Raw genomic sequence first — 144,179 nt, 5'->3', positions numbered from 1 at the left:
CCGCCGAGAACGCCAGTGAGACAGAGAGAGTCCTGGTCACACAGACCTGCCAGATCGTGAAGCTAAATGCTGCAAAGCTGTGAACCTTAATTATTTATGAGTTTGTGTTGTCTCTTGCGACTAAGGCTAGAGTAGATACCTTGCTGTGAAGCTGAAGAGTAAATGCACTGCTGTGAATCTGAAAAGACAAAGACTGTTTTTTTAGACTGGTAAACCATTAAAGCTTGATTTACTTGGACTGCCACCCCACTTCCCTCTTCCTTATTGCTGATTCTTCAACACTGGTGCCGAAACCCGGGGTAAGGAAGAAGACTGGTTACCATGGTTAGCTCCAGGCGGTTCCTCCACTGGAGCCCCGGAAGCAGTGATGAAGCCACATTGTTGCTCTAAAAGATGGGGCAAGGACGAGCCGGAGACGTACCTGAGTTTCTTCAAGCAGTCGGCTGCAAACCCGATGGGCCCTCCACCTGCTGTCGCTGATTTCTGGGGTGGCCCAGCTCACGGCGCAGCAACTTCCAGCTGAGGACCGCCTGGACTACATCAAGCTGAAGACCGCTGTACTGCAATGGGTTGGCTGGAGCCCTGAACAACACCGTCAGCAATTCCGCCTCCACACCTTGAGCGAAGCTGGCCGCCCTTTTGCGTTTGCCCAGCAGCTCCGTGATGCCTGCTGTAGATGGGTGCTGGCCAAGGAAGGGCATGGCGTGGAGGATCTTATCGACCTGATGGTGCTGGAGCAGCTAACCATTTGCCTGCCCTGAGGAACAGTGGAATGGTTCCAGTGCCATCGCCCCACACTGGTGGATGACACTGTCCAGCTGGCCGAAGCCCACATGGTGGCCTACCTGGAAGCCGCCGAGCCGCAATCCAGTTCTCTCTCTCTCTCTCTCTCACTCCCTCTTGCTCCTCCTCTTGCCCCTCCCTCTCCTCCCTCTCACCCTAAACCCGCTCCCCGGAAACGGGGAGTAGTTCCACCCAAACCAGTGCCCCGCCTTTGCGGACTGCACTATGTGCCGGACCCCTCTCCTACCCCTCTCCGTCGTCCTTCCCAGGTTGATGTGTCTGCCACCATGGGTGCAGCCGGGAAGCCTGGGCCTGTCTGTCAGTGTTGCGGGGAGCCGGGTCGCATCCAAGACCGGCATCCAGTGATGGAGGTGGTGACGTGGATTCGGGTCTCCGACACAGTCTGCCCCCGGTCAAGCAGGGCGTACAGGATACCTGTAAAAATTAAGGGCCGTACATACCAAGCCCTGGTGGATTCAGGTTGTAATCAAACCTTGATCCACCACGGCTTGGTTCATGATGGGGCTTTGGGTACAAAACACAAGGTGATGGTGAGGTGTGTGCATGGGGATGTTCACAAATACCTGGTAGTGACTACCATTATTCAATTTCAGGGAGTAAAGCATAGAGTGGAGGCCATGGTTAATTCCTGCCTCACCCATCCACTGATTCTGGGAACCAAATGGTCGGGGTTTAAAAGATTACTAAAAGCATTGTGTGTGGATGGGTCCTGCGAACCAAAAACACGGTGTGTGATGTGTGACACGATGGCTGGGGAGGTGGAGCCGGGGCCATCCACATCTGCTCAGTGTCAGAATGATGCAGCTGGGGAATCCTCTGGCATTCCCGCCCTTAGGGAATTCCCGGAGGGGGACTTCCCTCTAGAGCAGTCGCGTAACAAAACCCTTAGGCACGCCTTTGACCAAGTGAGAGTAATCGATGGCCAGCAGCTCCAGCCTGATGTTGCCCTCATATCTGTATTTTTCAATTATTAGGGACCGGTTGTATCGAGTGACGCAGGACACTCAAACCCATGAAAATACAACCCAGTTATTAGTCCTGAGGAGCCGTCGGGAAACACTTTTCCAGGCGGCTCATCACAATCCTGTGGCGGGTCACTTAGGGCAAGAAAGAACACTACACTGTTTAATGGCTCACTTTTATTGGCCGAGCATTTGTGGGGATGTGCGCAGATGGTGTGCGGCATGCCGCGAATATCAGTTGGTGAATCCACCAGCCACCCCAAGAGTGCCGTTACCACTAATCGAGGTCCCCTTTGAAAGAATTGGCATGGACCTCGTCGGGCCATTAGAACGGTCAGCACGTGGATATCAGTTTGTGTTAGTCCTGGTGGATTACGCAACGCGATATCCAGAAGCAGTGTCCCTGCGCAACATCTCGGCACACAGTGTTGCGGAGGAACTCTTCAAAATATCTCACAGGTGGGGATTCCGAAAGAAATCCTCACCGACCAGGGCACTACGTTTATGTCATGCACACTACGCAAACTTTATGAATTGCTGGAGATTCAATTGATTCTCACCAGCGTTTATCATCCGCAAACTGACAGGCTGGTGGAAAGATTTAATTGCACCCTAAAAAACATGATTTGTAAGTTCATACACGAGGACGCTAGAAATTGGGACAAGTGGCTGGTCCCCCTATTATTTGCAGTCAGGGAGGTCCCGCATGCCTCCATGGGTTTTCCCGAGCTCCTGTATGGATGCCGGCCCCGCGGGGTGCTTGATTTCATACGGGAGGCATGGGAGGAAGGACCTACCCAGAGCAAAAATGAAATTCAATATGTCCTTGATCTTCGAGCAAAGCTACACACACTGGGTCAGTTGTCACAACAGAATTTGCTCCAAGCTCAAGAGACACAAAGCCGGCTGTATAATAAGGGTGCCCAGCTATGGGAATTTGCACTGGGAGACAAAGTACTTGTATTACTCCCCACATCGAGCTCGAAATTAAGGGCCCTTTGAGGTTACACGGCGAGTCGGGGACCTCGATTATGAAGTTAAATGAACGGATAGAGGCAGGGCACTGGTTGTTCTTGTACCTAAGAATGACAGGTCAGTCCGGTTCTGTGTTGATTACCGGAAAGTCAATGCGGTGTCTAAATTTGACGCTTACCCAATGCCCAGAATTGACGAACTGCTCGATCGGTTGGATGTGGCTCAATTTTATTCGACACTGGATTTAACTAAGGGATATTGGCAGATCCCCTTAACTCCATTATCCTGAGAAAAACCTTTTCCACACCGTTCAGACTACACCAATTTGTCACTTTTCCATTCAGTTTGTTCGAGGCTCCCGCCACGTTCCAGCGCCTCATGGATAAGATCCTCCGGCCACATGCTGCGTATGCCGCTGCCTACTTAGATGATATCATTATATACAGTAATGATTGGCAGAGGCATATGCAGCATCTGAGAGGCATCCTGAGGTCACTGAGGCAGGTGGGGCTCACAGCAAACCCGAAAAAGTGCGTAATTGGGCGGGTGGAATTACGTTATCTGGGCTTCCACTTGGGTCATGGGCAGGTACGTCCCCAAATTGATAAGACTGCAGCGATAGCGAGATTGTGTTGTCTCTTGCGACTAAGGCTAGAGTAGATACTTGCTGTAAAGCTGAAGAGTAAATGCACTGCTGTGAATCTGAAAAGCCAAAGACTGTTTGTTAGACTGGTAAACCATTAAAGCTTGATTTACCTGGACTGCCACCCCGCTTCCCGCTTCCTTATTGTTGATTCTTCTACAGCCTAATTGATCAAAAAATCCAAAGCATGAGAACTCGTGGAGTTGGAAGGGAATATTAAAAGTGCCGAGGCAGAGCTGAAGCGCCGAATGTCATCTGATGGCCTCAGAGAATTGACCCGATTGAAATACTATTATAATACTATTTTGTCACGGAAGGTGGAGTTTTGGCTATTCAGGGCAAGACAGTCATACTTTGAGTCAGGGGACAAAGCAGGGAAGAGTTTGGCTAGATACAGTATATAAAACAGAGAGAATCTTTTTCTACCATTCACTCAGTGAAATCTGCTGGTGGTGAAATATTTACCTCGGCCATTGATATTAATAATGCCTTTAAAGAATTCTACCTTGATCTTTATAGTTCCACATCTTCATCTACTGATGAAGATATAATAAACTTTGTGGAACCATTAGAACTCCCTAAACTGACAACTGAGCAAAAACATTCTCTTGATTCTGAGATAACCTTGGAGGAGCTTGACGAGGTAATTAAGGCCTTGACTACAGGCAAGTCTCCAGGACCAGACGGCTTTGCTGCTTAATTTTTTAGATCTTATTCTACAGAACTGGCTCCACTTTTGTTAGAAGTTTATATGGAATCATTAAAGAATGGAAAGCTTCCGCCAACCATGACACAAGCCCGGATCAGTCTGATTCTTAAAAAGGACAAAGATCCAAACGAGTGTAAGAGCTACTGTCCAATTTCCCTGATCCAGCTAGACGTTCAAAAATTTTGGCTAATCGACTGAGTAAAGTTATGACTTCTCTTATACGTATAGATCAGGTGGGGTTTATTCGGGCCGTAGCTCTTCTGATAACATTAGGTGTTTCATGAATATCATGTGGTCGGTGGCGAATGATCAGACTCCGGTCACTGCCATCTCACTTGATTCTGAAAAGGCGTTTGATATGGTTGAATGGGATTATCTTTTTAAGATTTTGGAAATATACGGTTTCGGGAATACTTTTATTGGATGGATTAAGTTACTTTATAGACACCCGGTAATGGCGGTACAAACAAATGGATTAATTTCTGATTATTTTACTCTGGATAGGGGCACCCGGCAGGGTTGCCCTCTTTCCCCATTATTGTTCTGTCTTGACCTGGAACCATTAGCAGCCATGATACGAAAGGAGAATAATTTTCCAGGGATGGTGGTGGGAGGTATGGCGCATAAACTTTTGCTTTATGCAGATTATATTTTATTATTAGTCTCCGACCCTACTAGATCTATGCCTTGCCTCCACAGAATTATTATTTATTTTTCTAAGTTCTCAGGATACAGAGTCAATTGGTCTAAATCCGAAGCTTTAGCTCTGACAGCGTACAGCATACTTTCCAGCCGGGCACCTTTCAGTGACCCAAACAGGGCATTAAGTATTTGGGCATTTTATTCCCAGCAAATTTGTGTGATTTAGTTAGAGTTAATTTTGACCCCTTAATAAAAAGGTTTTCAAGTGATGTGAGCAGGTGGGCTTCATTACATTTATCTATGATTGGGAAGGTTAATATTATTAAAATGAATTGTATTCCAAAATTCAACTACCTACTACAGTCTCTCCCCATTGAAGTTCCCCTCTTTTATTTTAAACAATTTGATATTATAGATAAATCCTTTATCTGGAATGGTAAACATCCTTGGATGCATTTTAACAAGTTACACAGGCCAATTCTGCCCTACAAAGGCAAAAGACCTTAACTTGCTAGAGTGTGGAACTGAGAAAAATGACTTTAAAGTTTTTTAGTTGTCCAGCCAAATGTATTATAGGTAGGACACTGAAAATCTGGCAATTAGATGTTTTAGTAATTAAATTTATCTACATCAAAAAATCTTGAGCTCAAACTTTACTTTTGATCCCTATTTTGAAGTTACTGTACTCTGCCTTTGTATTGTCTGCAAAAAGTGAGAATTCATGCCAAGGCAAAAGGCAGAAACTTCCACATTATCAATATTTTGTTGCTGATCACTATTTACAAAATCATTATAGTAACACCTGTATAAAATCTAGTGATCATGGCATTTATTTGGGATGATTTACAATTACTTATAGCCATGTACTTATTGCTATCCTGTGCTTTGGTTGTATTCTGATGGCATTTTTAATACATTAGACATGACACATACCTCCATAGCGGTAAAGAATATCTTCAATTGGTGTGCAGCAAAACTAGCAGGTTGACTGCAGATAGGTGACACTTAATTATATGAATAAATACAAGATAAGCATATTTCTAATGAGTAAACATAATTTAATTAATAATGGAATGCAAAGATATAACAAATCATGTACAAATTTAAAATGCATGGATTGGAATAAGAGATAATAAATACAGCCACAGGCCTACAAGTTAGTGCCACAGCTGGTTAATCAAGGGTTAAATTTAGCCACCATGCTCCAATGCACAGCTCTCTGACTGGTGGACTGGACTGGCCAATCTCAAAGGCTATAATATAGAGTATGTGACTATATTAATTGTTTTTCTGAATCTGACCGTAACTGACATCCAGACAAAAAGTTATACATGTGGTTGGATACCGTTTTGAAACCAATTGATTTATTGCAGTGTTCACTAACATAAAAGGATACAAGACATAAGTTAGCCTAAGTGCTTTTACATCGAATTGAATGAAAGTAGTCTAGCCTAAAAGATCGACTTGTGGATTGATGTGAACGCCAGCAAGTAGGAATAATGCTCAGAAATCAGAATGCTTGTGGATTGTTGTGGATTAAACATCTGCGATGACATTCATTGCCATGGATTTTATCGGGTTACCAGAAAAGGTAGGACAGATTTAATTGCGAACTGTTACTACTGATTTTATGTGTGACGTGCTTTGTTATATGGAGCAGTTTGGTAGCCTATTCATTGGATAGCCGAGTAGCCTATTTATGCTATAAGCTGCTAGCTAGCTAAATGAAGTAGACTGCGATCTACGTATCTATCTAATTAGTTTGTCTAATGCATCTTTTGTGTTACACACTTTCTTACCTTGACCTTTATGTCGGCATTTCAAAGCCATCTCAACCATCATTTTCCCTTAAACGCTATAGAAAAACACTCAACAATATTTGTTTACTACACTTTTATTCAGGTATCGTGTGTGTCAGATTGCTTCAATGACAGATGTATGACAGTACACAGGCTACACCGTAATTTAAACGTGGTCAACTTTAATGTAAAAACAAAGGCAGAGTACAGTAACTCCATGCCGGCACAGTAACTTCATTTTGACGCACGGCTATACAAAAGCGTTCCAAAACAAAGTCAAAGAGCGGTAATTTGGAGTTACGGAGTTCTGCCTTGGTTTCTCTTGGGCTTTTGGAAGTTACTGTTAAGACAACCCATTATTTTCTTGAAAAAACAACTGAATTGACTCAAGATAATTATCCACATGATAAAGGAGGTCTTGAAAGTCTCAAAAATATCAATAACTCATTTTCGACCAAAAACGAAGTTACGGCCTTTTGCCTTTGCACGGCAGAATTGACAAAGGTGGGTTAGGTCTCCCCAAGAATTTGTTTTACTATTATGCTTTTAGTCTCAGACATTTGGCGCATTGGTCGCTTCCACCTGAGAGAGCTCCTCCCTGGCTCTTTATTGAACAGGAGTTCCTTGCCCCTATCTTGCCATTGCAAAGTCTTTCTACCAAGCTGCCCAGAGAAGTAAAGACACATCCCGTTATCTCGCACATGCATTTAGTGTGGACAAAAGTTTCTCGTGTGTTCAATTTGGACATTTATCTGAACGTTGCCGCAAGTATTTGGTTAAACCCTAAATTGTGCATTAACAAGTCCCCTTTCTGCTGGATGGAATGAATTGGGAAGGGTGTTACTATGCTGGGTGACCTGTATGAAAATGGAGCATTGAGATCCTTTGAAAATATTATACAGCGGTTTGGGATTCCCAGATCTCAATTCATCAGGTACTTACAGCTGCGCCATCTACTCTGTACCACCTTTGAGTGTAGTACGCAGCCCCATAAAGCGGCAGACACTCTTGAGATGGTGCCTGCTGCTTTTAGAAAAGGTCATGAAGCTTCACCGTACTATTCCTAGCTAATTCATAGTCTAGGGGATGGGTTTTAACATCTCTTAAGAAGTTATGGGAGAGAGACTTGAATTTAGTACTAGAAGATGGAGAATGGGGTAGGATTTAAAACATGTGAAGTCTATGTCTAGGGAGGCAAGGGTGCGCTTCATTCAATTTAAGATTCTGCATCGTTTTTATTGGACTCCCTCTAGATTGTATAGGCTTGGCCTTAAAGACACACCTACTTGCTGGCGATGCCAGTTGGAGGATGGGGACATAGCCCATGTTTTTTGGTCCTGTATTAAGATTCAAGAGTTTTGGTCAGGGGTTTAGAGTTTTATCTGTGAGGTCATGGGCACTCAGATTTACTTCTGCCCCAGACTTTGTATTTTGGGTGATGGGGTGGGTATTAATATATTAAATAAACATATAAAAAACTGGGTCCTTACCTGCGTGATGATCGGCACTTAGGGGATACTTAGGGGATGGAAGTCGCCGGGTGCACCCTCATTTCATGAGTGGTGCACTGAGTTGGGCAGAGTGGCAGCTTTTGAGGAGTTATCACATAGACGGCTGGGCAGTTTGGGTGATTATGGCAGAAAGTGGGGCACTTATTTGGCCTTCCTGGAGGGTTGAAGGGGAGGAGCAGTGGAGAGGGACATTTGGGTTGGAGTTTCTGTAATTAATTAATATGTTGAATCTTTTTTTCTTTTTTTGGTTTGTTAATTTCTTTATGTCTTTTTATGTCATAGAGTATTTTCTTTGAACTGCCTTTTATATGTGTGTGTTGTTATTTAATGTCTGACCACTGGGATGTATGTTGGGTGATGGGAGGGAAGGGGGAGGGGCATATATTGATAAAAGTTGATTCTGTGTTTTCATGTGTTGTTTGTATTAATTTTAATTTTGGAATCAATACAAATTGTTAAAGACAAAAAAAAAAACAAACAAACAAAAAAAATGGGTATGCTTGCGGCAGTCTAGGTGATTAGTAAAATGGTTGTGAATATGGGCTTCTGGCAAATTCCTCTGACAGAGAAGTCTGCACGTTATACCACCTTCCTTACGACCTATCGAAGATTATTTTTCAAATGTCTTCCCTTTGGAATAGCCTCTCCTCCAGAACATTTCCAGAATCGGATGATCACAGAGGTGACTGAGGGTCTTAAAGGGGTGGCCTGCCACATGGATGATATTCTTGTATGGGGAAAGTCACAGCAAGAACATGACTCCAGAGTTCATGCAGTTCTAGAGAGAGCTGAGAAAGCTCTCAACATGGCAAAATGTTAGTTCAGTAAAACAGAAGTAAAATTTCTGGGTCACTTAATTTCTGCTGAGGGTGTGAGATCTGATCCTGTTAAATGAGGGCAGTGAGAGAAATGGACCAGCCATCAAATGTGAGTGAAAGAGGGGTGTGATGTTACAAAAGCATGAAACTGTGTGTTCACTAGTAGCGTATGCTTCCAGATCGCTTATAGAGACAGGGCAGCGATGCGCTCAAGTGGAGAAAGAAGCATTGGCCTTAACATGGGTATGCAAGAGGTTCAATGATTTCATACTGGGTTGACAGTTCATAAAAGAGATTGGCCATAAGCCACAAGCAAGTCCGTTGGGTTAGTAGTGGACTAATACTCTGGATATGTAGAGATTGCTCAGCTAAGTCCATCAAGATCCACAGAAGTCATCGTGCGTATGAAATCAATGTTTGCACATCACGGTATACCTGATGATTTAGTTACAGATAATGGACCTCAGTTTGTTGGACAGCACATGGAATGCTATGCAAAAGACTATTGCTCCCACCATATCACAAGCAGCCCGAGATATCCAATTATATCCATTATAAGCAATGGGGAGGCTGAAAAAGTGGTTCAGACTGTAAAGAACCTACTGAAAAAGGCAGAAGATCCGTACTACACATTGTTTGCCTGCACAGCAACACCGCTCAGTAACGGGTATAATCCGGCACAACTGTTGATGGGATGACCTGCTACCTTGAATCCTGCACTTCCTGATGTGATGACAATCCAGTGCAAAGAATGGGAGAGGGTGTGGAATGTTGCAAAATGCTTTTGTCAGAGACACCGGGTGAAGAACCTCACCATGCTGATTTTAGAATCACATGACCATCTCAATACTACTCGCTTAATCTCAGTAACCGTTTTGTTAATTGGACACTTTCACTCTTGGATTAAATTAATCATGACTGATTGTGAATAGTGAATTTCTACAATGGCATCTGTAACTGAAAACTATTGATTTTGAAAGATGCTGCTTTCACACCACTAAGCAAAAAGTGGACCTTTAACCATGGTGTTTGTTGTAAAACCATGGTAACCACGAAATTAACCATGGTTACTGCAGCCATGGCTACTACACTATTCCTATAGTAAAACCAGGATTAAGTTTTTAAGAGTCTTCATCAGTGTGGTTTAATGAGCATGTGTGCTGGGCAGAACATCTTAAATCAATAGCGTTATCGTTAGGTTACTTTCATAACACCTGTTCTCTCATAACAGAAGTGAAGTATCTCACTAAGGGAACACCTCAGGCGTGAACAATTGAGGAAGCACCAATTGACCACATCTGTCAGAATGACAGACCAATCGTTGTAGCAATCAGGGAGTCATTGCCCCTACTCCAAGAACTAAATGGCCTAGTGACGGCTCAGTCATATCCAGCCTGTAGTATTTCACAAATGTGTGCAGAGATGCCCAGTGCATGTCTTGAACTGAAATCCCTCTAAATATAGCCCAGGATGTGGCCATAGCCCTAGTGGAGTGGGCTCGTAGTTCTGCCAGAGGGTTGCAAATTTGCACTTTTGTAACTCAATACAATTGCATTAACAACCCAGTGGGAGAGACGCTGATGGGAAATAAAGAGCTGATTTCTTCCTTTGTGCTCACATCTTCTGCACATAAGTATGCAATGCAAATACGGCCACAAGCGGTGCAGCTGCTCTTCTTCTGGTGAAAAAAATGGCAGCAGATGAAAAGCTAGAAAATCAACAGACTAACAAGCCCCTGTTGAATATCTCACTTTAGGAACAAATGCCGTATTAGGTTTAAGTATAACTTTTGACCCACCAGAGGCAAACTGCATACCTGACTCCTCATACTGAAGCTTTAAAGGGATAGTTCACCCAAAAATGAAAATTTTCTTATCATTTACTCACCCTCATGCCATCCCAGACGTGTATGACATTCTTTCTTCAGCAGAACACAAACAAAGATTTTTAGAAGAATATCTCAGCTCTGTAGATCCATAAAAGGCAAGTGAATGGTCTTCAGACATTTGTAGCTCCAAAAATCACATACAGAAAACATAAAAGTAATCAATATGACTCCGGTGTTTAAATTCATATCTTCAGAAGCTATAAAATAGGAGTGGGTGAAGCAGAACAATATTTAAATCATTTTTTACTATAAATCTCCACTTTAATTTCACTTTCAGATGTGAAAGTGAAACTAAACAGGCACCACATTTGACTTTCAGATGTAAGTGAAAGTGGAGTCTGTTTCTCACCCACACCTATTTTATCACTTCTGAAGACATGGATTTAAACACTGGAGCCTTATGGATTAATTTATGTTTCCTTTATGTGATTTTTGGAGCTACAAATTTCTGATCAGCATTCACTTGCATTGTGTGGACGTACAGAGTTAAGATCTTCACTGTCAAGTACTGGAATTCCCTCCTTTGCAACAGCCCCAGGGGAACAAACCACCACTGTTGATGCCATCAAACCCAGTAGCCTCTCTTAAAAAAGGGAGATACAATTGCAAAATGACTTGTGTTCCTCTAACAGGAATGCACAAAACAACTGAGTTCAACCTGAGACCCAGAGTTTATTTCTTGGGTTGGGACCAGACAGCTCTTGACTTGGTTTATTCTGAAACCCAAGTCAATCAGATATAAACTAGTGTCTCTGTATCCTCTTTCGCCTGCTGCTCTGATGGCATGCAAAGAGGCAGATTGTCCAGGTAAGCCGAGACTCTGATGTCCGAATGTCTTAACGGGGTCAAAGCCGCCTCTAAAAATTTTCTGAACACTCGTGGTGCGAGAGACAATCCGAAGTGAGTCTTTAAATACTCGCAGGCAATGCCCTGATAGGCAAACCTGAGAAATTTCCTGTGAGCAGGAAATATGTCTATAGGGAAGATATGCATCCTGGAGATCTACTGAGGTAAACCAGTCTCCGGGACGAATAGTGTGAGACCTGTACTTTCTGAAATGTTGGTTCCGGGTCCAAAAATCCAGAATGAGGTGAATAAAACCCCTGCTGGCTTTCTGCTGTCAGAATCACCCTTATAACTCTTGCTACTTCCATATCTTTTAATGCTCAAAAGAGAGGATATTTCCTCCTCTTATTTCTGAGCTGATTCTCCCTGTGCTGCTGACATAACCAGCCCATTCAAACTTGGTCTGTAACCATTCTCCACTGTGGACAGGACCCACAGAGATACTGCACATGCGCGCCAGCTCTCCACCCGCACAGCGAGCAGGTAATGGCCACCCTCACTCACTAGCGGTTCAAGACACTGTCAAGTAGCGAAGAGGGGAGTTGCTGCTTCATAAAGGGATTGTTGTTGTTTTTTTTTATTTTTATTTTTTTTTTTATTGTTTTTGAATGTTTTCTCACCCTCGGCCCTTGGCCTGGATGCAAAGGTAAACCCTTTATTTTTACACACTCTGTGCTTAAGAGCTTTTCCTCCTCTGCCCTCGAACTTAACCCTGTGGTTGACGGGGGGAGAATTATTGCAGTGGGCACTGGGGAACTTGTGCCAACACTCTGCTCACACTGGGGGGTGGATTTGCTGAACTAACCACCAAACCAACTGAACTTTTGATAAAACAACAACCTGCTTCATTTCCCCAGTGGAGGAGGAGAAGTGTTGAGTGTTCCGAGGGGGGAAAATCCTAGGTGCTGCTCTCTGTCCACCTGTGTTGAACAGCTCCTGTCCCTAGGTTGCCCGCCACTATTTGCCTCTCTGGTGGTTGGCAGGATGGTGTTTCGCTGCAGCTGACTACTTTCCCTTTGCCTGAGCCACCTTGTGATGCCACTTTACCAAGCTGCTGAGGCGGTGGGGGGGGGGGGGCGTGGATTGCGGTACTCCAAATAGCCCCCTTTTGACTGAAGTGTGACGTTCACTTGGCCAGGCTGGTATGGACAGGGCACTGCCCTTCTGGGTAGACATGCTTCAGACGCCACTCCTTCCTTCTTTCTCAGATCACACCTTTGGCTCATCGCCATGACCAGAGTCAAACATTGCTTTAGGATCTGGAGGTGTAGGCCATCCCCAGATTCCCCATATCCTGTACATCCGGCCATGCGAATGCCTTGATGAGCACATGGTGGGAGAATACTGCAGCAGCGATCTGCAGTGGTCTATATACAGTACAAGGAAGGCGGGACTCCCTGATCGCTACATAGATTGGTCTGTCATTCTGACAGATGTGGCAAATTGGTGCCTGAGGCATTCCCTTAGTGAGATACTGAATGAATGTTAGAAAGAGAACTTGTTCATAACTGGACTAACCAACAGACCAATTATCACATCTGAAATGTTGCTCTGATCCTCCTGAAATAACGGTGTCCTTAAAATCCAAAGCATGCAAAGAGTTTGCAGAGTAATTAAGACGAATACAAACTTGAATGGTGCCGAAGAGCAGGTTTATTGACACTTTTAAAAAATATATATTATAGATCCACATGGTAATGTGGCTCCCAGACATGAGACAAGTTCTTTAGTGTGTTTTGTCTGCATGTTCTAAACCACAAGTATTTTATTAATAAAAGAGTCACAGTGGCTACAATTTCTATGGAAGTGGTTTATGTTGATTTAGTCTTATCTTGTTTTGCCTTGAAACAAGATTTTCATGGTTTGTTCTTATTTATTTATTTTAGTTTTAGTTTATATTTTAGTAGTCAAGTTTAGCTCTTGTTTATCTTGTGGGTTTTTGTTTTGCTACTTCCATATATTTTTTATTCACTTTGTAAAAAAATCTGCACTTGTGTCATCACATCATCACATGAAGAACCCAAGGGCAGTTTATTTATAATATCCAAAAACGTGAAAGTATCAAACAATAATTCAAAACAAAACAAAACAAAACACAAACATGAACTTTAACTAGACATGGCTATGACCTGCTCATAGCTAGACAATGAACAGACCATGAAGACGATGTTACCAGATCACAATTAAAACATGAAAAAGGACATTAAGATGTAATTTATGTGCTATAAGCAGTCATAATATGCACCGGTTCCACTCTGTTATTACAATTTATGATGACACTGTTACTACTACAAAGATGGGTGTATAAAAGAATATTTATGGGCAGAATTCAGACATAAAAATGATGATAGGCGTATCTTACTTTGGGCAGATGTGTGAATGGCTTTCTCTGAGACAGCACATGAGTGAAGCAGCATATAAAGCAAAAGAGTGAATGGGCACTTAAGAGTATTTGAATAGATTTGATCCCTTTTGAAGACTTACTAAACAAAAAAACAAAAAAATGCATAAGTTCTTGGAAAATTTTTCTACGTGAATGATCATATAAATGAAGGCAAGTTTGCACCAGCTCACGAATAGCTCTGCACACCGGTGTGTTCATGTTGACTGATCTTAACTGACTGAATGAGAATTAGTTTTCGGCCTCAAAATAGGTGGAACTCCAGGTCACACCTACTAATGACGTAGACCAATACAGCAAGAAAGCGTTCAGCAGAAAGTACGAGGTTTTCCTGAAAATTTGCGCTGGCGAGCTGTTACGAACCACCAAAACGAACTCAAAAACACAGTTTTGGCTAGATTTTTTCACAATGATGTCACACCCGTTCGTTCTTCTATTTCGTATTAAGTACAGTATACCGGGGCCATAATACTGCCTCATACATTACACTAATACTCTGACACTAGTAATCACACAGGTTCAATAACTCTCTCTCTCTTTCTCTCATGCACACACGTCCATGTTACTCCAATAACTTGTTAGAAATAGTCCAAGCCATTGTGACTTGTTCTATAGTGAAGCTTTGAATGAGTAAAAGAGGTTTGAGAGCATCACTATAAATTATTTGGTATACATGTGAACACCTACAGATGTGTGAACTTTCTGTTGCTTTTTAAAATAGCTGTGAATAACTCTTTCCAAATTTGTATGTTTCTTAAGTGTTCCTTTAGGCTTGAATGGGGAAAAAAATGTTTTTGCTGCACAGATCACACTTAAATGGCCTTACTCCAGAGTGAGAGCTAAGAGTCGTTGAGTTTTTGAAACGCTTCCCACAATGATGGTATGTGTAAGGCCTTTCTCGAGTTTGAAGTCTTATTTGATCATTTAGGCTTGCTTTATTTGTGAAATTCTTCCCACACTGGAGGCATGAGTAAGGATTGTGCCCTGTGTGAACAGTTGTGTGCATGCTGAGACATTCTTAACTTGCCTGCGTACTCCCCCCCCCCCATTTCTGGAGAGAAAGTCAGCCACAACCATCTGCGCCCCTGGTCTGTGGACCACCTCGAATTTAAAGGGCTGAAGAGCCAGATATCAACAGGCGATCCGCACATTAAGATCCATCATGCGGTGGAGCCACTGCAGAGGAGCGTGATCGGAACAGAGGATGAAGGCCCGCCCCAGCTGGTAGTAGCGAAGGGTAAGAACAGCCCACTTAATCGCAAGACACTCCTTCTCAATGGTACTGTACTTTGTCTCCCTGAAGGAGAGCTTGCAACTAATAAATAGCACTGGCCGTTCCTCCCACCTCCTGCGAGAGCACCACCCCCAGCCCCCTGTCAGATGCATCAGTCTGCAAAATAAAGGGGAGAAAGAAGTCAGGTGCATGTAAATGTGGTCCCCCACACAGTGCAGACTTTACCTTAAGGAAAGCCTGTTGGCACAACTCTGTCCAATGGACCGGATCGGGAGCCCCCATTTTAGGAAGGTCAGTCAGTGGGCTGGTGACATCAGAATAGCTTGGCACAAACCTCTGGTAGTAGCCAGCCAACCCCTAAAACTGCCTTACCTTCTTTTAGGTCTTGGGCACCGGGCAGGCTGTGATTGCTGTGGTTTTGTTAACCTGTGGACGCACCAGCCCGTGACCCAAGTGGACCCCAGATACCACCCACACAATTGCACACAAATTCAAACCCACAAATCTTGTCCACTTATGGCACATGTTAGGCCTCTCTCCAGTATGAATTCTCATGTACACTTTAAGGCTGCTTCCATATATGAACCTTTTTCTAAACTGAGTGCAGGTGAAAGATTTTTGGCTGCTCTTTTTTTAGGCTTTTTTGGAGAGAAATTATTTTTAGTCTTTATGCGACTTAAAGAGTGTTCTCCAGTTGGGAAATCATGAGGTTTTTGATACTGATGTTTCTCCTCTTCTGCATTCACGTCTTCATGTTGCTTTTGTCCTTTCATCCAGTCTAAAACACAGTAATTAGTCAAAAATCAATTCAAGAAAGACAAATGTGAAAAGAAATCAAATTGAATCTTAATTTAATGGCAGAGCATAAACATTCAGTACCATCCAGACTGGTGTTATATGTTCCCTCTATCAGAAGCTTGGCAGCTGCAGTCTGGACAAGTTGTAGGTGGGACAGATGATACAGAGATTCCCACATATAGGGAATTACAATAGTCTAAGCAATAGGATATAAAAGCACTGTGTTTCCCCTATATGTGTGCCGGTGCTGAAATTTCACATGGTCCATTAATTCGAAAAGCATCCCACCACATACACACACAAATACACGCACGTACTCACAGTGACATCACCGTGAAGTAGTCCAACAAAGGTTATTCGCGAGAGCGTGGGCACAACGGAGAAGCAAGATACCAGACAGGTACACCTACTTTACCCACCTCTCCCAGCTGAAAGTCCTTTACTTTGACAACTTCTTTGGCATAGGCAGTAGAAATATAACAGAAGTACCAGCATTGAGTTAAACAAAATGAACAAAATGTCCATGGCTAAGTGATGGTTACAAGCTAATCTAAATGGCTACTAAGCTGTGTATTAACATAGTTGTCATGTCTATTCCTCTTATTCAAAATAAACTGTCCTAGTGCCACTATCGCTCCCTGTGAGTTACTTCCCTGCCCATTGGCTTCTGCTGCTATCTGTCTGAAAAGCCTCCTTCACCTGCTGGAGGCCAAAAGTGTGGAAGGATGGATGTTATATTTAGTAAGTTCATCAGGTATGAAAAATCATAAAATATAATACAAAAAAATGCTACATTTTACTTAATAATAATATGATAATTAATCTGGATATGTTAAATAACCCTTGTACTTAGAGAACATTAACCTTTACTCTGTGAATCATGTTTCAGACTAAACACTGTGTGAAAAGAAATTATGTGAAATTATGATTTTTAGAAGAATATTTCAGTAAGTCCATACAATGCAAGTGAATGGGTGCCAACATTTTAACATTCCAAAAGGCACATAAAGCAGCATAAAAGTAATCCAAATGACTCCAGTGGTTTTATCCATATGTTCAGAAGTAATATGATAGGTGTAGGTGAGAAACAGATGAATATTTAAGTCCTTTTTTGCTAGAAATTCTTCTCCCTGCCCAATAGGTCTCGATATGCAAGAATTTCACCAAAAACGCAAGAAGAAGAATGTGAGAGTTAAAGTGGAGATTGACTGAGCAGGGAGAATTTATAGAAAAAAATGACTTAAATATTGATCTGTTTCTCACCCACACCTATCAAATCACTTCTGAAGACATCAGTTTAACTTTTGGAGTCTTATGGATTACTTTAATGCTAAGTTATGAGATTTTTGGAGCTTAAAAATTTTGGCACCCATTCACTTGCATTGTATGGACCTACAGAGCTGAGATATTCTTCTAAAAACCTTCATATGTGTTCTGCTGAAGAAAGAAAGTCACACACATCTAGGATGGCATAAGGGTGAGTAAATGATGAGAGAATTTTCATTTTTAGGTGAACTACACTTTTAAATCTAGACTAAAGACTCATCTCTTCACACAGACATACACCTAATTTATTCCTTAACTCGTGGTTATGCTGCATTAGTCAGGTCTGCCGGTACCAGAAACACTTCTCATATTTTATAAATCTACTATAAAGTGAATGGCATCTACGCTAATATTATTCTATTTGTTTTCCTGTCTCATCCTCGGGATACAAATCCTGAGGTTACCAGAGCCTGCCAGATCCAGCTCCGGTCCTGCCCGATGTCCAACTCCCATCGCTATATGTCGCTGAGTGATCACTACTAACTGCAGACAGTGCCAGCTAGACATCACTTCAGTTAGCTACTTCAAAGAGGATAAACTGCTTCCAACTACAACCGTAAAACATGAGATACTTCACTGCCTTTACCTTGGACTTAGGATGGACTTCATCGGTAATGAACTGCCACAAGCTTCCACTAATTGCCAACTAAAGCCTTCATCAACCAAACAACAAAGGACACTGCATCTATGTGCAGTTCCACAGTTAATTCAGGATGGACTTCAAAGACACTCAATCATTAATCTTACAGTTCATACAAAATCCTTTTGTTTAAATATTGGCCACCAACAACTGCTCAGTTTACTAATTTAAACCATGACTTGTACTACACTTAGATAACTAATATTGGCATTATATTCATGCTTTATAGCCAGAGGGTAATTGCACCCAAATCAAAATTGTATCAAAATCAAAATTTGAATCAAAATTGTAATGTAATTGAATCAAATGGGAAAATCAATGCCAATACCCAGATACAAATATTAGTTGATGTTGATTAAATTTTATTGGTAACAGCCTATAGTATCTTATTATAATTTTTTTTATTAATTTATTAAATGTAAGTATTTTACATAAAGGATGACACAGTCATTTTATAAGGTTAAATATTAATTGCCCTTATGTTAATGGGGTGCTGAGGCCCATGCTTAAAATGTAATGTTCAATTTCAATTACAAAAAATGGGTTTCCCCTCACAAAAGATGCACAAACTAACCAAAATGATTTATTAATACTGTATCCTGATCATATGGGTTGCCAACTTCACCGAAGTACAAACTTAGACAAAACATGGTGCAACTTTGACACATATCTTGTTAATCATATAATATTTGAATTTTTAGTGAGATGAGTCTGTAACATTGGCTCCTAATATGAACCTCAAGGAACATATTAAAATAATAAAAAAGGCATGTCATGACCCCTTTAAGCTATTTCTCCTCCGATGCACGTAAATACAGGCCCAACATTGCGGGCTTGTGGATGTGAACAACAGCACCGCTGCTGAAATAAATCCTAGGGGAAAACTGGATTATTTCAGAAATCAAGGCATTTGCACTAGCATTTGGGCAGAACAACACAGACACAGCAACACAAAACTGGCGGAGACTACGGCGTAGGTTTGACACGGAAGTACAAAACAGCCTTTACAGAAAAAGCTGCTTGGTGCTGGCCACAAATTCATTAACAACGCAATGTTGGGATCACATGACCAGCCCAATATTACTTGCTTTATCTTGATAATCTTGCGTAATTGGACACTTCACTCGCAAAATATATTAAAGGTAAACCAACATTAAAGGAAAACATACCTGAAGGAATAAAATAATCATCATTATCTTCATAACTCTGTTGTTCCTCTACTGTGGTTTCAGGTTCCTGCAGTCCAGCAGCTTCACTGAACACATCTTCAATGGTACCTGCAGTGTCTGCTGCTCTCCAATGTTATAGACAGAATCCAGAGACTCTGTGGTGGTTTGATCACCCTAATTACTGTCACACACACTCTCCTGAGCATCAGTAGAACAGAGTAATGAGTTCTGTGTGTCTCTGGATCTCTGTTCATAGAGCAGCCGCTGTGGTGTGGGCTGATCTCTGCCACTCCACACTGAATCCTGACATTCTGTCAGGTCCCATTAAACATACACACACTGAAGATTGACAAGAAACCATTTCCAGCTCCTGACAAACATAACACAATCACAGTCAGTCATTTACATGCACTTTAAAAGTTTGAGTTCAGTCCAACAAAAATAATTAGTCTTTTTGAAATAGCATGAAAACATTTTACACATGGTACTAGTCCAATTTTTGTGAAGTCGGACTAATTGACCAAAACAATGTGACTGTAGCTCTGCTTCATCATCGACACATTAATCAGACCACAACTGACATCGCCATTGTGCGCATGCTTCAAAAGACAGAGGTAATTGGCAAAGTGCATTTAACACTTGCCCAGCTGACATCCTCCCTTCAAATATTCGATTGCACATTGTGTCATGTGAACAAGGACTTACATTTTGGTCTGTTTGTCAATCAAAGTGATGATATTGCTTCTGAAAACATGGTTTAAACCACCAGAGTTGTATGGATTATTTTTATGCTGCCTTTGTCAATTTTGGAGCTTGAAAATGTTGGACCCCATCGACTTACATTGTATGGACAATAACACCACACATTCTTCAAAATATCGTTATTTTTGTTCTGCAGAAGAAAGAAATTAAACGATTTAAATTATACTCTTAATTTTGAGACATGAGGGTGAGACAATGATGAGAGAATTATCGGTAACACTTTACAATAAAGTTTTATTTGTTAAATTTAGTTAACTTGAACTAAAAATGAACAACAATTCACAGCATTTGTTTACGCTTTACGAGTCATGTGATGTGAAGCAATCTGGGTGTGAGAGATCGTGAGGTAACGGGATAATAATGTGGCTCTGGCTCTCGGTGGGGTGCGTGGTGAGTGGATGCCACGGTGAATAGCATGGGCCTCCACATGCGCTACGTCTCTGCAGTAACACGCTCAACAAGCCATGTGATAAAATGCGTGGATTGACGGTCTCAGACGTGAAGGCAACTGAGATTCGTCCTCCACCACCCAGAATGAGGCGAGTCACTACGCCACCACGAGTACCTAGAGCACATTGAGAATTGGGCATTCCAAATTGGGGAGAAAAGGGGAGAAAAAATAAATAATTTTAAGATACTTTCATCATTGTTTCGTTATTGTTACTAAGCTCTTGTTTAATACAACCTCTTAACTCAAGGCATAAGCTGAAGTGTTGATTAATTGTTCTAATAATTGTTACATTAGTCGATTATTAAAATAATCATTTGTTGCAGCCCTAACCTGGACAGGGACATGAATGATGGCTGATAGAAATGACAAAGCACTGTGTTGGACCATTTCAAGTTGGATTATAAAACTGAAAAAAGCAAATGCATTGTAATGTCCAATCATACGATTTGTGGTGTTAATATTGAAGGGGAAAAAAATCCCACAAACCTGAAAGTGCATTTGCAAAGCAAATTATTCATGGCTAAAGATGGGGAAAGGAAGAGTACCATCAAAATAATGAAGCTTGTGCTAGTAGTCTGCTTGGTTCTTGGTACAATCTCAAAACATTTTCTTTTCTTATTATTATGCACAAGTTTGCTGAGTCTAAGTAAACTGTGCAAATATTCACCTTTCCTTTTGCTTTAAGTGTATTAAAAAGTTTGCCAATCAATCTTAAACTCAAAAGTTCTTGCTTGGTTTAGATGTAAAAAACTCTGGAAACTAAAACTAAAATATATAAAACCAAAATAGAAATGTGTCCACAAAATAAAAACTAAACTAAAACTAACAAAATCTTTAATGAAACTAACTAACTGAAATTTGAACAGAAACACATCATAATAAGGCCTATAATAAATTACACTGATACAAGTCAATAAGATTATTTTAATATGAACAAAGGAAATATCTTCTTTCAGTTTCATTCGCTGACGTAAGGAATTTTAGGCTACCACACATAACAGGATATATAATATTGCCTTCATTTAACACACTGATCTGCCGCTGCATTTAATTATTTAATTTAATTAGCTCGTGTCATAAATTAAACATGACATTCTTAGATTTAGACCTTATCATAAAATGTGAACACAAAACAAAACAGCGACATACGGCGTGAAAAGGTTTAATTCATTACCGTCGTCATTAAAACACCAAAGAAAGAGAAAAACGGCATGCACATAAAAATATTAATAGAAATAAATATAAATACAAATCTCACAGTGATGTAAAACACATTGGAAACACACTGCAAGATGTAGCTTCAAAGCATGCAATTTATGAAGCCCCACAAGGTGTGTTTATCTTTAACTGCGCCATGCCTTATGGATCGGTGAGATTTGCAGTCGGGGAGGAGTTGAAAAGAAAGACGTCAAGTCATGATAAATTGAGTCCTCCCCATAAATCAAGTCCCCATGGGGGTAACCGTTTGTAATGCCTGAGCAAAAACCTATCATGTTATCGTGATAGCATGTCATTGAAGTCTAGGCTAACTGAAAAACACAAACAAGGACACATCTTTAATTTCACAATCTATAACTTCAGTTATATACTATTATGTGTAACTTATGGTTTAAAGCCATTAAATTACATATTTACAAAGTTATATCAACATACATCATAAAACGATTTTAAAGGATTTCTAATCAGGCAGTCAATATAGTACCCATTAATAGGTCCCTCAGCAAATGGAATTGCTGTGATGTCAGAGGGAGACCCGACTTTCAGGGGGGACTTGATTTCTCATGATACCTGACACTTTTGTGCTTCCCGTCGTGTGCTGAACCTATACCACCAGTCACGGTGGATCACATGTTGTTTGCATTCTTTTTTGCAGGTGAAGTGGAAGATAGACAGAGTTTTGAATGTTGTAATAACCAGAAACATTATACATTTGAAAAGATTATGTGCTACTTACACTAAAACAGTACTGCTGTGTGTACTAGAAGAGGGTAAAGCACCACAAATTACATTCATTCACACTGTGTTGAGGAAGCCGCAGGACAATCCATGGCCATTAGTAAACATAATGACACTAGCCAAAAGGGGTAGTAGTATAGCATTAGTCAAGAAAAAATACACTAGCTAGTATGGTAGTGAGCATTAAAGAATTGACCCTCCTTTACAGTTAGAACCTGGGAAGAGAGGGAGGAGACATCCAAGTTGTAAAACCTGGCAAAGATCAGAATCAGAATCAGAATGAGCTTTATTGCCAAGTATGCTTACACACACAAGGAATTTGTCTTGGTGACAGAAGCTTCCAGTGCACAAACAATACAACAACAAGACAAAGATAATAAAATAGAATAAAAATAAAAAGTGAATAGAAAATATAAGTATATATATATATATATATATATATATATATATATATATATATATATATATATATATAATACACAATAAGACAAAAAATATATAATAAATATATACATGTACAGTGGAGAATTCTCAGGGCCAGCAAAGTCATCTCTGCTGGCCTAACATGCCAAATAAATAAATATTTTCATTCTCAATCACCTTTTTGCACATGTATTTGTAATCGCTTTCCACTCTTAATTAATCTACAAACAAATAGAGAAAAATGAAAAGTTTATCCAGTCAGAATTTATTCCTTGATGCTTACAAACAAAGTGTGACAACTGTTTCACAAATCGCATGCCCAAAGCAGTGCGTGAGTCTGAGTTCCACCCCTTCAGGCCTTCAGAATTTCTTCAGAATCCCTCAACAGTGCAAATGAATGAGCAACTAAAGTCAGATTGTCAGATTCATCAGCCAATCAGACTGATTTATTTGTTCTTGGTGGGTGTGATCTTTAGGATATGTCCCAGTCCAGGCCTTCTAGCAGGCCTTGAGTGACGCAATCACGCTTTAAGTGATGTACGTAATTTGAAAGCGAAGAGCGCGAGATCTTGCTGACAATTCGGTTGTCATCACTGCTGGTATTGCCGTTGAGAAAGAGATCCTTATGGAATTAAAAACACGAGATTGTCACATATTCCCTTTTTTTGTGTTGACATTTATGTTGAAATTCTTGTTTAGTTCCTGTTTCCTGTTAGTTTGTAGTCCTTTTGTAGTTTCATTTTATGATTGGTTTTCCCCTGATTGTTTCCACAGGTGTTCCTTGTTCCCTTGTTTGCCCCCATGTATTTAAGCCCTTGTTTTCCCCTGGTTTCTTTGTCAGTCTTCACATGTGTTGTCTTGTTCTGTGCTTGGTTTCCCGTGTTTTTGTTTCATTCTATTCTGAGTTACTTTGTTTATTTTTGGTCTCCATTAAAAGCTGCATTTAGATCCTCATTCCACGTCTGCCTCGTTACAGAAAGACTGACCATCCAAAATGGATCTAGCAGCGTGCTTTGTCCAGTTGAGCCAAGCAAACTTACCAATTAGAGAATACTCTCGTCTGTTTAGCACTGTTGCCAGATACACTGGATTTACCGATTCCCACTTGAAGTTCTTGTATCAGATTGGTCTCCTAGCTCACAAGTGAAGGGAATTGCCGGAGACCGGTGATTACACGTGGGAGGAATATGTGGAGTTAATTTTAGAGAAATTCGCTTCAGAGGAACCTCCTCTCTCAAACCCGGTTCCGGTTTCCGAGTCTTCCACACCTCAGCCTGTTCCATGTCATGTCACAGCAACGCCTTAGCCTGCTCCATACCATGTCTCAGCCAAACCTCAGCCTGCTCCATGCCACAGCTACGCCTGAGTCTCTTCCACGCCATGTCACCACCAAGTTTAAGTCTACTCCATGCCATACCACAACCCAGCCTCCCACGGCCCTTGTTTCCAAGTTAAATTATCCACCACTTATGTCGGTGCATAGGGTCATGAAGACCCTTCCTCACAGCTTGTCAGTACTCACTTCTGCCACGGCGAACAAGCCAACGGCCACGCCTGCCACGGCCAACGAGCCAACGGCCACGCCTGCCACGACCAACGAGCCAACAGCCACGCCTGCCACGGCCAACGAGCCAACGGCCACGCCTGCCACTGCCAACGAGCCAACAGCCACGCCTGCCACGGCCAACGAGCCAATGGCCACACCTGCCACGGCCAATGAGCCTACGCCCACGCCTGCCACAGCCAACGAGCAAGAAGCCTCATCCGTCCCAGAGCCAGCATTGCCAACCTCGTCCGTTCCAGAGCCAGCGTTGACAGCCTTGTCCATCCCAGAGCCTGTGTTGCCAGCCTCGTCCGTCCCAGAGCCTGCATTGCCAGCCTCATCTGTCCCAGAGCCAGCGTTGTCAACTTCGGCCATCTGGAGGAGGAGAAGGAGGAGAAAAGTTTCTGTTCCCAAGTCTCTTCCCGTGTACACAACCACAGAGGTCGTTCCCGAGTCTCCGCCTATGCCCACAACCACAGAGGTCTTTCCTGAGTCTCTGCCTATGTCCACGACCACAGAGGTCATTCCTGAGTCTCTGCCCCTGTTCACAACCACAGAGGTCGTTCCTGAGTCTCTGCCCATGTTCACCACCACAGAGGTCGTTCCTGAGTCTCTGCCCATGCCCACGACTACAGAGGTCGTTCCCAAGTCTCTGCCCATGCCCATGACTACAGAGGTTGTTCCAGAGTCTCCGCCCATGCCCACAACCACAGAGGTCGTTCCTGAGACTCTGCCCATGTTCACGACCACAGAGGTCCTTCTCGAGTCTCTGCCCATGCCATGACTACAGAGGTCATTCCTGAGTCTTCGCTCATGCCCACGACCACAGAGGTCATTTCCCAGTTTCTGCCCATGTTCTCGACCACGGAGGCTGTTCCCGAGTCTCCTCCCATGTCCACGACCACAGAGGTCATTCCCGAGTCTCTGCCCATGCCCATGACTACAGAGGTTGTTTCCAAGTCTCCGCTCATGCCCACGACCACAGAGATCGTTTCCCAGTTTCTGCCCATGTTCTTGACCACGGAGGTCATTCCTGAGTCTCCTCCCATGCCCACGACCACAGAGGTCATTCCCGAGTCTCTGCCCATGCCCACGACTACAAAGGTTGTTCCCAAGTCTCATCACATGAACACGACCACGGAGGTCGTTTCCGAGTCTCCGCTCATGCCCACAACCACAGAGGTCGTTTCCCAGTCATTGCCCATGCCCACGACCACAGAGGTCGTTCCTGAGTCTCTTCCCATGTCCGCGACCACGGAGGTCGTTTCCCATTTATCCAGGACTCTTTGTCTCGAGCCTGCCACGACTCCGCACTCCACGGCTTCGCCCTTCGATCCTGCCATGGCTCCGCCTTCCACAGCTTCACCCCTTGAGCCTGCCACGGCTCCGCTTTCCATGGCTTTGCCCCTCGAGCCTGTCACGGCTCCAACTTCCACAGCTCCACCCCCAGAGCCTATTCCTCCAGCGGCTCTGCACCCAGAGACTATTCCTCCCACGGCTCCGCCTTCCACGGCTCTGCCCCCAGAGTCTTCCACGGCTCTGCCCCCAGAGTCTTCCACGGCTCCGCCCCCAGAGTCTTCCACAGCTCTGCCCGCTCCCCCAGAGACTATTTCCCCAGCAGTTCCGCCCGCTCACCCAGAGACTATTTCCCCAGCGGCTCCGCCCGCTCCCCCAGAGACTATTTCCCCAGCGGCTCCACCGCCTGACCCAGTCCCTGTCCTGCGGCCACCTCCCAGGACTCCTGACCCAGTCCCCACCTTGAGGTCATCTCCTTGGTCTCCTGGCCATCCGCCTGATCTGCTCTGGTCTCCTTGGTCTCCTGGCCGTCTGCCTGATCTGCTCTGGTCTCCCTGGTCTCCTGGCCATCTGCCTGATCTGCTCTGGTCTCCTTGGTCTTCTGGTCATCCGCCTGATCTGCTCTGGTCTCCTGGCCATCCGCCTGACCTGCTCTGGTCTCCCTGGTCTCCTGGCCGTCCGCCTTATCTATCTTGTCTCCTGGCCGTCCGCCTTATCTATCTTGTCTCCTGGCCGTCCGCCTGATCTGTCTTGTCTCCTGGCCATCCGCCTGATCTGTCTTGTCACCTGGCCATTAAAAGCTGCATTTAGATCCTCATTCCACGTCTGCCTCGTTACAGAGATGTTCTGCATGATCGTGCGATTGATTAATTAAACAGGAAAGGAGGCTGGTTTTCACCTCAAGCAAATTTGTAAGTGCTTTTTGGATTGTTATAGCAATATTAGGAGTTTTCTAAGTGTAAATTAGGCTGCTTGAGCATTCAGTGTTGGATCAAGTTTTGAAAAGTAGTGCTGCATTCCATTCAACTCGGAAAGTCGGATTTTACAACTTCCTACTAGGAAAAGTGCAATGGAATGCATCTTGAAGTCAGAATTACAACTTGTAGGCTCATGCAGAAATCCCTGATTTATCCGAGATGCAGGGGCATGATGTCACACAAACATGTCGACACTCAGGGAGATATACAAAGTAAGTGATAAAAATTCACTTTATTAAGTAATATCGATAAATGAGTTCGTTTTCACATTACATGATATTAAAGCTTGTTTAACAAACGCCTGCAGAAACAGGTGTATATAACATGGTAAATTATAATCTCTTTTGATAATCGTACACCTGAAGCACAAATGCTAGTGCTGCAGCATTGTTTATCAGTTGGGTTGCTAGGAGACATCTCTAATGAGAGTCAAACCCCTGCTAAGCTAATGGGAGCATTGCAGTTTTGTTTCCTTAAACGTCATCTTCCGAATATCGGGGAATGGAATGCATTTATGGTCTGAGATATCAAGTAGGAATATCCCACATCCAACTTGAATGGAATGCAGCATAACCATGTACCCTGACGAAATGAAATTTATTGCAAGCAACATTTAAATCGCAAATATTATAAGAGATTTTTCCAGGTATTATAGACCTCCTTGGTAGATTCATATGAAAAATTATGATTTTTGAATGTCTGTTTGGGAGACGTTCATTTCCCAAAACAGTCATGCTGCAGTTAAAATTAGGCTTGCTTGAGCATTAAGTGTCGTTTCAAGTTCTGGCTTTAGTGCATGGACGTGTTTTTAAAATGTCAATTGGTATTACTAATTAGCTGCGATATAATGTATGATGCCCAAAAGCATAGGGTGTCTTATTCATTGTGAAACTGTGTTTTCTTAATGGCATGAATAACACTGAAGGCCTAGACATAAAATACCACTGTTTACATATGTACAAATACAAATCTGCTATATACAGATAGTGCAAGGGAATGTAATGGCAGAAGAGGTAGGATATAAAAGACTAAGCTCTGTATTGCACATGCTCAATGGGGCAGTTTTATCTGTTCATGAGCTGGATAGTGTGAGGGAAAAATCTGTTCTTGTGCCTGACGGTTCTGGTGCTCAGTGCTCTGTAGCGCCGGCCAGAAGGCAACAGTTCAAAGAGGTAGTGGGCTGGGTGAGTGGGGTTCAGAGTGATTTTTCCAGCCCTTTTCCTCACTCTGGAAGTGTACAGTTCTTGGAGGGCAGGGAACAACCAATAATCCGCTCAGCAGTCCGAACTGTCCTTTGTAGTCTTCTGATTTCTGATTTCGTAGCTGAACCAAACCAGACTGTTTATGCAGAGGACAGGCTCAATGACTGCTGAGTAGAACTGTATTGGCAGCGCCTGTTCTTCCTCAACTGGTGAAGGAAGTACAACCTCTGCTGGGCCTTTTTCACAATGGAGTCAATGTGGGTCTCCCACTTTAGATCCTGTGAGATGGTAGAGCCCAGGAACCTGAATGACTCCACTGCTGCCACAGTGCTGTTCAGAATGGTGAGCGGGTCAATGTTGGGGCATTCCTCCTAAAGTCCACTATCATCTCTACTGTTTTGAGCGTGTTCAGCTCCAGGTTGTTTTGACTGCACCAGACAGCCGTTCAACCTCCCTTCTGTATGCAGACTCATCGTCATCCTGGATGAGGCCGATGACAGTAGTGTCGTCTGAAAACTTCAGGAGCTTGACAGAGGGGTTCTTGGCAGTGAAGTCATTTGTGTACAGGGAGAAGAGTAGTGGGGAGAGTACACATCCCTGGGGGGCACCAGTGCTGATCGTACAGGTGATGGAAGTGAATTTCCCCAGTCTCACTAACTGCTGCCTATCTGTCAGAAAGCTGGTGATCCACTGACAGATAGAGGTGGGAACAGAGAGTTGGTTTAATTTAGTCCGGAGAATAGCTGGGATGATGGTGTTGAAAGCCGAACTGAAGTCCACAAAAAGGATCCTTGCATATGTCGCAACTCTCTGTCCAGATGTTGCAGGATATGATGCAATACCATGCTGACTGCATCGTCCAAAGACCTGTTTGCATAAGTAAATTGAAGGGGATCCAGAAAGGGTCCCGTGATGTCCTTCAGGTGGGCCAACACCAGTCTCTCAAATTACTTCATGACCACAGATGTCAGAGTGACGGGTCTGAAGTCATTGAGTCCTGTGATTTTGGGTTTCTTTTGGACAGGTATGATGGTGGAGCATTTGAAGCAGCAGGGAACTTCACACTGCTCCAGTGATCTTTTGAATATCTGTGTGAAGATTGGGGCCAGCTGGTCAACACAAGATTTTAGACAAGTGGGTGAAACACTATCTGGGACCTGTGCTTTCTTTGTCTTTTATTTCTGGAAGACCCGGCACACATCCTATTCACTGATCTTAAGTGCAGTTTGAGTAGCAGGAGGGGGAAGGAGGGGGGTTGCAGGAGGTGTTGATGTTTGTGTGAGGTGAAAGTCAGAAAGGGTGTGGGGTGTGAGACTGGACTTTTCAAATCTACAGTAAAACACATTCAGGTCGTCAGCCAGTTGCTGATTCTCTACAGTGTTGGAGGATGGTGTCTTGTAGTTAGTAATGTCCATCGGCCTCTCCACACTGATGCAGGGTTGTTAGCTGAAAACTTGTTTTTCAGCTTCTCAGAGTAGTTTCTTTTAGCCATTCGAATCTCTTTTGTCAGTGTATTTTTGGCCTGATAGTACAACATTTTATCCCCACTTCTGTAAGCATCCTCTTTGGCCTGACGAAGCTGCCTGAGTTTTGCTGTAAACCATGGTTTGTCATTGTTGAATGTTAAATAAGTCCCAGTGGGAATGCACATATCCTCACAAAAACTGATATATAGATGTCACAGTATCTGTGATCTCATCCAGTTTGTTGTCTACAGCTTCAAAAACACTCTAATCAGTGCAGTCAAAGCAAGCTTGTAGTTCCAGCTCTGCTTCATTGGTCCATCTCTTTACAGTCTTTACTACAGGTTTAGCTGATTTTAGTTCAGCCTGTAGCCTGTAGGTCGGCAGAAGATGAACCAGACAGTGATCAGAGAGTCTCAAAGCTACTCAAGGGACAGAGCAATATGCATCCTTTAATGTTGTTGTAACAGGGGTAAAAGGGAAAGGAGGAGGTGAGAACCGGATGAAGCATCAAAGTAATATTTAATTACACAAAAAGACACAAACATAAACACATACAGGGCAGCAGCCTGTAGCTCTTTCTCTCCCAAAATGTATCCCTCTCGTCGGCTTGATTATAGCCTGATTAGGGGCTGGGCGTGCATAATCACGGCCCTGGCCCCACCCTCCTCCTTGCCAGAGTTGTGTATCAGTGATCCAGTATATTTCTGTCTCTGGTGGGGCATGTAATGTGTTGTCTGTATTTTGGCAGTTTACAGGTGAGGTTGACTTGGTTAAAATTGCTATAGTTCGTCTGTTTTGTTAGGAAGAGAGTGGTGATTCGCTAGATGAATACTCAGCAGCGCTGTTTGAAAGCCGCGCTGACGGAGCTTGACCAGCACGCCGGCTCACTTCCCTCGCTTGCGTCTCAGCGCGCTTGAACAACACAGCTGTGCCTCTGACTAAAATATCCAGCAAAAAGTCTGAATAGTCAAAAACTGGGAAAAGATTGTCTGGTATGTGCTGCAGAATGTTCAGCAGTTTGTTCTTGGTAAAACTGATTGGAAAAAAATGACTAAACACAGGACAAACAAACAAAAACAACAAAAGAATTGGAGAGCTCCACACTGAGGCTGCCATCCTGTATCCAAATAAAAGATGTCTGTGGACACACCCTTAGACCAGGTCCAGGAAGAGGCCATGTTCCTGGTAGCGTGAGCTTTAACACCCATGGGACAATGTATGCCCGGCGAATCATACGGGAGCCCAATGGCATCGACAACCCAGTGATAAAGTCTTTTCTTAGAGACGGGCAAACTTTTTGAATGACCTCCAAAGCAGACAAAGAGCTGATCCGTCAGCCTCGTTTCACTCGTACGGTCAACATACATGTGCAGCCTCTATGCCTTGTCAAATATGAATGGAGGAGGGGAGAAAGCTTGTAAGGTAACAACCTGAACCCTGAAAGGAGTGGCCAAAACCTTGGGCACATAACTTTCCCAAGGCTTGAGAATGGCTTTTGATAAGTCTTATCCAAAGTCCAGACAAGAGTCATTGACCAACAAGGCATGAACATGTAAGCTTACTGCATCGGAACAACAGTTCCACCAGCTCTGGAAACCTAGGGCCACTCCACTTTATCTTTTGATGAAGGCACTCATGGTGTCACTGAACAGGCCCTGTTGAGACACCGGGCATCAAGCAACATAGCTTTGGCTTTTTTTCACATAACTCCCTGCAGACACCACGTTACCCATCGATCTGGCAGTGGCTTGGGCAGTGACTTTGGTAGCCCGGAGTGCCAGGTCAGTGGCAAAATGCAACTCCTTAAATGACTCGGGATCCAAGCCACTCTCATCCATGTCGTTGAGCAGGTCAGCCTGGTATGCCTTCAGGACCGCCATAGTGTCCAGGGCTGAACCAGCCTTACCTGCTGCTCCATAGCAAGTTTGGACTTGCACTTAAACCTCACACTCACACTCAGTCAGCATCTGGCCTTGTTGTAGGTACCTTGGACTCACCTTTTGCTCTGCTTCAAAGGAAAATAACTTACCTGTCTGTTAACTTACCTGCATATCTGGCATTGGAGGAAGGAGTTTGGGCCAAGATTCTTAAAAACGTTAAGTCAGCATCTAGAGATGCAAGGGTGTGTCTTATACAATTCAAAATTTTGCATAGATTTTATTGGACCCCCTCTAGACTGTATAGGCTTGGTCTTAAAGACACACCCACCTGCTGGAGATGCCAATCGGAGGATGGAGACATGGCCCATATTTTTTGGTGGTGTGTCGAGATCCTGAAATTCTGGTCGAAGGTTCAGAATTTTGTGTGCGACGTGGTGGGCTCTCGGGTTTCGTTTTGTATATGTATATGTTTACATTTTATTTTTTATTGTATGATTTTATAGAAAATGTTAATTACAAAAAAAAAACGTACCTGCGTATCAACGATCTGCTCTGGATGTGCAAGATAAGTGACCTTGAGAACCCTGAGTTTGCAGTATACCTACTTTCCGGTGTGTAACTTACCTGTTTATCAAAGATCTGCTCTGGATGTGCAAGATAAGTGACTTTGAGAACCCTGAGTTTGCAGTATGCCTACTTTCCGGTGTGTAACTTACCTGTTTATCAATGATCTGCTCTGGATGTGCAAGATAAGTGACTTTGAGAACTCTGAGTTTGCATTATACCTCTAAATACTGATCTGTTCCTCAGTTTATGGATGTTGCAAGTCTGAAACCTGGTTTGAAGTTTATGTTTCCTGTTTTGGCAAGGATTGTACCTGAAATACTGATCTGCGGATCCTAGTGGCGATCAGCTGATCACCTTCTGCCTACGTTCTCTGGTTTTACGAAAGACTGTGTTAATAAGACTGTACACTTGACTGAATACTCACCTCACGCTACTTACCTGTTTTGTCTGTGTTCTGTTTAATAAACTCCTGCACCTGGGTTCATCTCCAGTTCCTGTGTTGGTATGTCATTACACACACAGGCTGTCAGTTTTTACTCAGTAATTCTGAAGAATTCAGACAATTTATATTTGGTTTATGTAGATTTGTTTATATAGATTTATTTTAGTTTATATTTTGCAATTTGAGGTTTGGGTTCCATTCCATGTAATTAATTATCCTTTGGATGTAAACATGTTCCTCCTCATGTAAAATAAATTTCATGATAACTATGTTTTCAATTGTTATCAAAGAACCACTCCTGATAACTTCTGTAGAACTGATGGTTGCTATTGAAAGAGTTGATCAGAGTATGTAAAAGATATAACAAAATTATGCAAGCATTGAGAACAAGTTTTACATTCCTTGTGTATAAGGTCATGTGTTCAGATTTCAAGAGCATAGACTCATATTGATGTGTTATTAATTTGGCCCCTCTCTGCACACTGTGGGCTATCTGCGGCCCACTCCTTTCTAGATCTGCCCCTGCTGTGAAGGTGTGCAGAATCAATCGATGAAGTGAAGATTCGGGTGTCCAGAGTATGACAGATGATATCGTGACCCTGAATGAGAAAATTCTGATCAGATACAGTTGAAGCCAGAAGTTTACAGTGCATTCGGAAAGTATTCACAGCGCTTCACTTTTTCCACATTTTGTTATGTTACAGCCTTATTCCAAAATGGATTAAATTCATTATTTTCCTCAAAATTCTACAAACAATACCCCATAATGACAATGTGAAAGAAGTTTGTTTGAAATCTTTGCAAATTTATTAAAAATAAAAAACGAAAAAAAAAATCACATGTACATAAGTATTCACAGCCTATGCCATGACACTCAAAATTGAGCTCAGGTGCATCCTGTTTCCACTGATCATCCTTGAGATGTTTCTACAACTTGATTGGAGTCCACCTGTGGTAAATTCAGTTGATTGGACATGATTTGGAAAGGCACACACCTGTCTATATAAGGTCCCACAGTTAACAGTGCATGTCAGAGCACAAACCAAGCCATGAAGTCCAATGAATTGTCTGTAGACCTCCGAGACAGGATTGTATCAAGGCACAGATCTGTACACTGTAGAGAATATTTCTGCAGCACTGAAGGTCCCAATGAGCACAGTGGCCTCCATCATCCATAAATGGAAGAAGTTTGGAACCACCAGGACTCTTCCTAGTGCTGGCTGCCCGGCCAAACTGAGCGATCGGAGGAGAAGGGCCTTAGTCAAGGAGGTGACCAAGAACCCGATGGTCACTCTGACAGAGCTCCAGCGTTTCTCTCTGGAGAGAGGAAAACCTTCCAGAAGAACAACCATCTCTGCAGTACTCCACCAATCAGACCTGTATGGTAGAGTGGCCAGACGGAAGCCACTCCACAGTAAAAGGCACATGACAGCCTGCCTGAAGTTTGCCAAAAGGCACCTGAAGGACTCTCAGACCATGAGAAACAAAATTCTCTGGTCTGATGAAACAAAGATTGAACTCTTTGGCCTGAATGGCAAGCGTCATGTCTGGAGGAAACCAGGCACCGCTCATCACCTGGCCAATACCATCCCTACAGTGAAGCATGGTAGTGGCAGCATCATGCTGTGGGGATGTTTTTCAGCGGCAGGAACTGGGAGACTAGTCAGGATTGAGGGAAAGATGAATGCAGCAATGTACAGAGACATCCTTGATGAAAACCTGCTCCAGAGCGCTCTGGACCTCAGACTGGGCCGAAGGTTCATCTTCCAACAGGACAATGACCCTAAGCACACAGCCAAGATAACAAAGGAGTGGCTACGGGACAACTCTGTGAATGTCCTTGAGTGGCCCAGCCAGAGCCCAGACTTGAACCCGATTGAACATCTCTGGAGAGATCTGAAAATGGCTGTGCACCGATGCTCCCCATCCAACCTGATGGAGCTTGAGAGGTCCTGCAAAGAATGGGAGAAACTGCCCCAAAATAGGTGTGCCAAGCTTGTAGCATCATACTCAAAAAGACTTGAGGCTGTAATTGGTGCCAAAGGTGCTTCAACAAAGTATTGAGCAAAGGCTGTGAATACTTATGTCCATGTGATTTTTTATTTATTTTTTTTTTTTTATTTTATTTATTTATTTTTTTTCATTTATTTTTTTTTTAATAAATTTGCAAAGATTTCAAACAAACTTCTTTCACGTTGTACTTAGTCTCCCTCAGCGAGAGCTTGCAGCTACTGGGGTTTGCTGTGAGTCCTGCCTGTCGCAGTGATCTCAGAACTGCCCTCAGATGCTGCATGTGCCGCTGCCAATCATTACTGTAATTGATGATGTCATCTAGATATAAGCCGAATGCGGTCTGAGGATTCGGTCCATGAGGTGCTGAAATGTAGCCGGGGCCCCAAACAAACCGAACGGAAGTGTCACAAATCGGTGTAATCCAAACGGTGTGGAGAAGGCCGTTTTTTCATGGGATATTGGTGTCAAGGGGATCTGCCAATTACCCTTTGTCAAATCCAGTGTCGAATAAAATTGAGTGGTGACCAACCGATCGAGCAACTCATCAGTACGAGGCATTGAGTATGCATCAAATCAAACACCGCATTGACTTTTCTATAATACACACAGAACCGTACAGACCCGTTGCTCTAAGGAACCAGAACAACCGGACTGGACTGTGGGATTCTTCTATTACTCCCATCTCGAGCATCGCATCTAATTCTTCCCGGACTACTTTTTTTCTTGTGTTCGGGTAGTTGGTAGGGATGGGGCTTTCTCCTGGCTGAGGAGGCTCTGGATTGCATGCCGGTGCTCTGCTTGAGCAATGGCGAGGACTCCATGACGGTGTATTTCCTCAAATTTTTCCCAGGGGTCGGCACTGGTGTGAAGCGGTTCGTTGATAGGGAACAGGAGGAAACGGGAAACGTGGGGTTGTAACTCAACGTAAGATTTTTTAATTCAGTAAACTCAAAAATGGCTTTTCAGCATAACACTTACACTATATTGCCAAAAGTATTCGCTCACCCATCCAAATAATTGAATTCAGGTGTTCCAATCACTTCCATGGCCACAGGTGTATAAAATGAAGCACCTAGGCATGCAGACTGCTTCTACAAACATTTGTGAAAGAATGGGCCACTCTCAGGAGCTCAGTGAATTCCAGCGTGGTACTGTGATAGGATGCCACCTGTGCAACAAGTCCAGTCGTGAAATTTCCTTGCTACTAAATATTCCACAGTCAACTGTCAGTGGTATTATAACAAAGCGGAAGCGATTGGGAATGACAGCAACTCAGCCACGAAGTGGTAGGCCACGTAAAATGACAGAGCGGGGTCAGCGGATGCTGAGGCGCATAGTGCTCAGAGGTCGCCAACTTTCTGCAGAATCAGTCGCTGCAGACCTCCAAAGTTCATGTGGCCTTCAGATTAGCTCAAGAACAGTGCATAGAGAGCTTCATGGAATGGGTTTCCATGGCCGAGCAGCTGCATCCAAGCCATACATCACCAAGTGCAATGCAAAGCGTCGGATGCAGTGGTGTAAAGCACGCTGCCACTGGACTCTAGAGCAGTGGAGATGCGTTCTCTGGAGTGACGAATCACGTTTCTCCATCTGGCAATCTGATGGACGAGACTGGGTTTGGTGGTTGCCAGGAGAACGGTACTTGTCTGACTGCATTGTGCCAACTGTGAAGTTTGGTGGAGGGGGGATTATGGTGTGGGGTTGTTTTTCAGGAACTGGGCTTGGCCCCTTAGTTCCAGTGAAAGAAACTCTGAATGCTTCAGCATACCAAAAGATTTTGGACAATTCCATGCTCCCAACTTTGTAGGAACAGTTTGGGGATGGCCCCTTCCTGTTCCAACATGACTGCGCACCAGTGCACAAAGCAAGGTCCATAAAGACATGGATGAGCGAGTTTGGTGTGGAAGAACTTGACTGGCCTGCACAGAGTCCTGACCTCAACCCGATAGAGCACCTTTGGGATGAATTAGAGCGAAGACTGCAAGCCAGGCCTTCTCGTCCAACATCAGTGTCTGACCTCACAAATGCGCTTCTGGAAGAATGGTCAAAAATTCCCATAAACACACTCCTAAACCTTGTGGAAAGCCTTCCCAGAAGAATTGAAGCTGTTATAGCTGCAAAGGTTGGGCCGACGTCATATTAAACCCTATGGATTAAGAATGGGATGTCACTTAAGTTCATATGCGTCTAAAGGCAGATGAGCGAATACGTTTGGCAGTATAGTGTATGACACAGCATTTTTCAGTCTGTTAGTCTGGTAACTCTCTCTCCCCTTCTGTTGCTGGCGTAGTTCCTTTTATAGCGCTCTCCCCAAGCTTACTGCAATTGGAAACAGGTGTTAATTATTATCTGGCTCAGGTGTATGCACCCTTACCGCTTTCTCTCTCTCTCGACGGACGTTCGACCACGCCCCCACTGCCACACAGACATATAAATTGTAGTGTACTATAGGTTTGGTTTGAATAATTTTGATTTGCTTTTGTGTCTTTTCAATAATCTCCTGATTATTTTAGTGTTGTACTGCACCCAGAGCTGCTGAGATCAGTGTGAGCCACGCAGCAAAAATAGGCTTAACACCGAAACGATCCACTCACTGCCGCATCTGGAACGCTTCTGGGACGTGTCACCTTGTGACTCACGCTTGCAGTCAACTGTTAATATGGGCACCGAAACGAAAACACACTGTTCACGCCTCACTCACACCCCCACTCACGCCCCACTCATGGAGGATGTGTGAACCCTGCGTTAGTAGTATTGTTACCTGACCTGACCGCTGCTCAGAAGACTCTCCCTCACTCTCTAACCTCGAGCCTTGAGGTTGTGCCTCATATTGAATAGAAGAATTAGACTTTTCACTTATTGTTACCTGCCAACACTCCCAATTTTACCGGATGTCTCCCGATTTTACACCCCTCCCCCATTTGTGCTACAGGTGTACAATTATCAATAAAGAGTATAATTTACCATATTTTGAACTGCTACTCTGCTAATGTTTGTTAAACATGCTTTAATATCATGTAATTTAGGAACTTTGACTCATTTATCGACATTATTTAATACAAGTGAATGTTTATCACTTATTTTGTATATCTTCCTGGGTGCCGACATGATTGTGTGACGCCACACAACTGCATCTAGGCAAAATCTGAGTTTTAAATTTCCAAGTTGGAATTACGACTTCAAGTGGCGTTCCATTGCACTTTTCCCAGTAGGAAGTTGGAAAATCCGACTTTCTGAGTTGAATGGAACGCAGCATGATATAATTTGGAAATGTTTTATGCAGTGGGTAAAGGGTCGTCTGAAAAGTCCACACATTTGTTTTTTTTTTAATTGAAAAAAAGAAGGTTCAATATAAATGTTCAATAAGATGAACAAAATTACACAGATCCAACAATGTATGAATACAACCACTGAGTCATAAAGACAAGAAGTACAGGTGAAGGAAAAAATAAATAAATGAATAAATAAAAATTATGTATAAAAAAAATAAATAAAAAAAATACATATAAACTAACAGATGTAAACATAAGATAAAGAAGATAAATAATCGAAGAAAATATTTTTTATAAGTCATGGGTCAGAAAAGTTCTCAGCATATAAGAAAGGATATACACTTTTTATTATTAATAACTCAAAAAGCATTTATTGCTTAAACTGTGAAGGATGTGGTAAGGTACCATCTGAATGCAGGGTCAATTTATTGGTATTATTCATCTTCAGTGTAGTATTAGTAACCGGTACTGTCGCTCCCTATACGTATATTACGCAGTCTGTATGGTGCACCTACTCGTAGGGGGCACCAAAAACTCCACCGGCTGCCGTTCCTTGCACCGCTTTTTTGGAACAATTTGAACATATACAATATGCGCAACATATTGCGATGAGCAGACCTGGCGTAATTTAACAATATGCAGATAAATGTCATGATTACCTAATTGTTATCACTGTCTTCACTGTTATTTATAGGCTATTTACATGACTGGCATAGACTTTCCATATATATTAATACACAGTAAATTGTAGTAGACAGCTTGCTGCATACTGTATTTCAGTTCAGCAACAGCTCAAGGGCTCACTTTATTTTTTATAATTCTTTATCTTTTATATTATAACATTATGATTTAACTGCAGCAATTGTTGTAATTGGAAATGTACACATCCCTTGTATTGTGCTAATGTTTTTGGAACATTACTTACATACTTACACATAATGATGATCAATGCTTTTATTTTACTGAATGAATAATCTGCCCGCTGTCGTGCGTCTTTTTGATTACTGCCAGTTTAAGAGCCGACGATGCGAAGTATTGGGTGAGAGGGGCTGTACACGTGCCATCAATCACAACTCTTTTACAAACAGACACAAAGCATTTTAGCCCATCTAAAACTAAATTATACATACAAACACTCAAAGGAGAAATTTTCAACCGCTGATTTTTCATTCAGTTGTAAAGCTTCCAGTTGCACTACCCATGTGTATGAATGTGTGTGTCTGTACATGTGTATAATTAGTTTTATTTTTTATTATTATCTATGTCTTGCTGCTGTTTTTGTATTGTTTTTGTGTTGTTGTACACTGGAAGCTCCTGTCACCAAGACACATTCCTTGTATGTGTAAGCATACTTGGCAATAAAGCTGATTCTGATTTTTTATTTTATTTTTTATTTATGGAATGTTTTTTAACAGGATGACAGGATATATGATAATTTAATACAAATAATTTTGTAAATTAAAAAACTTCCTAAACTAAAACTTCCACAAACCCACAGAGTACGGGTCTGGATTCGAACATTACGACGCGCAAAGTGAAGCACGCATGTGACTGGATAGAAAATGAGTTTTTTATTGGTCACGTGATTCTCTGAAACCAATACACACTCCGAGATACGGGGCTTCGTTGGATATTGCGCTGCGTACTCGATACACGCTTTGATATCACAGTCATACGTGTCACACATCACTAGGCTGCATGCTATGTTGTAGGCGGCAGTAGAGAGGCGCAGCAGCGCTGTTGTGTCGTCATCATTACCAGCGAGAGACGGGCAGCGCACAGCCGCACACTGAGCGCAGCGCAGCGCAGGAATGGAGCTGTGAACTACGTCTGCATCAGCGAGTGAGTGAACACACCATACTAATTATTACTGCACATTACAGCGGGAATGAGCACTGACAGCTTATTATACAGAGATTTTTACAGTGTTTGTTTGGGCCAGCTAGCGAGTTAGCTCATGATGGCTCTGCTTAGAACCTAGTGAGCTGCCTGTATAGTGAGCAGCATGTTTAGGTGTCATAGGCGCGTTCATAATCAGCAGGAATTTTGGGCGCGTTTGGAGTCAGCAGCATCTTTGGGCACCATAAATTGACTCTGTACACTTGTATGATGCCTCTAACGCTTCCTAAGTAGAAAGCTCACTACGTTTTGAGACACAGCCCACGATTTCTGTTGCATGTCTATGAATTTATCATGTTCAGAACTGTATTGGTGCCTTGCTCTATGATTTGCTGTTGAAGTGTTAAAGGTAAATTGACAGGTAAATTATCTGATTTCTGTCATATCTGCTTTATATAGGAAGAATACGCTCAATACTCCAATATGTTTGATTAGATCATTTAAACTACATAGAGATAAAACTCTGGTAACAACCTCTCAGTCTCAGTGATTCGTGTTTAGATCTGACATTGCCCTTTCTTGGAGATATTTGTAGTGGATCACATTGGATCTAATTGAAACCACATGGATAATCAGCTGCATTTGAAATATATCTGTAACAGCTTTAAAATCACTGTCTGTATTCATAATCTACGTTCTTGACTGGTTTTATATATTTTAATTTGGATGCAAGGTAGTTTATGGAAGAAACATGTTAAGTTTAGTGGTCAAACGATGTGGATTTTTACAGTTTTCCATCTCAGATGAGACTGAGCCCAGAGAAGTCGTCGACGCTTCTGGACAGTGTTGATGTATAGCTTCTCCTTTGGATAGTAAAGACTTAACTTGCAGCTGTGCATGCAGTGGCGAATGGTGTTGACTGAAAGGTTTATCGAAGTATTCCCGAGCCCATGTTATGATTTCTATTACAGAAATATGATGGTTTTTAAGACAGTGTTTTCTGAGGAATTGGAGATCATTCACATTCAGAAGTGGTTTTCAGCCTTGCCCTTTATGCCCTGAGATTTGACCGGATTCCTTGAATCTTGTAACTAAATTGCACACGGTAGAGGGTGAAATGCCCACAATCCTTCCAATTTGTCTTTGGGGGAACATTGTTCTCAAAGTGCTGGACAATTTGCTGATGCACCTGTTGGCAAATTATCTACTCAACTAGAGGTGGGGGGAAAAATAGTTACTTTTTTTTAACAATTTGTTTATTGAGATTTAACAAGTTTAAGTATAATACAACAATATTAGAAATAGTCATATCTTCTTATATATATAAGGGGGAGTACAGGTTAATTTTATACAGCCTTAAAGTATGGAGGGAAAATAATATAAGTTGTATACACAGAGGATTCAACAAGCCATGACAAGAAAAAGGAATAGTTTTCAAGAAAAGACCTTTTATTCAATTATTGATTCATGCTACCTTGACTCTCTCAACCTCATCCACTAGTTTAGTAAAATCTGGAATATAATTGGAATAAGGAATACAAAGGGTTTCCAGATACTTTCAAAAAGTAAATTGTTTATCTTTCAGTACATACATTATATTTTCCATTGCTAAACAAAAAGGCATATTATTAATCCACTGCACAACAGATGGTCTTTCCACTTTCTTCCAAAACAGAGCTATCAGACGTTTTGCTTCAAGTATACTTATGTCAATAAGTTTACGAGTGTTTCTACCCATGACAACATTCTCAGGATTGATTCCCAAATAAAAATTTCTGGCTTCATAGGTAGGTTTACAGAAACCATCTGAAAAATTAGTTGAGCCACCTCTTTCCAAAACTCCACCTTAGGACAGCTCCACATGCAGTGTAGAAGTGTACCTTTAGCAACAGAGCATTTACTGCACATATCTGGAATGTTGGGGTTGATTTTGTTTGGTCTAACCGGAGTAATGTAGATTCTCATAATCCAATTGAATTGTAATAACTTCAACTGAGTGTTAATAGTTTGTGATTGGGCTTCCTCCCATGTAAGGAGATATCTATGTTTAGGTCTCCAGGAGATCAGTTTAGATTCAGAAGTTTCTTTAGAGTATGACACTAACATAATATAAAAATGAAATGGTAAGCCTTTAGATTGAGAAGGTTTCGATAATAAATCTTCTAGTGGAGACCTAATGGGTTTTGCAAGCTTTGTTCCTTGGTAAGAGATATATAGCTCCTAAATTGAAGAAATAATTTTTTTTTTTTTTTTTAGGAATACCAAATTGTGTTGTTATCTCTGTAAAAGACATTAGATCATTATCCTTGTAAACGTCCTGGATTTTTTGCAGCCCTTTGTCATACCATAATTTAAATCCTAAATCTGATCTAGCTGGCTTGAATTTTTCATTTCCCCATATTGGAGTAAAGCATGAAAGGGTATTCAACTGACCTAGATACTTGTGTACTTCACACCAGACATTAATTGTATTAATTAAAATAGGGTTAAAGGAAACCATATCTCTGCGTTTTTTTTTTTAAGGGCTTTGGTATCTGCCAAATAGAGATATAGATTAAAGGGTAGACTTTATAAGGAGAGATTACATTTTTTCAATTTTTCAAAACATTCAGAGGTGAAATAATTCAAAATAGTTTGTAACTATGCAGCCCAGTAAAACCACTGTGAATTAGGAAGTTGGAGACCACCCCTGCTGTAAGGCAAGTATAATAGACAAACGGACATACACTCTTTTACTATTCCAGATAAAATCAGGGAGAAGCTTTCGGAGTGTTGTTGAAAAAAAAAAAAAAAAAAAAAAGGGAGATTGTGGAAAATTTTGAAGGAAATATAAAATTTTAGGTAATACATTCATTTTTATTACATTTATACACCCTATCAGGGAAATGGGCAAACTTTTTTCCATCTATCAATAGATTTAGAAATAGTGTCTAAAAGAGGTTGATAGTTTAACAAAGATATATGATCTATGTTAGCTTTAATTTTAATTCCCAAGTAAGTAAAATAATCTACAACTTTGAAGTGTGTTACAACTGGTTTTTGTTTATCATCATTATTCAATAATAGGATGCATGATTTTGAATAGTTTATTTTGTAACCAGAGAAGTTACCAAAAAGTGAAATAAGTTGTATTAGTGAGGGGATAGATTTCATCAATTCTGACGAGTATAATATAACATCATCCGCATACAAAGAATTTCGTTAGTCCAAGGTGCAGAATCTGATACCTGCTATATTACTATTAGACCTTACAGCTATGGCAAATGGCTCAATAGCCAAAAAAAAAAAAGAAGTGGTGAAAGGGGACACCCTTGATGTGTGCCCCTTTAAATATTAAAAGCCTTGGAATCTATTTTATTAGTCAACACTTCAGCCGTTGGATGTGTGTAAAGGATATTATTCCATTTATAAAAAGATTCTCCAAATCCAAATCTTTTAAGAACCTCTAATAAATAAGGCCATTCCACACTTTCAAAGGCTTTTTCAGCGTCCAAGGACAAGATGGCTGTATCTAAAGCCCCCCTTTTTAGATGTAATATATTAAGTACTGTCCTAACATTATGAAAACCCTGTCTGCCCTTAATAAATCTATTGTGGTCTCGATCTGTTATTTCTGGTAGAATTGTCTCCAGCCTCCTTGCCAAAATGTTGCTTAATACTTTAATGTATGTGTTAAGCAGTGAAGTTGGTCGAAATGATTCGCACTTGGTATTTATTTTATTAGGTTTAGGGAGTAATGTAATAAGAGCACTTCTTAGAGAGACCGGGAGTACACCATTTGCAAATGGTTCTTTACACAAGTTAAAAAGTGGAGGGACTATTTTTTTTTCTTTACATTTTTTTGTAGAAATCTACATTAACGCCACCCGGCCCAGGTGTCCCACCTGCCTTTAAACTATCAATAGCCTCTGAAATTTCCTCTTCTGTTATATCTAAATCCAGAGATGTTTTTGTCTCTTCAGAGATAGTGGGTATGTTCAGACCATCCAAAAAAGCTGTTCGTGCAGTAATATCTATGTATTTTGAGCTGTATAAAGTTTCAAATAAGTGTTTAAAAGTATCATTTATCTTTACTGGGTCAGCTGTTATTTTGCCATCACTATCTTCAATATAGTTTTTTGTTGTTTCGGATTGTTTTGTTTGATTCTCCAAGCAAACAGTTTTCCAGCTTTTTCACTTTGAAAAAGGTGAAAAATACAAAGTAACATCATACCCACATATAAACAGACACACAAGTAGAAATACATAAGTACATAATAAAGACAAAGTTCAACATATAGGAAAAACAAAAAACAAAACCAAAAAATGTGTCTCCCTCCACTGCCCCTCACTAGGACCATTCCAAATGAGACAAATAACTGCCCCATTTTCTGCCATAAATTGCCAGGTTCCCCAGCCATCTAGAAGTCATCTCCTCAAAAGCAGCCACTTTACCCAACTTGATGCACTACTCACGAAATGAGGGTGCATCAGTTGACTTCCATCCCCTAAGGATTAGCTGTCTGCCAGTCATCACGCTGGTTAGGACCCAGCTTTTTATGTATTTATCTCCTATATTCAGGACCCCTCCATCACCCAAAATACACAGTCTGGGACAAAGTGAAAACTGAGTGTCCAGTACATCACACACAAAGCGCTGGACCCTCAACCAAAAAATTCCTGAATCTTAACACAGCCCCAAAAAAAACATGGGTTGTGTCCCCATCTTCTGACTGGCATCGCCAGCACGTGGGTGAGTCTTTAAGACCAAGCCTATACAATCTAGAGGGGTCCAGTAGAACCGATGCAAAATCTTAAATTACATCAGATGGACCCTTGCATCTCTAGATGCAGACCTGATGCTTTTTAGGATCCACACTCCCTCCTCCAATACCAAGTTTAAATCTTTCACCCATAATCTCATGAGAGAAGACAAAGCTCCATCCGCCAGACTCTGAATTAACAGGGAGTAATACACAGATGCTTCATGACCTTTCCCATAAGCAGTTATCACCATTTCCAGAGTATCTGCCGCTTTAGGGGGTGTACACTACTCTCAAAAATAGTACAGAGCAGGTGGCGCAACTGTAAAATCCTAAAGACCTGGGATCTAGGAATCTTAAAATGTTGAACCAAATTATCAAAAGATCTCAGTACTCCACTCTCATATAGGTCAACGAGTGTAGTAACCCTCCCAATCCACTCTGACCAACAGAAAGGGGACTTGTTAATATGTAATTTAGGGTTCAGCCATATGCTTGAGGCAACATTTAAATAAATGTCAGAATTAAACACTCTAGACACTTTTGTCCAAACCACGTGCAAATGCGAAATAACGGGGAGTGACTTAACTTGCAATGGCGAAATAGGGGCAAGGACTTCTTGTTCAATACGAAACCAGGGAGGGGCTCTCTCAGGTGGAAGCGACTAATGAGCCAAATGTCTAAGACCGAACGCATAATAATGAAACAAAATCTTGGGTAGGCCTAGCCCAGCTTTGTCAGTCGGCCTATGTAACTTATTGAAATGTAATCTGGGCCGCTTACCATTCCAAATAAAGGACTCCACTATGCTATCAAATTGTTTGAAATTAGAAAGGGGGACATCTACAGGGAGAGATTGTAGCAGGTAGATACATTTTGGAATACAATTCATTTTAATAACATTAACCTTCCCAATCATGGATAAATGTAATGAAGCCCACCTGCCCACATTGCTCGAAAACCTTTTTATTAGAGGGTCAAAACTTAATTCTATCAAGTCTTTTTGCTCTCCTGAATTTCTGGAATTTCTCATGCTTCTGTGTCGACCATTCTGGCAACCGAGGGAATTTACAGCGGTCATTATCACAGCTGTGTACATCCCGCCACAAGCCAACACAGACCGGGCACTCAAGGAACTGTATGGGATTATAAGCAAGCAGGAAACCGCGCACCCTGAGGTCACGTTCATTGTGACCAGGGACTTTAACAAAGCCAATCTCAAATCAATCGCACCAAAATACCAATAACACATCAGTTTTGACACACGAGGGGACCGGGTTTTGGACCATTGCTACTCTCCCTTCTGGGATGGCTACAAATCCCTCCCCCGCCCACCATTTGGCAAATCAGACCACTCTTCCATTCTGCTTCTGCCCGTTTACAGGCAGAAAGTGAAACAGGAAGCACCCACCCTCAGAACGATCCAGTGCTGGTCGGACCAATCAGACACTACACTACAAGACTGTTTTGATCACTCAGACTGGGAGATGTTCCGGTCTGCCTCTGATGACAACATCGAGCTTTACGCTGATAGCGTCACGTGTTTCATCAGAAAGTGCGTAGAGGATGTTGTTCCATCCAAAACAATACGGATCTACCCGAACCAGAATCCTTGGATTAATAGCAATGTTCACGCGGCACTTAATGCGTGGACCTCCGCTTTTAATTCCGGGAATGCGGAGGAGCATAAACAAGCTAGCAAAATGCCAGTACAGGAACAAGATTGAAGGACAGTTTAACACCACCAACTCTAGAAGCATGTGGCAGGGAATTAATATCATCACAGACTTTAAAGGGAATAAAAACTCCACCGTGAACACCGCTGCCTCTCTCCCGGATGAGCTAATTACTTTTTATGCACGTTTTGAGGGAAATAACACCGCCCTCGTGAAGAGAGCTCTCGTGGCTGAAGCTATAGAGGTTAGTTCACTCTCCATCTCTGTAGCGGATGTAACCCGATCCTTCGACGGTTGAATATCCGTAAAGCCACGGGTCCAGACGGCATTCCGGGCTGCGTCATCAGAGCGTGTGCAAACCAACTGGCTGGTGTTTTTACGGACATTTTCAACCTGTCCCTCTCTTTGTCTGTAGTCCCAACATGCTTTAAAACATCCACCATTGTGCCTGTACCAAAGCAATCCAAAATCACTTGCTTAAATGACTGGCGTCCTGTTGCTCTGACCCCCATCATCAGCAAATGCTTTGAGAGACTAATCAGAGATTACATCTGCTCTGTGCTGCCTCCATCACTGGAACCATTGCAGTTTGCTTACTGCAACAACCACTCCACTGATGATGCCATTGCATCTACAATACACACTGCTCTCTCCCACCTGGAAAAAAGGAACACTTATGTGAGAATGCTGTTTGTAGACTACAGCTCAGCATTCAACACCATAGTGCCATCCAAGCTTGATGAGAAGCTCCGGGCTCTGGACTTAAACAGCTCGCTGTGCAGCTGGATCCTGGACTTTCTGTGAAGCAGACGCCAGGTGGTTAGAATGGGCAATAACATCTCATCACTGACCCTCAACACTGGAGCCCCACAGGGCTGTGTTCTCAGCCCACTCCTGTACTCCCTGTACACACATGACTGTGTGGCAACACACCGCTCCAATGCCATCATTAAGTTTGCTGATGATACGACGGTGGTAGGTCTGATCACTGACAATGATGAAACAGCCTACAGAGAGGAGGTGCACAATCTGACACACTGGTGTCAGGAGCACAACCTCTCCCTCAGCGTCAGTAAGACAAAGGAGCTTGTGGTGGACTTCAGGAGAAGAGAAAGAGAACACAGCCCCATCACCATCAATGGAGCACCAGTGGAGAGAGTCAGCAGCTTCAAGTTCCTGGGTGTCCACATCACTGAGGAACTCATGGTCTGTCCACACTGAGGCCGTTGTGAAGAAGGCTCATCAGCGCCTCTTCTTCCTGAGATGGCTGAGGAAGTTTGGAATGAACCACCACATCCTCACACGGTTCTACACCAGCATTGTAGAGAGCATCCTGACTGGCTGCATCTCCGCCTGGTACGACAATAGCACCGCCCACAACCGCACAGCCCTGCAAAGGGTGGTGCGAACTGCCAGACACATCATCGGAGGTGAGCTTCCCTCCCTCCAGGACATATATACCAGGCGGTGTGTGAAAAAAGCTCGGAGGATCATCAGAAACTCCAGCCACCCGAGCCATGGGCTGCTCTCACTGCTACCATCAGGCAGGCGGTATCGCAGCCCTGCCGGGTGCCCCTATTCAGAGTAAAATAATCTGAAATTAATTCATTTGTTTGTACCGCCACTACAGGGTGTCTATAAAGTAACTTAATCCATCCAATAAATTTCTAAAAATTTCTAAAATCTTAAAAAGATAATCTCATTCTACCATATCAAACGCCTTTTCGGCGTCAAGTGAGATGGCAGCGATGGCATATGATCATGTGATCATTCGCCACTGACCACATGATATTGATGAAACGCCTAATATTATCAGAAGAGCTACGGCCCTGAATAAACCCCACCTAATCTATATGTATAAGAGATGTTATAACTTAATCGGTTAGCCAGAATTTTTGAAAACATTTTTACATCTAGCTGGATCAGGGAAATTGTATGGTAACTTTTACACTCGCTTGGACCTTTGTCCTTTTTAAGAATCAGTCTCATCCGGGCTTGTCATGGTTGGAGGAAGCTTTCCATTCTTTAATGATTCCGTATAAACTTCTAACAAAAGTGGAGCCAGTTCTGTAGAATAAGATCTAAAAAATTCAGCGGCAAAGCCATCTGGCCCCGGAGTCTTGCCAGTTGGCAGGGCCTTAAATACCTCGTCAAGCTCCTCCAAGCTTAGCTCAGAATCAAGAGAATTTTTTTGCTCAGTTGTCAATTTAGGGAGTTCTAATGGTTCCACAAAGTTTCTAATATCTTCATCAGTAGACAAAGACGTGGAACTATAAAGATCAAGATAGAATTCTTTAAAAGCATTATTAATATCAATGGCCGAGGTAAATATTTCACCACCAGCAGATTTCACTGAGGGAATGGTAGAAAAAGACTCAAAACCAAAACTCCACCTTCTGCAACAAAATAGCATTATATCTGTATTTCAATCGAGTCAATTCTCTGAGGCCATCAGACAACATTCGGCACTTCAGCTCTGCCTCTGCACTTTTAATATTTTCTTCCAACTCCACGAGTTCTTGTGCTTTGGATGTTTTTGATGAATGAGGCATACTATATGATCCGGCCCCTAAGAACCGCCTTAAGTGCCTCCCAATCCACGCCCACAGAGGATACTGAGGACTATTTGGTCTCCATATAGACATTGATTTCAGCCTTTAACATATGTTGGAAATCAGGATTTTGCAAAAGGGATACATTAAAGCGCCAACTATATTATTTATTTTTCTCCATATGTTGCAACACCTCTAAACACCGTGATCTGAGACTACATTTTTTCCAATTGAGCAATCAACAACAGATGAAATTAGGAATTTGGATATAAAAATAAAAATCTATTCTAGAATAAATCTTATTGACTGATGAAAAAAATGTATAGTCCCTCCCAGATGGGTTCAAAAGTCTCCAGATATCTGTAAGACCAAGATTTTTACACATCCTGTGAATTGCCAATGTTGCTCTAGGGGGCTTACACACTTTGGCTTCACTATGATCAAGGATTGAGTCCATCAATAGATTAAAGTCTCCTCCCAATATTATATCATGAGGGGTGTCAATGGTTTGCAACATCCCTTCAAGATCTATAAAAAAAGCCCTGATCATCAGCATTAGGTGTGTAAATATTAGCCAAAATCAACCTTTGCCCCTGAATCTCATCTAAAACAATAATGACTCTTCCTAATTTATCATTAATTTGTTTGAGAAATTTGAATTGCAGATGTTTATTTATCAGTGTAATGACTCCCCTGCTCTTACTTAAGCCAGCACTGAAGAAAACACATCCACCCCATATCTTTCCAAGTTTTTCAGCTTCCTGCGGGGAAAGATAAGTTTCTTGAAGAAACACTATATCATATTTCTTACGTTTAAGAAAATAAATAACCTTCCTTCTTTTTATGGGGTGCCCCAACCAATTCACATTCCATGTGGAGAGAGACACAATTTTTTGATATAATAGAAAAATAAATTGTGTGTCAAAAACAAAATTATAAAGACCACATTTCAACATCAGTGCAACAATAAAACCCTGAACTTCCCCACGAACAAAACAAACAGAAAAAAGATAAACGTGTTCATTAACCCCGCACACGACAGCGCCAACCAGCGTCAATCCCTCTAAACTCAAAGAGTCCATGCACACCTACGAGAGTCCCCGTGACAGCTTTGCCGTTGGATTGCTCAAGCCCGGTGCTTCTATACAAATTTTGTGAGGCAAAATTACATAACAGAAAATACTTTGTAAAACAAACTCCAGCCAGTAGAAGGCATAAGCACAAAGAACAAGCAGATTCATCCATAGCTGTCCCAAAATTATGTTCCTCCACAAAACAAACTCCAGACGCTAGGCGGAACCAGCACAAAAAGAAACAAAACATGCGTCCCGGTTCTCGGACGATCAAGTATATATTTAATGAGTCGAGTTGACTCAGAGGCCACATAAGAATCACACCATGATTTCCTCAGTCCTTCAACTCTATAAAAGACATCGCTTGTTGTAGTAATGTAGATATTTTGCGGTCATCCTTATCACTGGCCAGGAACTTCAGTGTAAAAGCGATCTTCCGTCAATGCAAAATTTTTTTGGAGTGTCACTCCACAAAACAAACTTCTGCTGTTAGGCGGAACCAACATAAAAGGAAACAAAAATAGTGCCCAGCTTCCTCAGACAGCCAAGAGTAAGTACAGCAAGTCAATCTACTCACATGAGAAACACCAAATGGCTTACTCACTCCAATGTTTTTACAGTGATTGCTTGGGGCATAAAATACTTTATGGCCATCCTTATTATTTATACCAGTTTGGCCGGGAACATCAGTGCAAAAATGATCTTCTGTTGATGTAAACGTTTCTTGCATTCCTTGAATTGATCACGTTTCTCTCTTGTCGAATTCGCAAAGTCTGGGAACAAGAAAATGTTGTGATTCTTCCAAGAAAGCTTTCCTTTGCTCCTCACCTCGTGTAACACAAGGTCTTTATCGGATGATCTCAGGAATTTGGCCAAGATTGATCGGGGCCTGTCTCCCTGAGCTGATCTACGAGCCGGAACCCTGTGAGCTCGCTCGATTTCCAGTTTATGGCCTGTTATGTCGAGCAAACTCGGGAAGAGCTCGTCTAGCAATTTCACCATATCTCTGCCCTCCTCATGCTCAGGAATTCCAACAATTTGGATGTTATTCCTGCGGCTCCTATTCTCAAGATCTTCAAGTTTTTCAAGAACGTTTTCCAAATCAACTTTGGTAGCTAGCAGATTATCAGATAATTCCCTCTCTGATGACTCCAGATAATCTGTCACTCTTGTAACCAACCCAGAGAATTTTGTTTCTATTGGCGTAATCGATTGACGTATTACAGTGAGATCTAAGTCAGCAACAACTTTCGTCAGCATCACAAACATGTTGGACAGTTGACACTGGATTTCTCCTGCTGCACAATTCAAATCGAGTCCCCGGTCTGCAGGCCCGTCAGAGGTTTCAGCTTGTGCACATAAGTGTCTTTTAATATCTCCAGAGCCCGAGGATTTAGAATTTTTTACATTTTGACTTCAAAGAGCAAATATGTAGCAGGGTGTATCAAATCTCACCGGATTATAACACAAAAATAACTAAAAACTAGCAAAGTGCGACGAGCTTGTCGCCTACACGTCCGCTCCGCGCATGGCATCACGTGACCCCAAATTCAACAGTTCTTTATGGATGGCTAAATCGTTTCTATATGATAAATTATTTTCAAGGAGTCAAATTTTTTTAATCGAGTGTATTAATTTATTTTTTTAAACTCATTGATTTACTGCTTGCGACACTTATGATAGCACCTCTAATAAAAACTTTAAATGTTTCTCATCGGATACTAGCTGAGGTTTGTGTTGTGTTAATATCAAAATACATTTCTGTCTGTTGTGTGGTGTATTTATTAAATATTTCATCTAGAAACCATTTTAAGTGGCATCTCCATTTTGGAGGGTTACGTAATAATCTAGGGTCCTTGTAAGTGAATAACATAGGAGCATGATCCGATATAACTATAGCTTTATAAAAGCAGTCAGCAATATTTGACATTAGCATTGCTGATGTAAGGAAGTAACCTATCCTTGAGTAAGATTGATGTGCTCAAGCAGGAATACTGGATATCTTTAGGGTGTAATTGTCTCCATACTTCTACAAGGTTTAAGTCATCTAAAATAATTTAGGGTCTTTCTTGTCTGTTTATGTGATTGATCTAGGCCAGATGAATGGTCTCTTGTTGGATCCAGCAAACAATTAAAGTCTTCTCCTATCATGTAGAATCCAGAAAGGTTGGATAGAGTTAGAAAGAGGTAGCTGTAAAATTTTGGGATATCATCATTAGGGCCATAAATATTAACAAGAATCAATGTTTTGGTTAATAAAGTCCCTTGAACCATTAAATATCTACCTAAAGGGTCTTTTATTATTTTAGCTATTTGAAATGGTATTGATTTTATGAATCATGGTAATAATCCCTCTTGCATGGGAACTAAATGAAGCTGAAAGCACCTGACCAGGCCAGCTTTTGCGTATTTTACTAATGTCATTGGGCATTAAATGAGATTCTTGGAGGAAGACTATTTTAGACTGATGCTGTTTTAGCCTAGAAAAAAAGAAAACAAATTTCAAACTTAAAAGAACACTTGAACTTCACAACTGTGAATTGCTGAGAACTACCAGCAAAATAAATTCCTCCACCATTTATAACTTCCACTGGCTAAATGGGTCAGTTTATATTAAACCAATAAAAGGAACCGTTGATGGTTTCACCTCCTACCGGGCCCTGCTTGGTAATTTACCTTATCCCCCTTTATTTAGGATGTATTGATTTATCGACCGTTATCTAGATACTCTTAGACTGAGCAAAATACTAAAATCTTGACACCAGATTACATGTTCGTTAGAAAGTTATCAGCTTCCGATGGGCTTTGAAAGATGTGGGCTTGGCCATTAACGGTCACCTGGAGACGACCTGGAAAGATGAATCCGTATGGTAATCCCTTGGCTCACAGCTTCCTCTTGGAAGAACTGGAAAAAACATGACCCGGTGGTTTTGGAACAGCGCTTCTTTCTTGGTTCTGGCCGCATTCATAACACGCTCCTTATCTCTGTAGTCCAAAAACTTCATGATCATCGCTCTCGGGCCATATTCGTGTCCGACGCAGTCCTTCTGATCCTGTGTGCCCTCTCTATGGCCAGCGCCTTACGAAGTGGCTCCATGTCCAGTGCCTCAGGTAGCAAACTTTCTAAGAATGCACACACATCACTGCCCTCAGATTTTCCTGGTAAACCTATGAGTCTCAGGTTGGAGCGTCGGTTGCGATTCTCCAAGTCATCGATTTTCCAGGTGCTGTAATTTTATTTTCAAGAGCGCTGGTTGTTGACTGGAGTTTGTTAACCACATTTTCGGTTTGAGAAATGCGTTCCTCTGTCTGCGTTAATCTTCCAAAACATTCTGCTACTTGATTTTGACATCTTGAACAGCTGAAAGGATGGTTTCAAATTGAGTATATTGCTTGAAGAATATCACTAGTGTCAGCATGGAACCCACTAGTGCCCGACCGATATTATCGGCCGATATTAGACTTTCACTGATACTGTATATCGGTATCGCCGTATATTTTTACCAATATGCACCGATATGAAAACTTTTTTCAGAACATATAATGCAGAAAACAATGCTTTAGAATTGGTGTCATTACATAGATTGTCCAGCAGAGCGCACTCCATCTCCACGTCATCCAGCACAGAGCTGACGGTGGCTCTGCAGACAGGGCGGAGTTCAGCAGACTTTTCACGGTAAGATTAGTTTGTGAAATACATACTGGAAAGTTATTAAACAATGACCCCATCATTTTCGCTTTTCAATATAACTAATATAACGTTAACCCTGTCCCTGACAACCATGTCACTCATGTCTGTTTGCTGTTAGCCAGCTATAGTTTGTCAGTGCAGTAATTAATGTAGCAGATTGAAAGATAAACATCAGAGCACCTTTTTGCAGCTCAGCAGACAACAGTGTGGTGGTCGATTTGTATCTTTTGAGTGTTGATTTCACGCTACGTTGTTACCTAGTTGGTGAGACGCAATGCTGGTCTCCGTGACAATGAGCTTTTTGCTAAATAGCTAACCACGTAGTTACTTTCATTGCTTGTCAGCTGAGTGGAAGCTAATGTGTAAACATGTATTCACCAAAATGTTTTGTTCAGGATTCGCAGTTTGGTACCCCCTTCAACCGAACAATTCCAGTCGTTGCATTTATAAAATGTAATATTTAAAAGTCTGGTTTTCCACCTTTGAAAGTTTCCCCTGAACTTGTATAGCAGAATACGGTGTAACACCGCTGCCGCTGTTTTTCTCTTGTCTAGGCAGGCGTAAATGCTTCTTGTTTTACAACCTGCCAATAATTGACTGACAGTATTAATAGTCAGCATTGGACTGATACTAAACAGTACTGATGTTTATTTAGCTATTTATTTTATTTTTATTTAATCTTTATTTTAATGGTCAGCAACTGACGGATACTAAACATACAGTACTGATGTTTATTGAGCCATTTATTGTATTTTTATTTATTCTTTATTTTAATGGTCAGCAACTGACGGATACTAAACATACAGTACTGATGTTTAAGCTATTTATTGTATTTTTATTTTATTTTTTTCTCAGTGTTCATTTCTAGAATTTGTTGACAATGTTTAATAATAATGTCAAATATTCTTTGATAAAAATATGTTTAAGAAAGCAGCCTTCTGAGTACCTTTGCATAGTCATATCGGTGCAAAATCGGTGAACAGTCCACATTGAAAAGGTCTGTTTTCATTCCAGCTCAAAAATTATCTATATCAGCCACCATATCAGTAATCGGTGAATTTACCCCCTCTAAAATCGGTATCGGTCTCAAAAATCCCTTATCGGCCAGGCTCTAGAATCTTGGGATGATCAGCACAAGTGTTTTTTTTCCCCCTTTTATATTCAGTGTATTGTGATTCAAAACATTAAAACATTGTTATCTTTTACTTGCCCGTTTTTCAACGGCTACAGCCTCGTCGTAAGAAAAGACTGTGATGTGCTCATGCATTTATGTTGTCAGTTTGAACATCAATGTGTTGAGATCGCTGCTCAGTTTCACCGATTACCGGCTCTGGCTCGAGCAGCATGGTGGAAGGAGTGTGTGTTTGTGTCTACTGCACACTCGCATTCAGATCTGCCTCCAATCTGGTATGCAACATCCACTTTTCACAATCCAATCAACAGCCAATGTATAAAATCTGCCCTAATTTTTTTTTTTTTTTTCTTGTTCGATAAGCCGTTTCACTTGGAAATATGTTGCAATACGGAAGTCTGTCGCAACTTCCATTTCATGCCGACTTTAACATCACGTGTGCTCTCTGTGTGTATTAATGACAAAGAGCAGAGCACTTTATTTATTGTGGAGTGCAGCACATGCATGGTTTGTATTTATATGATTAAATCACAGCCTTTTGCAGTTTAATAAGAACATCAGCCCTTGTGGAAAACATCCAGTTTTCCACGTAAATGCCAAAATAAAAGCTCTGAAATGCTTCTGAAATAAATTACTTTTAAATAGAGAAATGTAATATTCAGTGTAGTAGTAGTAGTAATAATAATGATAATAATAATACATTGATAATAATTACATTATATTTAAGCAATATCTCACAAGCAAAAGTTTCATCACTGCTTTCATAAATACTGTGATGCTCTACTGTGCAGCTCTGTATTTGACCATTGTAATTTGGATTGTGCTGTGAGGATCAGTATAGAAGCTCTTAATTAATTAATAATAATAATAATAATAATGCAATGGTATGTTGAAAAGTGATTGTTCTCTTTTCATTTGATTAAAATTCTACAAATGAATTTGATTAGTTTTTTTTTTTTAAATGATAAAATGAAATTAAACGGATTTCATTGAGCCCTAAATACAGTTTAATGGCAGCAAATGAGACACATTGAATGAACACTTATTTCATGCAACATTTACCCACAATTCACAAAAAAAAATATATATATATAAAAAATAAAACAATAGCTCATTGACACGGGGAAACTACTGCTTTAGGATTTTGGTAAAATAGGCATGATTATCGGTCAATAACCTTTGAAACACAACACTGTTTTTATGTGCAGTTATAGTAAAGGGTTATTACTATCATATGGATCTCTAGCACAGTGTGAATGGTATAGAGGTACACATGGACCCGTTCCAGACTATTTCTGTAGAACTGAAACAGTTCAATGTGTGGATGGATGGACACGGTAATTGTTCCCTTCCCCTTTCAGTGAGGACATGGCTTTCATCTTTGCATGTCTTTCAGATGGATAAGGCATGATGTTATCCATTTTGACAAGGATTATTTGCAGTGTGAATGTTGATGGTTTGAATTTGGTTATGTGTTTTTTCTTTAGATCTCGTGTGCAGAGACACATCCTCATTTCAAGGAAAGTTGAGCCAGTGTGTTGGCCTTGAGGACCCTAAAGCATGAATTTAACATGCACAAGAGCGCTGCTGTAATTCCATATGATGATTCAGATGGTCTCATGTTACTCAGGGCTTGGGATGTTTAGATGGGTTTGAAGAATAACACGTGTTGCCTGCTTATAATAGAATGAGACCTAAATGAGACCTCTACAGAAAATGTATTTATTTTTTGCCCTAGTTTGTTGGTCTCTTTGCATTATTCAATTCAGTTAGATTTTATTTATAAAGCACTGTATATAAACTACAGCATAGACTAAAGTGCTGTACATTAAAAACTAACTTGCAAGATGAAGCTAATTTACAAATGAAAAATAAAATAACATAGAAATTTACATAAAAATACATGAGTGGGTCTGTTTAGCTCTCAGTTCCATTATGATGTTGCAAAGGCTACAGAGAACAAGTGCGTCTTACTATGGGTTTTGAACATAATTATAGAGGTAGAGGACCTGGTGGAGAGTGGTAAATTATTCCACAACCTTGGGGCAGCAACAGAGAAAGCGTGATCCCCTTTGCACTTTAATCGTAGAACATGAAGAAGCAGTTGACTGGCAGATAAGAGACCTCTGGGTGAGTTCAGAAATATACTCTGGTGCTATACCATGTAAAGATTTAAAAACATACAACACCACCTTATATTATATTCTATACTGAACCAGTAACCAGTGAAGGGAGGCCAGGATTGGTGATAAATGGTCCCTCTTCCTGGTATTAGTCAAGAGACTAAAGATGACACTCAGATTTTTGTCGTGGGTATGCATATTGGATGAAAGGGGCCCTAGACTGTCTGAAATATCCTTTACACAGTCACTAGGGACAAAAAATTTCTCATTTAACTGGAGAATGTTTTTATTCATCTAGCATTTTACATCATCCAAACACTCAAAGACCGATTTTACAGATAGATCATCACCAGACTTCAAAGGGAAATTCATTTAGGTATCATCGGCATAAAAATTATACGAAATGGCATGTTTTTTTTTTTTTTTTAAATGAGCCAAGAGGAAGCATATATAAGGAAAATAAAGCCAGTCCTAAAATACATCCTTGAGGGACCCCACAGGTGATAGAATCTGAGGATGATGAGAAATTTCCAATTTAACTGAAAACGTTCTACCATGTAGGTAGTAGGTGAACCACCCTAGGGCCATGACCTGAATGCCAACATGCTGCTGGAGACAGTCAATGTGGATATCGAATCAAATGCTGCATTAAAATCCAATAAATTTAAGGCAACACAACTACCAGAATCCATTCTTAGCAACAGTTAATTTGCTACCCTAAGAAGAGCAGATTCTGTGCTATGGCCAGCTCTAAAACTGGACTGAAAACTTTCAAAGACATTATTCTTTGTTAAAAATGAGTTAAGCTGAGTTAAAAACACATTTTCCAAGATCTTTGACAGAAATGATCATTTAGAAATTGTTCAAATTTTTCAGGATCAGAGGGTCTAAACTAGGTTTTATAAGAAGGGGCTGGACAACCACATACTTTAGACAAGATGGAACAACCATTAATCAAACTGCTATATATAATGGACCAAATACTTGCACGAGTTGTGTCAACCAGCTCAATTAACAAGTCACGGGAAACCACATCATTAGGAGAAGTTGTCTTCAGATGTGCAACAACATCCTTGATATGTGACACAAGTGACACTGGCTCAGACTGACTGAAAATCTCAGAAACAGCAGTCAGAACAGATGGGTCAGACACTGGAGGTGTAATGGAAGATGTTATGCTATCAATCTTAGCAGTACATTTTTTTTAAAAACCTTTCATAAGTATCTGTAGATGGATCAGGAGAGAGAGAGTACCTATTGTATTTAGTATTGTATTTATAGAATTAAATAGTAATCGAGGGATATGGGAATTTTGTGAAATAATATCAGAAAGTGTGCTGGTACCGAATTAAGTCAGTGCTCGGTACAACCGGTACTGCAGAAACACTGGTATCATGACATCTTTTTTTTTTATTTTAATACTGACTTGGTACTGAAGTACCGGTACTTTTGACAACACTACACCATGGTCTTCACCGTAAAGGAATAGTTAATCCAACTAGTGATTAACTAGAGATCAGGATTGAGTTTGCAGTGTTAGTCTATCAAAAAAATTTATGGTACTCTCATTTGTTAAAGGAATGTTCCAGGTTCAAGACAAGTTAAGCTCAATCAACAGCGTTTGTGGCATAATATTGATTATCACAAAAATAAATTGACTCGTCCCTCTTTTTCTTTAAAAAAGCAAAAATGGAGGTTACAATGAGGCTCATACAATGGACGTGAATGGGGCCAATTTTTTGGAAGGTTTAAACAGAAATGTGAAGCTTATAATTTATAAAAGCACTTACTTTATTCTGTTAAACCTTTGAGCTGTAAAGTTGTTTAAATTTTAGTTTTTAGAGTTTTTTGAGGGTTTGTTGGCATTACATCGTCATGGCAATGAAGTTGTGAAATTGGCTGTAACTTTAAAAAGTGATTTTATCGCTCAAATAATTGTTACACACATATCGTTTTTCATCTTGAGGTTATACTTTTGAAACAGTGATAATCTGAACGTTCAAAAATTGGCCCCCCTTCACTTCCACTGTAAGTGTCTCACTGAAGCCTCGATTTTTGCTTCTTTTTAAGAAAAGGAGGGGCAAGTCAAAATAATGTTTGTGGTTATCAATATTTTGCCACAAATGCTGTCGATTGAGCTTGACTTGTATTGAACCCGGAATATTCCTTTAATGACTGTTTGGAGTAGTAAAAATGCTGAGTATCTTAAGGATAGAGTTAAAGATTTGGTTATAGTGCAGTCTAGATTTTCTCTCTCTGGATGTTCTGACATCTCTGTTATTCAAAGTTTAAAGTGCATGTTAATGATTGACCAAAGCTTTTTGAAAACAGAGGGCCAGTACCCCATTGAAGACGACTTCCTTTCACACCAAAATGTTTCTCTTCCTTGAGAAGCTACTTTAACGTGTTTTGCAGATCACAATATAGTTATATTTGCTTAAGTCAACAAAAAAAGGAATAATGCATTAAATAACCTAATCTTGGATACGCCTTTGAATAGAGCGCAGTAGTCTGGTTCTGAAGTGAAAATCCCATTCATTTTCTCCATCAGCAAATTTATTGTTGACGATAAATTATATAAACATTTAAAGACAGATCTACTGTAAGCTCTGAGGTTGTTAATCAATGGTATATGCTTCTGCTGAAACCATCAGTCAGCATTATTTAAAATGATTATTTTTGGGGGGAAATTGTGTTAAATAACAGAATTTCTGGTGAAGAACTACACTACCCATGATGCTGCCAAGAAAGATTCACTAATCAGAGAATCTCAGCCAACAAAGCACATAAAGAGCTCTGTAGTGACCGCCCACTCACATGACGCACTGTGAATGATGCAATCAAGTTGGTATCTCTACACTCCTTAACTACTTTATTTATTTCTAAATATCAGAATATTTTCCAATTAATATTTGAAAAGTTTTTTCCATTTTTTTATTAGATGACATCATTTGGGATTGTAGTTCATTAAAAATAAAGAAAAATGGGGGTAGCGAATCCAACCCATGTTGGGCACAGGTGCAAGACACAACACAATGAACAAGGAAAATTATACGTTTCTGCACACTGATTTTATTGCTCCAAAAATTACTTTATTGTCTCCAAAGAATTTTATTCATTCCCTCAAAGACGTTAAGTACACATTCTTGTACCTTTGTCTTTTTGTCCGATTTTAAAATGCTTTTTTGCTTCAAATCAAAGTTTGTAATGTTGTGATTTACCTCGGAGCTGTTTGGTTGTCTTCATGGCTACTAACTCTTATGAAACTCTTTTATAAAATCCCGATGGGGAAAAAATGAATGGGATAAGACAGTAGTGGTGTAAGAAAAATCTTGTAAGAAACCAGACTCAGCTGGGGGAGCCAGTCCTCTAGTGACAAAATGTGTTGTTTACTGCGTCTTGTTTTTGCAGGGCAGTATTGATTCTGAACGCTTGTTTTTCAGGGGCCTGATAATGGCCAGTCGAGGATGCTAGCATTACCATGGGCAGCGTCACTCTGCGCTACTTTTGTTATGGATGTCTCTTCACTTCTGTGACCTGGTCAATTCTTCTCTTCCTGTACTTCAACCTCAGTCAGGACGCCCACGTGTCCTTTAGAAATGTGCCCATCCAGGGGCAGCACCGATTCCAGCCTCGCTTCACCCACGGTCCGGTGGTCCAGCTGAGAGACGATGGTCAGGCCCGCAGAGGCCATGCAGCGGAGGCTGCCAAACCAGACCTGTCTCCAGAGCTGGGTTGGTGGAGTTAGGAAACTCGTGTGCACTTTTATTTAAAAGTATTGTGCCATTTGTGAATATATCGTCTGGAGTGAAGGGCTGTCCCAATGGAAATTATTTTTATTACAACAGCAGATTTATTTATTTTGTTCTTTTTTAAAGGTTTTATCAGCCTTTCATTTATTCATCATTTATTGTCTGTACTTTTCAAATGTCTTTTATAGATTTGACTGTTTTAGCCTTGTCCCAGACCCAGACTTTTAATATTAAACTAAAAAAATCCATTATAAAAAATACAAATTACATTTAAAACTTTGATAATCTAAACAAGAGTGGAATAAACAATTTATATATTTATTGTGTGAAAATGATTCCCATAAATTTCTATCAATTATGACTCTCTCACAACATTTTGACCACACCAAAAAAAAAAAAAAAAAAAATGCCTTTAATAAACTTTTTTCTAAAAGTTATTAACTAAATATTACATGTGAGCAGAATATTTTTATTGGACGTCATTTCCAAGCAAGCAGTAATTTTGCCAAATTATGCAAAAAGTGTGGAAAAATATATTTAATTGTGTATTTTCAGGACACATAAAATGTTAGCTATGAAATTAGTCAAGACAAAAGAGTCTGTCATTTTATTTCAAAAATGTAAAAAAGTTGAAGAAACTCCCGTAAGCGTCTTAAAGCACATTTTTTTCGAGAAAAGATCTTAAACTGTTTGGCGCAAATAGATATTTGCCCATTACCCTGTTTTCAAACTTCATGTAAATACCTTTTTCAGCATTCTGCCGGTTAATTCTGTGTGCATCTGTTAACCTTTTTTTATACTGTTAAAGGGGTTTTTATGCATTGGTGGGTTTTCTAGAATGAGCTGATTTTTGATAGCATATCAGTGTATTGTTGTGCCTGTAAACACGCTCAGTGTTTTATGTCTGATTGCAGGAATGATTTTTAACAAGCAGGATCAAGAGGTACGAGACAAGGGCTATCACAGACACGCCTTCAACGTGCTCATCAGTAACCGCCTCGGATACCACAGAGACGTCCCTGACACCAGGAATGACAAGTAGGACTCGCTGTGTTGAATCTGTTAAATTTAAACGTGAAAAAGTTAAAGAGTGACCCAGAATCATGGTTAGGTATCGTTCAGTTAAAACATTACATTTATAAGATGAAGGAATGGCCATTTTATGAGCTCAAGGTACACAAACAGTTTAGTGTAAATTGAGGTGAAAGTACATGTTGTTTAGTGTGATACTTCTTTAAATCAGCTCGTGATCTGTGTTCCCGTCAGGTGCGGAGACAGGAGCTATCCCATGGCCTTGCCCTCGGCCAGCGTGGTCATCTGCTTCTTCAATGAGGCGTTCTCTGCGCTCCTGAGGACTGTTCACAGCGTGCTGGATCGCACACCAAACTACCTGCTCCATGAGATCATACTAGTGGATGACCACAGTGAACTAGGCAAGCCACTTTACTTTTGTAAACGTGTCCCGTTTGAGTTTTAATCTGGTCCACTGACTCAAGACCTAGATTATAATATGGGCTGTGAGCTTGTGTGCTTTTTTTGATTGTCCCATTTGGTTAAATAAAAAAAAAAAAAAAAACACTTTAGCAAATAAAAACCATGCTTAAATACAATATAAAACTACAAATTTATCCCATTCATTTAAAAAAAAAAAAATTTTTTTTTTATGTCTGTGACCTAATTGTACACAATAGACATTTTTCATGCTGGCTAATTCCTATCCACCCTGTTGGGCGTTTGTTGTGTAAAGAAACTTCTGGTCCGTCCCTTGTCAAAGGCAGTGATCACAGGGTGGAATTAATGTTGCTTTTTTTGTATGATTCATCAGAATGATGAAAGCACACATTTGTTGTTTCAATGAGGTGGAGTGCATATCTGTCTAAGCAGCAGTTCAGAGTCTGACTGCTTTTTAGTAAAGAAATGCAAAAATGCAACACAAACAATCGTACATATAGCACCTTTTTAAATAACAGATCATGACAGGGCCATACGTTTAATTATTAGGGCTGGGTTTTTGATACAGATTTTTCGATTACAATTCACAAGCTTTCAATTCCAATTTGGAATAGATTTTCATTTGATATTGATTCATATGGGCATATTTCAGTTATAATGTCCCTTTTGCTTTCATATGAAATAAATTATTTTCAGCTAATGCTGTTAATTATACAGGGAACCTTCTGACTAGGTACATCATGCAAATATTAATTTGACTAATTATATTTTATTAGTTTTTCATAATTTTGGTCACATTTTGGCTTTTTAAAAATGAACAAATCCATGTATTCAATCAATAAATTAGATATTATATTTCATATATTATTTCTTACTACTAAAAATTATTTTCGTTGATTTGTTGAGGACTTGCTAAAACTGGAACTGTCTCTTCAAGGAAACGGGAATTTCTGTAAAATCATCTGTAAATGAGCGCATGTTAACTAGAGAGGACTCGAATGGCTTTATCTCATCTGTGCTATGCATGATTAGAATTAAATGTTTATTTTTTGTGTTTGAACAAATGACTGTAGAGAACAGAAATGGTGTTAAAAGAGACAGTATTCAATGACAAATGGGTCACATGGCTCTTGTCTTTAGACACACTTTACACAGAACAAATTTTACTCTCAACACATGAAAGGATCTCACTGCACAATTACTGGTGAGTGAAATATGAACATTTGCCTGGCAGTTGCCAAATAGAGATATTTAAGACAAATAGCGTGAAATTTGGTTGCAAATGCAAGTGATTTTCTCGCATTGTAATGGAGGGTTGGGCATGGAGTAAAAGATCAATCTTGGGATTTAAGAATTGATATCAAGATTGTTCAAATGAAGATTGCAATTAATCGGATAATTCATATTTTTACCCACCCCTATTAATCATATAGAATAGAGGTCGACCGATAGTGAGTTTTGCCGATACCAATAACTAAGGTGGGAAAACAGACCGATAGCCGATTAACCGGCCGACAGTTTTTAAAATTTAGAATATGAATGAAAACTTTCCACTAAATGTAAAATAGTGCTGAACTTTAGTAAGTATTACTTTCCATGGCGATACTTTAATAAATTTCTCTCATACTGGTACTTTCTTCAAAACCTTTGCCATCTGAAATTAATGAAAATATTAAGTAAAATAGAACAGGTCAAATGTGTTTGCTGTTCAGTAGTAACATAAAACGCTGCCTTACAAAGCCAAATAGCGACTGTTTGCTTCATCACTACTGACAATATTTATTATATTATTTTATTGTCATATTAAATCTATAAATGATGTTCAAGAAAGGGAGAGAGAAAAAGGGATAGCAATAAAATCAACTCAAGTCTTGTCTTTTTAAAGGTAATTTTAGAATGGCATTGTCTATAGTATATGTGCCCTCACATGAACACACTGTATTAGATATCAATGTGCCCTTTCATGAATATAAAATGTATATCACACTGATATATTTAACCATGCTCTTGTTTTTTTGTTTGTTTTTTTTTTGTACATAACTACGTCATAAAATGAGGAAGTTTGGACAGAAGTTCATTTTGTCAGAATAGAGAAAAGTTTGGGGAAGCTTAGAGTCAAAAACCTATAAAATGGAAAACTGTAAAAATGTTCCTGTGCACGTGCATTCACGCAATGTACTGTGAACGCTCTGGGTCTTCTGAAGCAAATGAATGACCGAGCAAAAACAAAAATTCAGGCCGCATAGTCATATAAGGTTGCCATTAATGATTGATTTATAACTGATAATTAACGTATAAATTCACTTAGAAACAAAACCTCTTCGGAGCACTCATGTTTATAATCTGACTGGAACAAATTGGACGCACCTCTGTCCCGAAAAAAAAAAAAAACAGATCTGCACAAATTCGTAAGTGACTTTTTTTAATTCAAAACAGCGTATTAAGAGATAAGGCAAGCAGTTTCCATCCTTGACTTTATAACACTGTTCTAACCATTCGATCAGCTAATGTTAGCGTCCTCTCCACCTTGTCGGTAATGAAATTCTCCAGTGCAGCGATTAGTTATAAACAAATTAATTATCAAACCACCTCTAGTTGTCTTAAATGACTGATTTATTGTAGCATGACAATGATAATAACATGTACTGTATACAGACCTTTGCTTTTCTCTGTCGATGTTTTAAACCTGCATTTGAAGCGTCCGTCTCTATAAATAGCCTAGTCACGTCGCACAACAAACTCCACTATACTGTAGAAACAAGGAGTTCAGACTGTAGAACCCTCCAGCACCGGCCACGAAGAAATGAAACCAAAAATAACTATTGGAAACTATCGGAGTTTATTTTTTTTTCGATAGTCGACATTTAAAAAAAACGCAACTATCGGCCCCGATTAATCAGTAAATCAGATATATCGGTCGACCTCTAATATAGAAATGCATTTGAAAAAGATTGTACAAGAATAAACAGAGAGCCTGATGTTTGCATTGCTGTCATGACTTTTCTATTTAATATTATATCCATGCTTATTTTAAGACCAACTTTAAATTGATGAAATAAAAGAATCGGAATTGGAATTATTCGTCAAATGTTCACTGGTGACATGTATATAACAAAGTAAATTACAGCTACAGGCATGAGTTTACATTTGGGGTCCTCATCTGATACGAATGTGATATAAATAAATACATATGTATAAAAAAAAAAAAAACAGTAAACGTGTTACCTTTATAATGTTTGGTTGTTAGTAATGAATCTTAGTACTTTTTAGTTGCTTCTCAAGTCACTTCATTGCATGTTGAATGCTTTTAACAAACTAGCAATTGCATTAGATTTCAAATACTAATGGGAAGTGAGCATGCTGCAAACGCTTCAGTTAAAACATTGTGTTAAAAGAAACATTAGCTTTAAGAACATTCTATATTACATGTAGTAAATTGCAGTGTCAAGCTAAATAAACAGTTGAAAAAGTTTGGGTTTATTGTCAAGTTCAACTAAAGTAGTTAAAAACTGACGACAGTCCATAGAAAGAATGCAGACGGAAGTTTACACACAGGTATCGGGATCAGACATGTTGACACAGGGACATGTGAAATAGGTTATTCTTAAAAAAACAAAAAAACAGATGTTTGCTTTCATCATCTTTCATCCAGGGTGTTCTCAGTCAGTGAATATGGGAATTTGAAATTGTGATTTCAGGCCTGATTAATTTCCTTTCATGGAAATTAATCAGATCTATTTTTCTATAGTGAACATAAATTTCTCTAGTTTTCTAAGCTCTAAAAATATTTCTGAGTTGAATCAGCTAGTAATAGCCCTACAATATTTCCAGTTGAATTTTCAGTTTCACTCAGAAATGGCACATTACAGAAGTTTCCACACCATTTCACGTTGCCTTTCATAAGAGCACTCTCAGCTCCATTTAACAAACTTTACCATGTCGAAACCCATTCTGCAGATTTCCGCTCTTAAATCAGTTCAGAAAATGTCTGCAGATTCTGTCTTGGCCTCGCATGTTAACACCATGTTGAGCCCCTGTTTCAAACACACCCAGTAACCCTGAAGGGCTGCTGGCTGTCTATATGATGTGATGCTCTGTGTGACTGACAGATGATCTGAAGGAAGATCTGGATGTTTACATTCAGCAGCACCTGCAGAAGAAGGTGAAGCTGGTTCGTAATGAGAGGAGGGAGGGACTGATCCGCGGGAGAATGATCGGAGCATCTCACGCTACAGGTGTGACATACTTCGAAATGGTCATTTACCAGATGCTGTTATCCCAAACAAGTACACTTAGCATGAGTTCAGAGACCAGCTGTTGTCCTTTGTTTACATGTCAGGGACTGTGTCTTGGATGCTATTCAAAGGTAAAAAGTAAGTATGAAAGTACTACAGATGATTTCTTGTTTCATTTTTCATTTAAAATGAACAAAATACCATTTTAGAGCCAGTATTGAAGAAGTCTGTGTTCGAAATCGTATTCTTGCCTTGGTGGGAAATTTCAGTCCTCTTTCATCCATCCTCGTGTGTTTACGTCTAGTCCGTACCTTACTTGCTTAAATGACAAATTGTTTGGATACTGGTCTTGTAGGACTTTCTCTTTTCTGTTAGTGATTGTTTGAGTAGCTAGTCAGATTCGCGCCAATGTGGTGATCACAGGCAACCATATGCCTCAAACCATCAGATTCATCCGTGCAGAAGAGCAGTGCCTATGCACAACATAACTTTTATGTTTCAACCCCTGATGTCAATAGACAGCCCAGAATGCTGTAGTAGAACTGTAATCAATTTGCTTCTTAGAGTAACCAGGGTTGTTTATTTAATGCATTAATTCAGTGCAATTAATTATATAAAACAATAGCGCATTTTAAATATTAACGTACTTAATCATTTCCGCGGACCAAAGTGAAGTAAGCGCAACACGCAGCTGTTCAGGCAAGAAACCACACTTTCTGACAGCCGACAGCAGAAGATGAGGATGCGTTCTTGCGTTCAAACACATAATGCAGGGGTCTCGAGCGTGTTTCAAACTGTGTTTAATCCACCTAAAAATATCCACCTAAAAAATGTTTAAATCACAGCTGGATGAAAGTCTGATTGGATGAAACATTTTTGAAGCTGTTTGAGCAATATTTGAGAAGCCATGCTATTTTGTTAATATAGTCCGCTGCCCATCCACTCAGATTTTTGAGCTATAGCTATGTTTTATAATCCAATTTTTCCCTTTCCTTGCCCTTTTGCCTCTCGGTCAACTTTTCAACTCTATTGTAAATCTTTCTGTGTGTGTTTCAGGTGAGGTGTTGGTGTTTTTGGACAGTCACTGCGAGGTGAACGAGGTGTGGCTGCAGCCGCTGCTCACACCTATCAAACAAAGCAGAAAAACGGTGGTGTGTCCTGTCATTGACATCATCAGCGCAGACACACTGGTCTACAGCCCCTCGCCCATCGTGCGAGGGGGCTTCAACTGGGGCTTGCACTTTAAATGGGACCCTGTGCCCATGTCTGATCTCAACAGTCCTGATGGATCTATTAGGTACAACTAGTCTGCCAGTGTGTATAATGTCAAGGTTCAACACAAGTTGAGCTAAATTGACAGCATTTGTGGCATAATGTTGATTACGAAATAAATTAATTTTGATTCAACCCAGTGAGGCACTTACAGTGGAAGTAAATGAGGGCCAATGCATAAACGTTAAAACACTCACTGTTTCAAAAGTATAGCCACAAGACGTAAACAATATGCTTGTTAACATAATTTTAGTGTGATTGTTTGAGCTTAACTTGTATTAAACCCGTAATACCAGCTAGCTTAAATCTCTACAGCTGTATATGTGATTGCAAATAATGTCCAAACCACACCAACGATTCGTTTTAACCAGTCATCAGTGCGCTTCGACTAGCCCAGTTCTCCTAAGTCAAGAATTTTAGGGATGTGTGCGAACCAAAAAAATATCACCTAACAAATACCATAGCAGAACAAAAAAATGAACGAAAAGACGCCTGTTCGCCCATTAAGTATAAATTAGCCTTTAAAGTCGAGCTGGTGTGCGGTCACAGTTGTGCGCATGTCGGCTATTTTACAGTGGCTTTGAATGTGGCTCATCCAATCAGAATATAGAGTTGAAATTATAAGTTTTATAATACTTTTTTTACTACTTGAGTCTTTTTGTTTTTAACTCAAGTGCTACATAATGTGAAGCTGTTTTTGCACTGAAACACTAATCATTCTTTTGTTATGAATAATAATCCAAGTTCCAAATAAAAATAAAATAATCAAATGAGACCTTTTATTTGTAATGTGTTTAATTCACGGGATTATCCAAAAATAGGCATTACCACATTTATTTTTAAATAATATTAATACTGTATATTGTAGCTAGGCATTGGAGGGGCTGCTGATACAGTCTTGCAGCTCACCTCTTATGTCACTCTCCTACTTAATCTGTTGTGGGATTGGTTTAAGGATAGGCATTGGAGGGTGGTAGTAGGCGTAGTCTGATTGCTTGTCTTTTCTAACAGAGAAGAGGCCTTGGATGTAGGGTAGGGCTGCTTTTGGAGAGGGGGTCGAACCCTGGCTGCATGTTGTAATCTGTAAAGGAGGAAGGTCTTGATGGTGATGCGAGAACTAGAAGCAATGGATAGCATCTGGTGTACAGCTGCTTGGGGGTGCCAGGTGGCTGGTAGACATCCCTAACTGCTGCCCCACCACTAGGAGATATTCTGGGATTAATAGGGCGATTTTGCTAAATTGAGCGATGGGTGGCATTTTTGAGTTGAATTTCCCCCCAAAAATAACTATATTCTGACTATTAACATGTTACTCATTTGAATGTATGATTTTTGTCATGCCGCCCACCGCTATGTGATACTGTGCCCACTGCTACTTTCTGCTGCATGTCCTGTGCCTGAAGCGACTCTTATTGATGGGAGTGAGGGCTAACACTTTAACCCCATGGTCATAGGCTGCCCTGTTTGGATTCGATTTCCCCTGATGGCTTCCTGAAAATCCATTAGGTTGGCACTGGCTGTGAATCACATGCTGTTAGTATGACACTCTGCTCTTGTGCCCCTCATTTATACATGTTCTTTATTGACACAAATTGAGCGTGTACACTACCAGTCGAAAGACCCAGCCACTCACTCTTCATTAAGACTATTTTCCACATTTTAGTACAATAGTAAAGTTATCAAAACTGTCAAAGACATCAATAACAAAATTGGAAGTATGGGAATTACGAAGTGACTGAAAAATTTTCAACAAATCAAAACTATCTGAAAATTGTCCCGTTGTCAGAATGTCAGCTGTTCACTCTGGTCATTCTCTCAACCAACTTCATGAGGTTCATGCTGAGATGCTTTTTAAACCATATTGAAGGAGTTCTCATGTATACTGGACACTTGCTGGCTGCTTTTCCTTCACTAGTTTTGCATAGACATTTATATGTTGGCACAATTTATATTTGTCTACTAAATTAATTTGAAGCATTAAAGTTTTTTATTTATTTATTTATTTTATCCCCTTTTCTCCCAATTTGGAATGCCCAATTCCCACTACTTAGTAGGTCCTCGTGGTGGTGCGGTTACTCACCTCAATCCGGGTGGCGTAGGACAAGTCTTAGTTGCCTCCAATTCTGAGACAGTCAGTCCGCGCATCTTATCACGTGACTCGCTGTGCATGACACCGCAGAGACTCACAGCACGGAAGGCTCATGCTACTCTCCACGATCCACGCACAACTTAACCACACACCCCATTGAGAGCGAGAACCACTAATCGCAACTACGAGGAGGTTACCCCATGTGACACTACCCTCCCTAGCAACCGGGTCAATTTGGTTGCTTAGGAGACCTGGCTGGAGTAGATCAAAGGTTTTTGTAAGATCATGAGAATGATTTGTTTTTGATCATGAAGTGTAGGATTTTGAAGAGTGCTATTACATGACTCCTCCCATGATGTTTCTCTGCAGATCTCCCACTATGGCGGGTGGGCTGTTTGCCATGGACAGGAACTACTTTTACGAGCTCGGTCAGTACGATCGTGGCATGGACATCTGGGGAGGAGAGAACTTGGAAATCTCTTTTCGGGTAAATGTCTTGAAGCTTAAGACAGTGATTCTTATTTTCTTTTGGTCACGCCCACCTTTGAAACTGGAAAAACGTTTGCACCCCCCACTCTATAATCTGTTAAAAAATATCATTGGAAAAAATTTACATTTCAGCTCCATTTTACTGTTTTTATTATTATTATTAGAATTTTAGAATATTCTTATTATTATTATTATTAGAAATTGTTTTGGTATTTAAAAAAAGTACAATGAAAATTGAATGCATTCTTCCAACTTTACTGAATAATAAAATGTTACATTCTTCAAGTAAAACAAATCTAAATTTTAATATAATAATAAAATAATATAACTTTAAAAAATATAGTATTTGTGTTAGTGTTAGCAGGAGCAATGTATATATATAAAAGCTCACCAAAAAAATTACATTTGTCATTATTTACTCACCCTCCTCAACTTTTTTCATTTGTGAAAATCAAGATTGAGGGATGAGAGGATTGTGTCAATCTCCAAAAGCACATAAAAGCACCATAAAGTTGTCCATATCACTCGTTGACATATATAAAGTCTACTGAAGCCATTTGGGAGCATTATGTGTGAAGAACAGACCGAAATGTAAGTGTTTCTTCACTAAATTCTTCCTCTTCACCCATTTGAATCTGGTGCACAGTCTACTCACACAAGAATACATTTATTTACATAAGCGCAGCGCATTAAGTGCACCTGATACCAGATAAGGAGAAAAAGGTAGAGGAAAAGAAATTGCGCTCATTGGTTTTTGAATGTGTAAAAATGTAACTCGATTTGGGAATGGTGCAGTTACAATACGGGGCGCGTCCCACACTTTGAGAACCACTGGCTTAAGACAACTAGTTTTGCTTCAAGACCAAGATTTTAAATTGAAGTTGTGATCCAACACAGTACAAAAATTGGTTGTTGTACCAAAGTAAACTATGACTTCAAAATCAAACACAGAAATGTATTAATATTAAAAAATTGAGGATGAGGGTACCTGTCCATGTTTGCGTCTGTCTAATTTGGCTAGCTTGTGCCATGTGACCAAATACCATTTTGATGCATCTTTAGTTGGTAACGCAGCATTGGATGTCAAAAACAAAAGATATTGGATGCTTATTTGTATTGCAATCCTAACAATACACAACTGTATAGTTGGTTTCATTTATTATTTTCAAATACTGTAGTATTATGTTTTTCCCCTGCTGTATGTGATCAGAACAGACCTGGGGCCGGTTGCACCAGCTGTGCGTAAGTTCAAACTTAGCCTAGTTGTGGTGTAAATGGGCACTAAGTCACAATTTATGCACTGCTAAATAATTGAGCAATGCACCATTAAACTTATAAACTAAATATTTACAGAAGACTCCGACCAGGAGTAACGGTTGGAATAAAAAAATAATCAGATTGATATTTTATGACGTCAATGAGCTCATGTTTTGCATGACAGGCATCAATCATTTCCACATACAGTATGATGTTGACATTTACACTCATTTACATTTACGAGAGAGAAAAAAAAACTTACTTTTAAGTGGATCTTCAGCATGAAACCGATCTAACGGTGCAGTTTTCAGGGTGTGTCGTCCGGTGTCAAGTTTCAACACATTCAAAATATATATAGTATATTAAAATGAATAAATGTCTATTTTTCCAGCCTGTTGTATTAGTATTTATTTATCACCCCTTATTTATTTTAGATACAGTTCCTATATTTTGTTATTTACACAGGGCAATTATACAATTTATTAAATCTACTTTTATTATGTTTCATATTTTAATGGGGATATCATTTATTACAGCTGACAGTAATGTGAGCAAACAAGGTTTGAACATCAACCGTAACAAGATCAAACTGAAATTCATGACGTTTTAATACTTCTGTGTACAAATTTGAAGGCTGTTTATTGGATCAATACAGGTAAACGTCATATTATGCGACTATGCATCACTTTACGGAGAGCTTACGACCTACTAGCTAAGTCTTGCCTTAAGGACAGGTGGTGCAACTAGATTAAGCACTGACTTAGTTACAAACTAACTAGTAGTTACTAAGCCCTTAGTGTGAACTTTACATCCTAACTTACGTGAGAACTTACGCACAGCTGGTGCAACCCTACCCTGCAACCAAACGGGCCTCCAGTTGAGATCAACTGGATTAAGACACAGTCATACATGTTTACACAAATTTACTTTAACGCTGCAGCCAATATGTGCTGAAAAAGTCCCAACTTAAATTTTTTTCATTGTTTTGCCTTATTAGGAATTCCTTCCTTTCCCTCATTGAGTCCAGTTTTGCCTTTCAGCTCAAAGGCTAATAAATGTCATAATAAACACTTCAGCCAGGCAGTCTCATTGATTGTGACGTACTCCTGAATTCTTCTGATAACGTTCCACATTAGTTATGTGCCTAATTATAATTCTATTTGCATTTTATACTGAAAATGTAACTTCAAAAGGAATGTCAGTCTATGGCTGGAAGTTGCTTCTCTGTCATTGACTTTTCAGTTATTCATTGGAGCTTGTTTTTCTATATACTTTTTTTTTATAGGACTGGGTAAAAATTAGGGATGTGTACGTATAGTCGACATTCAGTTAACCGTTCGACGCTGTACTATTTGAATACCAAAATCACTATTCGGTAATTCTACATGTGCAATAGATGTCTTCAACCCAATCCAAACTCGACGAGTTCTGACAAACCATCGGGTTTTGGGTCCGTTTTTCAAGTATAGGGCGAGCAAGGGGCTGTTCAAACATGCTTTTTTGTGCATGTGTGCTGTTTTTCTAAATATTGTTAACATGCGCTGGACAGACGTCTTTGACTATTGCGGTGAATCTCACTGTTTTTTTTCTTACAGCGTCTTGCACAAGATTGCCACATTTTTAGACACCAAGTAAAGTTAAAAAGAACTTCGATTTTTATCAACGCATTTCAAAACACCTGCTTTGTGTTTCATTGGTTGTGTTGCGTTGTGCTGCATTGTGAAGAAGTTCAGGACTTCATGTGTCTGTTACACCATTAAACATGACTCTGTTTATCACCAAGCAAAGTTTCAGCGCTTTATAAACGGTAAGATAGTGTTTTTTCACTTTTGCAATGCAGTTTTCCAGTCATGGAAAAGTCATGAAAAATAACTAAATGTCCTGGTAAATAATTATTTGTGCTTGAAAATATTTTAGTATAATAGAGTTTAACTGTGTTGCTAACCAGGTTTTTGTTACATGTACAATGTAAAACATGGTAACGAACGGGACTCGGAATAGGAGCCAAATAGAGAAATTTAAACTAATAAAGTCTGTGATTTAGTTGAATAAATATATAATCTGCAAGTGATACATACTTTAAAATTAATGTGTGAAGCCGCTCGTACACTGAAAACACCTCATCATAATCATCACGTGCACTCTTGTGTGTGTGTGAGATGGCAGAGACAAAGAGCACTCTGAAGTGTGCAGCGCATACAGACTATGTGTTTATTTAATTAAACTTTACTTGGATTAATAATTACACTGGGCCATGGACCAAACTGCTTATCTGGAGGTGATAAACTATCGTCAAAAACACAGAAACGCCCAAATAAAAGCTCAATTTCAATGGATGCATGTGTTTTTGCTTAAATATTACACTTGATGGGTACAAAAAATGTCTTGGAAATGTCCTGGAAAATTGTGCTTTTAAAAGAGAGGGAACCCTGATGATAATATTTGCATTCACTCCCTAACAGAAATGTGAACCTGCCCGTGCAGAGCACATATACAGGCAGTGACAGTTTGATTATTTTTGTTTGACTTTAATTTGAGATTTGATCATTTGAAGGTTTATGTATTTGTTATTTAGGCTCATAGCTCACTGTGCACTTTATTTACTGATATTTGAGTAGTGTTTGAGGAAATTGCATTGCAATAAACATTCTTTATCCCCGAATAACCGTTTGTGAAACATCGCAGTTAACCGAATGTAAAAACAGTAACCGTGCACATACCTAGTAAGACATATTGTTTTTCTGATGCATCGTGGTCATCATTTGAAGGATCTTGATACCGATTCCCAAAATCCCAAGATCGATCTGTCACTCAATGTGGCAACCCTCTACAATGTGAGCAAATCATTCGCATGTGAGTCCAGATTATGCGCTGTGTGACAAAAAATGTCTGTGATTAGCCAAGATTGCATAACATATTGGCGAAGACGTTCAGCAGTGAGATCCCTTTACTGTGTGTTGAGAGCAAAAGTTCGGTTTGACTTGTATGTGTGTGTGCGTGTGTGTGTGTGTGTGTGTGTGTGTGTGTGTTTGTGTGTGTCCAAAAACGAGATCCACGCTACCCATTTGTCATTGAATAATGTCTCTTTTAATATCCTGTATATGCAATATAATATATGCAATTTCAAGACATCAAAATGGTGGAAAACTAATGATAAAATTAAAGTTGTAGAATTTATATTTTCACAATGTACCATGTTAGAAGGTCCCCTGTATATTAACAGCATTAGCTAAGAGAGAATTTCTTTCATATGTAAGCAAAATGGACATTATAACTGAAAAATGAATCTGAATCTAATCCAAATTGGAATTAAATGGAATCGAGAGCTTGTGTATTGGAATTGGGGGAAATCTGTATCAATAACCAACCCTACTTTTTCATATCTACTTTCTGTAGCAGAATTCAGTATCCAACCAAATCAGAGATTTAAGTTGAAGATTCTGAAAATTCTGTGGAATCATAGGGGGCATTTTACGTTCTCATTGATTTAAAAATGAGAATATATTTTTTCTAATCAGATCTGGATGTGTGGGGGTCAGTTGCTGATCATGCCGTGCTCCAGGGTCGGGCACATCTTCCGCAAACGCCGGCCCTACGGGTCACCCGGAGGTCAGGACACAATGGCCCACAACTCCCTGCGTCTGGCCCATGTCTGGATGGACGAGTATAAGGTGAGCATCAATAGCAGAAAGACAACAGGAGAGTTCAGATAGGGCACAAGTAATACAGGAAATAATAGCCTACTTATTTTGTAGTGATGTTTGGTGAGGCAAGCTTTTTACTACTACTGCTCCTACTTGGGGTTAGTGATTTGAACAAAGCCCCAGTGGTAAGTATTAAACTTTGGCAGATTCTTGCAGAGGAGAGGTGTGCTATTACTATACGAAGCAGTCAGACATACAGTTTTACCATGCGGATGATAAAATGGGTGAACATATCCTATAGGCTTACATGGAGCGTGGGAAATAGTAAGAATAAAGAATGAGTAGAAGGTGTGTCCAAACCTTTGCCTCGTAGTTTACATATTTTAAGCACATTGTCCAATGCCCATGTAGGTAGCTATTTCATAGCTTCTCGCTTTTTCAAATAAATGTGGGTCAACACTGACCCTTATGCTTTAAGGTCACCCAATAAATTGATTGTTTTTTGTCAGGATGGACATTCACAGCTTTAGTGCTATAAGTTGTCATTGCTGCAGGCAAACCATAGCATGCATAGTGCATACAATGCATTATATGTCGAATGGGGGCATGATGGAGATTTGCTTCATCTCTTTTTTTTATTTTTAATTGTACAGCTGCGTCCAGCCCGCAGAACTGCAAAGGTTTGCTGTAATTGGCTCCTCTGTATAAGAGATATATGACCCAGTTTGAGGAGAAAGTAATTACCTCTGTCGTGCACATTAAAGCTCTGCTTCACCCAGATTCACCCACCTATTTTACAGAATAACTGCTTGGCTGACATTGTCAGTAGTGTTCTCAACACTGTTTGGATGCAGTCCTTTCTTGTTGCCCTTATGTGTGATTCAGTGTAAATAGTGTCATTGGTAATTATTTTCTAGTAAATGAATGGCGTCTGATGCATGTTGCACACAAAAATAGCAAGAGCTGTTTACTGGGTAGCAGGTTGATGCACAGTGCTCTTCTGAGGATGAACTAGTCACTAAATTTGCCAAAGTTTACCAGGTTAATGGAATCACATCTTTGAGAGAGAGTTTTGTTTGGTTTGTTAGCAAGTTAATGAGATAACTTAATGAGAAATGAAAATTCTCTCATCATTTATTCACCCTCACACCATCCCAGATGTGTATCATTTTCTTTCTTCAGCTGAACACAAACAAAGATTTTTAGAAAATATCTCAGCTCTCCATACAATGCAAGTGAATGGTGATCAGAACTTTTGTAGCTCCAAAAATCACAAAAAGGAAACATAAAAGTAATCCATAAGACTAAAGTGGTTAAATTTATATCTTCAGAAGAGATATGACAGGTGTGGGTGAGAAACAGAACAATATTTAAGTCTCCACTTTCACTTTTACATCTGAAAGTCACATGTGGGTGCCTGTTTAGTTTTAGTTAAAAAAAGGATTTAAATTTTGATCTGTTTCTCACCCACACTTATCATATCGCTTCTTAAGGTATGGATTTAAACACTAGAGTCATATGGATTACTTTTATGTTTTCTTTGTGTTATGTTTGGTCCACATACACTGAATAATAAAATTTGGCATATTTCATATGCAAACAGCCGATTTTGATTAAACAAGTAACTAACAGCATTCAAAAAGATGGGGTCCTGTTCATCCTGTTAGATCTTAAATTGTGTTATAAAATTATTTGGTCTCATATCTGTCACAGCAGTTGCACTTTAAAAAAAAAAAAAAAAGAAGCTGTTTGTGCGTTTCCTCCGTGAAAAGTTCAAATCAACCAACAGCAGCTGCGAGGCAAATGGGTTGTCTTAGAGCAGACACGAAAACAATGACATTCAGAGGCGTTATGCCCATTCAGACTAAGGGGATTTTTGAGCCAAGAGGATTTTGAATGGATTATTTAAACTTCCAAAAAACATATTTGTACCTTCGATAATTTAATTAAATGATTATTGCACGTAAAAAATAATGTCTGTGGAAGTAATCTTTATTCACATGTCTAAAGTTTGTCAGTCCAAATCCAGTCGAGCTTGGTGCCCCCTCAAAAAAAAAAAATAAAAAAAAAATATATATATATATATACAGGTGCATCTCAATAAATTAGAATGTCGTGGAAAAGTTCATTTATTTCAGTAATTCAACTCAAATTGTGAAACTCGTGTATTAAATAAATTCAATGCACACAGACTGAAGTAGTTTAAGTCTTTGGTTCTTTTAATTGTGATGATTTTGGCTCACATTTTACAAAAACCCACCAATTCACTATCTCAAAAAATTAGAATATGGTGACATGCCAATCAGCTAATCAACTCAAAACACCTGCAAAGGTTTCCTGAGCCTTCAAAATGGTCTCTCAGTTTGGTTCACTAGGCTACACAATCATGGGGAAGACTGCTGATCTGACAGTTGTCCAGAAGACAATCATTGACACCCTTCACAAGGAGGGTAAGCCACAAACATTCATTGCCAAATAAGTTGGCTGTTCACAGAGTGCTGTATCCAAGCATGTTAAAAGGAAGTTGAGTGGAAGGAAAAAGTGTGGAAGAAAAAGATGCACAACCAACCGAGAGAACCGCAGCCTTATGATTGTCAAGCAAAATCGATTCAAGAATTTGGGTGAACTTCACAAGGAATGGACTGAGGCTGGGGTCAAGGCATCAAGAGCCACCACACACAGACGTGTCAAGGAATTTGGCTACAGTTGTCGTATTCCTCTTGTTAAGCCACTCCTGAACCACAGACAACGTCAGAGGTGTCTTACCTGGGCTAAGGAGAAGAAGAACTGGACTGTTGCCCAGTGTTCCAAAGTCCTCTTTTCAGATGAAAGCAAGTTTTGTATTTCATTTGGAAACCAAGGTCCTAGAGTCTGGAGGAAGGGTGGAGAAGCTCATAGCCCAAGTTGCTTGAAGTCCAGTGTTAAGTTTCCACAGTCTGTGATGATTTGGGGTGCAATGTCATCTGCTGGTGTTGGTCCATTGTGTTCTTTGAAAACCAAAGTCACTGCACTCGTTTACCAAGAAATGTTGGAGCACTTCATGCTTCCTTCTGCTGACCAGCTTTTTAAAGATGCTGATTTCATTTTCCAGCAGGATTTGGCACCTGCCCACACTGCCAAAAGCACCAAAAGTTGGTTAAATGACCATGGTGTTGGTGTGCTTGACTGGCCAGCAAACTCACCAGACCTGAACCCCATAGAGAATCTATGGGGTATTGTCAAGAGGAAAATGAGAAACAAGAGACCAAAAAATGCAGATAAGCTGAAGGCCACTGTCTAAGAAACCTGGGCTTCCACACCAGCAGTGCCACAAATTGATCACCTCCTTGCCACGCCGAATTGAGGCAGTAATTAAAGCAAAAGGAGCCCCTACCAAGTATTGAGTACATATACAGTAAATGAACATACTTTCCAGAAGGCCAACAATTCACTAAAAATGTTTTTTTTATTGGTCTTATGATGTATTCTAATTTGTTGAGATAGTGAATTGGTGGGTTTTTGTTAAATGTGAGCCAAAATCATCACAATTAAAAGAACCAAAGACTTAAACTACTTCAGTCTGTGTGCATTGAATTTATTTAATACACGAGTTTCACAATTTGAGTTGAATTACTGAAATAAATGAACTTTTCCACGACATTCTAATTTATTGAGATGCACCTGTATATATATATATATATATATATATATATATATACTGTATATATATATATATATATATATATATATACTGTATATATAGGTGCAAGATGCCTCTGATGACAGTGATACATAAAATATAAATTATGTAAAATCCTGAGTTTGTCTTGATAAACCGTTTGTTTGTAAACAACAATAACTTCATCTGCTCTGTGAAATAATTAGAATTTTTACTTTTGGACAGCAGGAATTCTGATTATAAAGTCTACAAAGATTTTATTCTAATTCCTTATTTTTTTCCATGCTGTTCTATTATTGTGGTATCATGGATTTCAGATAAATGATATTCAGATTAAAGGAAACAACTGTCTGATCTAAACTTTTGGAAAAGCCCAAGCATACATGCATGGAAAATCTTCGGTGTTCCTGGATCAAAAATATTTCGATATACCTGGATCAAACTTTTATCCTGAAATCAGCAAAACCAAAACCTAGCAAGCTGCCTTATGCTTACATAGGCAGCTGTAACTGAAATGGAAACTCATAAATGACTGATTTCAAACACTACATGGGCAACTACTCCACGCACCACACAAATAACACACTGCACCTGAAGCACACTGAGTTTGACTATGGCATGTTAATAAGCTAACAACGTGACATTGTAATAACACACACACAAATAGTGGATAACATATTCCATTTTTATTATGATTGAACTGTCGGCAGGGGGGTTGACGATATAATTGTATATCACGATCTTTTTTTAAGGTGATTATCGATAAAATATTTTTCACATATCGCCCAGCCCTAGTAGGCAGCTTAATAGATTTTTGAACTGATCTCTAGTGTTCTATGTCAGCAGTGTGAGCGCAATCAAAGTCTTTCTAGTAAATCAGTCCACTGGCGACCGTCTTTGGAACGCTCTCGGGAGACTATTTCCAATCATGCCAGTGCAGCTCCTATCTACTTGAATGGAGAAAGACCAAAATCTCAAAAACGGTTGGTTAAGATTACGATCAAAGAACATCTCAAATCAGCAATAAAATCTGACAAGATTGGAATCATAAATTGTGCTTCTTTACCTCATATTACGCTAAAAAAACAAAATTTTCCTGGCTTGTATAGCTAATGAGCATTCGCATTCTAGAGATGATTGACAGGTGATGTCTGTATCTAAAAGGTGATTGGCTCTTTTACCTGTAAGGCGGGACTTCCTTTCTACATCTGTTGAACTGTTGGGTGCTAGAGCTTCTTGGTTGAGCATTCCAATTTCTCCCATTCATTTAAATAGAAATGGCCCATTTCTGCTAAATAGTCACTGGCACAGTACAGTTCTCTGCAAACCCCATCATGCACCTGAGCAAGATTTATTTTTTTTGTCTATTAATATTGCCATCAGGATGGAAGATGGATCCCGCCAGGTAATAAAAAAAATAAAAGAGGTAACTGTGACTTTATTTCTCTTAATTTTGACTTTGTAACTCACAATTGTGAGTTTTTATCACACACTTTCAAGTTTATGTAATGTAATTTCGACTTTATTTTTGCATTTGCAGTGGCATTTCTCATCATTGTGTCACATTCTCTCGATGCGACAATCTTATAAATATATCATTAGCACAATTAAGTTAGAGTATATAACCATCCTATACAGGCATAAAACATTTGACTTAAAACAGTCAATATTTGTTGTAGCTACAGAATGAAGCCAGCATATTCCACCCACTGATTGCAACTAATATCTCATAATTGCGAGTTTATATCACGTAATTGTGAGTTTATATCACATAATTGTGAGTTATAAAGTCTAAATTGTTAGAAATAAAGTCACAATTGTGAAATAAAAAGTCAGAATTACCTCTTATTTTTTTTATTACCTGACGGGATCCGTCTTCCATACATCAGTGTGTGTACATGCATCACAGGAGATTTATGTCATTTAATTTTTCTGAAAATTATAAAAAAAATTCACAGCACAGTGTCATTACCAGCACATCTCAAATTCTGTGTTTAATAGAATTCTGTGCTGAAAATGACGCTGATGGAAATTTATATTTGTAAAAAAAAAAATAAAAAAAATGTCCAACTCCTTTGTCTTACTAAGGCTAATTTCATAGCTGACATTTTATGTTTCCTTAATACACACAATTAAATCATGTTTTCACACTTTTTGCATAACTTGGCAAAATTACAGCATGATTGCAAATGACACCCAATAAAAATATTCTGCTTACAAGCAGGGACTAAAAACAAAATGACTTTCATTTCAGTTCGTTCTGAGCAGAAACTTTATTTTTTTCATTCCATATCTGGGGCTCCGTGGCCTCTGGTTAGAATGAAATTAAAGAACGGATAATAATGTTCTTTTTAAAATGATAGTACTTTGTCTGCAAAAGTATACAGCAGCCTATATAAAATGACAGTTTCAATAAATGTATTGAACACTAACTTTTGAAAAAACTTTATTAGATGCAATTTTTGGTGTAATGGAAATGACGCCACAACTGTGGGAGTGTTGTCATTTTTGAATAGTTGAAAGAAATCCTTTTCACACCATAAATATTGAAATGGTTTGTTTCACTCTATGTAAAGATTTTCGTAGTTTGTAAACATGTAATGATTTGTATTTTTAATGGATTATATATCTATCCGATCTAGTCTCATACTTAATGTTTTTGCTTTGATTCATCTTGTAAAATGCTTCTCTTGACCATGCTGTTTGTGTGTGTGTGCGCGCATCAGGAACAGTACTTTGCCTTGCGTCCTGAGCTGAGGAATCGTGACTGTGGAGATATCAGTGAGCGAGTCGCCATTCGTAAACGGTTGCAGTGTCACTCCTTCAAATGGTACCTAGACAACATCTACCCTGAGATGCAAGTGTCCTCCCCGCACAAGCCCCAGCAGCCTGTTTTTATCAACAAGGGCTTGAAGAGACCCAAAGTCCTGCAGCGGGGTCGGGTAAGACCCTGACCCTCATATCTATCATGCTCTGATGGTCAATAAACAACTGCATGAATATTTGTGTGCCGTTCTTTATGTTTGACTCCTGTAAAAAAGTAAAAAATCTGAGTGCCATTTTAATATCAATTGAGTGAGTTTCTAAAAGTCCATTATTGAATACTAAATCAGGTTTTTAGTTTCCAATTTGCAATATTATCATGCTTACTATTTTTCTCACACAGTTAAAGTATTGATTTATAAATGCAAAATATGTAGCTGCCTTTATATTTTAGGAAGGGGGACCGTCACAAGTTGATAATCATGTTTGGCATCAGAAAGTTTCTAAACACTTGGACTAAATTTAGGACAAAGCAAAATGAAATGAACTGAACTGGCAGATGTTCATATTAAACAGCAGAGGGCAGTAGAGCAGCTCTTCCCTCCTATATTGGCTTATGCAACACATTAAGACCACTGACACTTTCACTTTATTAACATTGAGGAAGATGATATTTTGAAAGTAGTATCCTGTTCGGATGCTAAATCAGTATGTTAGTTATTCCTGTAATGTGTCATAATTTGAGGATTTACTGTAATTCTTCAATATAATTTACCAAATTACAGTATTTTAACAACATGAAATGAAAAATTGCCCCATTTAACACACATTCCTAGTCCTATTGTGAACGATTAACAATTGCATGTTATTCCAAATTTAAAAAAAAGAGTTGACATAACAAATCCCTCTTTATTTTTCAACCCCTCCTCTCCAACCACCTGTTATATATAATGACTTTTAACCATCAAGTCAGTGGAAAAAATGTAAACACATTACATAAACTCATTACAGAAGTAAACAAATTTAATGCTGTTTCATGTTGACATAAACATTTGAACAAGTGAGTCCAGTTATCCGTCACGCTTATTATAAACTAGTAAAGTAGCGGTGGTCAAAAACATTTTCTAATCTGAAATGAAACTTAAAACATTATTTGTAGGTGCACTCAGTCAGTTTTTGCTCAATTTGTTTTACGCATAATGGCATGGATAGCATTTTTTTTATAAATATGATAAATTGTGTACACTCAGATTAGATGAAGACTCCAGTCATGTCAAAGACCCAATAAAAGCTGTTTAATTTTACATTGAGCGGAGCACCCCCTCATGGGCGCTGCCATGTTGACAGCAAATTACAATTGGTGTCATGCAATTGACTGAGTTACTACTAATAATAATTACGTTTACTCTATATAGTGCTTTCAGCCAATGCTCAAACATAAAAGTACATGTAAACAAAACATTAAAACAACAAACACAATATACTTCAGACAACAACAGAGCACAAGTCAACAGTATAATCCAGAGTGATGTATGGTATTGATCAGCAAGTGTGTGATTAACTAGACATTCTGAACAGAATGAGTGCAAGAGGAAAGATAAAATGTCCAATCAAGAGGTCCCTACTGGAGTCATGAAACAAACCGCTACTACCAGCAGCTCTCATGGCATGGATCACAGATAAGCGCGGGCACAAGACGGTGTTCAGCCGGTTAGAGAACTCGCAAGTCATGGCTGCCTGGTCACAGTCTAGAGGCGCAACAACACACAAATGTACAGTACTGTACAAAAGTTTTAGGCACTTGTGAAAAATGTTGCATAGTGAGGATGTCTTCAAAAATAATGACAAAAATAGTTTTCATTTATCACAAAATGTCATATAAAGTCTAGTAAACAAAGTTAAATCAATATTTGGTATGACCACCTTTGCCTTCAAAACAGCACCAATTCTCCTAGGTACATCTGGACACAGTTTTCTTAGTTGTTGGCAGATAGGATGTTCCAAGCTTCTTGGAGAATTCGCCACAGTTCTTCTTTCTATTTAGGCTGTCTCAATTGCTTCTGTCTCTTTATGTAATCTCAGACTGACACGATGTTCAGAGGGGGGCTTTGTGGGGGCCATGATATCTGTTGCAGGGCTCCCTGTTCTTCTATTCTAATCTTTTCTATTTGCAAAAGGAATGTTTGGGAGTCTAACATTTATATTTCCTATTGACACACTAAAGATGAAGATATAAATAACCATCTTAAGACAAATGCTTTTGTGAAACATCTTATGTGCCTTGACTTTTGCACAGTACTGTACGTCTGGATTGAATGCAAGAATGTCCATTATAGAGATGTGTGTAGTATGAGGATAAAAACACAGACTTAAAGTAGCAAACAGAAGATAAACAAACATATTCGGTGTAAGTAAACAAACGTCATGGTTACTTGTGTTACCTCCGTTCCCTGATGGAGAGGACGAGACGTTGTGTCGATGTAGTGACACTAGGGGTCACTCTTGGTAGACCGCTTAGGTCTTCCACGTTCCGTCCAGGGGCCAGACATGGAGATTCCAGAGGTCTGGGCGCGGGTGCCAGAGGGTGCCCCGTCCCTGAGAAAGAAGGTCCTTCGTCCTTGAGAAAGAAGGTCCTTCCTCAGGGGAATTCGCCAGGGGGGAGCTGTCAGAGGAGCGTGAGGTCCGAGAACCACGTCGGGTAGGCCAGTAGTACGCATCTTTAAAAAGACGTTCCGTGTGTGCCGCTCTTTTAGAGAAATATATACTCTTTTAGAGGAGGAAAAGCTCTTTCAGAAAATATACTCTCTTGTTTTTCTGCCGAAGCACCCAGGGGCGTTCTCTGCAGTGCACCAGTGCAGAGGAGGGAGAAGTCGCTGAAATGCACCATCAGATCCAGCAGAGGTGAATGAACAGTAGTATTCAGTTCAATGAGCATGACCGTTCGGCTCCGAAGAGAAAATCTGAATGAGTGGTTGCATACCAGCTCCTTTTATACCCGTATGTCCGGGGGAGTGGCATGCAAATACCACTCGCCAATTTTCATTGGCCTTTTATCAAAGACCAGAGGTGTCTCGGGCTCCCAAGGGTGACCCCTAGTGTCACTATATGGACACAACGTCGAGTGAGTGACAGATAGGGAACTTCCAGTATCCAGGATGGTGGGTATCAGAATAGAGTCCAAAACCAAAACTTGGTACTACTGAGACCTATGGGATGAATAAGAGCCCACTAAAATCTTACTGAGTGCACCTTTAGGTTAATAACCATTTATTAAAGATCAATTAATTATATTGTCAAGGGCTCCTTTTCCAAAACCAAAGCGCTCTCATTTTCTCCTGTTCACTAATAGCTGCGTAATATGCTGGCTGATAAGTGTCTGGTGGCACAGGGGCGTCCCAGCCAGAAGGGTGGCGCTGTGGTGGTGAGAAACTGTGACCCGCAGGACCCTGAGCAGGTAAAGCATTGAAGGATTAGTTCACCCAAAAATGAAAATTCTCTCATCATTTACTCATCCTCATGCCATCCCACATGTGTATGACTTTCTTTCAACTGCTGAATACAAGTGAAGATTTTTAGAAGAATATTTCAGCTCTGTAGGTCCTCACAATTCAAGTGAATGGGTGCCAAATTTCAAAAAGCAGATATAGCCATCATAATAGTAATCCATATGACTCCAGTGGATTAATTCATGTCTTCTGAAGCAAAATGCTAGGTGTTTTTAAGACATACATTAATATATAAAAATTGTTTTCAAAAAATTCACAAGGGTCGAGGTCATGCGAGTTGGCAAGTTCACGTGAGAAAAAAAATGGAAGCGCAGTGTTGTTTACAACAGAGCAGCATAGATAATCATACACAGATGCCTCATTCGGCTGGTTTAGATATATCAACTGTGACGCCATCTTGGAACGGTGAACAAGGAGAGCTGTTTAAATCGGTTTGAATGAAAGTGAATGGAGGAGATGCCTCAGACCGCTGCATTAACTGCATTTGTGTAGAAACAATATTGCGGTCCATAGGAACAGCTGCTAAAAAGGTATCTACGTGTGACTATCTATGCAAAGTAGACTTGAATGCTTATGTCAAGCGAGAGCCAGTTTGAACTCAACCCTCGTCAATGAGCTGGCCAAAAGCTTTAAATTGATCCATTTCTTACACACCAAGCGTTTCGCTTCAGAAGACATAAATTAATCCACTGGAGTCGTAAGGATTACTTTTATGATGGCTTTATGTGCTTTTTAGAGCTTCAAAAATTTGCCATTGTATGGACTTAAATATTCTTCTAAAAACCTTCATTTGTGTTCTGCAGGAGAAAGAAAGTCATACACATCTGGGATGACATGAGGGTGAGAAAATGATGAGAGAATTTTTGGGTGAACTATTCCTTTGACACATCATACTATCACTCAGTAATAATCATGGGCAGCTGTGAAGTGACATGTTCTGTTTCTCTTTTCACTTTTCTGTAGTTCAGTCTGTGTAATTTGCTTATTTTTATAACTTTGGAGTAAATTGAGGCTGTTCTTTTCTAGATCAATATTCCTTGCTGCCTTATGATGGAAACGTGCCTGCTACAGATAATCATTTTCTTTCTGAAATTTTGCAAAAGCTGCTCTGTTAACAGAAACTATTGACTGAAATCTGTTACATGGCTGTAGTTATACTGATTTAAATGCAGTAATTTTACTGTCACACAAGTATCCATATGACACCATTTTTAGATATAACTGCCCAGTTCAAAAACCCGTTTCAAGCTTCTCAAGTTTTGATTGTCATGTTTGTGTAAATTATTTTGCAGGAGTGGGCCTATGATGAGGAGCATGAGTTGATTCTAGCAGGTCTGTTGTGTTTGGACATGTCTGAGATTCGTTCCTCTGACCCGCCGCTACTCATGAAGTGTCACGGATCAGGTGGATCTCAGCAGTGGACACTGGGGGTGAGAGTTTTACCTCTTGTATCTGTGGACACAAGGTCTGCATTTTGATAATCAATTGAGCTGTCAATTTGTTCTTTGATTAGTCGAAGAAAAAGCCATTTAAATCTCAGCATTTAATGGAACATGGTGTGCTAAAACAAAGTTTAAAATGAGAAATGTTGCAATATAACATGCAGATAGCTTTTCACATTTTTAAAGAAATCCTATTAGTTGTCACTTTACAGGATTTTAATTAACCCATAAATGAACCATATTTAATGATGACTCTTTAAATTTTTAAATTATTCAAAAATACATAAACAGGGCTCCCACGTGTCCTGGAAAACCTGGAAAAGTCATGGAAAAGTACCAAAATTTCCTGTAAAATAATTATTTGTCCTGGAAAATATTTTAGTATAATCGAACTGTTTGACTTGCTAACAAGGTTTTTGTTACATGTACAAAAATATTGTAATGATCGGAATATGTGTGAAATACACAAATTTGTATTGTTTTGTCAACGGCTGCGCTTTGTGAAACGGCGTCAATGGTTAACTGTCATGAATGAATCCCTGTCACGTACATTTTCTGCTCATCTGCTATCATCTCTGGTTTTCTCTGACAAAATACTTAGATATTGATATAGTACAAAATAAGACTTTTTCGTTTCAACATTGCCGTGTTAAACACACAAACATTTGAATTATAAACTTTAGACACCGATGATGGTGGGACCAATGTTTTTTTTTTCCCCCAGACAAATTCACACCCTGAGTTGGTAACTGGTGATTCGGCCTTCACACCTAGAGGTGAATGCAAAATTAATCAAAAAAAAATTAGTAGTTATAATAGTGTGATAATTAAACTGCAAAAGTCTGTGATTTAATTAAATAAATATATAATCTTATACAGACAGCATAAAGAGAATATGTATTTATTTCATTAAATCACATCTTTATGGGGATTAATAATCACACTGAGCCAGATTGCGAATTGCTTATATGGAGTAAAGAAACTACCATCAAGAACACACAGAAACGGCAAAATAAAAGCTCAGTTTAAATAGATGCACATATTTTTGATTAAATATTACACTTGTTGGGTACATAAAATGTCCTGGAAAATTGTGCTTTGAAAAGAGTGTGAACCCTGATAAAAAAAAAATTAAATGCAATTCACAAAAAACAATTGCTTGAATACAACTCTACTATGATAAATATGTTTTCAGTTACTCCATTTAAAGTAATTTTGATATTTTATCTGGGGCTTAAAGGCAGAAATAGGGCTGGGTATTGATACAGATTTATTGATACAGATTTCTCGATTCGTTTCGATTCTGATTCACAAGCCTCAGATTTCGAGTGTCTGTGGAAGAGTTCTTCTGTAAAGAACAGAAAGGGTGTTAAAAGAGACAGTATTCAGTGACAAATGGGTCACATGGATCTCATCTTTGGATACAAACAGAACAAATTTTACTCTCAACACGCTGTGAAAGGATCTTTCTTCACGATACTTCTCTGCTGGCCTAACATGCCAAATAAATATTTTTCAAACACCTTTTTGCTCATGTATTTTTAATCGCTTTCCACTCTTAATTAATCTACAAACAAATAGAGAAAAACAAAAAGTTTATCCAGTCAGAATTTATTCCTTGATGCTTACAAGCAAAGTGTGACAACTGTTTCACAACTCACATGCCCAAAGCAGCACGTGAGTCTGAGCTCCACCCCATCAGGCCTTCAGAATTTCTTCAGAATCCCTCAACAGTGCAAATGAATGAGCAACTAAAGTCAGATTGTCAGATTCATCAGCCAATCAGACTGATTTATTTGTTCTTAGTGGGTGTGGTCTTTAGGATATGTCCTGGTTGAGGCCTTCTAGCTGGCCTCGAGTGACGCAATCACGCTTTAAGTGATGTACGTAATTCAAGAGCGAAAAGCACAAGATCGTTATCGCTGCCGCTATCGCCATTGAGAAAGAGATCCTTATGGATTTATAAACACGAGATGTTCTGCATGACCGTGTGATTGCTTAATTTATTAAACAGGAAAGGAGGACTGATTTTCACTTCAAGCAAATTGGTAAGTGCTTTTTGCATTGTTTTAGCAACATCAGGAGTTTTCTAAGTGTAAATTAGGCTGTTGGAGCATTCAGTGTCGGATCAAGTTTTGAAAAGTAGTGCCGAGTTCCATTCAACTTGGAAAGTCGGATTTTACAACTTCCAACTAGGAAAAGTGCAATGGAATGCATCTTGAAGTCAGAATTACAACTTGTAGGCTTGTGCAGAAATTCTCAACTCCGATTTCGCCGAGATGCAGGGACATGATGTCACACAAACATGTCGACACTCAGGGAGAAATACAAAGTAAGTGATAAACATTCACTTTATTATGTAATATTAAAAAATGAGTTTGTTTCCACATTACATGATATTAAAGCTTGTTTAACAAATGCCTGCAGAACCGGGTGTATAAAACGTTATAATCTCTTTTGATAATCGTACACCTGAAGCACAAATGCTAGCTCTGCAGCATTGATTATCAGTTGGGTTCCTAGGAGACATCTCTAATGAGAGTCAAACCCCTGCTAAGCTTACGGGAGCATTGCAGTTTTGTTTCCTTAAATGTCATCTTCCGAATATCAGGGAATTGAATGCGTTTATGGTCTGAGATATCAAGTAGGAATATCCCTCATCCAACTTGAATGGAACGCAGCATAACCGTGTACCCTGACGAAATGAAATTTATTGCAAGCGGCATTTAAATCGCAAATATTATTAGATAGATTTTTCCATGTATTATAGACCTCCTTGGTAGATTCATATGAAAAATTTTAATTTTTGAATGTCTGTTCGTGAGACGTTCATTTCACAAAACAGTCATGCTGCAGTTAAAATTAGGCTTGCTTGAGCATTAAGTGTCGTTTCAAGTTCTGGCTTTTGTGCGTGGACTTGTTTTTAAAATGTCAGTTGGTATTACTAGTTGAGTGCCACGTAATGTATAATACGGTGTCTTATTCATTGTGAAACTGTGTTTTCTTAATGGCATGAATCGCACTGAAGTCCTAGACTTAAAATGCACGGCCCGCGGCTGTTGGTGAGTGATATGTACATTTACTTGCCAAATATACACATTTTACTCGCATAGTGCGAAATTTGGTTGCAAATGCGAGTGATTTCCTCTCATTGTAGTGAGGGTTGCACATTGAGTGAAAGATCGATCTTGGGATTTAAGAATCTATATTGAGATCGTTCAAATGTAGATCGCAATGTATTGGAAAATCTATATTTTTACCCAGCCCTAGTCAAAAATGTCATGTGGTGTAACTGTCCTGATAAAAAAAAAATCTCATTGTCTCATTAAAAGTTGAAATTCTTTAAAAAAAAAAAAAAATGTTGGCATGAGTAGTGCAGAATAATATTTTATTAATAAATATTTTATAAATAAGCCATAAAACAATTGTGTTTTGAAATATGATTAATATTTGATTCCTCCACATCAAAGTCAGGTGGTGTAACTAACATGCAGGTTACCATATTGTTGTTTATGTTGTTGTGCTTTCAGAAGAACAACTGGCTGTACCAGGTGTCAGTGGGTCAGTGTTTGGCTGTTGTCGACCCTCTCAGCATCAAAGGATACGTTGCCATGGCGATCTGTGATGACTCACAGTCTCAACAGTGGCAGTTAGAGAGTTGAGGATGCTGTTAGTGTGAAGAACAGCTAGTATAGAGCGCCCCCACCAGCTGAATGAACTCCGAACCTCGCTGATCCAGACCTGTTGCAGGTTCTGTTGGTCTGCTGTGAGGACAGTTTGAGCACTGCTACAAGGCAGTGTCAGCCTTGGTGTGAAACGTCATGTTCCTGTAATCTTTACTCAGAAACATCTATTTTTAGAGAGTATTTTAAAAGTATTTGTACGTTTTAATAAGTTTTAATTTGCTCTTTGTAATGTAACCAATTTGCACAGAGAAATTCTATTTTAATTGTATTACAGTTAGATGTGTATTAATATAATCATTGTCTGCTAGATTTGACCATTTCATATTAATAACATTTATGAATGCAGTGTGTATTGGCAATGGCATTATACCTGTATTTGTCCTTTCAGTCAAGTTCAATTCAAGAGTTTTTAAAGCCAGTCATTTTGCTTTTCTTTGGTCACTGGATTTACCTTGAAGCTGTACAACTCTAAATTTATTGGGTCTTTCTCTGATTGTTTTAGTGGTGAGTGCTGGTAAAATGAAAAGGGGGTTTAGTAGAATAGCTGAATTAATCAAATCTATATTCATCAGCTACTTTACTACAGTTAGTATTATAGTACATGAGAGTGCAATTGATCAAGAAATGCTGATTTTTGACTTGTTTTGCCCTCTAAATGGTTAAATAACCAAGCAGTGCCATCAGCTATAAAGCTCAAATGTGAAACGTAAGCATGTGCTATCATTTGCTGGAATGGACAAAAACAAAGAATCTCCAAATTATTGTTTAACCTAAAGGATTTTAGATCTGTTGAGGTTTGAGTATTTTTCAGCAGTTAATTATTACTTTGATTTTAGTAGCAATTGTTTGTGTTGATGCTAAAGGCATTGTTTAATAATAGACATGATTTGAAGTACTCTTATTTTACCCAGTGAACTGTCCCTTTATAGATACAGTAGGAGTTAAAAACAACCATAAATATTTGCAAGTCCAATGTGAATGTAATTTTGATTAAACTGCACTTACTGTCCTTTTGTACTGGATGATACCAAATAAAAGTGTTATCAGTGTTATACTGTATGCAGTCATTAAAATGTAAATGTGTTTGTTCTATAATTTTGCTACTGGAATCCGTATTGAGTACTATTTCTATAGCCAGTCCTACAAACCACATTATTCCAAAGTAACTATATGGAGAAACATGTTTGGACATATTTATTCCTTTAATATCTTAAAACTAAATAAAGCAAAAGAAAGAAAATACCAGCCCAAGAGTTAGACATGGGCAGCAGGGGAATCTAGCAGGAGGTGAAGTGATGGAAATAATGAGCAGAGCTTATTGAAAAATCTTAGTATACTAACACTTGTTGAATTTGTGGTGGTCAGAGTATATAGAAAGACTACTAAGCATGTACTGTGATGTTGATGCTTTTATATCTAACTTGTGAAGACAATACAGCACACAAGATCAGATTAAACCAAAATGGTAGCACATATCAAGAAACAATTTAAAAAGAAAAGTAAAATTAAATGTATATATTTACTAATTTCTTTATTTTCATTTTATATAAGTAATGTGAAAGGATTAAAGAAGCAAATGAAGTCCTAAAATGTAACTCGTTAATTCAGTGTGATTAATAATATAAAAATTTACGCAATTAATAGCGCCACTGTAACAAGGAAATGTCCTACCAATGGAGTAATTCAAGCTTAAAGTGCCACCTTGTTTTTTCGATTCCAAGTCAACAGGGTGTACTGGGGGACTTTGAGTCTTCAAAAAAATAAGGCATCTATAGAAATGCATCTATTCATCTGACTACAAACTCTTTAGTAAGTTCTGTTCTCTGGTTTGTGTGCAGCTGTGCTGTGTTCTGTTGTTAGTATCACTGTGGTGGACCTGTTTTTTTTTTTTCTTCGCTTGAACACCGCATCTTGCGAGCGACACTGCTCTCGTGCATGAACGTGTAGAGGAAAGCAACAGTTTCACTAAATAATACGTTAGATTTCTGTTTGTTTCTCATCAAACCTCATCGTATGCTTTCATAACAATCATAAGTCTCATGGAATAATTTATTAGAATTCTGAATAATATTTTTGTGTCCTTTTGAAACCTGAAGAGATGGTCAACATAAACTGCCATTGTATGGCATCACTGAGCACAATTTTTTTTTCACAATTTCACCCTTTGTGTTAAGAAAAAAATAAATAAAAGTCATATGGGGTTATAACAACACAGGGGAGAGTTAAAAAAAAAACCCAGAATTTTCATTTTTGGGTGAACTAATCCTTTAAGAGCTCCTTGCGCATGTATGTGTGTGTATATAAAAGCTGCGTGCAAACGTTTTTCCTCAGAAATAATCCAAAACTTTGCACTTACATTTATTCTAAATTTAAGATAAAATGAATCTCATGCATCACAGACTCATTAGGCCCTATAAATATTATTTTTATAAATTGTGGTAAGCCAAAAATCTATGGCCATTGGCCACAGGTGATTTAATGAATCAATGTGTTCTGCACATTTTCTTTACATAAAACATAACCAGTTAATCAAGACTTAAAATATGTAAAGACAGTGGTTCTCAAAATTTTTCAGCGCTAGTCCCCCCTTGTGTATGGTGCATTTCTTTGATACAGACCAACTGGACTTTTCAAACGCGAGTTGTGTTTCGGCACTGCTCTTCTGCGCAGATGAATCTCATGGTTTGAGGTTGCCTGGACATTCATTCAGTGGCTTCATCACTCTATTTACCAGCAGAGCATGACATGCTATTTTTACACTGATGTTATTCATTTAATCATTCATAACCATGATATTACTTGCTTTGGATAAACAACACTCTTAAAAACATGTTTGTGCAATGGAAAGTGACACAGCTTCTGCATTTCTGTGACTGGTATAAAAGAAATAAGAAAAGAGTAGTACACACAAAATTAGAACATTTTCACACCTGGCTCATTTGGATCATTTGTTTCGGAACCTGGTGCATTTTCTCCCTTGTTTCAGTTTGTTTATGCATATATGAACACGGCAATCACACTCGGATCCAGGGGCGGACTGGCCATCAGGAGAACCGGGACTTTTCCCGATGGGCCGGCCGCAAAATGGGGCCAAATGGGCCGTGATAAGCTGAAATGGGCCGCCGCGTTATGCAGAACGGGCCACAAAATGGTGCCGCGATATGCCAAAGGGGGCAGCGATATGCATAAATGGACAGCGAAACAACTTTTAGGCCAGATTCCCAATCTTACAACTTATATCCATCCGACTGACGGATGTGAATTTGCAGCGCAACCTCTGACTGGAACGCGTATTCTGTACCATGCGGCGACACAAATGGTTGGAAAATTTGTACAGGTACACTACCAGTCAAAAGTTTTGAAACACTTGACCAAAATGTTTCTCATGATCTTAAAAATCTTTTGATCTGAAGGCGTATGCTTAAATGTTTGAAACTAGTTTTGTAGACAAAAATATAATTGTGCCACCATATTAATTTATTTCATTATAAATCTAAAATTTAATTTAAAATTTAACATTGGAACAAATTTAGCCCCTGTTTCAGGACAAATCAAAGAGCTACAGGTCTGAAAATGCCCTTAGAGACACACACTTAGGGAACCTCGAAACTGCAATAATGCTATAAAATACTCAAAAGTCATGAATATTAGTAAACATGTCACAGTAACTTTACCAGAAAACAAAACCTATAAACAAATGTTTGATTCATTTAGGCATGAAAAACAATATAAGTTTCAACAACCCTACCTGAAAATTTATCCAAGCATTATAGCAGGTAAACAACTTCACCAAACAGTTAACATTTAAACGTCCATTAGGAGACTGATATCCTGCCGCTGTTGTCCTGAACAGCGACTGACTGAACTACCATTGCTTCCCCAGCCGCACAAAAGGCCCTTTCGCACAGCCCTTTTTAGGTACTTTTCCCTGGGACTAGTACTTTTCATCATTTTCACACCTGAAGAACTATAGTTCCTCTAAGCTGTTTTAGGGGACATTTTTGTCTCCTACTCTGGGGTAGGTACTCTGGGCCATACAGGGACTGTGGGAGGTGCTGTAGCCTGTGATTGGTCAAAAACCTATGTCGCACAAAGCATTGATAAACTTGAGGATTCGGCAGCCACCAATTGTAAAGAAACTAGCTGCTAGCCTGCTACTCGGAGGATTGCGTTAATTTTACTATTCCCTTAACAGAAATAATATAAAACCAACAAAGCATGCAAAGAGAATCGTCCGTTTCACATATGTGTGACTTCATCGGGAGACCCTTTGAGTTTTCATCGCATTTGTACTGTGACTATACAGAAAATAAAGTGATTTCTGGATTACTACATCAAATTTCTCCTGGGTTGACGGACATAAATAATTAAATGTTTATCAGGAGTGGGTAATTGAACTACATTATACACTAAACCGTCTTTAAATCTAGTTTACATGAGGGAGGTATTGCGTGCCTGTTACTGTGTGGCTAACTTGCACCAAGACATCTTTAAGTCAATGAGTGATTATTTCATTGCAGTAATTTATTTTGAGTAATTTATTTTTAGTTATTTTATAGCAAACTGTTCTGTATAAAGAAGATGATGGACACAGTGATGCCATTTACTCTTAATCTCAGTATTTACTTCTGCACCAACATTGAGTAAATTATTTTTCTTACTGCAGTTATGGCATGTCTGGCCATGGGCTGGGCAGTTTAGGGATCTGGTGGCATGAGAAAGAGATCAAGAGTTACCACAGGACCACTGCGGACATGCTTGAGGGCACCGCTACTGCACAGGGTGCATTACGGAATCCAGGATCTCGTCAGGCACATCCTCACTCCTGTGGAGAGGCTGCTCCAAGGGTGGGGGTATCTCTATGTGTTTCATAGCCAGCTGTGGGCTTTGTTTGGTTCGTCAGTGTAGCTTCACACTCCACTGCACTCTTTACCTGGAATGCGATGGTTATTTCTCTAGACAGTGACAGACCGTCAGGTTCCAGCAGCAGCGCTTCTGCATTTTTCTGTTATTTGTATGCTTAATGAGTTGCTTGCATATCATCTCATCGCTTTGTGCACAGAACTTGCATGAGCTAGCCATTCCTCTCAAATTAGCCACATACTGATACACGGTCTCCCCAGGAAGATGATGTCATCAGAACATACATCTTAGTAACAAAGAGCTTTGTGGAGTGACAAAATGATTGTTCATAAGGGTCGCCGCTTGATCGTAGTTGACAATGCCACCATCACCTAGCATCACAAGCACTCGTCCCTCCACCCCGAGGCAACGTTGTAGTAGGGCTTTTTTCTGAGCGGCCGTCACTTCTCTTAACCCCGCTGCTACAATGTTCTGTAAATCTCAAAGAACTGCATCAGCGCTGCCGCAGTATAGGCGATTCTCCAGGAAGTGTGGAGAAGGGAGAGGGAGTTGGGAGAGAGACAGTGTTATATAAAGTATCCATTCGTCATACTTAAGTAAATTCAATATCCATTGCTTTATTTCTTTTACTTAAGTATCAAAAGTACAAGTAAATTGCATCAATTATGGCACAGCTAATTATACTCATGGCAACTTAGTTGAGTGGCGGTGCCGTGCTGGAGTCTATATTAGGAGTTAACTCAAGAACTGCTCTGACCAATTGAAAATATAGTCAGAGTAAATATACTACTCATCTGGCACAAAATAGCAAAGTAAACAATATGGATTAATGTTCATGCCATGAAAGATTGTATTTTTAAGATGAGCGCAAATGAACGTCACTATAAAGTTGTAATTACCAGTGGGATTTTCTTGGAGCCCCAGTTATCCAAGTTTGGGGCGAATCAATTAAAGAATCATGGCAAGAATCAAGCAAAAATAATACATATTTAAAACACGATTCTGTTTTACTTGTGGATTTTGACTGTATAGTTTAGATTACATGCATTTAGCTGGTTTATGAGATGAAAGGCTTGTACAACAAAACAACATTTACCTTCAGAAAATGTGGCGGCACAAGAAAGAGAAAATAAGAAAGATAAAGCATCAATTAAAAAGTACAGGAATAGTCTTCATTTTGTTTTCGATGGTGCTAAAAAATAAAAAAAAATAAAAAAACGAAAAGTGAAAAAAGTGTAAAAGAAAGAAAAAAAAAACAGGAAATTGTAAAATGGCCCTATTCTTTCCTACGAAAACCACTTAAACACACATAACATGGCAATTGCGACTTCTGACCATGTAAGTACCAACTACCCATGAGGACTTGAATGCAGAAAAAAATACAACATAACTGAAATAGCCTTTGTACTGGTTATGTGTTTAATATATGTGGATTTGACATATGATTTATGTGAGGAAGAAAAGAAAAAAACACTGGTGGGCTCTTTTCATTTGGGCCAGTAAGCAACCAGCCACCCTAGCAACTACATAGCAATGTTCTAAAAACAGAGAGAACAACATAGCAACAACCTGCCAATGACCCAGAACACACTAGCAAACACATATATTTTAGCAATATGCTAAAACAGAGAGCAGAGCACCTTGGAAACTCGGCATGCCCCAGCAACCACCCAGAACACCCTAGTGACCACACAATAGCAAAAAGCAAGCACTGAGAACACCATTTGCAACCACCTAGAACACCCTAGTTTTGCTTAGGCAAGCACCATTCACATCTTTTTCAGAAAATGTAGGCTAAAAATAATTATTCTCCTGTTAATATCTGTTTCAGGTTAAAAGCATTTAGCAAATGTCATTGTTACATTACTTGTACACACAGGCAATTTATCAAGCAGCATGTAACCTATTCAAATGAATAGTGTTTCTAGTAATTATACAGTATGTAAAATGAACAAGTATGTCTATCTAATTTATTTAGCATCACCTTCATCTGCAATTAATAAAGTAAACCCTGCACGATCTTCAGTGACAACTGTATGTTCAGCACAAGGCAGGAAATGCAAAGTGTCCAGCTTGACGGCTCTCTTTTCAACTCTTCCCCCGACAGCAACCAGCAAATCTGAAGATCTCCAGATCTGAAAATATAGGGTAATGCAATGAGGCAAGGGATTGGTAGTACATATATGAATTTCAGCCATCCTTCTTTGGTAATATCTTCACAATTTTGTAAATGGACTATAAAGCAAGAGGAAGCTGAGGATCAATAACCATAACTACAGTAAAATTTAAGGTTGCCTGTTCTTGCTGCCATTTCTGCCAGACATGCAGAGTTATCAAATAGTTCCTAACAAAACTGGTTCAGAAATGGTCAGCAAGGACCTGACTATGTCACCATCCCCTCTGAGTAGTTGGCATATAAGACTTGGGGGTAGAGAGAAATCTCACAGCAATGTATTGGGCAGAGGCAGATGTCACAGTTCTGCTGGTATTGAGGGCAAAAGCTCCAGCAGAACCAGAGGCGATGGTGGAGGCTCCAGCAGTACCACAGGCGAGAGGGTCTGGCGAGACCGGGACAGGAACAGGAGAGGGCAAAGCCCGATCAGCAGAGACAGGATTGGTAGAAAACTTTGAGCTAACCAGGTCAGACTGGTCAGGACAAACCAGAATGCAGAGATTTCCCCTCTTGTAGAGGGTAGGATCAGGAGTGACTATTTACTCTCAGTTGGTGGCAAACCTAGGCTGTGTGTGTAAACATGAACCACATGTTGCATTAACATTCCTCCACTAATAAGGGACAGGGTAGTACCAACAGGCTTTTCTAGGGCTTGACCAAAGGTATATTTTTAATAGAACTGTGGTCAGTCTGTAGGAACTGAACAGGAGGCCTAACACTTAGCGCTGGTCTGACATGTTTAAAAAAGCTGGGAAAAGTAAGGCTGATTCCCCTGAACAAAACGCTGGGCCGCAGACAAACCAGTCAAAATATCACTTGTGGTACAGAGTTTATTTGATTGCTAAGCACAGCTGGATGGATTACGATCCTAGACTAGATAGTCAGGTGACTGTCCTTGAGGACCACAAAATAGGATTAGTAGGACCAGCCAAGATCCTTTATAAATCTGAATTGGTGGGGCTGGCCAGAATCCTGGATAGGCTAGACAGCAGATTCATAAGGACTTTCTACAGCACACATCATGAAACTAATTGATCAAAAGTGTGGAGAAAAAAAAGACCAGTACGAAAAGGTCCTAAAGGAAACCAACAGTGTAGATCTCAGCACAGATGTTTGGACCATTATAGCCACAGAGTCAAACGTATGGGTTACATGTACATTTCTATGCGAGTATTCTATTCATCAAATTTCTATTCCCGCTTATCTTATGTAGGGTTGCGGAGGGTGCAGGAGCCAATCCCAGCTACCTCGGGCCATAGGCAGTAAAACTGTTGAAACAAGTGGCCAACAGTGCTAACCACTGGGCCACATTGGAGAGGATTAGGAAATGAAACTACATTGCCCAAGACAGTCACATGGCTACAAACATTGCTGTGTGGCTGGAGGAAGTCATAGCCAAGAGGCCAACTGGCATGCAGCTGATCCCGCAGCTGACCGCCAGGAGGAGGCTGAGCTCGCTGGTTACCTGTTCTACAGGGAGGATTTGATTAACCTGGACTGCGGGCAGCCTCTCATGAGTGACCAGTCCATCATCTCACCCCCATCCTGTCAAACCCCCAGACCTCCAATGACTTGTAAGTGAAGGAGGAGAAGGAGGAGGAACAGTTCAGCTGCAGCCCCGTTGTCGTGTCTGCAGCTCACCGCCAGGAGGCGGTCGAGCCAGCAGCTGACAGCCAGGAGGCAGTCAAGCTCGCAGCTGACAGCCAGGAGGTGGCCGAGCTCGTTGGCGACTGCCAGGAGGCGGCCGAGCTCGTTGTTGTTTTATTTTAATATGGTTGCCAGTGATTTGATGATGCTAGCCATTACTTTAAATCAGAATTATTTATTCAGTTTTATAGAAAATCAGCTTTAATGTCTATGATGTCTCAAAAACATGAATAACCAACACTCCTGGATACAAACTATTTGATGAAAAAAATCTGACTTTCTATAGCTTGGTATTACTTAAAACTTCACAACTTAGTCCTGCTGTCCATTTGTGGACATCAATTTTTATGAAAATTACTTGCTCTAGAAAAATGTATTTATTTACTTTTTCTTGTTTATTAGGTGCTACTAGTTACAAATCAAAGAGGAATTTGAAAATGCACACAGCAGTCACGCTGGGGTCTCAGGAGGTTAAATACTTGAAAATCCCTCTTTACGTGGCTTAATGTGATAAGACAACGATTTACAGAGAAAATTCCCCATTACAGAGAAAAAGCTTAAAGTGACTTAATGTGTTCTCAATCTACAAGCAAGCTGATGTGCCCAGATTATAAAATCAATGTGTAAAGTTTTACGTCAAGCTTTTTCTCCCACAGAAATCCATTATAAAGAAAAGACTTACTAAGACAGAGGCATTGGAAGACCAAATTCAGTTTGTATCTTATTTACAGTGAATAATACCTACAAGTAATAGTAAATAAGGTGCAAACTGAATTTTATCTTCAAAGCCACTGTCCTAGTACATTAAGCCACGTTAAGCGTTTTCTCTTTATCCTTATATGGTTGGAAAATGCTTAACGTAAAACTTTACGCATTGCTTCTCTATTCTATGAACACCAGTTTGTAGATTGTAGATTGAGCACATTAAGCCACTAAATAAGTAATTAAAAAACAAGTGCTGTCCTAAAAACACTGTCTTACGCCATGGATTCAGGATCTTGCTATTAATATTGCTAAAACTGGACAACGAAGTTATTGGAGAAACAAGGACAAATGTAAAATATTCATTACAAAGTATATAGTGTGAATGCTGAAATTTTTATTTAACAGATGTTTTCAGGATATTGCAGTGCTCTAATAACTGATATGCTTTTGCGTATGTCATTTGCCAGGATTGGGTCAAATATTAAAAGCATTCTTAAAAATATTAGTATATCATTTTAAGTGAACATACGTAGATTTTTAGTGTCATTGGGACCTTGAGTGACGAGACGTTGTTGTGGGCACAAATGTAATTACAGCTCGTAAAGGAATTTCTTTAGGAGTGAAACTTTTTTAATGGGGAAAAAAGTACTGAGTGCACGTTTAAGGGGTACTTTTGTTTCTAAATGCAATAAACAGTCTAAATATCATAAATCTTTAATGCTCATCTTGGAGCAACACCGGGGATTCGTTACAAAAATAATTTTAAGCATTCACTGTACATAAGGCAAAATAATCATTGATCTCAATAAATTGTCAATTAATTATCATATTTTATAAAAGGATATTCGTAATGTGTAAAAAGCCAAAGCGCTGATGTGTTAAAACAAGGTGCTTGACATTGTATATACTGTATATATTAAAAAACTTAGGGCCCACCCTGCGTCTGACCCACTATCTCGCAGGCAGGGCTGACCCGTCCTATAGGCGATGTAGGAGTCCGCCTATGGCCCTGACGTGCCTGGGTGGCCCTGTGAAAATGTGCATAGTTCAACTCATTTCATAATATTTAAAAAAAACAAAAAAAAAACAATCACACTTTTATGGACTCTATGAACAGCACGTAGCCTTTGTATTTCCGGTAAAATCACAGGGTATTAACAAACTTCCAGTATCGTATTCAGCCATAGCAAAACTGTCAAGAGAGTTTCGGCAAACTACTCATCGTCATAAAATAAACTTAATGATCAAAAAAAGGTTTATTTTATTTAGTACATTTACATTTATTCATTTAGCAGATGCTTTTATCCAAAGCGACTTACAAATAAAGAATGCAAAAGAAGGGATTCATCCTAAGGAGGCAGTAATAAGAGAAGTGCTGTAATACAAAGTTGCAAATTGCAAAGAGAAGCACAAGTAGAGAGGAAGGTGAGAGATGGTCATGAAAGAATGGAGAGGGTTTTTTTTAAGAGGAAGAAAGAAGACAGTTATTAGTAGGATTGGGTCAAGTGCTTGTGGAAGAGATGGATCTTTAGATGTCTCTTTCAGATTAACAAAACATATATACACAGAATCAATCTTAACCCCCACTAGTACCCCTCCCAATCCCCAATCCCACCCTGACCCCAACATCACAGTGGTCTCAAATAATACAGACACACACACGCACAAAAAATAAAAATAAATGAATAAATAAAATTAAAATAAATATATAAATAAACAAATAAAAAATATAATAATAATAATTACATATCCATAAATGACATATACCCGCCCCATTTCTCCATGAACATGTTGTACCTCACCATTCTGCTAAATGCCCCTTCCTCAAAGGCCGCCACCCTTCCCTTTTACGAGCACTGAAAAGGGGGTGCTCCAGCCGACCTCCAGCCCCTTAAAATGATCTGTCTGGCGATCATGACACTGGTTAAGACCCAACTCTTTATGTGTCAACTTTCAATGTCGATGACCGCCCCATCACCCAAGATACAGAGTCTGGGGCAAAATGATACCCGAGTGCCTAATATATCGCCCACCAGACTCTGAACCTTTAACCAAAACTTCTGTATCTCAACACACCCCCAAAAGACATGGGTTTTTAAGACCAAGTCTATACAATTTAGAGGGGGTCCAATAGAACCGGTGTAAAATCTTAATTCTGTAAGGCACACCCTTGCATCTCTAGATGCAGTTTTTAAATTTTTTTAGAATCCTAGCCCACTCTCCCTCCTCCAATTCCAAGTTTAAATCTTTCTCCCATAATCTCTTGAAAGTGGTTGAGGCTCCATTCCCCAGACTCAATTCTGGGGGGAATCTTCAAACTGAATTAACAAGGAGTAATACACTGATGCCTCATGACCTTTTCCAAAAGCAGTGATCACCACTCTCATAGTATCTGCTGCTTTAGGGGGGTGTATGCTATTCCCCAAAATAGTACAGAGCAAGTGGCGCAGCTGTAGATACCTAAAAAACTGAGATCTGGGGATCCCAAAATGTTGAACCAAATTTTCAAAGGATCAAGATCAAAGGTGCAAGAACTTCCTGTTCAATACAAAACCAGGGAGGGGCTCTTTCAGGTGGAAGTGACCAATGAGCCAAATGTCTGAGACTGAACGCATAATAATAAAACAAAATCTTGGGTAGGCCTAGCCCAGCTTTGCTGATCATTCGCCACTGACCACATGATATTGATGAAACACCTAATGTTATCAGAAGAGCTGCAGCCCCAAATAAACCCCACCTGATCTATATGTATAAGAGATGTCATAATTTTACTTAATCAGTTAGCCAGAATTTTTGACAACATTTTTACATCTAGCTGGATCAGGAAATTGGACGGTAACTCTTACACTCACTTGGATCTTTGTACTTTTTAAGAATCAGACTGATCTGGGCTTGTGTCATGGTTGGCGGAAGCTTTCCAATATTTAATGATTCCTTATAAACTTCTAACAAAAGTGGAGCCAGTTCCATAATATAAGATCTAAACAAATTCAGCGGCAAAACCATCTGGCCTCAGAGTCTTGCCTGTAGGTAGGGCTTTAATTACTTCGTCAAGTTCCTCCAAGATTATCTCAGAATCAAGAGAGTTTTTTTGCTCAGTTGTCAATTTAGGGAGTTCTAATGGTACCACAAAGTTTCTAATATCTTCATCGGTAGATGAAGATGTGGAACTATAAAGATCAAGATAGAACACTTTAAAGGCTTTATTAATATCATTGGCCGAGGTACAAATTTCACCACCAGCAGATTTCACTGAGGGAATGGTAGAAAAAGACTCTCTCTGCTTTATACGGTATATCTAGCCAAAAGCTTCCCTGCTTTGTCCCCTGACTCAAAGTATGGCTGTCTTGCCTTGAATAAACAAAACACCACTTTCTGCGACAAAATAGTATTATATCTGTATATCAGGTCAATTCTCTGAGGCCATCAGATGACATTCAGCGCTTCATCTCTGTCTCGGCACTTTTAATATTCCTTTCCAACTCCACGAGTTCTCGTGCTTTGGATTTTTTGATGAATGAGGCATACTGTATGATCCGACCCCTAAGAACCACCTTAAGTGCCTCCCAAGCCACGCCCACAGAAGATACTGAGGACCAGTTGGTCTCCATATAGACATTGATTTCAGTCTTTAACATTTGTTGGAAATCAGGATTTTGCAAAAGGGATACAATTAAAGCGCCAGCTGTACGATTTCTTTTTCTCCATATGTGGCAACACCTCTAAACTCACCAGAGCGTGATCTGAGACTAAAATGTCATTTTAAGTGAACATATGTCGGTTTTTAGTGTCATTGGGACCTTCACATTCCACGTGGAGAAAGATAATCCACTCATATTAACATTTGGCATTTTGATATAATTGAAAAAAAAAATTGTGTGTCAAAAACAAGATTATAAAGACCACATTCCAATATTAGTACAACAATCAAACCCTGAACTCCCCCCAAACCAAACAAACAGAAAAAAGAAAAATGTGTGCATTAACCCCATGCATGACAGTGCCAAACTCAAACTCAAAAAGTCCATGTATGCCTAGGAGAGTCCCCGTGACAACTTTGCCATTGGATTGCTCAAGTCCGGTGCTTCCGCACAAATTTTGTGAGGCAAAATTACATAACAGAAAATACTTTGTAAAACAAACCCCAGCCAATAGGCAGAATAAACACTGTGTCAAACACTGCTGAAAGCTATTTGGTTCGTTAAATGAAGCTTAACATTGTCTTTGTGTTTGTTTTTGAGTTGCCACAGTATGCAATAGACTGGCATGTCTTAAGGTCAATATTAGGTCAAAAATGGCAACAAAAAAAAGAAACAGCTTTCTATAGAAACTCATCAGTCAATCATTGTTTTGAGGAATGAAGGCTACACAATGCTTGAAATTGCCAAAAAACTGAAGATTTCATACAAAGGTGTACACTACAGTCTTCAAAGACAAAGGACAACTGGCTCTAACAAGGACAGAAAGAGATGTGGAAGGCCAGATGTACAACTAAACAAGAGGATAAGTACATCAGAGTCTCTAGTTTGAGAAATAGACGCCTCACATGTCCTCAGCTGACAGCTTCATTGAATTCTACCCGCTCAACACCAGTTTCATGTACAACAGTAAAGAGAAGACTCAGGGGTGCAGGCCTTATGGGAAGAATTGCAAAGAAAAAGCCACTTTTGAAACAGAAAAACAAAAAGAAAAGGTTAGAGTGGGCAAAGAAACACAGACATTGGACAACAGATAATTGGAAAAGAGTGTTATGGATCCTAACCCCATTGAGTTTTGTGGGATCAGCTAGACTGTAAGGTGTGTGAGAAGTGCCCGACAAGACAGCCACATCTATGGCAAGTGCTACAGGAAGTGTGGAGTGAAATGTCACCTGAATATCTGGACAAACTGACAGCTAGAATGCCAAGGATCTGCAAAGCTGTCATTGCTGCACGTGGAGGATTTTTTGATGAGAACTCTTTGAAGTAGTTTAAGAAGTTCTGAATTGGGTTTTTTTTTTTCAAATTGTAATAGTAATTTTTCACGTTATTAATGTCCTGACTATACATTGTGATCAGTTGAATGCCACTTTGGTGAATAAAAGTACCAATTTATTTCCATAAGAGCAAAATCTGTACATTATTCCAAACTTTTGGCCGCCAGTGTGTATATATATACTGTATATCACATGTCACATATTTACACAGTATATACATATAAATCATGTATTAAATTGATAAAACCATTTATTACAAAAATTGTCTATCTTAATATGTTAACAACAAGTTAAACAACATTTGAACAACAAGTTAATGACTGAATTAAATTTAACGAATTTTGTACACAAAACAGTTCTTGTTTTATTTTGGTATGAGAGCAAAGATTTGTGGTTTAGTGAGTGGATCAGACATTTTGTAATTCAGTTGCTGTGTTTCAGTGAGTTCATTCAGTGAAGGATTCATCAGACTGATTCAAACCAACAACTCGTCAGTTGGCAAGTTGTTTGGAGAAATTAATTGAAAGTACCAGCTAATAACATTCATTGGTTCGAGAATCAAACTACACTAGTCATGCTGTTTGTTGTTGAGCACAGCCAGCAAACACACCGCAACAGAAATGCATGCTGTTTTGGTGTTATTTCATGGCCTCATTCAATTCAGACTGCAAATCAAAACTTGGGTAAAATATAATTTTGTTAGTTGTGACACTGCAGATTCAGCGGTGGAGCAAAGCAGATCAACGGGGCAGGAAACACCGTAAGTCCAGAATTAAATATCTGCTGCTTTTATTACTATTGGGGTTATATAAAAGGGAGAACATGGAATTTAGTAGTTTCATTAATAGGGGGTTACATCAGTTAGTAGTAGGGAATCAAGCAACAATATTGAAAACAAAAAAAAAAAATTTTAACAGGCTTTACTGCTCTGGGCTGTGTTTTCCAAAAGCATTGTAAGCTTAAGTTGAACATAGAGACCATAGGCACTAATGGTTTCTATGATCTACTTAGGCTTACAATTCTTTTGGGAAATGCAACCCTGGGTTGGATAACTTTATCTTAATATTTGTTCTAAGCGGATAATGCGATATTTAGAGTAATACATTTGAAAAAACTAAAAAAAAAAAAAAAAAAAACATGGCTGTAAAAAGCCGATACTTCACAAAGTCGAGATGACCATTTTTTTTTAATTGAATGTGCCTCACCCGAATTTGTAGGTGTCATGAAGTGATGGAGCAAGGTTAGTTATGTTGATATCATTAACCACTTTGAGTTATTATGATAATATTCAGGATAAGTTGAGCCTGAAATTAATTTTTACTCCAAAAAACATAAATGGTTGTTGTTCTTCATCTGGATCAATCGTTTTGGTAGACTTTACATGGTGTCTCGAGACCAGACACAGAAAACAGGCAATTAGAATCATCATAGCACCGCCCAGTGGTTACTCAGGAAAACTGTGGATACCGGTCTATGTTGTCATATTGCCACGTTTGACACCCCTGACCTATAGGACCCACAATTCTCTGTGTCCTTTCCTTTTTTTTAAATAAGAGAGATATTTACCTCTCGAAGTGATTGGGGCAAACTATCTGTAGCAAATAAATAGTCAAACATAGGGATCTATTATATATTTTTTAAATTCTTTATAAACTTCACATGGAAGGCCATCTGGCCCTGGGGATGTACCAGATTGCAATTTATGCAGAGCAGCTATGGCTTTCTCCCTTGAGATGGAAGCATTAAGCAACCCTCTTTGTTCCTCAGAGATACTTAGTTGGGAGTGTTAAGCGATCAAAAAAACAATTATATAGAATAAAAGTTTTTGTAGGTGAATATTCAGTGCAATACAGTTCAAAACAAAATAGTTTTAATGTGATATTTATGAAATAGGATTCGAAAGACTTAACCACATTAGAATCAACAATAGAGGTAATACATTGTGAATCAGATTTAACCTTCATCAAGTAGGCTAAATATTTGCTAGGTCTATTGCCAAATTCGTACATCTTTTGCTTGAAAACAATATATTGTTAGCAGCGAGTCCAATGAGGCTAGTATAACACATAATTTTTCTAAACTAACTGAAGAGGAATTGGTCATATAATCATTAGTAGCAGATTCAAGCTCTGGCTCTAAATGTATATGCTTCTCTGGTTGTTCACGCTTTTTAGTAGTGGAATATGATATGGCAAGACCTTTGATTTAGGCTTTGCAGCTCTCCCAGAGCAGGAAAGTCTCATCTGTAGATTTTGAATTAATTGACAAAAATATCTTAAACTCTGAGTTGAAATATGAAAGAAATGTTTTATCTTTAAGCATTAATGTATTACATTTCCAGCATTTAATAGGTTTTGAATACACTTTCACATGTATATCTAATAGAACTGCAGCATGATCAGGAACAACAATATTGCCATTGTACAGCAAGAATGCTTAGAGGATAGGGCGGGAGTTTTTTTTCTTAAATAGTTTTGCGTGCCCTTGCAATAAGTTTTGTGTATCCTCGCAATAGTTTGCGTTCCCTCACAATAAGTTTACCATGGTTTTAATACAGTAATCCAATGATTCTTGAGATAAGGGACAAAACATGTCCTACATACAAACATCCTCTATGTTAAAAATCAAGAAATTAATAATAATAAAAAATACTGGAAAAGTTCAATCTAAAGGAAATGTGTATACTCAGGGAATTTATTACTTATATTTTTAAATAACTTCATTAGAAATGTTTAAAATGCTTGCTCTATCATTGGAAGCACATGTAATTTAACCTGTCCTCAGCAAGAGGTCACAATGTTAAATTGCCAAACAAAATGTTTAAAAATGCAACAAATTCATAAATACAAATATCAAATGAAAGGTAGGGATCTGTAAGATATCAAACAATATGTAAAGTAAACTTTAAATTATATTCCCTATCTGTCACTCACTCGACGTTGTGTCAATGTAGTGACACTACGGGTCACTCTTGGGAGCCCCAAACACCTCTGCTTTTTTTTAAAAAGGCCAATGAGAATTGGCGAGTGGAATTTGCATGCCACTCCCCCGGACATACGGGTATAAAAGGAGCTGGTATGCAACCACTCATTCAGATTTTCTCTTCGGAGCCGAGCGGTTCTATTCATTGAAGCTGAATTCATCCGCGAAGTTCATTCACCTCATCTGCTGGATTCTACGGCGCATTTCAGCAGCTTCTCCCCTCTGCACCCGTGGAGTGCAGAGAACGCCCTGGGTGCTTCAGCAGAAACAACTAAAAGAGTATATTCTAAAAAGAGTATATTTTCTTTCTAAAAGAGCGGTACACACGGAACGTCTTTTTAAAGATGCCTTTCTGTTTGCGTGTTATTCCTGGTTGCAGTCGTTATCTCTCCGCTTCTGACGGCCATGATCGCTGTCTTACGTGTCTGGGCGCTGCCCACGTGGAGACATCGTTCGTGGATGGGTCTTGTCCTCATTGCGAGAACATGACCATGGCAACGTTGCGGTTGCAGCTTGCATTCGTAAGAAAGCAAGCCACCCCAGCGGCTCCCCGCCTCGGTCCTTCTACCTACGGGTATGAGGCTGTGCCAATTAGAACTGGGGGCAATTTGGGGACCTCAATGGGACCACCTCCGCCGGGTATCCGCCCCTTCGGCCTGTCCTTGTCACCTTGCGTCTTCACAAAGGTCGCAGAGGCAGCCCTTGCTCCGCTAAGGGAAGTGGGCGTCTGCATCCTCAACTGAGACTGGCTAATCCTAGCTCACTCTCGAGAGTTGCTGTGCGTACACAGGGACCTCGTGCTCTGGCACCTCAGCCGACTGGGGCTTCGGGTCAACTGGGAAAAGAGCAAGCTCTCCCCGGTTCAGAGCATCTCTTTTCTCGGTTCGGAGTTGGACTCAGTCTCGATGACAGCGCGCCTCACGAATGAGCGTGCACAGTCGGTGCTGAACTGTCTGAAGGCGTTCAGATGGAGAACAGCGGTTCCACTGAAACATTTTCAGAGGCTCCTGGGGCATATGGCATCCTCAGCGGCGGCCACACCTCTCAGGTTGATGCATATAAGACCGCTTCAGCACTGGCTTCAGACTCGAAGGCATGGCGCTGCGGGACACATCGCGTGACCATCACGCCGATCTGTCGCCGCCTCTTCAGCCCTTGGACCGACCTTGCATTTCTATGGGCAGGGGTTCCCCTAGAGCAGGTCTCCAGGTGCGTCGTGGTTACAACAGATGCTTCCAAGATGGGCTGGGGCTGCGTTGGCACATCAACTGCCTAGAGTTGTTGGCAGTACTGCTCGCCCTGCGGAGGTTTCAGCCATTGATCCAGGGCAAGCACGTGTTTGGTCCGGATGGACAACACAGCGATGGTAGTGTACATCAACCGCCAAGGCGGTCTATGCTCCCATTGCATGTCACAACTCGCCCGCCATCTCCTCCTCTGGAATCAGCAGCGCCTCAAGTCGCTACGAGCCACTCACATCCCGGGCGACCTCAACACCACAGCGGACACGCTGTCACATCAGGTTACCCTCAGGGGAGAGTGGAGACTCCACCCTCAGGTGGTCCAGCTGATTTGGAGTCAATTCGGTCAAGTACAGGTAGACCTGTTTGCTTCCTGGGAATCCTCCCACTGCCCGCTTTGGTACGCCCTGACCGAGGCAACCCTCGGTATAGACTACGCAAATACGTGTTTCCCCCAGTGAGCCTACTTGCACAGACCCTGTGCAAGGTCAGGGAGGACGAGGAGCAGATCATCCTAGTAGCACCCTACTGGCCCACCCAGACGTAGTTCTCGGATGTAGGCGCCTGTATGCCTTGAAGTGCCGTCTGTTCGCTAAGTGGTGTTCTTCCTGACGCGAAGATCCCCAGAGATGTGCAGTCAGATCAGTGCTTTCCTTCCTGCAGGAGAGGCTGGAGGGGCGGCTGTCCCCCTCCACCCTGAAGGTGTATGTAGCTGCTATTTCGGCTCATCACGATGCAGTAGATGGTAAGTATTTGGGGAAGCACGACTTGATCATCAGGTTCCTGAGAGGCGCTAGGAGGTTGAATCCCTCCAGACAGCACCTCGTCCCCTCGTGGGACCTCTCTGTAGTCCTTCGGGGTCTACAGGGAGCTCCCTTTGAGCCCTTAGAGTCAGCTGAGCCTAAGGCATTCTCTATCAGCGAATCGTGCCTGGAGTTTGGTCCGGGTTACTCTCACGTGATCCATGTGCCCAAGGTTCCCACGACCCCTTTTAGGGATCAGGTGGTGAACCTGCAAGCGCTGCCCCAGGAGGAGGCAGACCCAGCCTTGGCATTGCTGTGTCCGGTGTGAGCTTTACACATCTATTTGGATCGCACGCAGAGCCTTAGAAGCTCCGAGCAGCTCTTTGTTTGCTTTGGTGGACAGCAGAAAGGAAGCACTGTCTCCAAACAGAGGATTGCCCACTGGGTCATTGACGCCATAGCGATGGCACATCAGGCTCAGGATGTGCCACCCCCTGTGGGGTTACAAGCCCACTCCACCAGGAGTGTGGGGCCTCCTGGGCCCTGGCCAGTGGCGCCTCTTTGGCAGACATCTGCAGAGCAGTGGGCTGGGCAACACCCAACACCTTTGCAAGGTTCTAAAATCTCCAGGTTGAGCCGGTCTCGTCCCGTGCATTGGCAGGCACGAGCAGGTAAGTTCTGGGACAAACTGGCCGGGTGTACCGCTTGCGCATAGCGCCTTTCCTCTCCCTAGAGGTGAAGACGTGCGCTTTTGACTCCCAGTCGTGTTCACAGACTGTGATCCCTGGATGACATTCCTCCTTAGTCCTCTGGCAGTTGAGTTTGCGGAGAAACTCACTGACCGGCCCAGTACGTGCACTAATGAGCCCCTGTACTGAGGTAGGTGCTCCACATGTGCTGGTTCCCCGAAGGCGAGCCCATGTGATATCTTCCGCAAAATCGTTTCCCTGATGGCAAACTGCATCTTCCTTGGGCAGAGGCCCCTCTGCCCCCGGTCGCAATGCTCTGTAGAAACTCCTCCCCCTTCGGGTAGGACCTACCATGGGACCTCTCCACATGACATACTTCCAATAAGACTCGGTAAGACCATGTGACGTATTCCACTCAAAATACCCCCCCCCCCCTCTTTTTGGGCGGGGTGTGGTCTCCGCTGTGTCTTCCCCTTGGGAGGGACACCCCCCGACGCAGACACTTATGGCTCCTAGTCAGTTAACAAATTCCACTCTTTTTGGGGAGAAAGGAGAGGGAAAAGAGGCCTCGGCTGGGCTAGCCTGTCCCTATAGTTGGGTAGTCGACTTATTCCTGATGGACCGTTCGACGCTTATAAGAGCGTTGGGGGAGGTTACGTGATGGCTTAGTGCGCTGGCTTCGAGGCTCACAACAGTCTGCCTGTCACACACCGCCAGTTCACGTAACACAGTTCAGCTAGTTGTGGCGTTTTGTATAGGGAGCCCTAGTGTCACAACATCGACACAACGTCGAGTGAGTGACTGATAGGGAACATCCTGGTTACTTTCGTAACCTCTGTTCCCTGATGGAGGGAATGAGACTTTGTGTCCCTCTTGCCACAATGCTGAACTACCCACTGAAATGGACGGGACCTGGTTTCGGCTCCTCAGCACAAAACCTGAATGAGTGGTTGCATACCAGCTCATTTTATACCTGTATGTCCGGGGGAGTGGCATGCAAATTCCACTCGCCAATTCTCATTGGCCTTTTTTCAAAAAAGCAGAGGTGTTTGGGGCTCCCAAGAGTGACCCCTAGTGTCACTACATCGACACAACATCTCGTTCCCTCCATCAGGGAATGGAGGTTATGAAAGTAACCAGGATGTTTTCCATTAAGAACTGCCTATCAAAGTTGAGTCCTAACTCCGTCAGATTTTTTTAATAATCCTGAATAAATCAGAAAATGTCATGGTCATCTATAACTCTGAGGACCCCTTTTCTCACTTCCTGCTCATGATAAATGCAACAGTAGGACACGTGGTCTGGTAAGTAAAAAAAAAAAAAAAAAAAAAATTATACATATATATATATATATATATATATACATATATATATATATATATATATATATATATATAAAGCAGAAGTAACAGTCAGTATCTGGTGTGACCACCAGCTGCATTAAGTATTGCAGTGCATCTCCTCCTCATGGACTGCACCAGATTTGCCAGTTCTTGTTGTGAGATGTTACACCACTCTTCCACCAAGGCACTTGCAAGTTCCCGGAAATTTCTGGGGGGAATGGCCCTAGCCTTCACCCTCCGATCCAACAGGTCCCAGACGTGCTCAATGGGATTGAGATCCGGGCTCTTCGCTGGCCATGGCAGAACACTGACATTCCTTTCTTGCAGGAAATCACACTGGTGGCATTGTCATGCTGGAGGGTCATGTCAGGATGAGCCTGCAGGAAGGGTACCACATGAGGGAGGAGGATGTCTTCCCTGTAATGCACAGTGTTGAGATTGCCTGCAATGACAACAAGCTCAGTCCGATGATGCTGTGACACACCGTCCCAGACCATGACAGACCCTCCACCTCCAAATCAATCCCGCTCCAGAGTACAGGCCTCGGTGTAACGCTCATTCCCTGGTGAAACAAAACTGCGACTCATCAGTGAAGAGCACTTTTTGCCAGCCCTGTCTGGTCCAGCAAAGGTGGGTTTGTGCCCATAGGCGATGATGTTGCCGGTGTTGTCTGGTAAGGACCTGTCTTTCAACAGGACTACAAGCCCTCAGTCCAGCCTCTCTCAGCCTATTGCGAACAGTCTGAGCACTGATGGAGGGATTGTGTGTTCCTGGTGTAACTCAGGCAGTTGTTGTTGCCATCCTGTACCTGTCCCGCAGGTGTGATATTCGGATGTACCGATCCTGTGCAGGTGTTGTTACATGTGGTCTGCCACTGCGAGGATGATCAGCTGTCCTTCCTGTCTCCCTGTAGTGGTGTCTTAGGTGTCTCACAATACGGACATTGCAATTTATTGCCGTGGCCACATCTACAGTACTCATGCCTCCATGCAGCATGACAAAGGCATGTTCACACAGATGAGCAGGGACCCTGGGCATCTTTCTTTTGGTGTTTTTCAGAGGCAGTAGAAAGGTCTCTTTAGTGTCCTAAGTTTTTATAAGTGTGACCTTAATTGCCTACTGTCTGTAAGCTGTTAGTGTCTTAATGACCGTTCCACAGGTACATGTTCATTAATTGTTTATGGTTCATTGAACAAGCATGGAAAACATTGTTTAAACCCTTTACAATAAAGATCTGTAAAGTTATTTGGATTTTTACAAAATTATCTTTAAAATACAGTGTCCTGAAAAAGGGATGTTTCTTTTTTGCTGAGTTTATATATATAATTTTTTTTAAACAATATTTAAGTCTCTGCTCTCACAGCTTAAACATGTCAACTCCATCATTCCCATTATGATCATTTCTGTTAAGAATTGTGGAATGGGGTGTCACGTGATGCTGCATGAGTGTTTGCCACTTAGAGGCGAGCTCCACTTCACTTTGCTACAATTATCCTTTTAATTAATATTAACTGGTGAGAACTGAAATAGTTTCAATTGTTAAACTGTGCTAGGAGTGTAAGATATCGAAAATGTTTAAATTGTCTGCCTGTGGGGACATTAAAAATCACATATGTTCGACCTGATGCCTCGCAGGATCATGATGGCAGGGGTCCAGTTGATCTGTCAGTGAGCCTCATGACATAGGTCAAGATATTGCAAACATTTATGCAGCACTAACGAAAATCTCGACCAACATGGAGGGCCTCACAGAAATACATAGTGACCACATCTGTGGAGGTGAAACCTTCCACCCTGATTACAAGAATAGAAAATGTTGAAAAGCGAGTCCAGTTTTTGGAGTCAGCTTGTAAAGAACTACAGGCTAACCCACCTGCCACCAAGACTGGTATGGGCCAGGTGTGGGAAAAAATAGAGGATATGGAAAATTGGAGCAGACGTAATACTGTTTGTTTCGTTGGAATCCCCGAGGGAAAGGAAGGTCAAGATATGGTTGGATTTTGGAGGGGCTCATACCGAATTTGAACAACACAGCGGGCAACCATCCTGGCAAGATTCTTGCAGTCGGCAGACAGAGACTTCGTTCTACGAGTGGCAAGGAATAAAGGCAAGTTGTGCTGGGAGGACTGCAACATGCAACTGTTTTTTCCGGACTTTGCCAAAGCTATGCAAGCGAAGCAGGATAGTTTCAAAGAGTGTAAGACATTTCTGCACGAACAAAATGTGAGCTTCGCATTGCTTTACCCCACTAAGCTGAGAATTGATGACAAGGTTGGACACAAGACTTTTACATGCCCACGACAAGATATGGCTTTCATTAAATTAATGATGTGAATGGGTAAGTGCCTGCACTTAATCAATAATGTAGACTACACATCGTATATTTTGCTGATGCAGCCTGAGAGGGTTTGTTATTCTGTTGGCTGCCCACTGACTCTCACTTTTTTTTCCTTTTTGAGTTAATTTGTTAATTTTGTGGGTTCGATGCTATTATTTACTGGGGCCTATTTTATTGCATACATTTGCCTTTTTTTTTTTTTTTTTTTTTTTTTTTTTAAGTAAACCATGTCATTAAATTTTATGTAAAAAAAAGAAAAGGAAAAAAACAGACTTGAGCAATCTGGTAGCAATAGTGTCACAGACAATCACGTGAGCGTGCATGGACTGTCGGATTTCCGTGGGATGGACGCCAGTTGGGTCTGTTGTGTGTGGGGTTGAAGCACATCTTTTTTCTGACCTGTGGGTTAATAAGGATTTTATTGTTACATCAATGTTGAATAGTGGTCTATATAATTTAGCCTTGGGTACACAATTTTTCTTTGCATGTCAGACTATAATATAGGTAAAATGTTTGTCTCCACGTGGAATGTTAATGCACTGGGGCACCCTATAAAAAGAAGGAAGTGTAACGGTATAAGGACGGGCGGGAACCGGCTGAACAGTCAACGAAAAGTTTAATCAGAAACACAACATAAATCAAACATAAACATAAGTACACACATGCAATGCAGCCGTGTGCATCTCTCTCTCTCTCTTGAACTGGTGCCTCTGGCTCCCCTTTATCTCACTCTCCCACTGATCAGCTGATTCAGGTGCACGACCTGGCCACGCCCTCCTCCTCGTCACAGGAAGGTTATATCTTTTCTTAAGTGTAAAAAAAATGTATATAGTGTTCCTTCAAGAAATGCACCTTTCTTCACAGGAAGCTGAAAACTTGGTAGGGCATGGGGTGGGCATGTGTTTTGCAGTGCTGGTTCAAGTAAGAATAGGGGAGTCATCACATTGATAAGAATTACAATATAATTGTCTCAAACAGATTAAAGATAATTTAGGGACTGAAATTCAGGGACAAAATCTTATTTTGGCTAATATTTATGCACCCAACGATGAGGATCAGAACTTTTTTATAGATCTTGAGGGAAAGTTACAAGCAGCTGGGATCTTCCATGATATGGTTTTGGGTAGAGACTGCAGTCTTTTAATGGATCCGGTCCTTAATCAAAGTGATGCAAAAGTGTGTAGACCTGTTTGCTGTTATTGGTTCTCTGAGCTGCCAATCTTCATCATCCAGATGACATCATCTCTCTCTCTCTCTCTCTCTCTCTCTCTCTCCCAGTGGATAGCGCTTCCTACCCTTTAAAAGCTGGTTGAATTCATTTTTTGGAGCCCTCTTCGATCGATGACAGCTTTGCCTGTTAGCTCCCGGTTGTGTGTATTGTTACTGGCTCATTGTACCTCTGCATGTTGATTTTGTGTACTGATTTACTTAGTCACTCGTTACCCATTCACTGTTTATGTGACTTTTCGATGGTGTTATTTATATAACTCACTGCTCTTCTAACCAGAGTGGAAAAGTGGACAGGTAAGATGTCACGTGACATACACTATGCATCATGTAGACTGTTATTTTTATTAGACACTCTAGGTTAGGAGTGAGTGCCAACCCCTGTACTTTTTGATGTTTTTGGGATCAGGTAGAATAGTTTAGATATTGGCGTTTCCAACACTGAAGACCTGTTGTATTTCTTTATTGTGGCTTTGTTTGAACTGACAATTTAATGAGATTAGAGGGTTAAAAAAAAAAAAATAAAAAAAAATTTTTTTTTGTTTTGATTCTTTCATTTCTTTGGCTCCACTCATGTCCCTTTTCCCTCTAGTTTTGTTATTAATATATACTTTGTATTATATGTAAATACTCTACTCATTTATCATTGATTTTTCATAACAGTGATATACAAAATATTACTTTTGCACCATATACTTACCTGGTTGCTTTTGTCATTTGCCAACCCAACACACACAAAAAAAAAATCCATTCACAATTAAAATGAAAAACCCGGTTGCTAGGGAGGGTGGAGTCACATGGGGTAACCTCCTCGTGGTCGCGATTAGTGGTTCTCACTCTCAAAAATGGGGCGCGTGGTAAGTTGTACATGGATTGCGGAGCTTAGCATGAGTTTCCACATGTTGTGAAACTTGTCCGTGGTGTCATGCACAGCGAGCCACGTGGTAAAATGCCGGATTGACAGTCTAAGAAGCGGAGGCAACTGAGACTTGTCCTCCACCACCCAGATTGAGGTGAGTAACCATGCCACCATGAGGACCTACTAAGTAGTGGGAATTGGGCATTCCAAATTTGGAGAAAAGGGGATAAAAAAAAGAAAAAAAAAAGATCAAAGCACAGGAATTCATGGAATTAGAAAAGAGTATTAAAAGTGCTTAAACAGAGCTGAAGTGCCGAATATCATCCAATGGTCTTAGAGAGCTGTCTCAGCTAAAATAGAATTTTGCTTCTTCAGAGCACGACAGCAATACTTTGAGTTGGGAGACAAGGCAGGGAAACTCTTGCCAGGTACATAAAACTTTTTAAAAACATTTTTTTTAGTCTTCTAGAGGCAATATTCACCTCTGCCACAGATATTAATAAGGCCTTTAAAGATTTCTATTTCAATCTATATAGTTCCACATCTTCATCTACTGATAAGGATATTAGCAACTTCGTAGAGCCATTAGAACTTCCTAAATTACAAAAGATCATAAAGACTTTCTTGACTCTGATTTTACTTTGGAGGAGCTTGTTGAATTAATTAAAGTCTTGCAAACAGGTAAGGCACTGGGGCCAGGTGGTTTTGCCACATAATAATAATTTTAGATCTTATGTCACAGAACTGGCTCCACTTATGTTAGAAGTTTACCCAAAGTCATTAAAGAAAGGTGAACTACCGCCAACCATGTCGCAAGCCCTGATCAGGCTCATTCTTAAAAAAGATAAAGACCCAAATGAATGTAAATGTTATCATCCAATTTCCCTGATCCGGTTAGATATAAATTGTCAAAATTCTGGCTAATCGATTAAGCAGAGTAATTACATTTCGAGCTACTTTTGACCCATTAATGAAAAAGTTCTCGTGTGATGTTGTTAGGTCGGCTTCACTACATTTGTCTATGGATTGGAAGGTCAATGTTATAAAAGTGAATTGTAGATTCTGAGAGAGCCCCTCCCTGGTACAACATTGAACAAGCAGTCCTTGCCCCAATTTCACCATTGCAAGTCTTTCTATTAAATTGCCTAGGGAAGTAAAAACGCATCCCATTATTTCACACATATATTCAGTATAGACAAAGTTTCCCATATGTTCAATTTTGATACTTACCTAAATGTTTCCTCAAGTATATGTCTGAACCCCAAATTATATATCAAGCCCCCCTTCTACTGGAAAGAATGGATGGAGAGGGGTGTTGCTATACTTGGTGAGCTTTATGAAAACAGAACTTTGAGATCATTTGAAAATATAACACAGCGGGAGGGTCACGTGACAAAGAAGTCAAAATCATCGGGCTCTGGAGACATTAAAAGACACTTACGTGTTCAGGATGAAAGCCCCGACAGGCCTACAGACCGGGGACTCGTTTTGGATGGCGAGGCGGGAGAGGAGATCCAGCGTCAGTTGTCCAACATATCGGTGATGATGACAAAGGTTCTTGCTGACTTGGAGGATCTCGCTGTAATACGTCGATTGATTACGGCGATGGAAACAAAATTCTCTGAGTTAGTTACAAGAGTGTCGGATGCTGAGAAACGAATCGATTATTTGGAGTCATCAGAGAGGCAATTATCTGCTAATCCACCTGCGACCAAAGTTGATTTGGAACATGTTCTTGAAAAGCTTGAAGATCTTGAGAATAGAAGCTGCAGGAATAACGTCAGAATTGTTGGAATTCCTGAGCATGTGGAGGGCAGAGATATGGTGAAAGTCCTAGACGAGTTTTTCTCGAGTCTGCTCGACATAACAGGCCACAAGCTGGAAATCGAGCAAGCTCACAGAGTCCCAGCTCACAGATCTGCTGAGGGAAATAGGCCCCAATCAATTCTGGCCAAATGTCTAAGATCATCTGATAAAGATCTCGTGTTGCGCCAGGCGAGGGGCAAAGGAAAGCTTTTTTTGGAAGAACCGTCATATTTTCTTGTTCCCGGAATTTGTGAGTTCGACAAGATAGAAACGCGTTCGGTTCAGAGAATGCAAGAAACTCTTGCATCAGCGTAAGATTACTTTTGCATTGATGTTCCCAGCTAAACTGAGAATAGAAACGAAGGACGGTCACAAAGCATTTACATGTCCCAATCAGGCAATGTCTTTTATTGAATCAACGGATGAGTAAACCATTGGATGTTTCTCATGTGAGTGGGTCGACTCGCTGTACTTACTCTTGAGGAAGCTGGGCAACATTTTTGTTTCTTTTAGCGTTGGCTCCGCCTAGGGGCTGGAGTTTGATTTGTGAATAACACTTTCCTTAAAGAAGCTTTTGCATTGACGGAAGATTACTTTTGTATGGAAGTTCCCAGCCAGTTTGACAGTGGACACTACAGATGACCACAAAATATCTACATGTTCACACAAAGGATGTCTTTTATAAAGTTGACGGAGTGAGTAAGTCATGGTATATGCTTTTATGCGGCCTCCAAGTGAATTGACTTGACCATCCGGGGAAACGGGATGTTGATTTAGTTTCTTTTTGTGTTGTCTCCACCTAGCGGCTGGAGTTTGTTCCGTTTACGGAACACTGGAATGATTACGTCATCTGCTGAACTCATAACAGCTGGCTCATAGAACATTTGTTTGTCTATCCGTGAAACTGAACGGTTTTATATCAGCTGAAATTTGTTTTGTGGAGGATCACACCTTTAAAGCAGTTCTGTGAATTAATCTACATGTTCTGTGTTCATTCTTCTTTTTGGCTGGGGGTTATTTTACAAAGTATTTTCTGTTATGTAATTTGTGAGGCAAAATTGAGCAATCCGATGGCAAAGTTGTCATGGGGGCTCGTGGGCGTTCATGGAACTTTTGAGTTTAGAGGGACTGACGCCGGTTGGCGCTTTCGTGCGCAGGGTTAATGCGCACGTTTTTCTTTTTTCTGTTTGTTTTGTTCGGGGGAAAGCTCGGGGTTTGATTGTTTCACTTATGGGGAATGTGGTTTGTATAATTTTGTTTTTGACACACAGTTTATTTATTTTTATTATATCAATATGTAATATGAGTGTACTATCTCTCTCCACATGGAATGTAAATGGGTTGGGGCACCCCATATAAAGAAGGAAGGTTATTTCTTTTCTTAAACGTAAGAAATATGATATAGTGTTTCTTCAAGAAACCCACCTTTCTCCGCAGGAAGCGGAAAAATTTGGGAAGATATGGGGTGGACATGTTTTTTTTAGTGTTGGCTCAAGTAAGAGCAAGGGAGTCTTTATATTGGTAAATAAACATTTACAATTCAAATGTCTCAAACAGACTAAAGATAAATTAGGGAGAGTCATTATTGTTTTAGCTGAAATTCAGGGGCAAAGGTTGATTTTGGCTAATATTTACGCTCCTAACGCTGATGATCAGGGCTTTTTTATAGATCTTGAAGGGATGTTGCAAGCTGCTGGCACCCCTCATGATATAATATTGGGAGGAGACTTTAATCTTTTTGATGGACTCAGTCCTTGATCATAGTGAAGCAAAAGTGTGTAAGCCCCCTAGAGCAAAATTGCTGCTTCACAGGATGTGTAAAAATATTGGTCTTACAGATATTTGGAGACTTTTGAACCCATCTGGTAGGGACTATACATTTTTTTCATCAGTCCATAAGATTTATTCCAGAATAGATTTTTTTATTGATATCCAAGTCCCTCATTTCATCTGTTGTTGATTGCTCAATTGGAAACATTTTAGTCTCAGATCACGCCCTGGTGAGTTTAAAGGTGTTGCCACATATAGAGAAAAAGAAATCATATAGTTGGCACCTTAATGTATCCCTTTTGCACAATCCTGAATTCCAACAAATGTTAATGACTGAAATCAGTGTTTATATGGAGACCAAATGGTCCTCAGTATCCTCTGTGGGCGTGGCTTGGGAGGCACTTAAGGTGGTTCTTAGGGGCCAGATCATACAGTATGCCTCATTCACCAAAAAATCCAAAGCACGAGAACTTGTGGAGTTGGAAGAAAATATTAAAAATGTCGAAGCAGAGCTGAAGCGCCATTTGTCATCCAATGGCCTCTGAGAATTGACTCGATTGGAATACAGATATAATACTATTTTGTCGTGGAAAGTGGAGTTTTGGTTATTCAGGGCAAGACAGTCATACTTTGAGACGGGGGACAAAGCAGGAAAACTTTTGGCTAGATATATAAAGCAGAGAGAGTCTTTTTCTACCATTCCCTCAGTGAAATCTGCTGGTGGTGAAATATTTACCTCGGGCCATTGATATTAATAATGCTTTTAAAGAATTCTATCTTGATCTTTATAGTTCCACGTCTTCGTCTACTGATGAAGATATTAGAAACTTTGTGGAACCATTAGATCTCCCTAAACTGATGACTGAGCAACAAAACTCTCTTGATTCTGAGATAACCTTGGAAGAGCTCGGCGAGGTTATTAAGGCTTTGCCTACAGGCAAGACTCCGGGGCCTGACGGCTTTGCTGCTGAGTTTTTCAAATCTTATGCTACTGACCTGGCTCCACTTTTGTTAGAAGTTTATACTGAATCATTAAAGAATGGAAAGCTTCCGCCAACCATGACACAAGCCCGGATCAGTCTGATTCGTAGAAAGGACAAAGATCCAAGCGAGTGTAAAAGTTACCGTCCAATTTCCCTGATCCAGTTAGATGTAAAGATTTGGTCAAAAATTCTGGCTAATCGATTAAGTAAGGTTATGACATCTCTTATACATATAGATCAGGTGGGGTTTCTTCGAGGCCGTAGCTCTGCTGATAACATTAGGCGTCTCATCAATATCATGTGGTCAGTAGCGAATGATCAGTCTCCAGTCGCTGCCATCTCACTTGATGCCGAAAAGGTGTTTGATATGGTAGATTTGGATTATTATTAAGGTTTTGGAAATATACGGGGTTTGGGAGAACATTTATTGGATGGACTAAGTTACATTATAGACACCCAGTAGCAGCAGTATAAACAAATGGATTAATTTCAGATAATTTTACTCTGGATATGGGCACCTGGCAGGGTTGCACTCTTTCCCCATTATTGTTCTGTCTTGCCCTGGAACCATTAGCAGCCGCGATAAGAAAGGAGGATGATTTTCCAGGGGTGGTGGCGGGAGGTGTGGCGCATAAGCTTCTGCTTTACGCAGATGATATTTTATTATTTGTCTCTGACCCCAGTAGATCTATGCCTTGCCTCCACAGAATTATTAACTCCTTTTCTACGTTTTCAGGATATAGAGTCAACTGGTCTAAATCTGAAGCTTTGGCTCTGACAGCGTACTGTCCAGTAACGGCTTTCCAGCCGGGTGCTTTCCAGTGGCCCAAAGAGGGCAATAAGTATTTGGGTATTTATTTCAAGCAAATTTGTGTGATTTAGTTAGAGTTAATTTTGACCCCTTTATAAAAAGGTTTTCGAGCGATGTTGGCAGGTGGGCTTCATTACATTTATCTATGATTGGGAAGGTAAATGTTATTAAAATGAATTGTATTCCAAAATTCAATTACTTACTGCAGTCTCTCCTTGTAAATGTCCCCCTCTCTTATTTCAAGCAATTTGATAGCATTGCAAAGTCCTTCATTTGGAATGGTAAGCGTCCCAGGTTAAATTTCAATAAGTTACATAGGCCGATTGACAAAGGTGGGTTAGGCCTACCCAAGATTTTGCTTTATTATTATGCATTTGGTCTTAGACATTTGGCTCATTGGTCGCTTCCACCTGAGAGAGCCCCTCCTTGGTTTTGTATTGAAAAGGAAGTTCTTGCCCCTATTTCGCCACTGCAAAGCCTTTCGGTTAAACTAGCAGGAAAGGTTAAGTCGCACCATGTTATTTTGCATTTGCACTCGATATGGACAAAAGTGTCCAGAGTGTTTAATTCAGATATTTATTTAAATGTAGCCTCAAGCATATGGCTGAACCCTAAACTATGTATTGAAAAGTCCCCTTTCTGTTGGTCGGACTGGATTGTGAGGGGGGGTTAATACACTTGGTGACCTATATGAGAGTGGAGCATTGAGACTTTTTGAAAATTTGGTTCAACATTTTGGCATTCCCAGATCTCAGTTTTACAAGTATTTACAGCTGCGCCACCTACTCTGCACTGTTTTTGGGAGTGGCACGCACACGCACCCCCCCCCCCAGATACAGCAGATACTCTGGGAGTGGTGATTGCTGCTTTTGGGAAGGGTCATGAGGCATCAGTGTATTACTCCCTGCTAATTCAGAGTCTGTGGGACAGAACTTTGAAGTCTCTCAAAAAATTATGGGAGAAAGATCTAAACTTGACATTGGAGGAGGGGGTGTGGGCTAGGATCCTAAAAAATGTCAAGTCTGCATCTAGAGATACAAGGGTTCGCCTTATGCAATTTAAGATTTTACATCGATTTTATTGGACCCCCTCCAGATTGTATAGGCTTGGTATTAAAGACACACCCACCTGCTGGCGATGTCAATCAGAGGTTGGAGACATAACTCATGTCTTTTGGGGGTGTGTTGAGATCCAGGTGTTCTGGTTGAAAGTTCAGAGTCTTATATGTGATGTATTGGGCACCTGGCTTTCACTTTGTCCCAGACTCTGTATTTTGGTCGATGGGGTGGTCATCAACGTTGAGAATCGGCACATAAAGAGTTGGGTCCTAATGAGCATCATGATCGCCAGACAGGTTATTTTAAAGGGTTGGAGGTCGGTTGGAGTGCCCTCATTTCATGAGTGGTGCTCGGAGATAGGGAGGGTGGCGGCCTTTGAGGAAGGGATCTATAGAAGGCTGGGAAATCTGGGGTTATTTGATAGGAAATGGGGCAGATATTTGGCCTTTTTGGAAGGCTTTCGGGGAGGGGTAGTGGAGAGGGATCTTTAGTTTTAAATATGTGTGTGCAATTTGATTCTTTTTTTTATTTTTATTTTTTTATATTTATGACCACTGGGGTGAGTGTTTGTGTCGGGTGGGGGTGTTCAGGGTAAGGGTTTAATTGTATATAATTTGATTCCGCATTTTCTGTGATGTTTATGTAATTTGTTGAATGGAATCAATAAAAATTGTTAATTTAAAAAAAAAAGAAAATATAACACAGCAATTTGGGATTTCTAGGGCTCAATTTTTCAGGTATTTACAATTGCACCACTTACTTTATACTATGTTTGGTGGTAGTACACAGCCCCCTAAAGCTGCAGACACTCTTTGTATGGTGCTAAAAGCCTTTGGAAAGGGTCATGAAGCATCAGTGTACTACTAGTTGATTTAGAGTCTGGGTGATGGGGCCTTAACAGCTCTTAAGAGATTATGGGAAAGAGATTTGAACTAGGTATTGGAGGATGGGGAGTGGGAAAGAATTTAAAAAAAATATTAAAACTATGTCTAGGGATGCAAGGGTTTGCCTTATTCAGTTCAAGATTGTGCATCGTTTCTACTGGACTCCCTCTAGATTGTTTAGGCTTGGTTTAAAAGACACACTACCTGGGGGGCACTGCTGAGCTGCTAATGGAGTAGGACGTGAAGTTGGAGGCTCCTGCTGTTTTCATTTGAAATTATAATTTACTTGCGCTTTTCAGTCATACATTTGATCTTGACTTACTTTACTCTTTTTGTTTGCACATTTAACCTTGAACTATGTTAAAATGTCTGGAAAAAACATGAAAACGCATAATACTATTCAGACACAACTGAGTCCTAGTGTACGCGCCACGGCCACAGCCTCGAGTGAATCGCCTCCTTCCACTGAGTTTGCCTTGCCTCGGTTTGACCCTGATATCGCCACCCTCAGGCTCGAGTTGCTGGCTTCGCTGAGGAATGACATCGCCGATATTTTTAAAAAGGAACTCCAGGAGACTCTCGGGGATGTTCTGTCAACAATCAAGCTTGACCTGCAAGCCGTGAAAACACAGCTGGTTAAAGATAAAGCTGCTACCAATGCTACTATATTGGCACTGAAGGGTACTGTTGGGGAAATGGAGCATGCTCTCTCCAGTTGTACCAGTGACATAGCTCGGATGAAAACTACTATCAAGTGTCTCACTGCTACCGTATCCAAGTTGGAGAATAAATGTGAGGATTTGGAGTCTAGATCACGGCGTAATAACATCAGGATAGTGGGAGTTCCAGAGGGGCCTGACACTTGTACCACTGTTGCTGTAGCTACTTTGCTAAAGAGAGCATTTGGTCTGGAGAAGGAGCCGGTTTTGGACCGGTCCCACCGGACCCTTCTGCCTAAGCCCAAGCCTGGTGAACATCCACGAGCTATAGTGTGTAGATTTCATTATCATAGTGATTGTGTTGACATTTTGTGCCACACTCGAGAGCACCAACGGATTAAAGTGGGGGATTTGACCATTTCAGTCTTCCCGGACCACACTGCCAAGATAGCCCAGGCTCGGGCTGCATTCAGCGAGGTCAGGCATCAACTTCGTGGCATTGAGGGCGCTCGCTATGGAATACTTCACCCGGCACAGCTTCGCATTACATACAACAGTGTTCAGAAGGACTTTGTTTCAGCTGAGGAAGCAGGGGACTATGTCAAATACTTGACATCTGGGTGAGCTGCAACAGCTATGACAGCGCCGTCTTTTCACTCAGGCTTCCAACTATGAAGTATTCTGATTTGCAATTAAAATATTATCGTTGCATTACTACTTCTAGATTCAGTGGACTCACTCCTCTTAAATCTACCATTGTAATAATATGTGGTTTTCTGTTCTGATGCTCTGACTTGGTTAATGTTGTTTCTGTTTATTTAAATTTATGTTGGAGTATTTTTTCCTCAGCCTTATGTGCTATACTATTGCATTACCTGTATTTCATCAATCTGTTCCTTGTAGTCATTTGATTTATGCTACTGGGGCGCTTACCAATATTTTGCTGTAATGCTCACCTTCAGATCACAGTAATTTTAACACAAGGCTTTAAAATGTTATATTGTATTTATCATTGTGCGCAGACTGTCTATCAGACTTGAAGTCAGTAGGAGTCTTTTCTCTTACCTCTTTTTTTTTGGTTAGTTCTGCTTAATCTCCGAGTTTTCACATTGTGGACAACTTTTGGTTACTGCAGGAAACACTGCTGTCTCCTTTGTTCTTTTGTTATATGGAGACTTTTGGTGTGTGTGTGTTCAGGGGTTTGTTGGGGAGAAGGTGCCCCACTTCAGCTCTAAATGGCTATCTGTATCCCTGTTGTTTATTTTATTTAAATGGCTAATAGTAATATGGATCCCAGCACTGCTGGGACAGGCACACCTCTAAGATTTATTCATTGGAACATCAGAGGTATGGATAATCCTGTCAAGAGATCTAAGGTTTTTACACATTTGAAACGTTTAAACTCTGATATAGTATTTTTACAGGAGACTCACCTTCGTATTAAAGATCACCATAGGTTACACTGTCCTTGGGTGAGGCAAGTCTTCCACTTGAATTTTAATTCAAAGGCAAGAAGGGTCGCTATTTAATTAACAAAAAGTCACAGTTTTCCTCCACTAATGTTATTGCCGATGTGAATGGTAGATACCTTATAGTTGCCGGAATCCTAATTCAAAGACAGGTTTTGTTGGTAAATGTATATGCTCCAAACTTTGATGTGGCATTTGCTAACAGATTCTTGAGCAACCTCCCCTTTTTAAATACTCACCTGTTGATTTTTTGTTAAATTGTGTTTTTGACCCATACTTGGATCAGCCTAATCCCCATAATTTGACTGAATCTGCTATGTCTAAAACATTTTCCGATTTTATGTGGCAGAACGGTCTCGTTGATCCATGGAGATCCCGTAACCCTTCTCTTAAAAAATGTTCTTTCTTCTCCCAGGTGCATCATTCCTATTCGAGGATTGATTCTTTTTTTTATAGACAGTACTCTTAATTCTTGTGTAGTTTCTTCTGACTATCTGGGTATTGTAATTTCTGACCATGCGCCTTTACAATTAGATATTCAACTTTCTATTTATAAATGTAACCCAACACTTTGGAGATTTAATTCTCTTCTTTTGGCAAACAAAGAATTTTGTGAGTTCATTTCAACTTCTATTGATGACTTTCTTTCCTTCAACCACAATGGCTCCATTTCTTATTCATTGTTATGGGAGACACTTAAATCCTATCTCAGAGGGCAGATTATTTCTTACTCTGCTCTCTCTAATAAAAGGCGCACTGCTAGGCTTAATGAACTTACATCTGCGATCAGTAACCTCGGTCTAAGATATTCACTGAATCCTTCTCCAGAACTACTTAAACAGCGTCTTGACTTACAAGCAGAATTCGATCTTATTTCGACTGAAGAAGCAGAGTGTTTGTTACTACGTACTTGTGGTTCATACTATGAACATGGCGACAAGCCAAGTCATTTACTCACACATCAGCTACGGCGACAGGCCACTCTCCATCTGATACCCAGTATTAAAAACACTTATAATATTATCACTACGGATCCCATGGAAATTATTGCTACTTTTAAATCATTTTAATCTTCACTTTATAAATCTGAATTTCCTACAGACAATACCAAATTGGATGACTTTCTTCAAAACCTCTGTAAACCTGTTATTGATTCTAATATTGTCAAACAACTAGACTCCCCACTCTCTCTTGAAGAAATTTTTAATTCAATTAAAACTATGCAATCTAACAAAGCCCCTGGCCCAGATGGGTTTCCAGATTAATTTTTAAAAAGGTTTATTGGAAAATTGGCACCATTGCTTTTATCTGTGTTCAATGAATCCTTGGAACATGGCTCTTTGCCACCAACTCTGACACAAGCCACTACAGCTCTCCTTCTTAAGGAGGGTAAAGATCCAACCTCCTGTGGTTCCTATAGACCACTGTCTCTGCTTAATGCAGATGTAAAGGTGTTGGCAAAAGTAATTGCATCTCGTTTAGAGAACGTGCTTCCTTCTATTATATCTGAAGAGCAAAATGGTTTTATAAAGGGACGTCAGTTGTTTTTTAATACCCATACACTCTTTAATATAATTTATTCAAAGCATTCGGCTGAACTTCCTGAGATTATAATTTCTTTAGATGCTGAAAAGCATTTGACAGGGTTGAATGGGAGTACTTGTTTGCAGTTTTGAGGAATTTCAGATTTGGGGATAAATTTATTTCTTGGATTCGCCTCCTTTACTCATCCCCTAAAGCCAGTGTTCATACTAACAATATTCTTTCAGATTATTTTGCTCTCGGATGAGGGTGTCGCCAAGGCTGTCCCTTATTGCCTTTGCTCTTTGCTGTCACTATCGAGCCTCTGTCTATCGTATTAAGATCTTCCCAATTATTTAAAGGAATAGTCCGTTACGGTGTTGAATACAAATTGTTGCTATATGCTGATGATTTGTTCCTATATGTAACCGATTCTGTTGCTTCTATGCCTGCTGTTCTAGGTGTTCTGGAAACCTTCAGTTCCGTTTCGGGTTATAAATTAAATTGAAAAGGTAGATCTGACTGTTGGAGATAAAATGCTGGAGTATTTACAGGAAAACAGTCGCTTTTCTCCAAATTTAGTCAGTTAGGGTTTAAATACCTAGGTATTAACGGGACACATTCTTTGTCTGGTCTTGTTCGGCTAATTTCACTCCCCTTATCTCGAAGGTTAAATCCAATATTCAAAGTTGGGGGAACCTCCCCCTTTCTCTAATTGGCAGGATCAATGCTGTCAAAATGAATATATTACCAAAATTTCTTATTTCAGTCAATTCCTCTTTCTGCCAAAACGATTCTTTGATTCATTGGATGAAATAATTTATTTTATTTGGGGGGGAGTCACCAAGGGTTCGTAAAACTTTATTGCAGAGATGTAGACTTAGTGGGGGACTTGCATTACCCAATTTTCAATCTTATTACTGGGATGCGCACATCCATAAACTTTGCTACTGGGTTGAGTCTCCTAGATCTTCTTGGTATAAATTGGAATTATCATCTTGTAGAGAATCCTCTATACCTGCTTTACTTTATTCCTCTCTGCCTACAAAACTTTCTTTATATACTGATAATCAAGTTGTCCTTAACACACTTAAGATCTCGTATTAATTTAGACGGCGCTTTAAATTTGTAGGTGCATCCTCTTTGGGTCCTTTAAGCAATAACCAGTTATTTCCTCCATCGTGTTTGGACTACATTTTCAGTGTGGTATGACAAGGGCATTAAACAATTCAAAAATGTGTATGTAGATGGTGTCTTTGATAGTTTTGCCAACTTGTTATCTACTTATGACCTCCCTGTAACACATCTGTTCCGCTATTTTCAAATTAGAAATTTTGTTTCTAGATGTTTCCCTAATTTCCCCTCTGCACCTCCAGAACAGCCTTGGGAGAGCATGCTCTCATATAATCCACATCAGAGAGGAATGATTTAAAAGATATATGACTTTATTCTGGCTTTTAGCAGTCAGTCGAGTACCAAAATTAAGAATGCATGGGAAATGGAATTAGGAGTACAAATAAGTGAATAGTTTTGGGAACGTGCTATAGATAGTATACAGTCTACCACTTCTTGTGCTTGTCTTGGACTCAGACCAATGGACCATATGTAAAACTTTGAACTGGATAAGTCGAGACTTTCTGTAATATATCCAGCAGTGGAAGACAAATGTGATAAATGCCATGGCTCTCCCTGTCATCTTAGTCATATGTTTTTGCTTTGCCCTGATTTATATGGTTTTAGGACTGGTATCTTTACTATTATGTACTATTATGAGTACATGTAAAATGTAAGCTCGATACAAAAAGATATTATAGCTTTCACATCCTTAATAGTAAGACATTCCTTATTGTTGCATTGGAAGTCTGCTAAATATCCATCCATCTCCCAGTGCCTTAGGGACATGATGTTTTTTTAAAAACTCGAGAAAATAAAATATACAAGTTTTTCCACAAATGGCAATCCTTTATTTCTTATTTTATGGAGTTACAGGCACTTCCCATTTGAATTTTTGCCTGTTGTTGGATTTTATAATATATAAACAACCAGATATATATGTGAATTAGCCATGATGAGCCAGGGGGGTTGTTCAGTTGATTGTACTTTTTAGATTTTTTATATATAACAAAAAATGTGAATTGTATTGTATCTATGTGATAGGAAGTATGCTTTTTTTCCCTCTTAATAATAATAATAAATATATATATATATATATATAAATAAATAAAAAAAGACACTACCTGCTGGCATTGTCAGTTGGAGGATGGAGACATAGCCCATGTGCACTGAAAAAAATTATTCCTTGCTTAAGCAAATATTGCTCATTAAAATAAACAGATTTGACTGAAAACGTAATGCTGTCAGCTTTCCTTAATTATATGCTATATGTGTGACACAAGATATTAAGACTATGCTGTACTCATAATAATAAAGAAACTTTGCTAATTATTTTGAGTGAAGTGACAATAATCTGAAGTTTAGTAAACCCAGCCTAATTTAAGATTCCATGGGAAACCACGTGATGCAGAATGAGATTGAAATTTAAGCAAGCATATTTGGGGCTGGCTGCCATTTTGGATTAGGAGAGCTCATGGTGGACAACACAGAGTTTTTGCCAAAAAAATTCAAAGATAAATTACTTTAAACATAGTGTGAAATGAGTATTTATTTATTTATTTGCTATCAATTTTCTGTGTATTAAAGTTTCTATTCGCTTAAAGAAGTTATGTTAACTTGCGTAATGTTTCGTTTGCAAATCTACAGTATATTAAACATTTGTCTGCATGAAGCTAATTAGATGTGTACATGTTCACAGTCGAACAAACATTTTTTCACCAGGCAGATACTCTTCATTAACCGCTGCTCAGGGCCTTCACTTACAACTCACTCGCATCGCAGAAACTCAGCAAACAACAGGTAATTCCAGTAAGATAATCGCTTTTCTACACCAATTTAAAATGTTTAATGCAAACAGCAAATTGTTCATCTTGAAACCAGCTAACTTTTTCTGAGTGTTAGTTTATATTCAGCTTCGTCAATTGCATCTACAATTTTAATGCTAAATGTTCTCTCTCACTAAAGCTGCTTTATGAACCATCTGAGCGTTCAGGTTATGCTTTTAAATTGCACCTCAGTTAGTGTTTGAGACGACATGAATAAGTATATACATCAATATCATGTGAAGCATAAATTTCGGTCTCTGTAATGAGATTCACTTTTGTGGTCGCCACTTGCCTTAAACGACATTGAGGTTGTCAATGACAATAATTCATATTCTTTATGTGGCGCTTACACCATACTTTTCTCATGGGAAAATATTGTGCTTTCTCATTGTCGGGCAGTGGCGAAGAATTCACACGGATTTCTTACCAGAGAGACAGTTCATCTTAAACCGCTGCTCAGGCGTCACTCACGTGGCAGAAACTCGACAGGCAACAGGTAACTCCAACAAGTAAAACGCTTTTCTACATGTTTCAATGCAAATGTCTTATTGAACCCCTTCGTCTTAAAGGGAAACCAGCTTATATTAGCTGAGTGTTGGTTTGTTCACTTATCAGCTTAATCAAATGATTTTAGTAGTTCACCCAAAAATGGTATTTCTCTTGTCATTTGGCCTTCTCACCCCTTATGCCTTCTCAAACTCGTATGACTTTCTGTCTTCTGTGGAACACATACCAAAATTTCGACTCAAGTCATATGGATTACATTGATGCTGCCTTTTATGGATCTTGAAAATTTTTAACCTCACTGACTTGAATTATATGGACAAACACACATCATATATCCATCAAAAATCTTTGTGTTCCCCTGAAGAAAGTCAAATGAGTTTGACATGGCATAAGACTGCATAAATAATGAGAGAATTATTATTTTTGGTTTGCCTCAAGGAGACACCCTGATATCAACATGTGTAAGTTGGTTTGTAAAAGAGTCACATTATAAATATAATACTATTGCAATATGTAATATGAAAATTGTCTCGTCATGAATCTTAAATGTAAACTAACCATACATGTTGCTTATCTTTTTTATATATACATATATATATATCAGAGGTTTTCAAGGCACCAAAAAAAAAATTGGGATGATATTATTCATATTTATATAGCACCATTTTAACATATCCGCTGATATTCATATAAATGTATGCATTTGGTACAGTGTTTGAATAGCTGTGTGCTTCAAATGAAAATTCTCTCATCGTTTACTCACCCTCATGCCATCCCAGATGTGTTTGACTTACTTTCTTCTGCAGAACACAAATGAAGATTTTTAGAGGAATATTTGAGCTCTGTAGGTCCTCCCAATGCAAGTGAATGGTGACCAGGACTTTGAAAGTACAAAAAGCACATAAAGGTAGCATTAAAGATATGAATATGTCTCCAGTGGTTTAATCCATGTCTTCAGAAGAAAAAAAGTGTGGGTGAGAAACAGATCAATATTTAAGTCATTTTTTATATGAATTTTCCTCCCTGTCCAGTAGGTGGTGAAATGCACAAAGAATGTGAATCCTCAAAAACAAAAGAAGACAAATATTAAAGTGAAAGTGGAGATTGATAGTAAAAAAGGACTTACATTTTGATCTGTTTCTCAACCACACTTATATTACTTCTGAAGACATGGATTCAACCACTGGAGTCATATGGATTATTTTATGCCACCTTAATGTGCTTTTTGACCACCATTCACTTGCATTGAATGTACCAACAGAGCTGAGATATTCTTCTAAAAATCTTTGTGTTCAACAGAAGAAAGTCCTACACATCTGGCATGGTGGTGAGTAAATGAGAGAATTTTTATTTTTGGGTGAACTATCCCTTTAAGCATCACTTTTCTTTTTACTCTGTAATTATTGATTTTGAGGATATTTAATTGTGCAAATAAATACAATGGAAACTGTTAATATACATTTTGACAAAGATTATTTAGGAAGAGGAGCTTGACCAAGCACAGAAAGGAGCAGATGCCATCAGTGTTTTGGAGCAGGAAGATCAAATGTTGCCTTTCAACCCACTGGATGTACTGTCCTTGAAAATGAGTTGGGGACATTTGTCAAAACGTGGGTCAGTGCACTGACTTTTTGGGCTACTTTATGCCCTTCACATTAGCTGCCCAAAGAAGCTGACACTTTCTTTTTTTGAGGTCATACAATAAATGGTGTTGCATCTTGATGATGGCAATGTCTGGCCAAGTTGAAAAGATCTTTTGAAAGAATAGTTTCATTTATAAATACAAACTGTTTCTGGTGTTTTTGTTACAGTATTAGTTCAGAGAGTTTTCTCCTACCTGCATATATTTCTGAAGTGTGCAGTCTGTTAAAATGCATTTTGAATTGTGTTTATTTAGATTTACTGAAATTCTTTGTCATTGCATAGCCCACTTGTTTTTTTGTTTTTTATTTATCGTCATGATTTTGTTACTCTTTGTATTTGAGAACGTATTTTGGTTCTAGGAGAGCATGAATATCTATGTTTAGATTGTAAATTTGTAAACAACAATAAAAACCTTTGTCATTCACCAGTTGTCTTATTTCTTTGGATCATTTTATTTTAAAGTTAATTGAAAGTAAATGAACAGAACCTAGAATTTGAAGCTGCTAATGGCACTTACAACTGAGCTAAATGAGCTTAAAATGCATAGTTGGGTAAACACTCTTAGGGTTAAAAAACCTTAAATGTAGTAGCTGGCATGGCACAGTATTTTAAGTAAACATTTTCGAATGGAAGCTCATTAATTTGGCAATAGCCAGCTATGGTTTTTTAGGTAACGTTGCTTAAAATTCCTAGTGGAATTTGCTTAAAAAGTGGGATGCAAAAATGATGCACTATATTTTTAAGCAAATCCAGCACATTATTTTTCAGTGTGGTTCTGCGCTAAGATTCAAGAATTCTGGTTAAGGGTCCAGAATTTTATCTGTGAGGTTTTAGATACTCAAATTTCATTCTGCCCTAGACTATGTGTAACCGGTATCAAAGCATTTGTACTCTAAAAAATACTTAGGACTAGGTTCGTCTCTAGGAGGATATAAATGAAGTGGCCACAGTAGTCTGGAAAACAGTTAACAGCTGGCAAATGTATTAACAATGCAAAAACAAAAGAAACATCCCAATGTAATTCAGAAAAGTTTTCCTCCCAAAGTTTCAATGTCCATTCACTTGAGAAAGATTTCTCCAATGTCCATTGGTGTTTAGATTCCTTGGTCCTTGAGATGTGTAAATGTCTCTGTGTAGTTGCGTAAATGTAATTGTGTAGTGTCCATGCATGAAAAGGCCTTTTAGTTATGTTTTTCTATCTCTCTACCCAGGTAGTGTGTGTATTGAGATCTCAGCTGTAAGGTTCAAAATTCTTCTAGCTAGTGAATCAGCATTGAATCATGTTGAATCTTGGACCACAGATCAGGACTCATGATAAATTTTGAATCCCAGATTAGGGGTTCTGGCTCACCATTTGAAATTGGATCAAAAAAACAGTCTGCACTAAATTATGCAAATTACATTAAATATCTCATAGTTTTCAATGTCTTTTCATCACTAACAGCATTTTTACACGCTATGTTAACAATACTGATGCAACATTTTGATATTTCTGATCAAATTGCATGAGGTATTCACGTGTGCACGTGCTAACCCAGCACATTAAAATTTATGAACATGAGCATGCTCAATAAACATATAAATCAAGTACATTTGACTGTATGACATTGGTTTTCCATCTAAAACAATTTTAAACACAAAACACTTTTTTGCTCCCTTAACTGCATGGATGATGCAATTAATTAAAAGAACAGATTAATTAAACTCCGTGTCTCAGTTTGACCAACTTGACATACTAAAATATATTTTATAAAATATAACTCTGACTGTTTTTTTTATCCCTCATTAAACAACATATACAAAGTAATTAGCGAATATTAGTTAATTTAATCTTCACCTATTACCGATATGGTGACCGATATAGCTAATTTTTGAGCTGGAATGAAAACAGACCTTTTCTATGTGGATTTTGCACTGATATGACTATACAAAGGTACTCAGAAAGCTGCTTTCTTAAATATTTTTTATCAAAGAATATTTTACATTATTATACATTGTCAACCAATTCTAGAAATGAACACTGAGAAAATAATAAATAAAAATACAATAAATAGCAAAATAAACATCAGTACTGTTTAGTATCAGTCAATTGCTGACCATTTAAATAAAGAATAAATAAGGCTGGGACGGTGACGCCATGTAAAAGGCAGACGTGAGAGCGACAGCTCTGCACACTTTGCTTATTTTTTAAAATTATTTTCATGATATAATCCGGTGAAATTCGATACACCCAGTTACACTTTTACTGTTTGAGGTAAACATGGCAAAGAAGTCAAAATCCTCGGGCTCTGGAGACATTAAAAGACACTTACGGGTTCAAGATGAAAGCCCAGACAGGCCTGTGGACCGGGGACTCGATTTGGATGGCGCGGCGGGAGAAGGAATCCAGCGTCAACTGTCCAACGTGTCAGTGATGTTGACGAAGGTACTTGCGGACTTGGAGGATCTTGCTGTAATACGTCGATCGATTACGACGATGGAAAAAAAATTCTCTGAGCTAGTCACATGAGTGACAGATGTTGAAAAACGAATAGATTATTTGGAGTTATTAGCCACTAATCCACATGACCAAAGTTGATTTGGAACGTGTTCTTGAAAAGCTTGAAGATCTTGAGAATTGAAGCCGCAGGAATAACATTCCAATTGTTGGAATTCCTGAGCATGAGGAGGGCAGAGATATGGTGAAATTCCTAGACAAGCTTTTCCCAAGTCTGCTCGACATAACAGGCCACAAGCTGGAAATCGAGCGAGCTCACAGAGTCCCAGCTCACAGATCTGCTGAGGGAGGAAGGCCCGATTGATTCTGGAGATCATCCGATAAAGATCTCGTGTTGCACCAGGTGAGGAGCAAAGGAAAGCTTTCTTGTAAGAATTACAATATTTTCTTGTTCCCGGAATTTGCGAACTCGACAAGAGAGAAACGCGATCGGTTTAAGGAATGCAAGAAACTCTTACATCAGCGGAAGATCACTTTTGCTCTGATGTTTTCAGCCAGACTGAGAATAAACACCAAGGACGGCATCAAAGTATTTACATGTCCCAATCAGGCAATGTCTTTTATTGAAACAATGGGTGAGTAACCATTGGGTGTTTTTCTTGTGAGTGGATTGACTCACTGTACATACTCTGGCTTTCGGAGGAAGCTGGGCGCCATTTTTTTCCTTTTGCGTTGGCTCTGCCGAGCGGCTGGAGTTTGTTTTGTTTTGTGGATTAACACTTTTCCTTAAAGACACTTTTGCATTGACGGAAGATCACTTTTACAATGAAAATCTACATGCCCACACAAAGGATGTCTTTTATAAAGTTGGCGGACTGTGTAAATCATGGGATATACTTTTATGCGGCCTCCGAGTGAACTGACTCTTGACCATCCGAGGAACCGGGATGCTGATTCCGCCTAGCGGTTGGAGCTTGTTTTGTTAAATAACATTACTTCGGGACAGTTATGGATGAATCTGTCAGTTCCTTGTGCTTATGCCTCCTGTTGGCTAGAGTATGATTTGTGGAGTATTTTCGTGGGACATTGGAATGATTATGTCATCTGCTGCACTCATCAGCTGGCTCACTTGAAGATTTGTTTGTCTGACCGAGGAAACTGAACAGCTTTATATCGGCTGGAATTTGTTTTGTGAAGGAACACACTTTTGAGACAGTTCTGTGAATGAGTCTACACATTCTTTGTGTTTATTCTGCCTATTGGCTGGGGTTTGTTTTAAAAAATATTTGATGTTATGTAATTTTGCCTTACAAATTTGTGAGGCAAAATTGAGCAATCCGATGGCAAAGTTGTCGCAGGGGCCCTCGTAGGCGTACATGGACTCTTTGAGTTTAAGGGGATTGACGTCGGTTGGCGCTTTCGTGCGTGGGGTTAATGCGCACATTTTTCTTTTTTCTGTTTGTTTTGTTCGGGGGGAAGTTCTGGGTTTTATTGTTGCATTGATGTTGAAGTGTGGTCTTCATAATTTTGTTTTTGGCACACAATTTATTTTTTCTATTATATAAAAATGTCGAATGTTGGTATGAGTGTACTATCTCTCTCCACGTGGAATGTGAATGGGTTGGGGTACCCCATAAAAAGAAGGAAGGTTATTTCTTTTCTTAAACGTAAGAAATATGGTATAGTGTTTCTTCAAGAAACACATCTTTCCCTGCAGGAAGCTGAAAAATTTGGGAAGATATGGGGTGGACATGTTTTCTTTAGTGTTGGCTCAAGTAAGAGCAAGGGAGTCATTATACTGATAAATAAACATTTACAATTCAAATGTCTCAAACAGTTTAATGATAAATTAGGAAGAGTCATTATTGTTTTAGCAGAAATTCAGGGGCAAAGTCTGATTTTGGCTAATATTTACGCACTTAACGCTGATGATCATTTTTATAGATCTCGACGGGATGTTGCAAGCCACTGGCACCCCTCATGATATAATTTTGGGAGGAGACTTTAATCTTTTGATGGACTCAGTCCTTGATCATAGTGAAGCAACAGTGTGTAAGCCCCCTAGAGCAACACTGACGCTTCACAGGATGTGTAAAAATCTTGGTCTTACAGATATTTGGAGACTTTTGAACCCATCTGGTAGAGACTATACATTTTTTTATCAGTCCATAAGATTTATTTTAGAATAGATTTTTTTGTTTGTTTTTTTGTTTTTGTTATTAACAATTTTTATTGATTCCATGCAGCAAATCAAATAGACAGAAAATGCAGAATCGAACCACATGAAATCACAACTTTTCCCCCCGAACATAAACCCCCCCACCCGACACAAACGAGCACCCCAGTGGTCAAAAGCCAACTGACAAAGACACACATATAGAAAATAAATCAGCAGAACATTTTAGAAACATAATAAAATTTTTTTTTTTTTTTTTTTTAAACACAAAAACACTAGTCTCTCTCCACTGCCCCTCCCCGAGAGCCTTCCAAAAAGGCTAAATAGCTGCCCCATTTCCTGATGTACAAATCCAGATTGCCTAGCCTTCTACATGCCATCTCCTCAAGTGCTGCTACCCTGCCCATCTCGGTAGACCACTCATGAAATGAGGGCCCATCAGTTGACTTCCATCCCCTGAGAATTACCTGTCTGGCAATCATCACGCTGGTTAGGACCCAGCTTTTTATATATTTATCAACTATATTCAGGACCGCCCCATCACCCAAAATACACAGTCTGGGGCAAGAGAAAATTGAGTGTCCACTACATCATACACAACGCTCTGAACCCTCAACCAAAACTCCTGGATCCCATCACATCCCCAAAAAACATGGGTTGTGTCCCCGTCTTCTGATTGGCATCGCCAGCAGGTGGGAGTGTCTTTAAGACCAAGCCTATACAATCTAGAGGGAGTCTAATAAAATCAATGCAAAATCTTAAATTGCATCAGACACACCCTTGCATCTCTAGATGCAGACTTGACGTTTTTTAGGATCCTAGCCCACACCCCCTCCCACAATGTCAAGTTTAGATCTTTCTCCCATAATCTTTTAAGAGAATTTAAAGCTCCATCCCCCAGACTCTGAATTAGCAAGGAGTAATACACTGATGCCTCATGACCCTTCCCAAAAGCAGCAATCACCAATCCCAGAGTATCCGCCGCTTTAAGGGGGTGCGTGCCACTCCCAAAAACAGTGCAGAGTAGGTGGCGAAGCTGTAAATACTTATAAACTGAGATCTGGGAATGCCAAAATGTTGAAGCATATTTTCAAAAGGTCTCAATACTCCACCCTCATACAGGTCACCGAGTGCATTAACCCCCCTCACAATCCAATCTGACCAACAGAAAGGGGATTTATTAATACATAGTTTAGGGTTCAGCCATATGCTCGAGGCTGCGTTTAAATAAATATCTGAATTAAACACTCTGGACACTTTTGTCCATATCGAGTGTAAATGCAAAATAACGGGGTGCGACTTAACCTCTCCGGCTAGTTTGATCGAAAGGCTTTGCAGTGGCGAGATAGGGGCAAGAACTTCCTTTTCAATACAAAACCAGGGAGGGGCTCTCTCAGGTGGAAGCGACCAATGAGCCAAATGTCTAAGACCAAATGCATAATAATAAAACTATGTCTTGGGTTGGCCTAACCCACCATTGTCAATCGTCCTATGTAACTTATTGAAATTTAACCTGGGGCGCTTACCATTCCAAATAAAGGACTTCGCTATGCTATCAAATTGCTTGAAATAAGAGAGGGAGACATCTACAAGGAGAGACTGTAGTTGAATTTTGGAATACAATTTATTTTAATAACATTAACCTTCCCAATCATCGATAAATGTAATGAAGCCCACCTACCCACATTGCTCGAAAAACTTTTTATTAAAGGGTTAAAATTAACACTAACTAAATCACACAAATTTGCTGGGAATAAAATCCAAACATCAGGCGTCTCACCAATATCATGTGGTCAGTAGCGAATGATCAATCTCCGATCACTGCCATCTCACTTGACGCTGAAAAGGTGTTTGATATGGTAGAATGGGATTATCTTTTTAAGATTTTGGAAATGTATGGGTTCGGGAGTACATTTATTGGTTGGATTAAGTTACTTTATAGACACCCGGTAGCAGCAGTATAAACAAATGGATTAATTTCAGATAATTTTACTCTGGATATGGGCACCCAGCAGGGCTGCCCTCTTTCCCCATCATTGTTCTGTCTTGCCCTGGAACCATTAGCAGCCACGATAAGAAAGGAGGATGATTTTCCAGGGGTGGTTGCGGGAGGTGCGGCGCATAAGCTTCTGCTTTACGCAGATGATATTTTATTATTTGTCTCTGAACCTGCTAGATCTATGCCTTGCCTCCACAGAATTATTAATTCCTTTTCAAAGTTCTCAGGATACAAAGTCAATTGGTCTAAATCCGAAGCTTTGGCTTTGACAGCGCACTGTCCAGTAATGGCTTTCCAGCCGGGCGCCTTCCAGTAGCCCAAACAGGGCATTAAGTATTTGGGAATTTTATTCCCAGCAAATTTGTCTGATTTAGTCAAAGTTCATTTTGATCCCTTAATAAAAAGGTTTTCGAATGATGTGGACAGGTAGGCTTCATTACACTTATCGATGATTGGGATGGTTAATGTAATTAAAATGAATTGTATTCCAAAATTCAACTACCTGTTACAATCTCTCCCTTTAGATGTGCCCCTCTCTTATTTCAAGCAATTTGATAGCATAGAGAAGTCCTTCATTTGGAATGGTAAGCATGCCAGGTTAAATTTCAATAAGTTACATAGGCCGATTGACAAAGTTGGGTCAGGCCTACCCAAGATTTTGTTTTATTATTATGCATTCGGTCCACCTGAGAGAGCCCATCCCTGGTTTTGTATTGAAAAGGAAGCTCTTGCCCCTATCTTGCCTCTGTATAGCCTTTTGATCAAATTAATCGGAGAAGTGAAGTCACACCCCGTTATTTTGTATTTACACTCGATATAGACAAAAGTGTCCAGAGTGTTTAATTCGGATATTTATTTAAACATAGCCTCGAGCATATGGCAGAACCCTAAACTATGCATTAATAAGTCCCCATTCTGTTGGTCAGATTGGATTGTGAGGGGGGTTAATACACTCGGTGACCTACAGGTGCATCTCAATAAATTAGAATGTCATGGAAAAGTTCATTTATTTCAGTAATTCAACTCAAATTGTGAAACTCGTGTATTAAATAAATTCAATGCACACAGACTGAAGTAGTTTAAGTCTTTGGTTCTTTTAATTGTGATGATTTTGGCTCACATTTAACAAAAACCCACCAATTCACTATCTCAAAAAATTTGAATACATCATAAGACCAATAAAAAAACATTTTTAGTGAATTGTTGGCCTTCTGGAAAGTATGTTCATTTATTGTATATGTACTCAATACTTGGTAGGGGCTCCTTTTGCTTTAATTACTGCCTCAATTTGGCGTGACATGGAGGTGATCAGTTTGTGGCACTGTCGAGGTGGTATGGAAGCCCAGGTTTCTTTGACAGTGGCCTTCAGCTCATCTGAATTTTTTGGTCTCTTGTTTCTCATTTTCCTATGGGGTTCAGGTCTGGTGAGTTTGCTGGCCAGTCAAGCACACCAACACCATGGTCATTTAACCAACTTTTGGTGCTTTTGGCAGTGTGGGCAGGTGCCAAATTCTGCTGGAAAATGAAATCAGCATCTTTAAAAAGCTGGTCAGCAGAAGGAAGCATGAAGTGCTCCAAAATTTCTTGGTAAAAGGGTGCAGTGACTTTGGTTTTCAAAAAACACAATGGACCAACACCAGCAGATGACATTGCACCCCAAATCACCACAGACTGTGGAAACTTAACACTGGACTTCAAGCAACTTGGGCTATGAGCTTCTCCACCCTTCCTCCAGACTCTAGGACCTTGGTTTCCAAATGAAATACAAAACTTGCTCTCATCTGAAAGAGGACTTTGGACCACTGGGCAACAGTCCAGTTCTTCTTCTCCTTAGCCCAGGTAAGACACCTCTGACATTGTCTGTGGTTCAGAAGTGGCTTAACAAGAGGAATACGACAACTGTAGCCAAATTCCTTGACACGTCTGTGTGTGGTGGCTCTTGATGCCTTGATACCAGCCTCAGTCCATTCCTTGTGAATTTCACCCAAATTCTTGAATTGATTTTGCTTGACAGTCCTCATAAGGCTGCGGTTCTCTCGGTTGGTTGTGCATCTTTTTCTTCCACACTTTTTCCTTCCACTCAACTTTCTGTTAACATGCTTGGATACAGCACTCTGTGAACAGCCAGCTTCTTTGGCAATGAATGTTTGTGGCTTACCCTCCTTGTGAAGGGTGTCAATGATTGTCTTCTGGACAACTGTCAGATCAGCAGTCTTCCCCATGACTGTGTAGCCTAGTGAACCAAACTGAGAGACCATTTTGAAGGCTCAGGAAATCTTTGCAGGTGTTTTGAGTTGATTAGCTGATTGGCATGTCACCATATTCTAATTTTTTGAGATAGTGAATTGGTGGGTTTTTGTTAAATGTGAGCCAAAATCATCACAATTAAAAGAACCAAAGACTTAAACTACTTCAGTCTGTGTGCATTGAATTTATTAAATACACGAGTTTCACAATTTGAGTAGAATTACTGAAATAAATGAACTTTTCCACGACATTCTAATTTATTGAGATGCACCTGTATATGAGAGTGGAGTATTGAGACCTTTTGAAAATTTTATTCAAAATTTTGGGATTCCCAGATCACAATTTTATACAGTGCATCCGGAAAGTATTCACAGTGCTTCACTTTTTTGCCATTTTGTTATGTTACAGCCTTATTCCAAAATGGATTAAATTCATTATTTTCCTCCAAATTCTACAAACAATACCCCAAAAAAACATCCCCACAGCATGATGCTGCCACCACCATGCTTCACTGTAGGGATGGTATTGGCAAGGTGATGAGCAGTGCCTGGTTTCCTCCAGACATGACGCTTGCCATTCAGGCCAAAGAGTTCAATCTTTGTTTCATCAGACAAGAGAATTTTGTTTCTCATGGTCTGAGAGTCCTTCAGGTGCCTTTTGGCAAACTCCAGGCGGGCTGTCATGTGCCTTTTACTGTGGAGTGGCTTCCGTCTGGCCACTCTACCATACAGGCCTGATTGGTGGAGTGCTGCAGAGATGGTTGTTCTTCTGGATGGTTCTTCTCTTTCCACAGAGAAACGCTGGAGCTCTGTCAGAGTGACCATCGGGTTCTTGGTCACCTCCCTGACTAAGGCCCTTGTCCCCCGATCGCTCAGTTTGGCTGGGCGGCCAGCTCTATGAAGAGTCCTGGTGGTTCCAAACTTCTCCCATTTACAGATGACGGAGGCCACTGTGCTCACTGGGACCTTCAATGCTGCAGAAATTTTTCTGTACCCTTCCCCAGATCTGTGCCTCGATACAATCCTGTATCGGAGGTCTACAGACAATTCCTTGGACTTCATGGTGTTGGGCCTGATGTATTCAGATAGAAGACAAAGGCAGGCCTAACACAGTCGTAAAACCTAACTCAGGCCCACATACCAAGTCATAAATTTTACTGATAAAAATCGCACCAAAATCAAACAAAGGGAGTCCAAAACAGACTACAAATCCCATGAATCCTTGCTCACTAAAGGATCGAACTCTCAACTCTTATTGGATGAGGCACACGACAGAACGCACCTCAACCATGACATCATCAGGTGTAGAAATACCTCTGAAATGCTTCTGGGATTTGCTTCCAGCAACTTTGCTCACCGTGTGTAGACGCAGCTCATCGCTGCTCTAAGGTGCAGCCTCAAGGCACAAGGAAGTAACATCCGACTTGAAACTGTGGCCATACAATCTCCGTCTCGCTGGACAAGTTGAGATTACTCTGTGTTCCACCGAACACTCTAACGGATCCGAAGGAGACCGCCGAGCAATCCGCATCTTCATCCGTTTGCCTGCAGAAGTGAAGAGATAAAAAATTTCTCTGCCATCTTCAATCAAGTCAACATCGCTGATTTCTCCGCCAGCCCGCCGAGAATCAGCAGCCGTACCGCCCACCTTGAGGAACCAAGTCGGAGTTAAAGGACGGATGAACACACATTCTACCTGTGCGACCAAGTAAGAGGTTTACGTCTGGGCAGAGATAGAATATTACAGTGTGTTATTCTTGTGTATCAAGGTTATTGCTTGTACAGTTTATGGACCGCCATGTCCGCTCATTGCTAATACTCAGGGTATTAATTATAGTGAGACCAGCAAACTGAGTTTATCCATTAAAGAATCAAAGACCGCGGGATGGTTTACGAGCCGTCCACCGCGTCTCTGAGTGATAAACTAACAGCTGCTTTCTCTCCCACGATCACGAAACCGGCTTTGGGGCCATCACTTTTTTCTCTCTCTCTCATACTAACCACACTCACACACACGCGACCCCTCAAAATCATTCTCGCACACATTTTTGGCTAGTAGATAGCTTCGTGATAAAGCTCAGCTTTGTCCCTAAGCTATCGTACAAGCAGATACACGCGGTAAACTGGTAGACACCATTGACTGGTTTCTCTCCGCCCACATTCACGACCATATTCTCTGGTCGGAAGTCTCGCGTGACATACTCTCCACGAGAATCACGTCTGCCATTTTGTGCGCATCCCTCCTTACACACTTACACACACACACACACACACACACACACACACACACACACACACAAACACACACAAACACACACACACACACACCTTATTTGTTATAGGATTATTTTGGTTTCCATATCTAATCATATCACTGTTTAGTTTGTAGTTGTAAGTCGGAAGTTTATTAACTGCATTGTATTAATTATTAATTGATATTACTGCATAAATAAACTTTGTTATATTACAAAGAGAAGTGTTTTGGTTTGTTTTGCATACACCTGTGTCAGGCTGACGGGATGTAAGTGCTCGGATTCAAGCCTTCATTCATTGTTTTTTTTTTCGAAAATCGATATTCTTCGGATACATTGATACTGTTATACTATCTGGTTATTTGTCCCTGATTCCAGGGTGGTGCCCCGTCAATATTAATCCTTATTAATATTCTATTGATTTTTGATAATTGATAATTATCTTTGATGATTGTTGAATTTGAATGATCAATAAGCTAGTGTTAATTTTAATTAATGTTTCATCGATGTTAATGATTAGTGATTATCTTTGATAATTGTTGATTTAAAGGATTAAAAAAGCTAACATTGATTTTCATCAATGTTCTATTGATTTTAATAATTAATAATTATATTTGATAATTATTAATTATTGCTAATAACCAAACCCGCTCCTAAACGTAGCGCACTACTGTAGCCCCATATGAGGTTTTAATGAGTTAGATTCAATTAATTAATTTAAATATTAATTAATAACTAAAGAAATAATTACCAATTATTTCTGATAGTATCACTGATCTAAACAACCAATAAAGCCCTACAATGGCTTGGTTTGTGCTCTGACATGCACTGTTAACTGTGGGACCTTATATAGACAGGTGTGTGCCTTTCCAAATCATGTCCAATCAACTGAATTTACCACAGGTGGACTCCAATCAAGTTGTAGAAACATCTCAAGGATGATCAGTGGAAACAGGATGCACCTGAGCTCAATTTTGAGTGTCATGGCAAAGGCTGTGAATACTTATGTACATGTGATTTTTTTTCGTTTTTTATTTTTAATAAATTTGCAAAGATTTCAAACAAACTTCTTTCACGTTGTCATTATGGGGTATTGTTTGTAGAATTTTGAGGAAAATAATGAATTTAATCCATTTTGGAATAAGGCTGTAACATAACAAAATGTGGAAAAAGTGAAGCGCTGTGAATACTTTCCGGATGCACTGTAAGTATTTACAGCTGCACCACCTACTCTGCACTGTTTTTGGGAGTGGCATGCACCACCTAGTGCGGCAGATACTCGGGAGTGGTGATTACTGCTTTTGGAAAAGGTCATGAGGCATCAGTGTATTACTCCCTGCTAATTCAGAGTCTGGGGGACGGAGATTTAAATTTCCTCAAAAGATTATGGGAGGAAGATTTAAATTTGTTTTTGGAGGAGGGAGTGTGGGCTAGGATTCTTAAAAACGTCAAGTCTGCATCTAGAGATGCAAGGGTGCACCTTATGCAATTTAAGATTCTACATAGATTTTATTGGACCCCTTTTAAATTGTATAGGATTGGTCTTAAGGACACCTGCTGGCGATACCATTTAGAAGATGGAGACACCACCCATGTTTTTTGGGGGTGTTGTAAGATACAGGAGTTCTGGTTGAGGGTCCAGAATTTTATGGTCGACGTATTGGGTACTCAGATCTCCTTTTGCCCCAGGCTCTGTATTTTGGGTGACAGGGCAGTCATTGATGTAGGAGATAAGTACATGAAGA

General features: G+C 39.9%; 1 protein-coding gene across 2 annotated transcripts; it reads left to right on the top strand.

The window, feature by feature from the left end:
* The first annotated feature begins 39,062 nt into the window (after positions 1-39,062).
* On the top strand, positions 39,063-90,540 carry LOC127434243 (polypeptide N-acetylgalactosaminyltransferase 11-like). 2 transcript variants are annotated; one of them, XM_051686832.1, is made up of 12 exons: positions 39,063-39,257; positions 59,687-59,977; positions 60,910-61,033; positions 61,262-61,428; positions 65,557-65,682; positions 66,739-66,979; positions 69,413-69,530; positions 74,308-74,460; positions 80,818-81,033; positions 84,204-84,308; positions 85,653-85,790; positions 89,333-90,540. In XM_051686832.1, the coding sequence occupies exons 2-12, from the start codon at positions 59,725-59,727 to the stop codon at positions 89,462-89,464; spliced, it is 1,773 nt and encodes a 590-aa protein (XP_051542792.1). In that variant the 5' UTR covers positions 39,063-39,257; positions 59,687-59,724; the 3' UTR covers positions 89,465-90,540. The 2 variants fall into 2 exon arrangements, with proteins under 2 accessions (XP_051542792.1, XP_051542793.1); XM_051686833.1 differs by lacking the exon at positions 59,687-59,977.
* Positions 90,541-144,179: the final 53,639 nt, after the last annotated feature.

This window comes from Myxocyprinus asiaticus, chromosome 44, assembly GCF_019703515.2.
Source record: "Myxocyprinus asiaticus isolate MX2 ecotype Aquarium Trade chromosome 44, UBuf_Myxa_2, whole genome shotgun sequence".
In the NCBI taxonomy this organism is placed as follows: Eukaryota; Metazoa; Chordata; class Actinopteri; order Cypriniformes; family Catostomidae; genus Myxocyprinus; species Myxocyprinus asiaticus.
Note: the sequence above shows the minus strand (reverse complement) of the source record. Positions and strands in the feature narration are given on the sequence as shown.

What these genes read in the sequence shown, in the direction of transcription:
- LOC127434243 (XM_051686832.1), top strand. Translation starts at nt 59,725, where the DNA reads ATGGGCAGCGTCACTCTGCGCTACTTTTGTTATGGATGTCTCTTCACT. An exon ending in TCTGGATGGACGAGTATAAG is followed by an intron (nt 74,461 to 80,817) that starts GTGAGCATCAAT and finishes TGCGCGCATCAG; the next exon opens with GAACAGTACTTTGCCTTGCG. An exon ending in CTCAGCAGTGGACACTGGGG is followed by an intron (nt 85,791 to 89,332) that starts GTGAGAGTTTTA and finishes TTGTGCTTTCAG; the next exon opens with AAGAACAACTGGCTGTACCA.